The sequence below is a fragment of the Glycine soja genome, chromosome 16, assembly GCF_004193775.1.
Source record: "Glycine soja cultivar W05 chromosome 16, ASM419377v2, whole genome shotgun sequence".
Taxonomy (NCBI): domain Eukaryota; kingdom Viridiplantae; phylum Streptophyta; class Magnoliopsida; order Fabales; family Fabaceae; genus Glycine; species Glycine soja.
In genome coordinates, this window is record NC_041017.1 from 2546077 (window position 1) to 2655515 (window position 109439).

The 109439-nt window shown below is 30.3% G+C and overlaps 8 protein-coding genes and 1 long non-coding RNA gene across 12 annotated transcripts; 4 read left to right on the forward strand and 5 right to left on the reverse strand.

Moving 5' to 3' along the window:
- The first annotated feature begins 2148 nt into the window (after nt 1-2148).
- Nucleotides 2149-5381, forward strand: LOC114390810 (probable WRKY transcription factor 46). The gene is made up of 3 exons (XM_028351698.1): nt 2149-2823; nt 2928-3056; nt 4372-5381. Exons 1-3 carry the CDS (start codon nt 2504-2506, stop codon nt 5042-5044), a joined length of 1122 nt encoding a protein of 373 aa, XP_028207499.1. The 5' UTR covers nt 2149-2503; the 3' UTR covers nt 5045-5381.
- A 5085-nt stretch (nt 5382-10466) lies between these two features.
- Nucleotides 10467-12265, forward strand: LOC114388927. The gene is made up of 2 exons (XR_003661651.1): nt 10467-10880; nt 11917-12265. It is a non-coding gene; the product is annotated as an uncharacterized LOC114388927 (long non-coding RNA).
- An 823-nt stretch (nt 12266-13088) lies between these two features.
- Nucleotides 13089-17019, reverse strand: LOC114389375 (protein trichome birefringence-like 25). The gene is made up of 3 exons (XM_028350033.1): nt 16541-17019; nt 15537-15814; nt 13089-14392 (listed from the first exon to the last, which is right to left on the reverse strand). Exons 1-3 carry the CDS (start codon nt 16812-16814, stop codon nt 13625-13627), a joined length of 1320 nt encoding a protein of 439 aa, XP_028205834.1. The 5' UTR covers nt 16815-17019; the 3' UTR covers nt 13089-13624.
- Nucleotides 17020-22397: 5378 nt separating this feature from the next.
- LOC114391210 (protein ENHANCED DISEASE RESISTANCE 4-like) lies at nt 22398-27533 on the reverse strand. Its single transcript, XM_028352249.1, has 5 exons — nt 26934-27533; nt 24488-26711; nt 23818-23878; nt 23509-23732; nt 22398-22815 (listed from the first exon to the last, which is right to left on the reverse strand). The coding sequence occupies exons 1-5, from the start codon at nt 27046-27048 to the stop codon at nt 22761-22763; spliced, it is 2679 nt and encodes an 892-aa protein (XP_028208050.1). The 5' UTR covers nt 27049-27533; the 3' UTR covers nt 22398-22760.
- A 16367-nt stretch (nt 27534-43900) lies between these two features.
- LOC114390517 (jasmonoyl--L-amino acid synthetase JAR4-like) lies at nt 43901-48577 on the reverse strand. 2 transcript variants are annotated; one of them, XM_028351261.1, is made up of 5 exons: nt 48457-48577; nt 46774-47077; nt 46563-46664; nt 45531-46342; nt 43901-44547 (listed from the first exon to the last, which is right to left on the reverse strand). In XM_028351261.1, exons 2-5 carry the CDS (start codon nt 47064-47066, stop codon nt 44006-44008), a joined length of 1749 nt encoding a protein of 582 aa, XP_028207062.1. In that variant the 5' UTR covers nt 47067-47077; nt 48457-48577; the 3' UTR covers nt 43901-44005. The 2 variants fall into 2 exon arrangements, with proteins under 2 accessions (XP_028207062.1, XP_028207061.1); XM_028351260.1 differs by lacking the exon at nt 48457-48577 and adding an exon at nt 47959-48086.
- A 20700-nt stretch (nt 48578-69277) lies between these two features.
- LOC114390739 (mitochondrial adenine nucleotide transporter ADNT1-like) lies at nt 69278-73647 on the forward strand. Its single transcript, XM_028351609.1, has 8 exons — nt 69278-69660; nt 70279-70327; nt 70445-70608; nt 70893-70930; nt 71194-71306; nt 71517-71630; nt 72187-72531; nt 73148-73647. Exons 1-8 carry the CDS (start codon nt 69500-69502, stop codon nt 73229-73231), a joined length of 1068 nt encoding a protein of 355 aa, XP_028207410.1. The 5' UTR covers nt 69278-69499; the 3' UTR covers nt 73232-73647.
- A 2851-nt stretch (nt 73648-76498) lies between these two features.
- LOC114390231 (protein SUPPRESSOR OF PHYA-105 1-like) lies at nt 76499-83571 on the forward strand. Of its 3 annotated transcripts, none has more exons than XM_028350938.1 (8): nt 76499-76618; nt 77091-78487; nt 78910-79067; nt 79997-80840; nt 81304-81450; nt 81686-82003; nt 82105-82164; nt 82833-83571. In XM_028350938.1, exons 2-8 carry the CDS (start codon nt 77138-77140, stop codon nt 83025-83027), a joined length of 3072 nt encoding a protein of 1023 aa, XP_028206739.1. In that variant the 5' UTR covers nt 76499-76618; nt 77091-77137; the 3' UTR covers nt 83028-83571. The 3 variants fall into 3 exon arrangements, with proteins under 3 accessions (XP_028206739.1, XP_028206740.1, XP_028206741.1); XM_028350939.1 differs by lacking the exon at nt 76499-76618 and adding an exon at nt 76729-76967; XM_028350940.1 differs by lacking the exon at nt 76499-76618 and having other exon boundaries at nt 76998-78487.
- Nucleotides 83572-90804: 7233 nt separating this feature from the next.
- LOC114389427 lies at nt 90805-93994 on the reverse strand. Its single transcript, XM_028350098.1, has 2 exons — nt 92090-93994; nt 90805-90957 (listed from the first exon to the last, which is right to left on the reverse strand). Exons 1-2 carry the CDS (start codon nt 93987-93989, stop codon nt 90809-90811), a joined length of 2049 nt encoding a protein of 682 aa, XP_028205899.1. The 5' UTR covers nt 93990-93994; the 3' UTR covers nt 90805-90808.
- A 6491-nt stretch (nt 93995-100485) lies between these two features.
- LOC114389300 (formin-like protein 1) lies at nt 100486-105410 on the reverse strand. Its single transcript, XM_028349940.1, has 4 exons — nt 103283-105410; nt 102922-103121; nt 101832-102076; nt 100486-101631 (listed from the first exon to the last, which is right to left on the reverse strand). The coding sequence occupies exons 1-4, from the start codon at nt 105268-105270 to the stop codon at nt 100825-100827; spliced, it is 3240 nt and encodes a 1079-aa protein (XP_028205741.1). The 5' UTR covers nt 105271-105410; the 3' UTR covers nt 100486-100824.
- Between the last annotated feature and the right edge of the window lie 4029 nt (nt 105411-109439).

The window sequence follows — 109439 nt, forward strand, 5'->3', positions numbered from 1 at the left end:
CTCTGAGTTTTCAAATTTTTAAAAATATATTAGCATTATCATTTTTTGTCAATTTAGACTAACGTCAATAAAAAAAATATTTCCAACAACATTATCATTTTTAAAAATTTAAGAACTTAATTAAAGTTTTTTTTTTAAATAAAGGATCCGATTCAACACTTTAATAAAATTTGATAATCAAAATATTAAATCCTTAATTTATTGTCAAATGACTTATCGACTATCCATAATGGCAAAAATTTGCACACTATCCATGCAAAAAAAGTGTACACTATTTTTTTATTTATTGAGAATTTGGAACAACCATAAAAATTAGATTATTTCAATATAATCGATTATATTCTAGAATTAATTATAAGCATAATTCATATTTTTTTGGATAAATTTGTTGAAAAATAATTTAAAATAATTAATTTTGGTTGGCAACAAAAAATCAGATTTTACACAGCAAAAGAATATGAAAACAACTTAAACAAATTGTTGAAAAATAATCATAAACTATAAATTTTCAGCTTCGTAAAAAGAATTTAAAAAGTTTTTTTTTCTTTCTAAGTTTAAATTAGGATCCGAAACATCCAGCTTATTTTGAGAATACTTTGTTTTTCTTAAAAAAAAAATGCTGAAATTTGAAATTGTAAGTTATCCCAAACATGTTCTAAACAGTTAAAAAAATTGAATATTCATATTTTAAGTTTATACTAGAGATATGATTAGTATAATACATTAATGATATATACATATATAATCATCTATTAAGAAAAATCAGTCCTTTAATCAAATAAATCTCAATCCTACAAGAAATTAAAGTCTCATTCCTTAACACGGACGGCTATAATGTTACCCATGGCCAATACATAATCAAATAACACCGATTATGAATAACATTATCAAATAACCAAGCACATCAATATGCAAGTGCTTTTTATGCATAAACTAGCACCATTTCTATTTTTCCCCTTTTGCCTTTTCTCCATTATAATAATAAATAAAAAAACATGTTTAAAAAACTATGCCTGTTAGCCTTCAGAAATTGTTATGGCTGCTAGGTAAGACTTTAATTTTACTGGACTAACAAAGTAAAGCAAGGGTTTTCAATGTTCCATGGATAAAATTTGTCAACTAAAAATCACAATTATATGAGTGGTTGTTATTTCATTCTACACTCCCAAGTTAAAAAAAAAAAAAAAATGAGATGAGATTCATGCAAAAAATTTAATAATTAATAAATACTGCCCTTGGGATTAATATCATTAAATTAACTAAAGAATTAATTACTGGGAACTCTGCTTATACCGCGTATAGAACAAGACACCACCAAACCAAGCTTTTTGATTGGTGGCTCACACTGTATAACTATCAACATCAACGTAAGCAAAGTGTTGCACAGTACGCCAACTCTTCACCTCAGTTTCCTTGTTGTTCAGTAATACTATAATGAGTGCAATTTAATATTAACAGTTAATAAACATAAACATAATTAAACAAAGACAAAGAGAGTGCATGGGAGAGTAGCAGAAATATAAAATAATTAACTTCTGACATATTTTCTCTAGCATTCTTTTTATAATTGATTATAATTTATTAAAAATCTCTTATTTTTGATAAATTTTATTTTTCATTTAATAATTTTATCTATTGATTTATATTAAATAAAAAATAAAACTTATTAAAATTAATGTTTTATAATAAATTTTAATCAATCGTATAAATAGAAAGAGTTTTGAGGAATCTCGAGAATGAAAAAAAGTGTGCTTAGCATTCTTTAATAATTAAATGTATTGAAAAATTTTTAAAATATGAGATGCAAGTGCAAGGAAGAATATTCGACCCCTTTTCCGCGTTGTTGCTCTCCCCCACCGTTTGTGTGTGCTTTTCTATACCCATCCAATGGGTCGATGTGGGACATTTCATACTCATTTGAAGTGGTCAATAATTCAACCAGCATATTCATGAATTAGAATTACTCTTCTCTTTTACTTTTTTTCTCTCAGGAGGGATTATTTATTCTAATTGATATGTTAAAGCCATAATCTTAATTCTGAGGGACCCACAAATGTGGAAAACTCGCTTGTTTTTGGGGCAGTCAAATTCACCTCTTTTTCCTTCTCTTTTCTCACCCTTTAAATCCCCCCTTCCTCTCACCTTCTTTGTTAAGAAAAACCATTCTCTTCCCTTCTATTTGATTCACACCTCCACACTGTCTCTATCACCAATCCCTTATATCCCCCCTCCACTTAGCATACCATAATTCACCGTCAATTTCCCCATTGATGATCCATTTGGCATTTCATCATATTTCACCACTTGTCCTACTCCACTTGGATAATTTCCTAACGTATAGTTTTCAAAAATCCTTGTTCTTCATGAGCTTATAGTTTATGAGTCCTACGATTTTTGGCAATTCAGCAACACTATAGATATATCTTAGGCTAAGAGAAGCCTTAGCAGCAACTCAAATCCAAAAGTGTAAGCCTTTCTTCTTGTTATTAGTCCATCTTCACCAATGGAAGAGAATATGAAGTGTGAACTAGTTGGTCTCATTGATGAGTTAATGCAAGGGAAGGAGCTAGCAAAGCAGCTTTGTGACCATCTAGTCTCATTATCATCATCATCTTCTCATGAAACAAATGAAGTCCTAATTGAGAAAATACTTTCCACCTATGAGAAAGCACTTGCCATGCTGAATTGCAAGGCTAATGTAGGAGAAAGTAAGGCCAACATTAATGGCAGCATGATGGATTCCCCTTGTTCTTTCACAAATGGTAGCCCCAAAAGTGAGGTCATGGAGCCTGAGATTAAGAACAAAGATGTCTTTAAGAAAAGGTAACGTCAAAAGTTCTTTTTTCAAAAAAGTATTGTTTCTTTTGAACATGGGGTGAGAAAGTTAATGGTCTGATTTCAATTTGGGGTTCTTTGAATTTGTGCAGAAAGACCATGTCAACGTGCACAGAACAAGTGAAGGTGTGCTTGGGAACGGCGCATGAAGGATCTCTGGATGATGGCTATAGTTGGAGAAAATATGGACAGAAGGATATTCTCGGAGCTAAGTTTCCAAGGTAAAAATTTGGGTTTTTTTGCCTCAAATATGCATAATTGAAGTTTTTTTTACCATAAGGGAAAATTTGCATAATTTGGTATTTGAATATGACTGAAATTAAAGAAAGGTTCATCTATATAGCCTTTTTGATAAACTATTACTGGAGTTACTGCCAAAGGCCATAGGTAGGCACCCCTGAAACAAAAATAACAAAAAATCATTGGCCAATGGAGTCTAAAGAGGGAAATAAATAATAATAACAAATTTTGGCACGCCTAGCTCATGTTCCCTCGTTGTAACTTTTATCACTTTTCAGCCAATGGAGTGAGTGAGGACAAAAGTGCTTTTTATAAAAAGACAAGTAAAACTTATCTAAAGGACAACGTTAGCTAGATTGAATTCACTACAATTGCAGCTTTTTAATAAATGCACAAAGTGTCATTAATTCTGAGGCTCCGGTATGTGTCCTGCAATATAGAAGGGATGCATTAGTACATTAGAAAAATCTGGCAATCTTATCAAGTTGTGGAAATTGTTTGTTTATTTAGCATGATGGTCTTAAAGGGTGTGGCAGGTCAGTTACCCATTTTATTTAGCATTAAAAACAGTTATGTGCAAGCCGAATTCACAATTGTAGTAGAATAGGGGGACAGATTAAAATACGGCTTTAACATATGGATAAATTATTAAGGATGTGTTTGGAAAACCATCCAAACTTCGTTGAACGGGAGTTTTCCACTTTCCAATGTAGAAATGAGAAGCAAGGGGAGTTAAGTTTGGTGTAACTTTTATACAAACACACACTAAATGTGTCTGAGTTCTCTTAAACGCAACCCGAAAGTAATTATTTTTCTGCTTTGTAATTTTTGTATCAGAAAGTGTATTTTTTTTCCATTCAACATGATTCTAATGCATTTCCAAACATGCACTAAATGATCCAAAATTATTATAGTAAACATTAACATTTATACGATATATAATAGAGATTATTAATCATTTTTTATAAATTGAATACCTACTACATAGAGATTGATCAAAATTGTACATATGTAATTATTTCATACTATTTAGTAATTTCTCTTTGATATTTCTTTATTATTTATATTTTTAGCATACAGCCATACACTACAGGTCAATATAATCTTTGAAGCTACTACTAAAAAGAATACAAAAGCTGTTCAATAATATTAGTTTTGATGTTCCCTATATCATCAGCATATAAAAAAGGGCATTGTGCCATTCTCCTTATATATTCTAATTACTGAAGTAGCATTTTATATTGAAGCAATCCGTGGTCATTTTTTTTTCTGACAAACAGTGGTTTTGCATTGCAGAGGATATTACAGATGCACATATAGAAATGTACAAGGATGTCTGGCCACAAAGCAGGTGCAAAAGTCAGATGAAGACCCAATGATATGTGAAATAACCTACAAAGGAAGACACACATGCACCCAAGCAAGTCACTTAAACAAAACAGTGATACCCCCATCAAAGACAAAGGTGAACTTGTTGGGAGAAAATAAGCACCAAACCCATCAAATTAAGAATCAACCACGGCAAGAGAAAATAGAACAACAACCACCAGAGACATTTTTCACATTTGGATCATCATCAGGTCTTGAAGTTAAAATAGAGGACATCGACCACAAGGAGGGCATATTCCCATCATTTTGCTTTTCTTCTCCATCAATAGTAGGGTCAGAAAATGGGGACGACAACAACAGCAGCATATTCTCATACACCATGATTGAGAACAACTTAATGGAAAGCTTCTCTCCTGCCTTCATATCTCCAACAACTTCAGATATAGAATCAAACACTTTCTGCCACTGGGGGAGCACTGGACTAGGCCAAAGTGTGCAAAGCTCAGGGTCTGATATCACTGATATAGTTTCAGCACCAACTTCAGTCACCAATTCACCAATAATGGACCTTGATTTCTTTTTCGATAAGATCGATTTCGACACAGATTTCCCTTTGAGCACCATGGAACTTTGCACTTAATAAATTGTCCCCACTTCTAAGTTTACAGCATATGTGATTTCTATGCGGATTAACTGTGAGTTTTGTAGATCCTGACTAGCACCATAACCGAGGGAAGGAAGTCTATAATAATCACCATAGATCATGTCCATAAATGAAGACAATGAAAAACTTCCCTCTTGTGCTAATTAAGAGAGTTTTCATGTACCTAGGCTGCAATGTGAAAATAATTTGTAGGTTGTAGCTTAATTTGGTGCATGTTTGGTTTGCAATGGAAATTGTTGTAATGCGCGTTCCAATGTAGATCTTATGGATAAAAGTAAAATGAAATCAAAAGAGTTCTAATCTTTTAGCATAATTATTTTTGACTCAAAAGTCATTCCGCACCGGATTTCCAAACATGCTCAGTCTCGTGTGGTTTCTCACTTCAGTTGTAACATAGTCATGTATCTTGGCTCAAACACAGCAACAAATTGTGAAATAAATGAATTTTGTCTAAAATTATGATCAAGATTTTGAAAATTGGTCCATGATCGAAATTTCGGCCAACATGTTAAGGTTTTTAGAATCACTGTAATTGCAACTGCATCGACAGAAGCCGAGAATAATTTCTTGCAACAGTAAAGATCGTGACAAAATCGCAACTGCAACGACAATTTTAAACCTTAATTATAATCAATGCACCATTTATGAATAATGGCCTACTAGTGATTGACAGATAGGGGTGTTGCTAGGTGCACCCAACAGTATTCATGGTGCACCCAACATTTTTATTAATGTCCAAAATGCCCCTGGCTTGTTATTCCTTTTTAAGTTGCTTTTTCTGACTGAGTGGTGATTCGTAAGCAGATTTTCACATACGAATCAACTTGATTTGTATGAATTATACGAATGAAGTTGATCCGTAAGTATGAAATTTATCTGTATAAAACATACGGATCAAGTTGATCCGTATGAACTTCATTCGTATGCTTTATACGGATGAACTTCATCTGTATAAACCATACGGATGAAATTCATTTGTATTGTTTTTTTGTTTTTTTTTTAAATTTCTTAAAGTTTTATTTTTTAAAATTATTAATATGTTAAATTACTCATTTGTGAATTAATTTTTTTTACTATTACAAAATTTAATATATATTAAATTTTGTAATAGTAAATAATTTTTATTTATAAAAAAATATACTGATTAAATAATTCGTATGATTTATATCAAAATTAATTGTCACAATTTATTATTTAAATTTACCTGCGCATTAAATATATATTAGAAATTTTAGTGTTATGTTTAGCAATATTATTTATTTTATAATGTAATTGACTCATTAGTTCAGTTGGTTAGAGCATTGTGCTAATAACCTGAAAGTCACAGATTTAATTCTTGCTTGTATGACTCATACGGATGAAAAGACAAAATTAGAAAAATACAAAATTACTAGGTGTACCAAAAATTTCGCTGGATGTACGAGTGCCCCACCTCAAAACCTACCAGGCCCAAGAGAACACAAGAGGCCCAGTTACCTTGAGGACCAGGTGTAGTGCTGGAACCATTCAGCAATTCCACTCAGAAATCCATTACAACAAACTTAGGATATTTCTACAATTCTGTTATTAGGATAATTATCATTATGTTGCTTTTTGTCTTTTCTTTGGTTGGCCTTTTGAGTGGCAATTCTTATCTTTCTGGAGAAGATGCTATAAATACCATAGAAATGAATAATAGAAGCAAGAAAGAATTATGAAATTACCTGTTTGTGTCGAATAGCATAGAGTAGCTTAGTCTTCTGTTCGTATCAGGCCTACTGCTTACTGACAGATTTCAGATACATACTCAATTATGCATTCTTTGAGTAAAAACAGCTGCATATTGTGTTTTTATTAGAATTGGGACCACAACTATTATTCATCAAGTTACGACAATCGTCTTAACTCTAAAAGGCTAAATGGAATCCTAATTCCTCACAAGGAAACAAATGCATAAAGGATAAATGGAGATTTGTATGAATCTGGCTCTCAAACCTCGTCTATCGTTTAGAATATTTGTGGATTGTCTTAATTCCCAACAAATCAGGCTACTCTGAATCCTATAGTACAATGTTTGTTAACCTTGGTGAATAAGCATTAACCTTATTCTCATTTTACGGGACACAGGGACAAGAGGGGGTTACAGAGGTGATGAAAATAATATGCCACCCCTTATGTCAATGTCTGACCACATAAAAATTAAAAAAAAAAAAATCAATTTGACTCAAGTCATGCCAACTAATGTGGCACGATGATTTTTGTCTCTTTCTGTGGGAACTATGACTCGGAATGAAAGCACTAGTGCAAATCTGTATTATCTTGGTACCGAACACAATTAATCAATTATTTACTATGTGAATTCAGAACTTGACTTATTTTTTGGTTTATTTGTGGAAAGTTGCACAACAGAAGATAACTCTTTATTTTGTCTGAATTGCTTCGTCTTTTTCAAAAGACCACGTTTAATGTTAACATATTTTTAGTCAGCACAAAGAATTGAATAATAACTAAATCGTTTATTTTTCCATTCCTTTACTCATTTTCATAGAAAAAAGGTCTTAATCTCCACAGTTTTTACTCATTTTCAATCTTATCCCGTTATGGTTTTTCAATTTAAATAAGTTCTTACACTTCCAATTTACAGCATGTTTTCGTTATAGCAACTGCAACTATTAATTTAGTCTCCAATGAAAAAATAATAATATTAAAATGAAGAGCAATAAATAAAAGAAACGTATACATAGAAGAAAGGAACACATCCTAGAATAAAAGATCTAGAGCGTCTACTATATGTTCTACTACTATTTAAAAAATGAACTATCTGAAGGAGTGCCTACTAGACAGAGAAGCAAACATTGGGTTAGCTAACGAACAGTAATATGATAAAAAAAAAAAATTGACAGCTGAAAACCAGAGACTATTTCAAAATTACATTTAAGAGAAAGAACTAATTAATAGAAAAACTATTGATCTTCAGTCCAAAAAAAAAAATATTGTACTATGTTTAAAATAAAATAAAAATTATACGTACGAAAATTTTAATTTGTTCTTTAAAAATGTTCTAAATGTATTTTTGTGGGGTGTCAAATTCTGGTTAGTTTAGTCCAAGATATTTTGTCGCCTTGTGCAAATATATGGAGATTTTTTTCGAATTCATGAGAGATTAATTGTCTGTTACAAGAGGAAGTTCCAGCTAATTAAGGTTTGTCTTCATCTGCTACTTTTGGTACGATGTTTACATGACAGAGATAAAGGATGTCTTGTTGATTCATGTGGCACTCTGTGTCAAAATTATCGAAATCGTTGTGGGAAAAATACTAGCTCCAAGTTCGAGAAACAAATGCATACGAGGTTCCAAACATTTGTTTTTGATTTTTTGTTTACTTTCTAAAATTGAGTTTATACAATTTTTATATAAAAAGAATATTTTGCATAATAAAAATATTTGAAAAAAGGGGATAGTAATAATAAGAAAAGGAAACCTCAAAAAAAAAAATAAGGATATAAAAATAAAATAATAATTACCTAAGTGCACACACAATTAACCTATTTTTTCTTCTGGCCAGAGAAAATGAAGATTACAATAAATCAATGGACAAATTAGTTAAAGAATTATTATTAATACAACTTATCTAAAAATAGATGGTCCAGCTTAGTACCACAAAAATGGAGAAATAAAATAACTGAATATCGTATAGCTCAAAATAATGATTTAACCAAATGCAATTCATATGAAAAAAGTTAATTAATTCTTTAAAAAAACAACAAGTAAACACATTAAAAAAAATAGAAAACAATATAAAAAATGAAGATATTAAAATGCAGTGATTTGAATCTTGCATCTGTCAACTTTATCATGCACTTTTCATTTTACGTATGGGAACAAAAATAACTTTTATTCCAGAACGGTGATTTTGGAAAGTAATTTTTATTTTTCAAAATGATCATTTTAAAATAAAAATAAATATTTTAAAATTATTCCAAAAATTAAAAATTATTTTTTGAAATAACTATTTTGAAATAAGGTGATAAAAAATTATTTTAAAATAACTATTCTAGAATAGAATTTCTTCTATTATGAAATAGTTGTTTTGTAAGTGTATTTATATTCTAGAATAGAAAAAAATTTATTCCAAAATAGTCTTTCGGAAATAATTTTTTCTATTTTAGAATGGTTGTTCTCAAATATATATGTATTTTAGAATAATATTTTTTTTTGAAATAGTCAACATGAGAAGCTTTAGATTTGTGATTTTTTTTTATTGGTGTGGCGCAATGGTGATGTCTGAGGTGTTATTAGACGATGTTGGAGGAGAGGATGAAGGGTGGAGGGTGGATGCACGTTACTAAAGGAAGAAGACAAAAGAAAGAAGGGGCATTTAACTTCTTTTGGGAGGTGTGCATTTTGGTCTTTGTAATTGATGGACTGGGCCTTATTGGGCTTCTTATGGGCAGTTATTAAACATACCTCCCTTTAATTATTAATATACCTCCCTTTTCTATTTTTATTTGTTGTAGAAAAAGTTATCTAATAATTTATTTTTGGATTGTGAAAAAAGGAAAAATTATTTTTAATATTTGATTTTCATTTTTTATTTCTGAGCAAGAAGGGCTAAAGCCTAGGGAAGACAGGGAAACTAAAACAAATTTACTAAAGTTGAAGCATCATACTCAATTGATTGAGTAGAATATGTAAGTGTTATAAATCATTTGATATTATGTTTAATTCCTACAAATAAAAAAAATTAAAAAAAAGGAAAAATTGATCATGAATCAATATTTGGTGTTCATTCTCGTGCATGAGTGTCCGAGTGTATGGCATACATGAACTAAATTTATATACACTACAATACTCTATATTGTATTTTTCTCTCTCATATGGTAATTGAAGATGATGAGTAGATTTTGAATAAAGTTAAGAATAATTTTTTAAAAAAATATTACTCATTTATTTTTATTTATAAGACTCAAGTTTAAAATAATATTTTTTTTATAAGTTTCAATCTATAATATTTCTTGTACTGATTATTTTTAAACTAAAAATATTTCTAATTAAGAGAAAAAAGAATATGTATTAACAAACAATTAAAAAAGAAAAGAATATTAATTTTGTTTGAAAGACAAATAGAAGAGTATTAATGACAAAGATAATTATAAAAAAATTATAAATCTATGACAAATTTATTATTATCAACTAAATTAATCACCTTTGTTAATGTTAATGATTTTAGTAATTGAGTCTTATAAATAAAAATATAAAAAATATAAATATAAACAAATTTAATATTAAGAATTAAATTAACTAATTTTGTTAATAAACATAAATTAATCAATTATGCTTTATTTATTTTTGCTTCCATCAATTGTGTTTTAAAATTAGGGATAGAGGGAGTCCTACTTTATCTCACGCAAATTGAGGCATTAAAAAGAAGATATACATTAGTCAATTGTATAAAGTAATTTTATATTGTGAATTTCAATCATATACTATAATTTTGTTGATTTTAATGAAAATTATATTAAAAGTTATGTGAATGGTGGTGAGTAATTTGTGATTAAGTGTAAAAATCTGGCAACTCAGAATTAAAATAAGAGTTTACTCATAAAAATATGGTCTTGTTTGGGGTCACATAAGAGTTTACTCATAATTTGTGATTAAGCTTCCATTGCAGATTTCGTTTCATTTGTGAAAAGACGAACCTGAAAGAGAGAGAATCAGAGCAAGAAGAAGAAGATGATCTATCGGAAGTGGAGTCTCCTTACCGGCCCGGTCACCATCCTCGGCGGCGTAGTCGTCGCCATCGCCGCCGCCAACGTTATCTTCGTCAAGAATGTAAGCTTCTTTCTTCCACTCTCCAAATCCCATCACTCCCTTTCTGCACTTAATCCAACCCCTTCATGGTTTTTTCCAAAGTTGCGATTTTGATTGATTTTTCCGGATTTGGGTGCTGATTTATGATCTGGGTCTTCAGTAATTTATTGAAATTATTGCTACTTTTTTTTTTTAGATTTGCTTCTGTAATCTCGCTAGTCTCTGATGTGTTTATCTCTCATTAGCTAATTGTGTTCATTTGATTCATTTTTATTTTTGAATGAAAATGAAATTTTTGACAAAGTTTAGTTAATTGCCTCCACCGATTGGATTATGGATGTTAATTTGTTTGCTCCTGATCCTGAAGATGTGGGATTCATCCTTATAAAAATGGAATTAAAGGCCTATTATTGAGCTTGATAATTGGGTTTGTGTGGAGTCCCCTCTGTTATTTTGATTGATTAAGAGCTTGTACTGGGCTGAAGTATTAATCAACTTAGCTTTATGGTTTTTGAAATGGATTATTAGATGCCATAACGTAGGAAGACAAGAGAACCGTGTTTGGTTTCATTCTTGAATTTTTGTTGTTCGAACTTCACGGGGTCCTTCCTCTTCCTTAGGTGTAACATGTGTGTTCCCTGGTGAGTGTGTTTTGTTGGTGTATGTAATGTGAGCCAATTGCTGGCTAAATTGTGTAGGGATTTTTTTTATCAATTATATCGAATTAATTAAAGAAGACAAGTTTTCCACTCAAAGATATCATTATTTCACTTTGTGATTGGCCAAACAAGGCACTATCCAATTTATAGTAACAGCCAACTTGTAACCTACTAGGTGAGGTTGCTTAGATGAATCAACCAAGTCCAAAGACTATTGAACTCTATCAAAAACCAAATTCTAAGCAAAAATCATTTGTAAGAATTGCTTTCTCAATGGTTTGTCCTAATATTTAGAGGTTGAGTTATATCACTCAGATCTGTTTTTGTTGCATTTTTCTGGTTGTTGTTTTAAAGAATGAAAATATTATTAAGTGATGTAATTTACTTGTACTTTACAGGATCCATTCCTCCAACCAGAGGAGAGGAACTATGAAAATCAGCCTGCTACCAAGTAGGAGAAAAGAGACAACAGAAGTTTGCGTTTTGATGTCATTTAAACCCTGATTTATGAGCTCTGTATACTGTTTTGCAAGATACGCTCTCGCTAGTTAATAAGATTGAGTTTCTGAATGAAGTCTGGACTCTGGAGCATGGGCCCTCAGTTTAGAACTAACCTTCCAATGTTCTAGAAAACTGGTTCATACTTCAGAGATCCTTACTTGTCTCTTTTGTACAATGTCAACTGCAAATGCTTAATGTGGTTTCTAATCTTCCATTTCTTTCGTTTATCCCTATATATTTACTGTTAACGCTTGCCTTTTTGGATTATTATGGCAAAATTCACACCTAGCTGTGCTTAATGCTTGGATTGATTCATAAAGATGGCTTATAAAATTTAAGTGTAAGACTGATGCTTGTATCTTGCATATGTGATTAACTTGGCTTCAAGCTTAAGATGTCCAAAATGTCTTATAAAACAGAAATCCCACACAATTTTGGATATTGGGCATTTAGGGTGGTTGTCATGAAGCATCGATACAGACATTTGCTTCACAAAATTTGTACCCATTTTCATTACGTATTTGATACTGATCCTCTTCGATACTTTATCAGTGTGTATTTGTAAAGTATCAGTCTTTAAAATAAAAAAGCTATGAAAATCTAATATAATTACATATCAAACATGATCATTATAATGTAGAAATATAGAAGCATTGCTCTTTAATGAATACAAAAATTGAAACTATCCACTCTGAAAGATATTAAGAAAGGAGTGAGATTGATATTTTTCCTAATTGTAGATAGAAAGTCATTTATGATGACAATGATTTATAATTTTTGCATTGTTTGTAGAAATGTCTAAAAAGTATGTTCTTAACTTGGATTTGCAAAATAATAATTATATATTTTATGTTTTTATGAATTTTTATAGACATTTAGATATATAGCTTACATGCATTGTATCATATATATCTTCAGAATAATTGTATTGTTGTATTGAATACGTATCATATCTGATAAACATCTATAGGGACATCATAGGGTGGCAGTAGTGGCAGTAAACTATTACTGTTATTTCAAAATTGGATGGACATCATAGGGTCGCAGTACTACTGATCCTGCTCTAGTCTTTTTTAAAAACTGGATGTCATTCAACAAAGTAGCACAAAATTACAGGATGAAATTTCAGTTTGCTATATGGCAACAAAAATGTCATTTCATACATGTTTTATTTACACATATGAAACGAATCAATGGTTGCAAGAAACTTTGCCGTAATACATGAAAAGAGAAATTTGCATTGGTCTTTGCAGCTTACCAAGCACACCAGCTTCAGCATTATTCAATCCTGTGACTTTATCTCTTCATCTAAGTATAAAAATAAATAGGTATACATGCCTCACAAAAATTATGGTGAAAAGGACATAAGATGAGTTTATACTTGAGTGCTACGTTTACATTTGTGTCTGGCAAGCTTTTATTAAGCTATACAGTTCCATGTACAGATCGGAGCTCAACCTAATGGCTTTGTTGTATAAATCTGTCCTTTGCAAACTAATAAAGGTATTGGAAGAAACTACCATGCATCAAAGAATCCTGAATTTCAAATGATCATATTTGTAAGCATCTTCAAACCCTGATGATCCAGTGACAGATTATTGTTTATTAAGCATTGAGTAGCATTTGCATGATTATGTCATTCCATGAGTCGATTGGTCCTGGCAAACACCAATGTAGACAATCATTCTGAACTTTAGCATTCTTATCTTTTGCAAATGGCTGGAACTTCCTGTAAGGTCCAGGATGTCCATCTGGTCTCAGCAGTGAAAGAAGAGTTGTGTCCAAAAGTTTCAAGTTCACCCTTTTGGATCCTAGAGAAGCAGCCTTCTCAAACTCTTCAAGTTCAATACTTCTCATGATGGAATCTACGTCTATCATATGTATCTGACCCTCTTTGAAGGGCACAGTTCTATTGCAATACCCTCCACTAAACCACTCCCCATTCTCAAAGTGGTCTGGTGTGGTGGTTCTGAAGAGAACAGTGGCTTTGTGGTTAGACTTTGTGAAGAACTTGAAAACTTCTTGTAGTACTTTGCGGTACGCGTAGTCGAATCCCAGCTCTGTTAAGTTCTTTCCAGGGCAGTAGTGGCAGCCTATGACTGTTTTGTTTTCATGGTAGATTGCAGTCTTGAGAAACCATTTTCCACCACCAATGACAACATAATCAAAATTCTTATACTGTTTGGTCCACTCGTCGAGTGTGTCGAGATAAAGCTGTATCTCTGAAGAGGTAACTCCATTGAAGTCCTCAAATATAGCTGCTTTGACAAGGAAAGGGGTCCAGATTACTGAGAGTGTGAAGTTGTGAGAACGAAATTTCCATATCTTTGATCTATATTCCTTGTCATGGTAGATCTCAACAGCTGGTTCCACCTGCAGATAGAATAATTGGAATTTGATCCAATAACCCAGTTTGTAGGACCAAATAGGCAGACACTACTCGATGCCACAAATAGTTATGCCAGGTATGTTTGTAGGGACAAATCTAATGGCACTAAAGAGTACAACACATACCAATTCGTGAAAGAAGCATTTGAACAATAAAATCAGTTAGACCAAGTATTGAGACCAATGAATCCCTTGTTCCTAAACATTTAAAAGAAAAAAAATGTTCTTGGCTCAAAACTAAGAGAATGGTTTATTATGAGTTATGGCAACAACAAATTGAGGAAGATCCAATGGCAATAGGTAATTTAGTGATGGACACAACTTATTTTACACACTAAAGTAAGTGTTATAATCTTGGAAAGTAATATCTCAACATTTTCACACTAGTTATTCAAAGCTAATCTTGAAGGTTTGATCTACGGTGTACGTAGACAAGTCTTTCCATATCCAAGATAGGTAAAGATGCTTGAAAAAGACACTGTAATAGTATATACTGTTTGAGTCTTGAAGGCTATAGACCAATCGTATAATATAAGCAACAGCTGTCATCCACAAATGGAATCAACAGCTTTATTCAATGAAAAATATTATTATGCATAAAATAACATGCAGTGCAAGCTATTGAACCTTAGTGCCTGTAAATCATAAAGTGAAAACAACTAATAGATGATTGATTTTGACCATGACGATTCATGATCGATAGACCAGACACTCTATAAACAATGAAGGTGCAACTACAGAACTACTTAGTAAACATCATGCAATCACATGACTCCATTTTAAATTATTGGAATCTTGGCCTTTACAAAATCTAAACAAACAAAAACTAAGAAAGGTAATGTCACACTTATTTCTTAAAAATAGGCATGCAAAAGAAAGTGGAGGGAAACACATGTACACCTACTGAGGTATCAAATTTACAAACTGATTAACTGAGCTAAAATTTACAATCTTTGCCTTTAATGCCACACTGATTTCTTAAAAGATGGCAAGCCAAAGAAAGTGGAGTGAAACTCAAGTAATGTACATATACTTAGTACTAACGAAGAATAAAATCTTTTTTAGCAAAAAAGGCTAATCATATCAAATTGCAAAACTAGTTAACTGAGCTAAAATTTACAATCAATACCTTTGAGAGAACGCAAAGTAGGGACTGAACTTGGTTGCGGGAGATGGAATCACCAATGAATGACAATGATTTGTTTCTCATGAGTTTGAGAAACTTTCTGGGATTGAATTTGGGCAATTTACAGTCTCGTGGGGTCCACCTCCAGTAGAGGTACTCTGAATCAGGACGTCCATTCTTCATACAATTTTGATGAGGCTCAATCACACGGCAGCTCTCATTGGTGTACACTGGCCCAGATAGGTCTTGCACCCAATCTCCCACAAAAAGATCACATTTTTCTGCAATTAAACATTTATAATAATGCACATTACCACTGACATCAAAGGCTAAGCACCAACATAAGCACTTGACATTACTCAACATTTTTCTAAGATTGTTCCCTTTTTTTGTTAAGAAAAAGAAGAACAAAATGTTTTATATGATTTGGCATAAAAAATGTTCATTTAAATTAAATTCCCACTCTTGTTCTAATTGCAAGCAAGTAGAGCATAAAGCAAGGTTTTAAATTGTAGCCGCAGTTGTAATTTTGTCGCGATCCTCGGTATTGCGAAAAATTGCAGATAAATTGTCACATAAACCCCCCAAAACCTTGATATTACGGACAAAATTGCGGTCGCAGAACCATTTTTTAAAATCTTGTCAAGAAGGAAAGTATCAACAAGTTATATTAGTTGAATTTTTGTTTTAACACTCATTTGAAGACTTGAAGAAGAAGAACAACAATTCCCAAAATGTAGAAACAAGAAAGCCTTGGTGGATAGTTGGTACATTCCATGACACCCCACCAACTGAAACAAAAAACCATGTAAAGCCAGAAAATCTAAATGGTCCCAAGCAACTAAAAATGAGAGGAAAGAAGCAGTTGGTTGGTACATTTTTTATGTTTTTGTCCATAGACAAAAAATTTCATCTTTGAAGCTCATACAAGACTTTTTTTCCACTTCATGCAGGTCTCATTAAAAAAATAAAAAATTAATCACTACAGGAAAGTAAAATTCCCTTACCATTCTTAGAGATTTGTGTCTGAATCTTCTGATCATTTTCTGGAAACTCATCAGAATCCTGAAGAACAGAGGAAGAGAAAACAGGGGACACTGCTTTTGCATCTTCCAGAGGAGGAGGTGTCTCCACCACCACCGATGAGAAACTGAATGAATCCCACAAGAGAAGACGAAAAGCGAGACCCACCAAGAAGATTGAAACTCCTAACTTCACACACCAATGGTTGTGCTTTTGCAGAGACAATGGACCCGAATCAGACCTCACTCTCTTCACCATCTTGTGTCAGAAACAGAGCAAAAAGATGGAAAAGGAACCACAAGAAACTTTGCTGCTACTTTCTCATGAAACGGTGCTGTTGAGTAATTATTATAGGGAAATGGAAGCAACTGATTATATTGAATAAAGGAACCTGTTTTCTGCATACACTCCTTGTTGGGATAATAACGTTTTGCTGATGTAAAAACATATTATGTGACATGTACCATGTGGCAGCCATAAATGGTCAAAATAAAACCAAAATAAATTAATATTATCATTTAAGAAATTGGAAAACTTTTAAAAAGTTTGCACAAAGAGAAACATCTGTGAACTTCCTTTGATAGCGAAGAATGTGTGTCATTTGGTCTAACAGAATGCTCTCTTTTTTAATCCATGTGCACGTGTGATGTTCACAGATTTTTTTACCTTGAAACTATGATTTTGGTGAATTTCACATTGTACTTTGTTGGTAAATTCATTCATATTTTTTTGTAAATATGATTTATTGGACATGTAACTCCTCTCTCTCTCTCTCACACATTCTCATGCATTGCACAATGGAATGAAAAAAGTAGTTTGATGTTGTAGGCTACCAACATTACTTTTTATTTTTTTAGAATGAAACTCGCTGCATGTCAATAGACTATAGTTGAGTAACATCAAAGGGGTTGTGCATATAATTGATGAAACCACCAACTTTATTCAGAGATGGTATAACTGTTTACCTTTTCCAGTTTCACACTTTCTGTGCTATTACCTATTAGCCTAGTACATTATCTGGAAGCTTCTTGTGTAATTTTTCTTTGAGGGGTTAGCATTTAACAAGACACTCTATTTCTTTAACATACTTTTTATTATTACTTAAAATTTATTAAAAATTATAAATAAAATTTATAAAATATAACATGGGACCACAAATTAATGTGTGTTTTTTAATAAATTTTATTCAAAAAAAATATTTAAAAGAATATGTTCAAGAAAAAATTATAAAATAGTAACACGTTACTAAATGTTTATTATCTCAACCAACTGTATAATATATTTTTAATTAAGTTTTTTAATTTATGAAAAAAATAACAGTATACAGTTATACTGGAGATTAGTTGGGATTATAATGATTTTGTATTACTTAAAAATTTCTCGATGTGATTTGAGAGTATCTTTCTTTTGCTTTTATTGTGATTATAAACTATAAAGTCTGGACACAGATTCTTTAATATTTTGGGATTATTTGGATGTCGGTGCTAATGACAGCCACGATTCTTTTTTCCCACATTTAATGATTTGCTTATAAAAAAGAAGTCCATTTAATAGTTTCTTTAACCTGATTAAACCAATATGATAAGAAACGGTCACCTACTTTTAATGAATGTTATAAACAAGGCACAGTTGGAGAGAAGAAGTAGTTTGTAAATTTAATGAAGACCGATATATAAGAGCTAAATAATCAATTAACATAGTAGCTGTTCAGTTTATTGTATTGACTTTTTTAATCTAACAATCAATGTTAATAAATATTTGACCCTTATCAATAAATAAGTTATCAAAATATACTCCTCAACAGCTAGTCCCTATTAATCATGATTCATGACTGTTTATAACATATCTTGGTGTTAAATTTTTGGTTTATGACACAAATTTTGCAACTTCATGAGGTCACGACTACACTTGTGTTCAAACTTCAAAGTTCTTCAAACAACTAACACTAACAAAACCGAAAATTACTATAAAAGGTGGTCAGAAATAATAAAAAAAAATTTGAAGCTACAGAAGGAAGTTTTCGGTGGATTTTAGCATTTTATGAGTTTGGTATGACATGATGAACACATCAATGGCCAGCATTGAGTTGAGTCCTATTGTAGGGACCAAATGTTATTTCTTACCTTATCTTCTTCTAATTGAGAGGAAGATATAGGGCTCTCATGTCCCTTCACAAGGATCCTATCTCAGTCTATATTTATTTTCTCCTCATCTGTCGTGCACTGCATAACCAAAGACAACCCGTATAAAGCTCGAAGCTATGCTAGCTCATACATCCCTTTCGTCTTTATTTCATTATTAAAATAACTAACATAAGGACAAAATTTGGATACAATTTCTTACAATATTCTTTTAATAATTATTCCAATATATTAAAAACAATAAATCGATTAAAAGATAGATATATTTAAGATCAAATATGTTTTTGGTACAGTCCCTTAAAATATTTTAGAATGTTAATTTTAATCCCTATAAAAGTTTAATACGTTCTTAATCTTTACATATACACAAAAATACGTATTTTAATCCCTGCTGAAATACTAAATCCACACCATTTTTTATAAATGTAACAACTAAAGATATATTTAATTTTTATAGGGACTAAAACCAAATATTTTAATATAATTTGAAAGATTAAAAATATACTTTATCTATATATTTAATATATTAAATATGTATAAATATTTAATATTTTATTTATTTAATAAAAAATAGAAAGAAGATTTTACTAAAATTTAAAATTATTCACATAAAATATGAAAAACACTAACAACAAATTTACTCCATACCAAGTAGAACTAATGTGAGTTCTGTTCTTTATTATGTGAGTATCCCATTTCTTCATAACTATTGATGTTATATGAATTTCAAGTTTTATTAATTATTTTAATGTTATTATTTTCACATACTAGTATACCTCTATTTAAAATACTAACTATATTTGATCTTTACGAGAAACACTATATTTACAATGTATTAAAAAAAGAACTTCAACAAACAACAAACTATATTATTAAATACTCTTTAATGGTTACTAACCTCTAGCATCAATAGTTTTGAAACGGAGGGAGTATTCATCAACTCACATCAATTTTACCAAATAAAACTAAATATGCAGAAGAAGTGTCTTATTAGCATTTTCCTAACGATATATATAAAGAGCACAGAGGAAAAAAAGCCTCTTGAAAAAATGGGTGTTTGGCTAGACTATATTCATGGTAGCTTGTAACATAATCCAAAATATTGAATACCAATTATTTTTCGTCTTTCCTAAAGTGCATACTTTTGTGTGTGTGAACATATAGGACTTAATAGTTAATACTGTGATAAGGATGTCTCATCTTGTCATCCATGTGATACATTAGCATACTAATCAACTCTAGAAGGCTCTTAATAAACTCAATTAACGATTTTGGAAAGTTTGAAAACTTGGGGTCTGGCCTTTCTAAAGTGAGACATGTCACACTTTAGAAACTAAAATAAAAATCATGGTGATTGATTAGAATATAAACGGTTAATCTTACATGCATATACAAAATAAATCATGGAGGTACTGAAATATCAAATTTTATTTTTTTAATAATAATTAAAATTACTTATTTTACTCACTAAAGCAAATAGCTAATATTTAGTATATACGTGTAGGAATAAAAATAGGTCTGGTCAAGTCAAATTTTACTTAAGTCGAACCTAACTCACTTTATATTTCAATAACTCAATTTTAGGTATGTTACCTGGTCTATTTTTAGGCCTAAGTCTGACCATTGTATAAGTTTGACATGACCTATTAATAATGTTATTAGAATCGAACTGATTATTGAATTAATAAAGATAATGATTCAAGGTTCAATGGTTTAATCGAAGTTAAATTGAGATCAAACCGGTTTCAATAAAATACATTTTTTTTAAAGTATATAATATATTAAACATAAAAAACATGATATGCATAAAATTATAATGTTTAAAGTTAAATTTCACTTCAAAGTATATCAAGTCATAACATATAACAAAAGTAAGTTATATACAAAAGTAAATTTAATGCATCATAATATTTTAAGTTCAACAATAACAAATAAAATCAATTAAAAAAAATAAAAAAATGAAATATGATTTTTGTTGAAATGTCAAAACCAGTCCAACCACCATTTTTAGTGGTTTTTCTGATTCTTTACTAGTTTCTCTAGTGCATGATTGGTTCAATTGTACACTGATTTTGGGGGTTAAACCAATCAAAAATGCCATTGGTTCAGTTGGTCTAGTCCAGTTCTAACAACCAAGCATGTTAGCCTATTTAAAGGTTTGTTTCAGATGTGAAAAATTATTGTATAATAATAAAATTATTATGCAGTGAAATATTAGAATATAAAGTAATGACTAATATGTTATTTCTTTGTTACCCAAAATTCAATGTGTTGTATTCTTATTTATTTTTTTATTTAACAAAACTAAAGATTTTTATTAAAAATAATGAGACAATTTTAAATAACAAGATGTGGCCAAAACTTGTCGCCTATAAATATTATACCTAATAGGCTACTAAAATCTTTTAAATCTCACTAAAAGAAAATAATTATTATTCTCAATACCTATTTATACTTATAGGAATTAAAATATTTCAAATATTAAAATAATTCAAATTGTCAAATCCTTAAAATAATTTTATAATTTCATTGAAATAATTATAATGTTATATATTCAAATAATAATAATAATAATAATAATAATAATATTTTTATTAAAAATAATTGTTATTAAATAAGTTAGTCCGTGAGACTTAATAGTTTTTTTTTTAAAGTTTATGGTCTAACCTATTTAACTAAAAAGATTAATTTTTTTTTAGTGAAACAGTTTTGCTAAATGAATCGAGCCATTAAAAGGACTGAGGTGCTATTTCCATCCTTATACACTTGCATGTTTGTTTCCAAAAGGGGTAGAATGGCTTATGAGTAAAGCAGAAGCAGGGTGAGGTCGTGAGGAATCCACCTCCAAAGCATTAGAGCTGGCCTAGTCATGAAACACAGCAAGGCATAGCATGGTGTGATTTGTGACAAACTTGTCTTGCTGCTTTTGTAGTCTACCCTCATTCCCCAATCATTTCTTTGCCCAATTACATCTCTTAGAAATTTGCACTCAACTCCTGGCCCTACGGGGAACCACCTACCAACTCAATTTTGTTGGATTTTCACTTTGTTAATCCATGCCAATTTTCAACACTGAGATTTGGTTCTTCTAAGTTGAACAACTCATCTTGGAGGGTAAAGTAAATAATCTCAGTCATTGATTAGAAAATTACTTTACAATGGTTTTATTTATGCATGTGCATATAGTATCAATCATTAATTTTCTCATTAACTGATATTATTATTACTTTACCCTCTAGAATGAGTTGCTTACTTTAAAGTAGTTACATCCATACATAATCCCATAGTCACTCACATCTATACAGGCTGCACTACTCGAATGTTGAACACATGGTCGAACTTGTGATTATTGGCTATGTATAACGAGATTCGTGGGGACTAAATAAATATGAAGTAGTTAAGATATATTTTCAAAGTACAGTGGCTTATGGTGGATAACAATTCATCATTCATAACAGCCCAAAATTAAACTAAAAGAACCAAAATCAAGTAGAACTAAATTTATGTTATGTAACAATTTACTATAAAAAGACAAGCATAAAAAACAATTTAAAAATACAATTTCATATTCCAAATGGTTTTTTTTTATTTAAAGTTGTTTTTAATAGAATCTAGAGGTGTCAATTTGTTACTTGTTATTGCGGCTGATTAAATTACAACTACTATTTTGTCAAAACAAAAATACAAGTGCTATGGTTCATAAAAAAATATTTGACTACATACCGATCGATCAAGAAATACGTTACATTGTTTTCCACATCCGATTCTGGACCACAAGCAAGATTGCGAGCAAAAAATTGTTTATGCTTTTTTTGGTAAACCATTTATGACAAAAAATTTATAGTACAAGAATGACAAATTTACATATCATGTATATAATCTATGCAAGCCACGTGGAAAATGGTTTGGACCTTGGCAGCAGACTGAATAAATTCTAGTAAAAATCATGAAAAGATTTCAAAAATTTCCCGTGATCTGATCCGAAAAAATGTTTCCAAATCTGTGGAAGGGTGAAACAAAGATCTTCTCAAATCTCAGAAGAAATTTTATTTCTACACTTGTATTATGCAGCTGCTCTGGGTACTTTCATGCCAAATCCACGCCTTTCTTTCTCCACTCTGTCAAATTGTAAACACAAGAGGATTAACAACTATCCTAACTGCAGGTTCTTAAAGATTAGTAAATTATGTAATGAGAAGAAAATTATTTAAGAAAACATACGTTGAATCATCAAATTGATAATCCTGAATTGAAATAACAAGTACTGGACAGATTGATCTTTATATGAATAAGCATCATAAATGTAATAAGAAATTACTCCTACAAAACTTGTTCCAAAAATCCAACTGTTGAGAACTCTTTATTTATTTATTTATTCATTTCCACTTAAAATCTTCAACAAATAATGCAGTGGAACCAACAACCTAAGCATATCCTCCTCCTTGCAGCACACCAAAATGATCCAAATAAATAACCCTTGTGACTGCTTGTTACAAAATCATGCACCCCCATACCAGATAAATTCATATTGATTTGCATTGTTTGCTTACTAACCTAGGAATCCTCTACAAGTCAAAATATCTAAAAGAGACAAACAGATATGTGGAAAAAATCCTCCTAATCTATAGGCTCAAGACGACATGCAATAGTCAATACATTGACTGCTAGGTAAAACAAGCATGGGTTGTTAATATAGGGAACCAACATTTTAATATCTTCAAGTAATAAAAAGAAACAGAAGGGCACTAAGACAAAAGAGGTAGTCAATCATTAGATAAATGGAACAAAATCATTAGAAACTCGGCACTTACGTTGGTGCAAGTTTGCCAAGGCTGTCCAGATCTTCTCCTGTGTCTTCGTCCTGGACTCTCCCAGAAATCTCAACAATATAATATCTATTGCTATCACGAGGAAGTCCTCTACGAGAAAGCAAATCTAAATCTTTTTGGTGAAGTTCTCTACCATTTACATAAACACCAGTATTTCCACCAGCACATTTATCTGGCATTGGATGCCGGAACTCTTCTATGAATGGCTGCAAGAGAAACTAACAGATTAATTTATATTGATCAGCATATAAGCATGTGAGAAATGGAGTGTGCCAGACTAGCATAACTTACCAGAATTATTCCAAGACATGGTCCACCCATGACACCCCAAAATCCAGCTCGAGAATCATACCTGAGGAAGCAAAATTATATAGGCAAATCAATTACTAAACTATATAAGCAATCGGTATAAAATTTAAGACTTTTCTTCTAAGCTGTTATAACTCTTCCCAAAATGATATGTAAAAGACATGTAAAAGTGAAACTATCAAATTTAATGTTATTTTGTCAATGAACACACTGCATATGATAAGAACTTGACTGATTCTACTGCATTAAATAATTTGATAAATTTTATCAATGCAATTTTAGAAAGCTTTGGTCCATATATAAATAAGCAAAGCAAAGAACTAAATTTCAAAATCTTTGCTTATTTATATATGGACCAAAGCTTATTTATATATGGACAGCTAGTAGAATCAATGGGAGAATGTCTAATTTCAAAATCCAGCCTGGACAAATCTTTGCCAATTGGCAAATTCTATGGACCAAAGCAAGAGTTATAACAAGTAAGCAAAGATTTGTCCAGCCTGGGTAAATCTTTGCCAATTTAGTAGAACTAAATTTCAAAATCTTTGCCAATTCTATGGGAGAATGTCTAATTTCAAAATCTTTGCTTATTTATATATGGACCAAAGCAAAGAACTAAATAAGCTTTGGGACAGTAAAGCATAATACTTACCAGTAATTCCCAGGCTGGATTGGTCCAGCTAGCTTTTCAGCCTTCTTAATCATGCAATCTGATATGGGCTGTCCGTTTACAGTAACATTATTTTTTTCATTATCTTTCTTGATAATGTTTGCTAAAAATGATTCACCCCTTTTGCTAGATCTAGGATGATCATGTTCTCCGCTTGCATCACCCAAATCCTGGGAGATCCCGTTGTTAGAATAATCAATGACATCCATCTCAGTTGCAAGCACTAGCTCTTTCAAAGAATTCTGCCTTGAGGCATTCTTTTCTATTTTTTCCGTCTCTTGATCTGACCGACTACTTTGGTTTCCTTTCCCTAATCGATTTACAGCATTATTAAATGAACCACCAGGTGAAGACTGAGAGGCTTTAGTCGGTTGATGAATGGACTTAAGAGCTTCACTTGGAGCAGCCATAACCTCAGAACTATTTTCATCATTAGAAGTACTGGGAGATGAAGAATGGAAACTTTGCCTCTCCCGGGACTTGGTAGAGTTCAAGCTTGGGTCTGCAGCCAGCACAGGAGATTCTCTATCAACTGAATGAAAATCATAACCAGAATAATCATCAGACGAGAAGTTTGCAGCACCCGTGTTCACATCACCACGGGCATGGAATACACGACTATTCACAACCTCATTAGTGGCATCATCAACTCTCGTGGATGTGGTAGTTTCCTCTGTTTGTGAATGAGGAGAAAAAACTAGCTTCTTATCGATGACAGCAAATTTTATTTCTGAAGAACAAGCTCCACATCGCATTTTTTGCTGACAATTTTTCACCATGACCAGTGTCTTTTTAGGCAGTTGCAGTAACTCATAGCAAATATGACATGTGATGAAAGGAGAACCACCAGCTATAGGAAGGCAATGACGACCACCACTACCAGGCACTACTTTTCGAGGACGGCTTCCAACAAATCCACCCATCTCAGAATTGTAGTCTCTGGGCCATCTTGTATGCAGTTGTTTTTCATGCAAACTCACAGCAGGAATGGCAGTTCTAGCATTATGAACATGTGGACCAACTGCCCCTGGAATCTCATGACGGTATAGCATAGAATCATTTGGGGTATGAGGGAATCTGCTGTTACCGAATGCAGCAGGTGCCGGCACTGGACCTCTTCTTTTGTTGTCATAGCAACGAAAACATGGGCAAGAAGGTGGGTGAAGCATAGCATTCTGTGCACATGCATCATATGAATCTGGACCAGTATCAGTATAGCGTCCAGGAAAGTAGGGGTGCATTGGTTGTTGCGGGAACTGACGGGGTAAAGGATGTGAACCTCTCATCATCTCAGATACAAAAGGATCCCCATATCCAGGAACATAATTGGGATTATGCATAGAAGGGTAGAAGTTGTGCATAGCCATTTCATGACCACTTCTATAAGCATATGGATCTTGATAATTAAAATAAGGGGAACCTGCCATATGTTTATTACTAGTAGGGCCAAAGAATTGTCTTGAGGACCTGTTCATCGCTGATGATCCATCTGGAAACCGAGTTTCAGGGCCACTAAAAGGATCTGGAGGAACCATCTTTCCCTCAGGAAGAACCTTTTCTTTTGGGTTACTAACCACCTCACAAGACTTGTTCAACTGGTTGGACAACTCATCCAGCTTCCTTAGAATCTCGGCTCGATCTTGCTCAAGGTGCTGAACCCTACTGACACCATCCATGTCCTTGTAATTCCTCCATTGCTCCCCATAATTGTAAGAAAAACTGGAATAGCTATTTGAAGATCCCTCGTCGGGATAATTCAGAGTGGCAAATCTCACATCCTCCATATCTGCTTGTGGCTTTCTCCAAAACCCCTCCATCTCACCTCTTTCCCCAATTGGCAAATTAGACATTCTCCCATAGAATTGGTCCCCTCCCATGTGAGTCTTCTGCTCCTGCTGCTCCCTTCCAATTGACTTACCCCTTTTGTCCTTATTGACATTAAAACCATCCTCCAAAACCCCTTTCTCATCCCCATCTCTAGAATCATCCAAAAACCTCTCATGTCCTTTATTTGATTTCTTCAAATCCCTTCTTTGACCCTCCCTGGAGGAACCACCACTAGACCTAACATCAACATCTGAATTATCACTCAAATCAACTACCCCTTTCCTCAAGAAACTTCCTGATGCGTCTTGATCTCCCCCACCTTGTTCCTCATCTGAGGCTTGCCACAACCTACCACCACCTTCAGAACCTTTAGGCTTTCCTACAAAGGGAATAAAAAAAAAGTGGAAACCATAATAAGAAATCAGAATTTCCAACCCCTTTTCATGCTTTGACCTTTGAACACAAAAGATCCTAACTTCACCAAACCAAAAACACTAAAGTCTCAATACAGTTAACACAAACAAAAAAACTCTAAAGCACATTAAATCAAAACAGACCTTATGCTAAATTGAAGAAGGAGAGGGAGATGAAGAAAGGGTACCTCGAAGAACAGTGTTACAACCACCACATTGATAAACAGTGTAATTGGCAAGCTCTGGAAGAACATTTTGACACTTGGGGCACCGCACCAAACGCAACTTGGTTGAGTCCTCCATTGCTGAAACTGAGAGATAATACACAACACAAACACACAAAGGACCTCTAAGTGTAACCAAGCACCATAACCAAACAAAGAAGAAGAAATATTATTAATGTAGAACTTTCACGTAGAGGTCCAAAAGGAAGTGTTTGGCTTCTTGGAAAAAACAACAACAACGTCAGAAAATGAAGTAACAAGGTTGTGGGGCGAGGAAGGAAGACACACAGAGAAAAAAAAAAAAAAAAAACAGAGAGAGAGAGAGGGTGTTTTGTGCTTTTTCTTTTGGTGCTGATTTCCCTTTTGGGTTTTCTTGGTCTTTTTCTCAGAATCCAAACAGCATGAGACCAAAAACCGAAAAAGGGATGAAGAGAAGCACAGTGGGGACAAAATTTCCTTTGGGAATCTTAGAACTTAGCAAAATTGATCCTTTCATTCCATTTCAGAGTTACTGGAAAAAAAATCACAGCTTTAGAGAGAGAGACTATCATATAATAATAGTAATATAGTAAGATATTGTTCAAGGTTGTAATAAGGGGTGGTGTTAGTTGGGCTTCAAGGAGAAATACAAAACTAAAATAATTGTGTCTAACTGTCTATAATAAGTTAATAACCAAAAGAAGCAAACTTAACAAATTGGTGTAACTCAGCTAACACTTCACAACACAAATTGAGTTTACTAGAGAAATATCTAAATTCAATCTTCCAATATAAATTGGTGTAACTAAGTTTTGATTGAATTAATCCAAAGGATTAAAACTTCTGGGATACATGATGTATAACGGGAAACATAAAGTCCTCATTAGGGTAGTACGAAACCAAAAAGAAGAAGCAAGGGTTTTTTTTTTCTAAAAAAACATTTTTATTCAAAATTAATTTTAAAGTGAAATTATTATTTCTAATATTTTAAAATAAATTCTGCTGTAATTATTGTACAATTGTTAATTTCACACAGATTTATTATTATTATTATTTTTAGTCAAATTGATTTAATAATTACTAAACATTCTTATATTTACTGAATTTACATTTAACATGAGACAAAAATCAATTTAGGGGTGTTGATAACTAAACGTTTTTTTAAGTTAATATATATTTTAAAAATATTTGCTATTATTGGTAGATATTTATTAAAATTATAAGTAAGACTAAATAAATAAAAAAATAAAGCTCTAATAAATTACTGCTAATTATAAAAATAATGTCTTCAGAAGAATATATTAGAAAGAGAAAATAGTTCGTGTATTATATTAACACTATAAAGATAATTTATATTGTTATTTATTAATAAATTATCATATATAATAAGTTTAATAATTTTTATAATAATTACTTAAAAATGATAATTATTATAAATTTTTAATATTTTAATAATATTTATAAAATACAAAGAAATTATATCGACCAATATGTTACTGGTCCAAGTAAAATTAATTAAACTGAAAATTTTTAAGTATAGTCTTAATTAAGTTTGAGCCTTAGAAAAAAATAAAAATAAAATCATCGAAATATTAGAAGTAAGCTGTCAAATTTCTTAATAAAGATTCTCATTGATAAAATAAAAAAGGATAAATATTTGACAATTATAACATGTTAAATAAAACAAACTCTAATAATATATGTTAAACTATCGTTAATTTGTTTCTCAAATGAATACTGATTGGTGACACTTTCCAGCATAATAAACACATTCTGAAACCACATCATGGCTGCACTGCACTGCACTGCATTTCTTAGTAGTTTCTATCCATCCAAAATAAATTTGGAAACGGTCTATTAAACCGCAGCTAGCATTGCTTCACACTCAAGCTTTCTTTTCAATAGCAATCACTTTGTATACGTCTGAGGTCATTATTATGTAAAGCGATATCAATTTCTTTCATGTCTTCTTAGTTGACCTGGTTATAATTAAATTTCAAAATGTCATAAAAAATGCAAAAAATAAATACAAATAGTATATGTAAAAAAAAGAGTAAATTATATTAATCATCTTAAGTTTTCATCAAAATGTCCCTGATATCTCTTTTTTTCTTATTTTTCTACAATAATCCTCTGAGTTATTTGAAAAATATTACAGTAACATTCTTTATATGTTATGCTAATCTTATTGTTTGAAAAATATTGCTGCAAAAGCTAAAATAGTTAGGGATTATATGAAATTTCAAGAAACCTTATATAGAATTAGTGTGATTTACTAAAAAAATTATAATGAGACGCTACTCAATAATTAACCAAATGTATTTTTATCTTTTGTGGTGTTAATGTAAGATGCTTCCTTACTATTGGCGAGTTGACTGTATAAATTTTAGTCTAAAATATCCCATATTCTTACCCCGAAAAAAAAATTGATATGCAAATACTTTTGAACGACCTTTGTTTTTTCTGAGGTTATGAACATTGTTTTTAGTTTTCTTTGACTTTCCTTACACATTTAATATGTTTCTTTAATTTCAATTCTGCAAACATCTCATTTAAAGAGTATTTTTCTAAGTGCGCAAATTTCAGATGCCATTGAATTTAAAGCGCATAAAAAATGCACTAATATCAGCGAATGTTTGAGAAATAATCTTGCAAATGAAACTTTTATTAGGAAAAAAATTACTAAAAGACATGCAAAAACGTACAAGTAAGCATATGTGGGTCCCATGATCATGCAACACCGTTGGTATGGCCCCTTTCTGATTGATCTCTTTGTATCTCTTCTCGAATCCATCGATCGCCATTGCCAAATCCAACCCATTATCACCTTTCCTTTTCTCCATTACCGACATCTTTTGACTTTGGAACCCATTCACACTATTTTATTTCTTAAAGTTACATTGTTAGTTTTTACCGTATTATTTATTTTAATGTAATTGAAATACTTTCATTTATTTTTAAATGTAATTAAAATTCAATATCTCTTCTTTATATCAATTATTATAAGATTGAAAATGACTCGAGCTTGTTTCAATTTGTAGCTCAGTTTGGAGTTAATGTGGGTTTTCTTTTAACAAGTTTATTTTTTAATTTAAGTTTAATTTATTTGATTCATGAATTAAGTTCAATGAGTTAATTGTCAAATCGAGTATTTAAATTTGTTTAGTTCATTGTCAGTCAACATGTGATCTAACTTGCAAGAGATTATTTCAATTTAATTAGTCATTTTGAGTTTAAGTCATGAATTACTATATTAAATATTTAAAAGAATAATTTTATTATCTATAAGGGTCTTATTCGACTTGAAGAGGATTACTTCTAATGAAAGATATTTGTAATCTATACCCTAAAAAATCATATCCATTGTTTTTTAAACCATATGATTATATATGAAATAAAATACAAATTGTTATAGTATTTCTTTTCATCAAAATGAGTTAGCAAAACTAATTATCAAAGTTACAAAAATATTTATTTGTCATAGGTGATTTTTGCCACATAAGATATAAGAGACATCATTCTAAATAATATCTTTATTTTTGTTTGTCCCGGAGATACCATCTTGACACTCCATCTGTCATGTGTGAAGTATTAAGGTGATCCGACAACTAAAAACATAAAGTGTCACTCAAGATGAAGTCTCTTGTATTTTATTGATAAAAATGATCTTTTTACAAAATTCATTGATAATTAATTTTGCAAAATAACTTATTTTGGAAGGAAAAAAAAGTTGGTTGTTACATGTGGTTACCGCTTGCTTTGTCTTCGCAGTTCGCATGCCCAAATATGATTTCCTGCGATATGATATTAGTTGTTTATTTTTTTTTATAAAATTATATTAGTTGTTTATTGTTAAACAATAAGTTCGAACTACCATATTACTTAATTATGAAACTTCACCGGCAATTAAGTGTATGTCTAATTAGTTTTTGGGTTGAGTAAGAGGTTAACGTACGTTTATTAAAAAACAATTAATTAATATTACTTTTTATTTACACCTTTGAAAAATCGTATTAACGAAAAGCCAATACACTTTAAAAAAAATGATGCATGCGTGTTTTGTTCACAAAGTTAAACTAGGAGAAAATTTAACAACATTATATATCTAAGATAATTAATTAATTGGCACTTTAGGGCCATTGCAAATGGCATTGATTCTTATTTTGCTACACTTCTGCTCCCTAAGTGTTTATTGTAATGCAAGTTCTAGACAAAGTCAACTTGAATATTAGCTTCGTTATTCTAATTATAACAAACCACCCGAACTCAAACTCGTTGGTCCTTTTAATCAAAATTGAGAGGTTGGTAGCTATTGTCTTATGATTATTATTAAGTGTATCACATATAAGAATGTTCATCATTTCAGAGGTTACTTCTTCACCAAAAGAACTCAATTGTTATATACTGTATCAAAATTAAAATATTGTTCTGCACAGAAAATTTAAAATGCATGCTTCAATATAAAGCATGTTATAAGTCCTGTCATTATATTATATCAGTATATATTCTAGACAGTTGGCAATCTTTGTCAACCTATTAGTTTGAGTCAACTCTAAAATTAAAATACATCAATTTCAAATTGACCTTTTTCTACCATCCACCCGAGTGTCTTGTTGCTTTCTCTCTGCATTCTTCATCTTCATCTCCTTTTATTTATTGATTTTTGGAACACACTCTCATTTTCCATTATTTAAAGATACTATATCAGCACCATTAGTTTAGCGTGGGAAGAAAACTCTGTAATTATTTCAGTTTCACTATAATTTAAAGTGTTAATATTTTTTTCTTTCTTACCCTCATGTTAGGAACTTGTCAATTAACAAATACATATGCATCAGAAAGAAATGGCATACATAAAAGGTGTTAAATACTAAAAGTAATTTTGTTTATACAAAATTTGTTTAATAGAAATTAAATTAGTAGTATAAATATCATAAATTTACAATTTACAGTATGGCATGTTATATTAAGCGTATAATATGCAAATACTAATAATATATTACTTTTGTATATCAACAGAAATATTGACTTTGAATGTGATGTATCATATTGCTATCATATAAACCTGTAATCTATATAATAATAGTTTACTTTCTGTTAGATACACATATATTAATGAAAATAAATTAAATAATTAACCATTAATATATATGACGATTTTTTTCTTTCTACAATAACCATAAGCTAGCGTCTATTAAATAAGTTTCTAATGGAGAATAATGCTATGCCCAAAATAATAATATTTTCAATTAATAAAAACTAAAGTAATTACAAAACTTTCTTAGGAATCAAAATGATCGATAATACTTAATAATGTTTCCAGTTATTTTCAACAAAACTAGTTGAAGTTTTTTTTTTTTTTTTTGACATAGTTGAAAGTTTGTTTGTTTGTTTTTTAAGAAAAATTAGTTGAAAGTTATTAAGCTAGTCTATTGACTAGGATATGTTCGATAAAATACCAGTTTTAAAGGATAAAATACTAGTAACTGTTAATCTAACTAATAAAGGTAAAATGCTTAAGAACGAAAAATTATGTTACTTCGAAGGTGTTAGGGTGAGGATTAATCTCAACCATCGATAAATTTTCCTAATTAAAATATTTTGATCAATTAAGGTTATTTCAAATCAATTATTATATTTTAGTTAGGAGAATTAATCAAAATATTTTATTTAGGAGACTCAGAAGTCAAAAGCCACGAAAGAAGCTTAAACCAATTCTATAAATTGAAAAACTTTTCAATTTTGGCGGGTCTTCAAGTTTTTTTCCCCATGATATTGAAGGGGGAAAACCGGAAAAGGGTGGATTGTGATAATTCAATAGAGGATAATATAATTTAATTAAGTCAGAATGTGATTGATTTGATTGTCAGTAGATTTATTGCATAAAATGTTAAGATGTTAGACAAAAAGAAAAATCAAAACAACTTAACTTGTCGGCAGGGAAGATTAATGTTGTTTGGTAACAACATTAATAAAAATGAGAAATATAATCATTTTTAATAATTTCGGAAGGAAACCTATAAATGATTTTCAAAAAATTATTTTCAAATTATTTTTAAAAGTTATTTACAGAATTAAATTTTTTCAAAGAATATTTAATGTAAACTTAAAAATATTTTTGATGTATATAAGTTAACGTTTTTTATTTTTTGTCCTTATAAGTTTATTTTTTTAATTTAATTCTTTTTAAAAATTTTATTTTTCTAATTTTAATCTTGTAAGCACAAACTTATAAGGATTATCCATGAAAAATTTATAACATTAAAATGATTAAAATTAAAAAATATAAACTTATAAGGACTAAGATGAATAAAAAAACTTACCGAAATCAAAATGAGAAAAACAAAAAAAAAAGCACTAATTTACAAAAAAACAAATAATTATCACATAGAGCCTATATCTAAGGCCCAATCAAGTCGAGAAACCCGGGCTTTGCTAGATGCACCAGGCATATTGTTTGTGCACCTAGCATTGAAATAAATTTTCAAAAATGCCCTTAAAGGTTTTTTGTTTTTACAAATTACATAATCCGTATACCTCGTACGGATTATATGATCCGTAAGTGTTTTTCTTTTAATTTTTTTTCAAAATATGTTTTTTAATCTATTAATAAATTATTTTTTTTAATAGTAAATATTTTTTATTTACAAAAAATATGTGGATTAAATAATTCGTATGAGTTATATCAAAATTAATTGTCACAAAATTTATTATTTAAATTTAGATGCATATTAAATATACATAAGAAATTTTAGTGTTATATATAGTAACATGATTTATTTTATAATATAATTGACTTATTAGTTCATTTGGTTAGAGTGTCGTGCTAATAACCTAAAAGTCACAGGTTTGACTCTTACTTGGACTATTAATTTTAAATTAATTCATAAAATATATTTTTGAAAAAAAAGATTTAGAAAAAAACATTTATGGATTAGCTAATCCATAAGCTTCATAGGGATCAGCTGATCTATAATCTTTTTATGGAAGGACAAAATGGGAAGATCACGAAATTGCTGGTGTATGTAGCAATGCCCGAGAAACCCACCTCCATAGAGCCCATAAATCTATTAAATATTTTTATGAATAAAAAATGGGCCCACGGCCCAAAAGAAACGAAATTACACAATGAGCATACGAGGGGTAGGGACCCCCGACATGTCAGCTACAAATGAAAGTGGTGCAGTTGTGATGTCTAAAGGATTCAATTTACATAATTAAAATTGGAGAGACCAAAATATCACAATTACTATAACTAAGAGATTAAAAGTATAACTAAACGTTATAAAAATCATGTACGAGAGAATAATTCCCCTTCTCCTCCATTTTAGCTTCTCCACTCCAGAATATTTTCATTGAAGTGCTGGTAAAGAATACTATATTAATTTCATTTACAACAATGTTCTTCGGTAAATGGAGAAAATATTCGTGCAGTGTAAAATGTCCATGTGGCTTGGGTTGGTTTCTGACAACAGAAAATCCATCTACAGTTGCAATGACCAATTTTCACTAAAGCCCAACAAAAGATCCAAGCAATCTCAACAATATTAATTTTAGCCATAATTTATTCGTTAAGAGTTTTTTTTTCTTTTTCTAAAATATATATTTTCCCAATAAATATTAAAAGTTAAGAATTCATTTCTAAAACTTTTAATATATTTTTTTCCTCATAAAATTAAAATGTATTATTTTTTAATTTAAAACTAGACTTAAATGAATATGAACTTAAGTGATATTTTTTATTTTAATTTTAAAATAAAATTTTTAAGGATTAAAAATTATCACAATTTGTGACAGTTAAAAATCCCATAAATTATAGATTTTTTTTATTTACAAATAACCCCTTTCTCCTAAACACCCTAATGCCTCCACCCATAACAACCACCAAACCCTTAAATCCCTAACCCCCAAATCAACTATAGACAAATTCAAAAAACAATTTAGGAATAAAAAATCGCAAATCCACCCTCACAACATATTTTAGTCTTTTTTTTCTGTGGCTTTTAGATAAATGATGATGCTTCTTTTTTTTTAAAATGATAAATGATGATGCTTATCATTTTAATCTTAATAAACTTTTAATAAATTTCATCTGACATTATTTTTTTAAAAGAAAAATCGTGTACTCTTTATACCAAATTAAGTAAAATTCTCATTTTGAGACTTGAAAAACTTCCGGAGTTTTTTTTTCCCCCAAGGATGATCGGTATTCAAATAGTCCATTCTGACTAATCTAACTTAAATTAGATATGATTATTATGTACATCAATTCCTTTTTCCTATTATATTTCTACATTGTTTAAAAATAATTCACCTACTTTGGTAACTTGGTATTTATATATATTTTCTCTTTCTGCTTAACCCCACTCCCAAATACCGATCACAATCAATAGTCAATGTATAATGAACATTTACCCAACTGAAACTTTTGTGCTGAATTTGCTTTTCTTCGTGCTATGAGTAATTTTCCACTTTTACTTTTTTTTAATGTAAATTTTCCACTTTTACTTGATCATTGTAAAAGTGTTACGAAAATACAATATTTAATTTGTTATTCACATCTTCACTTGCATCTTCCTTTTTCGTATGCAGTCCTCTAACTTTTCCTTTTTAAATATTTTTAGGAATAATAGATATTATATGTGTTTGTATGCTATATAGGTGTTTTTTATTTTTAGGAAAATAATATTTATTCTTATTATATTTAGTATATGTCAAATCTAATGCAACTATGAATATTGATAATTATTTGCCACATTTGACTTATATTTTATTTTCAATTTAAGTTCCATTGACTTCTAACATATTACTCAGAAGGCCGCCTTTTATTATCTAACAACTACGAACTTTATGAATTTCATATGCTGTGACAAAGCGACCTCCAAAACATAATATTAGAAAAACATTGGAATTTATTTAAGATATGATTAGGAGTTAGATTTTAAGAAAAGCGAGGGGAGACAAATTTTTCATTATTTTTTTTAAATCAAATAAATTTAATGTGTCAATTTTTTTGTTTCTTTTTTTAAAAAGCATTACATTTTTTAAAGGGTTTTTTTTTAAAAAAATAATGAGAGACTTATAACAACAACAAAAAAATATCTTCTCCTCTCTTTTCGAAACCTAACTATACTGCTATATTAGTTTACTGATAAGAGAAATACTACTATACTAATTTAAAGTTACTCTTCTACATAAAGAAAAGTAAATCTTTGTTAAATTAAAAACAACTGTATTAATTTTTCAATAAAAAAAACGAATTAACATGCACCCATGTGCCAAATCACTGATAGTAAAAATAAAAGATAAAATTATAACAAAAAAAAATACACCATGGTTACAAATTACAAGCAAGAACTATAACAGCAAAATTTAAAGATCAAAAGCACAACAGTTCTTATAGATATAATTATGAAACTCATTGATTGCAATCCAATCCAATCCAATCATCCAACAAAGCTTTATATCCTTAATGTTCCAATTAATTCTCTTAATTTCCTTATTTCCTCCACACGAAAAGCAAATCTACTACAAATTCAGCAAAGCCTCTTCTCATTTCATTGTTCTTCTTTCCTCTCTCTTCATTGTTCTTCCTCTTCTTCCTCATGATCTTCACCTTAAATTTACTCAAGCTTGTGACCACGAAAGACCCTTTGGATTTCTCTGTGGAATCAACTTTGTGTGGTACCATATCATGATGAGTGAATCTTGTGATGATGGACATTGATGATTCATGTGAAGAAGGGAATGCCATTAGATGCCGATCAATGATGTGATCAAGAGAGACTAATTCATATGAATCATATAAAGGACTACCACAATCCCATATTGGCATTGCTTTTTCTTCTTGATCTTCTTCTATCTCATTTGCTTTTCCCTTCGGTGTTGGTGAATTCATGATCATGGCTTGATTTCCCTTCGATGCTAGCTTGTTCTTCTTTTCCACGTGATTTCAAGTTGTAGTCTTGGTTAACCTTAGATTGGTTTCGACGGAGTTTCCTATATATAAACTTCAACATCTCTGAGCATTTTGTTTGCTAAAGTTTTTGCAACCCATCATCACAATTTGGGTATAATTTGGGAGTTACATGTATGTACGATTATAATAATTGAAATGAAAGATTAAATAATGCAAATGGTTGTATTTATTCTCGCAAGTTTGTTGAGGAAAATGACAAAAACTAAGTAGATTGAAATGTGAGTCACAATGATAGGTAACGCGAGTGTCATGTGCACCACTCGATCTATCTATGCATGCCTTTCAAGACTCCCCAACCCAAGTGTAATAAAAGCATCTTTGTACCATCAATCACGTTAATGAATTGAGGTAAAATTGTTACTATTTTATTAAAGGTTTTGGGATTTAAGTTTTGTATATGTAAATGTTTTAAATATTTAGATTTTTTAAAAGTATTTTTTTGTTGCTTATAATAGTTTTAACCGGTTCAAATTTGATTTTTTTTTTCTGAAAGATACATGTGATTAAAAAAACTATTTGGAAGTTTTAGTTTTTTCTTTTCCTTCTTTTATTTGTTGTTTTTTTTTGTGTGGAAATTTCACTGCTTCTTACCATGTTCCTTTGGTTGGTAACTTAAATCCTCAAGAGAAATAAATAGAAAACGCATGGATAATCATCATACATTGCATGCGAGTTTGATCTTCACGTGTCACGAATCTTATCATAAAAAAAATTGAAAACTAAATAATTATCATGTAAGAATTCATTAATATTCAGATATTACATTGAAAGTTTAAGATTCAAGGATTTAGGTACACGCATATTTACTTTTATTTAGAATATAATTTGGAAAGTGAAATTTTCCCTCTTTTCACTTTCATTTTTTTCTATTCTTTCAATGAAATATTCTTAATATTTTTTTTCTTCTCTCTCTTTTAGATTTAGATGTGCATGCATTTACTATTTCAACTAGCCAAAAAAATTGTCTTTCAATCATAGAGCTTTGTCCACCTATAGTAATTTTATATATACCATTCGAGCATTGTTTTTTATGAATGATACTTATTTATATATTTGGTCTTCTTAATAGTCTATATATCCCTTTCGATCTACTCTCTTTCATTTCAATTTCTAAATTTCCAATATTGTTAAAAATTAAAAATAACTTTATATTACAAAATATTGGTTTATTGTGAATTTTAATTATATAAAAATGAATATTTGTAGATCAGGTACTGATACTGATACACAGTGAATGGTATAGTACATAAGCATTTATCATAATCTGTATTGCTTCCAATTCCGTGATCTTAACGTTTCAGGGAAAAAAATATACAAGGTTCTGCACTCCTGCTGTCTTTGAGGGGGGAAAAATCAGATGACTCCTAGAGTCCTAGTAAATCCCTTCGTCCTTTAGGTACAAATGGAAGGAACTGTCACACAAACTAGATAATGTGAAAATTAATAGCATGTTTAGTTTTTACTCCAATTTATTGGGCATGAATTTCAAGATTAAATCTAATGATATGTACTGCAATCTAATTGTAAAAGGATTAGTGAGAATGCTTTTACAAAACTTTATTTTGTCATTAACGTCTATTTACAATGAATATATAAACATGCATTAACTCATGGATCGATAAAATATTGAAAATCACACGCTTTCCACAAAAAAATATATAAACATTATACCAAAAAGCAGATGTAAGTGTGTATGTCCAAATCCATATATATTATTTAAAAAATAATTTGTTTAACTATTTTTACTTAAAATATCTCTAATGAGAATTAGAGATGAGGTTCTTAAATTTAAGAGTTAATTTTTATGCAATATTGGAGCCATTGACGTGATAATTCTTTTATAAACAACCATTGTTTATATAAGTAAACTGTAAGATTCAATTTAAGTTCTTAAAAAATACATCTTTCAAAAAAAACTTGTTAAAAATCTTAAATCTCATGATATTGTAATACCAACTAAAAATGAGGTAAACAACTAACTAGTGTTGCAACAATGGAAATGCTTTTCCTTGTTGTATATAAATATGCTAATTTGTTTAAATATTACTCTAGTTCTTTGAAATTTCTTATTTAACTAAAATTTCGTTAACAAGTGAAATGAAAACATATGATGGGAATAGGACTAGACATAGTTTGAGAAGTGCTTTGGGTTTTCAAGCATCCATAATCCACGTCTATGCCAATGCCAATATGCCATGATGTTTATCTTTTGCCTTTTTAGGTTAATATAGGGTACATTGCCATCCACCATTCAAATAGCGACTTCCACACAATTCAAACAGTGAATTTTCTCATGGGAATTCACTAAAATGGAAACAAACAAGGGCTAATTCCATATTGATATGTACCAGTACCAAAACAAAATCATGCCAACGAAGTTGTCAAATAAAATTAGACTTCTCATATATATCCTACATCATATAGGAAATGATAATAGATAACCAAAGTGAGATATTTATATCACAATTTTATGTGAAAGATACACTGATTTTCTGCTACAAATGTGAAAGAGATATGGACCATATTTGCATAGATGGGATGAATTGAGCTAAATATGGGTAAACTATATATGAGGATGTGTGTTTGATGCAATGAACAGTGGAAGAATCAAATGAAAGATGATAAAAATGACCCATTGCATGAATAAGCATCGATATTTGGTTAATTAAGGACCATAATCTAACCATATACCCGAAGTTAGGAATGAGTTCCCACGCCATTGATTGAATGAGAGACTAAAGTTGTCCTGCCCATAGGACAGAGATCCTTTTATAGTTTTTTTCCCATCCAATAGGGTCAGCCCATAGCTTAGATGACTAGCATAATAAAAATATATATTTCTTTTTAAAAAAGTTATTGTAAGTAGTTATATCATCATTGATTGTTAAGTATATGATCAACTTACGTGGTTATTTTAGCTTAATAGATGATTTTGAGTGTTAGATATATAATTATGTTAAATTCTTGAAGAGAGAGTTTTATCGTTTTAACAAATTCGAGTGCAATTGTTTTTCGTAAAAAGATACTTGTGGTTCGTAAAAAAAATATGCCATCATTTTTTAGAGTTAATTTAAGTTTTTAGTTCCTTAATTTTTTTTATTATAATTTTTAGTCTCTCAAAATATTTTTGGTAACTTCTAGTCTTTCATTAATTTTTCACCATCATTTATAGTCCTTATAAAACTTTTTGTCCATTTTTTCTGTCTCATTTATTTTTATTGCTAAAAAATAATCTCAATTATAAAATAAATAAGAGACTAAAATTTGACAAAATAAAAACTAATTTTGAGCAATAAAAATAAATAATGTACTAAAAATAGGAAAATAAATTTAGAAAGACTAAAATTGCTAACAAAAAATTAACAAAGAATTAAAATTTATATAAAAAAAATTGAGGGACTAAAAATTAAAATTTTAAAAAGTTGAGGAACTAAAAATTAAATTAACTTTTTTTTTACATACCATGTTAATTATTAAGTGGTTGCTTGTAACAATTTTGACTTGCACTCTCACTTATTGTTTTATTATCAGATTTATTAGGCCAAATGATTATTAATTTGAAAATTGCAAGGTTAAAAATTGCAAATGAGAGTAAGTGCACGACAATATATTATGCTTACATCATGACATGTGAAACTAGTAGTTTTTGTTATCATGTTTGAGCATATGCAATGTTTGTTCTTTCCTTTTATTTTTTTGTCCTACTCTTTAACTTGGAATTGGAAATGACACATGATATTATACCAAGAATCTCATCGAAGCGTTGCTTTTCTATTTTGGTCCTCCTTCATTATATTAGTTGAAAATTGAAAAGTGTAAAATAATAGAAAATAATAAAATAATAATTTATTTAAAAAGGTAATTAAGAAATTGGATAAATACATTAAAAATAAAAATAAAAGAAAATATAAAAAGTTAGAAGCTAGCATTTAAAAAAATGCTACTTCATCTATCATTATCTTTTAGCATTTTGTTTAAAACGTTAATTGAAATAGTATTTTTTAAAACATTAGCTTCTAATTTTTTATATTTTCTTTCTTTTTATTTTTAATGTATTTATCAAATTTTTTGTTTACCTTTTTTAAATAAATTAAGATTTAATTTTTTTTACTCATTCATATGTTTGTCATCTTATTTTTTTTCCTCCAACATGCAAACTCCCTTATTTTATTTCACAATGTGCACATTAACATTTTTCTCTCTGAGTAATGGTATTTTTAATTTTTTTTCACTCCCCATATAATATTTTGATAGGTTCTTTATACAATATTTTAATTGTGAAATTCCTCGATATAAATGAATAAAAAAGAAAAAGAAAAACAATAAAAAAGAAACATTGGGGTTGATTATTTTATTTTTTATATTATGTTTTGGATATTTTTATATTACATTCTTAATTTTATGATTATATTATTTATTTTATTAATTTAACATTATAAATCAAGACATTAATAATGATAGATGATGTGTTTATTTCTTTTTGTTATTATATTTTATATTTTTTTTTGTATTACAATATTTATTTTAACCATTGTATCACTTATAATATTTAATTTATTATTTCAACAGTATACTTTTTTTTAATAATTTTATATTAGATGATTTGGTTTAACTATTATATTAATTAACATAATAAAAATATAATGTATACCTATGTATATTTTTTTATATTATTTTAAACTTGATTAATAATATTTTAAGAAATAATATAAAATTAATAATAAAATACTTAACATGAAAAAATATAAATATATTTATTTATGTTATTTTACACTTTTCAATTATTTTAACCATTAGTCTTATGAAATACTTTTAATTTAATAAATTAATTTATTAATTTTTAACTAACCACCTCAGTACTTCTTAGTATCCATTAACTTTTTAACTCATTTTCTCATACATATCCGAACAAACATAGTAACCCAATCCAATCTCCCAAAACAAAGAATATGGAGTTGCTAGAAAGTACATAGAATAATATCTGGAGCACACCATCCAGATTGTTTATAATGTTAATCTGATTAACATAAAGTTAAATAGGGGACCGTAAACTTTTTGCCTTGGCCCCTATACACAGCAACATGGACCACTATCTCATATATATATATTTTTTAAAATAATAATCTTTTGCAGGTAAATTAAAAACTAAAAAAAACTTAAACTTTAAAAAATTGGTGGTATATTAACAAATGACAATTACACCCAAGTGGTGGCAGAAGATCCAAATCCTTTCATTTCATTTTAGAAATTATGAAAACATTTTTTCTTTCCGATCTTCAATACAGAATTTAATTATATTTAAAGTTCATTTCTCTAAAAATATATTATATTGTGATCAAACTTAAATCTTTTCTGTATATTATTAATTTAGCTGCATTTGCTAAATTGAAAACATTTTTTGTTTGTTTGTGAAGGAAAGCTTTACTCAATTGGCGTAATGATTAGAAGTACCTTCGTTCAGTGCCTAGGATTAGGAGGAGGTCACATGTATGAGTGGTGAAATCAATATGTAGAAAAAGTAAAGTTTAATTAATTATTTACTCTTTATTATTGCATCAACTTAATTTTCCGTTTTAATTCCTATACCTAAGATTTTTTTATTTTAATTTTATATGAACAATTTTTTTATGCTTTAGTTCTTGTGTTTTTATTTTATAACGGGTTTTTGCCAGAAAACTAATAACATGAACTAGAAAAAAGTTACTCTTATATATCTAAATATTTTTTTAGATATAGAAACTAAATTAAAAAAGGTGGCACATATACAGGAATCGAATAATTAATTAAATCTATATATATATATATATATATATATATATATATATATATATATATATATATATATATATATATATATATTAGAATGGATCTTGATGAATTCAACTATTCTCTGAACCTTGCCGTGGCAATTTTTTATGTGTTCATATTCATACACTTAGAAAGACAACCACAACTGTACAAAAGGCACCACTATCTTCCTTCCTTCATTGTGAGATCCACCCAACTGCTTTTTGGCACTGGATTCATACACTTTTTTGTCTTCTAATCACATTAAAGAAGTCCTAGTCACGTGAAAGGTACAGTGATGATGATGATGGAGAAAGCTTATTTGTCCTTAGTTTTAATCAATCGCCACGTGTTACTGTGGGGGATCTTGATTGGTGTATTAATAGTCTTATCAGTGTTAAGTGACAATTAAAGTCCACCAATGAGTGAGAAAATATTCTACACTTTGTCTCGGCAAGCACTTTTGACCCTCCACTATTTATCCTCCAATCTTTGGTTAGGATAAAAGAGTTGGAAAGCGCATTTGCACATAAAATAATATTTTCTTTTAATCCCATATTTAAGGGCAATAAGCATATTCTTCAGAGAGGAAATGTATGATACATGAATATACCAAAATTCCAACATAGGTCCTATAGGATAATTTGGAAGATCACCATCAAACATACAAAAGTCGGGGATTGTGATTATAATTATAATGGGAAGTAAAATAAAGTATCCACATCCCATGTCAAGGATTTGGAATTTTGGAGTAGGTGCTATTAAACCATAAACCATTTTAATTTCTAATGTCCAAAATACTTTATGAGAAACTAGAACCATCTAAAAAAACAATTTAATTCCATAACTAATGTCAAATTTGTTCTAATGTGATGAGTTTAACCGGTGTCATATGCAGCTTACTAAACCATTTTTAATTAGAATAATTTCCTACCCTTCTTTTTGTCTATGTTTTGCACATAGGGTACATATTCATATGATCATTCACCTTTATTCCCGACAACAATGGCCTTTAGCTCCAACATTATTAAAACACTCGAGATTTCAGTTCCAACCGAACACGTGGATTTCAATCCATTGCTTATTATATTGTAAAAGGGTGCAAGAGGAGGTGATAATAAAGGTGACAAGGGTGTGCTTGGACTGTATCAGGCAGAGCATAAAGAATTAAGCATGGGAAGAAAAGTAGAAAAACAAGGCAAACTTTTTATTCAACTGAGAAATTAAGGAAAACTATATATATATATATATAGAAAAAGAGAGAGAGATAGCTATTCTTCCTAAACTTTATTCAATTGAAGGCAGTGCTGAGATAGCTCTTGACAACATTTTCATTCAATATTTGCAACACTTTGGTGTTTGTAGGGCCTACACATCTTGGTGTCTTGAACTGGCTCACAGCAGCTCCTAGTGCAAGGGAGTGCTCAAGTATCTTCTGGAATGTTCCTCTACGAACAAGTCGGAGCTCGAGGGCCCCGATGCAGTTGACTTTGCGAGAGCTGGTGTAACCAGCATCAACAAAAGACTTGTCCATTCCGTTGCAGCATCCACCAAGCACTTCTTCACTTGCTTCACCACTTATTTCCCAGAAGATTACATAGTGTCCTGGCTCCTTTGACAAATCTATGTGGCTAGTGTAGTCAACAACTTCCAATTTCTCCTCTGCCAACAATTCTGATGCTGCTTCCACAGCCAACTGCAGATCTTTCTCTGTGTTCTTGTCTATGTTGATGGTTAGAAGAAGGTTGCTACGCCGAACAAACTTTATTTCTGGAGCTGAATTATGGAACCCCATAACCTTGACCACATCACCTAGCCGGTACCTGTACAAGCCTGCAAATTAGGCCAAGTTATAACATTAATGATTAGTATAGACTAGCAAGACTCTTGGAATTTTGTTATGTATCATATAATATTAGTACTGTGCAAAAATATTGTGTGCATTGTACTACCAGTTTCAGCTGTTAAGACTCCGGTAAAGTACTTTCAAAATTTTGCTGTGAAGAAAATTTATAACATGAATATAGAGGAGAAAGTATCACGAGACAAGAAATTGACATGCTTACAAATCATATATGAGAATGTTTCCTCTGAAGATGGATAACAGGTCAAATAGTAGAGGAAGCTAGAAGGAAACTGAGAAAAACTAAAAATGATATTACAATCGAAAATTATAGAGTTCTTTGATTTATGTGTCAATTCTATTTAGTAGGGGGAAAAAACATGGTTTTATTGTGATAACATAAAACTCTTTTAAGTTGAAAAGAAAAAGAAGAGAATGCAGCCAAAGTTTAAAAGAAAGCGATATAAGCATAATCTGTATGACCAATTGCATGTAAAAACAAAAAAAAACGACATGCCGATAAGTCCAGGTACAGTGAGTTGCACGAAACAAGGGCTAGTAAATCCAAAATTTGTTGCCAGCAGCTAAGAATAGACCTGTCTAGGAATGGTACATACATTAATGTGATTAGGTAGGTAGGTACTATGTTCCTTTGGAAATCACTAGGAATTTTTTTTTCCTTAAAGTTGGTCCCATTCAGGTCATGTCACCAAGCATAAAAAGAAAAGTTAACCACTTAACTTAACCCCTCTCCCTCCCAGAAGGAAAATATAAAATAAAAAAATGAAAATTAAAAAAGCATTAATTTGTCAAGTAATAATTAATGAGTTTCTAAAAAAACAATATGCCAATATCAAAGTTTCCAATTGTGACAAAAAGAAAGAAGGGTGGTTTTGATTAATTGATTCTTAGTCCTGATTCATTAATGTTCATAGAAAAAAAAACATCTAGGTAAGACTTAAGAGTTGAATACCTGCTGGATTGGTGACGACAATCTCATATTCTTCACCAATTTTCACCTCAGTGAGCCCCACAGGCTTAGCTTCCATACAAAGGAAACTAGAATCTCCCTTAGCTCCTTCTAGCTCTCTCAGAGGGATGAATTCAAAGTAGCCAATTTGAGGAAGCACAGTGTAGGTGGCCAATTCAGGTGGCACTGTTGGTTTCACATTTGTTCCTATCCACCCTTCAGAAGATCCATAGTCAGAAGTCAACAAAGGCAACTCTCCACCATAATGCCTCAATTTTTTCAAATAAGGTTCCATTGACCCAGTCATGATGCCATGAACATACTTAACATTGGGGAAAAGCTCTGGTATTAGGCCATACCAGTTGCTAAGCCCCATGCACTTGCTGTGGATCAAATTGGCTAGTTCAGGGTCAGGTTTTAGGAGCTTAGACATTGCTGCCCTAACGGAGGGCACTGTAACCTTGCTGTTAAGGACACCTTCCTTGATATCAACACAAAGCTCCTCCCAAACTTGCTCAAAAGTCCTGAAAGCATAGACAATGCTGTGTGCAAATGTGGAAGACACCAACTGAACTTCTTCCCTGAAGATTAGGCCACACAAGAGGTGGCAGTACAAGGATTGGTGAAAATCAGGACCAAATATGACTTCATCAGGGCTGCAAAATGGGGACTGAGTCGTCTTCATCGCATGCCGGAAACCTGGGTTTCGGAACACATTGGTTGTGGCAGTTCCTGCTAGCACACCCCCTTTGGTTTTGAACTGCTTGCTGCTGTAGATAAAGCCCAAGGCCTTGCCGCCGTTTATGGGAAATTCCCTACATAATAATGGAAATTTGTGTCAGTTTGCCAATTCCAACAAGCTTGAAAAATGAAAAAAAATCACTTTGAATTTGAATTAGGAGATATAAAGTCGATTGTATGGTTAATATAGAAGGAAAGAAAGGAAAGGGCACGGGTTCAATCCCTCTCGGTTAGCAAAAACTAACAATTAATAGTTGCCGGAAAAAAAAAACTGTGAATTTGAATTATAAATACCTGTTTCTGAAGGCAAAAGAGGTGTGGTATATCTGCAATGTGGTGTCAAACAGTTTATCATTCCATGGTACATATTTTGGCTTTCCCTGAGTGGTCCCAGAACTGCAAGAATACCATTTTTTTTTACCCTTTTCAGAATCTGAATTGCAAATTCAACAACTTAAATGAAACAAAAAACACGAGTCAAGTAGTCTGAGTGTGTCTGACTGACCTCAAAGACATGGTTGTGATCGGTTTGCCAGTGAGAACAGAAGAAAAATCACCATCAAGTATTCTATTGATATAAGGCTCTAAATCTTTGTGAGTAACAAGTGGAACAAAGGCCTTGAAGCTCTCAGGATCAGTCCTCCCATTCAACCCCAAATTCAGCAAGTACTCAGCAGAAGCATTATCTTCCAAAATCCTCTTCAGGGTTTCCTTTTGAATCCTCTCAGCATCCTTTGTCACCCTCTCAAATTCCTCCATCACCCTCTCTATGTTAAATTCTTCAACTTTCTCCAACATCTTCACAAGTCCTTAAAAAAAGAAGAAGAAGAAGAAAAAGTACTCAGTTATATATAGAGGAGTAATAAGAATTGAGTTATGACTCATTATTATTTCCCTGTAACCTCCATAAATGTTAATCATAAACAACAAAGAAAAAGGGGGGGAATGATTGATTAACATAAAGAAATAATTCTGAAAAAGCCAAATAGCATGAATAAGATTATATTGCATTACAGAAGCAAAATATGGATAAAGCCAAAACTGCACCGTTCAATTAAGGTTTTTTTTATATATTTATTTGACTTAATATCGTAATTAGTATTTTTTTTTCTCTGGTGTTGTGATCTTCCCTCCTTTGTTTTGCTGGCAATAGGACCCAGATGAATAAATACCAAAAATTAAATGTCAGAAACAGGACAAATGCACATTCAAAGGGTGCTCTGAACCATTAGAAAGGCCAAAAACAAAAGGCAAACGTTAAAACCAGTCGAAAACGATGTAGAAAACGAAAGAAAGGAACCAAATTATGAAAGCCAGAAAACAGAAACAACAAAGCCAGGAATAGAAATCAGAGAGAGAGAGAGAGAGAGAGAATTATGAGCTTTGATCTTTGGCTTTTCCTTGGTTTATTCAAGTTAACTAAACTATTCCAAAGAAGATCTGTTCCAAGCACCAATACGAAAATTGAAAAAATTGTGAAGCAGAGAAATAAAGCTGAGAGAAATATCGAGAAGCAAAGACAGAAAATTCAATAAACGGATGTAACTTTAAGTCACCACAAAACTGTAAGAACACAAAAAAGAAAAAGAAAAAAGTAAAATCAAAAAAGTCAAAGGGAACCAAAAAGTAGTAGAAGGGTAAAAGGACATAATAAAAGGTGGGGTGCCGTAAAGATTAGTTTTTGAAATACCCTTTGCAGTGAACGAGAAACTAACTGAATTGGATTAGAGACAGAGAGAGAGAGATCATTGAACCAGAAGACAACTCTGGGAACCAGAACTGAAGCCATATCATAAAGCTCTCACCAATCATAAGTGCAATATTTTAATGGAATATAAAAAAAAGAAAGATGTTAAAAAAAAACAAAAAAAACAAAATATAAAAGTCAACAAAAGCATGTCATGTCTGGTTCCAAATAAATAAATAAAAATATTCAAAACCTCATCTGGTTTTCTGGGACTTCCACAAACATGTCCTGTTAAACACCCCAGAAGCCGGTGGAAGTAACAGAAAAGTAAAAGTGAAAAAAATATATTAAAAAAATATGGATAAATCAACTATAGGGTAGGTCTATTCTCTATTGGTCTAGAATTTGAATAACTTGCATGAAACCATAGGTTGAAAACTTATAGATAAGAATAAGATTGTAGACAAGAAAATACTAGAAAATGAATATGAATATTTCTACCTAGGATGAGAATCTTGGTGTGTGAGAGAACGTAGCAATGTGTGATGTTTATGTTTAGTATGAGAAGAGAGAGAGAGTGAAGAGGTAATGGTTGGGTTCAATTGAGTTGAGTGTGATGAGGTCAGGATTCACCTCGGGGGTTGCAATTTATAGGCAGCATCCATTTCAGTTTGTGTTTGTCACAAAACATTTCTCATCCCACCAATTTGCCCATGGTTTCTGGACGGAATTACAACATAGTACTAGTCGGTTACTGTATTATTCATCATTCATTATTCATTATTCATCACAAACAATTCAAATCTTAATTTAGAAAACCTGCCTACACTTCCTTACCGGTCCTTTTCAAAAAACAAATATTTTTTTTGCCACTTATGGGAGTTTTTTTATAGTTTGAGATAATGTGTTTATTATTTTCAATGAATATATTCTGGTCTTTGCTGAATTTTTAATTTTTTTCCATATTGGTTTATCTGAAAGCAGAGGAAAATAATGAATGACATTAATCTTTTTTTTTTCTTGAAGATCTGAATGACATGAATGTTGGAGGTTAGTTCATGAAAGGGATAGCAAATAAGAAGAAATTAAAAATAGTATTGATAAATGTTTGTTTTAATACATTTCTTAATTTGTGTATTATGATTTTAATTTTTTGGTGAACTTGTATTTTTGGTCCTTTTAGTTGTCTTTAATTTCGATTTTGATCTCCCTTTAAATCTATTGACGTATTTAGTCCTCTAATTATGTTCAATCTCATTAATATAGTTTTCAAGTACAAATTTAGACTTTGACCATTATAAATGAATGTTGACCGTCACGTGTCACATACTGACTTGACAATGACGGTTACGTGTTAAGTTATAATTGAATGTTGACTCTATAAACGATAAAAATGTATTGTTGTTATCAACGTCCAATCAGAACGTGACATGTGACCGTCATCGTCCAATCAAAATGTGACACGTGATAGTCAACATTTCTCAGTAACAGTCAACCTCTAAATTTGAATTTGAGCACCACATTTATGAGATTAAGCATAATTGGAAGACTAAATGTGTCAATAATTTTAAGAGGAACCAAAATTAAAATTGAAGACAATTAAGGGGATCAAAAATACAATTTTGTCTAATTTTTTTATCATATATATTTTAAAAAGGCAAAAAAATATATATGTTTTATAGTATTCAATGAATCCACTTAATAATATGAATTGTTCATTGAATATACAAATAAATAATGTTGAAGTGAATCCAAATGAATAAATGATAATCTAAAAATATTGGCATGAGTGATTTCACACTTGAGTCTCTTAATTAAAATCTAAGTTTTGATTTTTAGCTTGAGTCTCTTAATTAAAATCGTTCATTGTGTTATGTAACTTTATTCTCAAAGTCTGAATTTTCACCCTTTATTCTTTTAAATTCTAACAATGAATAATAACATGCATATATTTTGTGTTATGTAACTTTTCATTCCTTCAAGCATTATTATTATTATTACCAACAATGGTGATGTTGATAAATTGTGGTTATGGTACTGGATGGTAACAAAAACATTAGTAGTTACAGTTATTTTTAATGTTCATTATTCATTCTTTTAAAATCAAATGATATATAATAAGATCTCATTTATTTTAATTTTTTTATCATTATTATCATTATTATTATCAACATGATCGATTATGACATTTTATGAGTCCATGACAAAACAATAGACATGGATCTTTTTGTACAAGTAAGATAAAATATATTTCATAAAAAAATAGGTACAATTTCATTGTGAAATAATTTTACTCTTTCAATTGTAACTCACCATACATAATAAATTTATTAATTTTTATGATAATTATCTTTAAAATCTTTATCAAATAATTTACAATTAAATAACTATATAAAATTATTTTATAATGTATAATATTTTTTTAGTCCCCTTTTAGTCAAGTGTAATGGGCAGTCCTCCTAAGAAACAACCCCAAGATCAATCTTGGTCATTAATACTAACATTGTTGTCCATATTATATTATTGTCATAGTCACAATTACTACTATGATTGGCATTCCTGTTATTACCTTCATCATCCATAACGACACACAAATATAATCATAAAGGTTTAAAATTAAGCCACAAATTTTTTTTAAGGTGTCATGTGATTATTGAACCAATTTAAATTTTGATAGTCTATTATATGATTATTTAATCCATTAAAATTTGCATGAATATAATTAAAGTAGCCCCAAAATTACTACTTTATTGCTTTTAAAGCTCTTATTTAAAAGTTTTAGTTTTAAAATGATTTAAAAAGAATCAAAATAAACTTAAATTATCGATATCGTTCATTCCAAACCAAACCAAGTTTGTTATAATTAAGTCTTCATACATTTAGCATGATAGCTAGCAACTCACTTCATTTATTAGTATCTCCCACGAAATCTATTGTACCACACGTAATAATTCACCTTAAAAAAAAAACTACACGTCATAATAGTAATAATTTAAAGTCGTTGTTTAGTATAATAAGAACACGCAGGTTAAGGGATCTGAATTCAACTAATGAGAATTGGGAAGTGTCAGAATTAATTAACGAATAAACTATAACCATTAAGTATTAACTTGGGACAACGTCTTTAACACTGCAAGTGAGAGTGGGGGGGAGTCTATGTTCCATCAATTACTTTTTGACAGGTTGTTAATTTTATAATAAAGTTTTTTTTATGGAAATATGGTTGCAAAGGAATATTTTGGTCTATCACCGAAAATTTTAAATTTCTTGGGAAAATCTGCTAACACTTATAGATGGATTTGTTCACTCCGAACACAATACTATTTTCATACACACCTATCAAGATTCCAACATGCGTAGTAATAAAGTATTTTTAGTGCTTGGCTTGCATCACCTATATATGGCTTTAATAATAATAGTTATATATGAAGCAATCACAAGTTTTGCACCTTAAAATGATGAATAATTTGCAAACTAGCTAATAAGTGGTTAACGTGTTGCATAGTAATCCCTGAAAAATCGGTTCCTGGTTTTTCCATCATCTGACAATGTGGTCGGAGTTGGAGGACCACCACATGCACACAACGAACTGAAGTACTGGAGTGTTCTTCATGTTGTAGTTGTTTGGGATCCCCCCAGGCCCCTACTAGTGCCTTCTATGTTCTGTCTCTTTAATTATCACACTCTCCCCTATGTTCGATATTTCTTCCCTTTTTTCTATATTTCGATTTTTGTGTTTCAGTTTTCCAAAATTTGTTTTTTTTTTTAATTGTACATATGGGTACCTTGAATTTGATATGCAAATAGATCTGGTTTGTTTTTCTTGGAATGAATTGATCTGATAAAGTATATGATTTGTTCATTAAGCTTATGTTGGAGTTTGATTTGTTTGTCTACTTTTTTTTTAATTCAGAAATATTATTTGTTAATTTTTGTTAACATGAGATCAACTTATCGTTATTTTTTCTTAATCACCTGACTAATCTTAATTTAATACAATGACTTTTTATTTAAGGATGGAATGACAGGGACAGATCTGGAAATATTTTTTTAGTGGAGAAGAAAAAGACAAGTTTATAATATTTTGAAAGAAAAAATATCAATTTTAAGTTTTTATAAAATATATAATCTCATGGTATAAGAGTTTAAATTATTTAAACTTTTAGAAATTATATTGGGTCAGTCTGTGTGTTTAAAAGATAAAGTGATAAAACTAATATAAATTTATTATCTTTTTTTATGTCTTATAATTTTTTATATTTATTTATAAAAACAGTTTCATATCACGCTGGTAACATCTATTTTTTTATGGAAGTAATTTTTTTATCAAAAAAAAAATCTTAATGGAGGTGATTGTCCCTATAATGCTTAAGATGAATCATTAGGTATCTGTTTTATTCAATAATTTATAAAATACAATTTATTATTAAATGGTATAATAACAAAATTAAACAGGTATTCTAGTTAAATTTTATTAATTTTAGCGTGAAACGATCAAACAAAACTTTTAGAAACCACTTTTCTTGTGTGAACCAAACACTCCAATTAATTAATTTGTACTGAAAAGACTTAATAAATTACAAAGATATGTATTATCAAAGCATAGTAGAGAATACAAGAGAGGCTTTAACATACACGCAAAGAATTAATGATTTCAGCGATGAAGGTGTTTCTGTTTCCCTCAATGGAAAGTTCTTGCTTATGAATAAACTCCAACTAAAAAAAACTAGCCTTAATACCAGACCTTAATTGAAAATTAGTATCATATTAAAAAATATAAAATAAAATTTCATAAAACAAAAAATGCCGTCGACAAGGCAAGCGTATATTCTTAGACAATATAAATACATTTAAACAAAGCTGGAAATAATTTATCCCACGAGCATATTGTCTGTTAATTAATAGAGAGATCAAGAGAGCCTGGGAACGGCATTCAAATATGATAATCTGCAAAATGACGATTTTAATAAAGAGAAGGAATTCATGAGTCTTAGGCACTCTCTTTAATTAATAAACTTTGTTAGAATACGAATTTATAAATTTAATAATTAAATCAAGAGATACAATTAATCTTGATGTCCATCTTCTTATATATTACCTTTTTTTTATAATAAATTGAATAATTACAAATATATAATCATATAATTGATATTTACTTATTTTAAAAAATATATATATTATACATTAACAGTAAAGTTTGATGACGTATAAAATAATTTTAAATTATATGAAATTTTGAACATTGAGTTCATTTATTAAAAACTCTCAAACTAATGATTAAATTATTGAAATTTAATGTCTAAAGTAAGGTTGTTAAGTGAGGTGAGATAAAATTTTCTCTTAGAAACAATGCCTTCCCTTTAATAAAATAGCATTTCTCATTCACCTAGGGGGGGGGGGGGGGGGGGGGGGGGGGAACACCACTTCTCATTTCCAGAATATTGGACCACTAGACAAAATTAGTACGATTTCTTGTTCATTTCTACTACATTGTTTTGTTTACAATAGGAAATTGTTCCTTCCATATTATAATTATCCACTTTCATTATCTGATAATAATTTACTTGATATTTAAATGAAAGTTGGATTTCGAATTAGAAGACTAGAAAATGATAAAATCCACCGAACCATGCTGATGACTCTATCAAGACTAAAAGTTAACTTTGTATAAGTTGTCGACAATAATTTTCTCTCTTTTTTTTTTCCTGAACGTTTCACTTTCATGAAAAAAACAATTTATTTCGGTAAAGGAAAAAACCATCGGAATGGGGTCACTGAATAAGCAATCAATAATTAATGCTACTTGCCAAGAGCTTCACAATCCATGATTAAATAAAATCATAGTAATTTGTTAGGTATAGATTTATATAAGAAATTAGACACTAAAGACAAATGGATTGTCAGCAGGTGGCTAAATGGCGACCATTTTTATGCCTTGGCCATGTGATTTTTACATTTCGATACAAAGAAAAGTTGAAGGATAAAACATAATAACTAAGATCTTCAAAGAGATCATCACAAGAATTGAGGTTTTCTTCTATATAAAAATGTAAGTTACAAAAAAATAAATGGTGTACAATAGAGGGAAATATAGCATAGCTAGGGCAGCTACAGTTACAAACATGCCTACGAAACTGTGAGATTGTGGCAGTCTTATCCCTACAATTCTTCATTAGCTAGGTTAAATTCTTAGCCAAAGGTAATAACCTGTTCAAAGCAGTCAAAGGATCATTTGATAGGGCTCCTCGTGGTTCTCACTCATCCCTGAGCAATCTTACCAATCCATAAACAAAATTGTTAATTTTTGTTTATTGTATAGTACTAATTAATATGTTGGCTAATGAAAAAGTGATCAAGCAATCAGCAGGAGTATGAGTTGCTTCAACCTAAAAAGTTCAGAATCCATTCTTATTCTTGATGATTATTAATTTATTGGCACAAGTAAATAATCGATCGAGTTTCACCAATAATTGATTTAGAATTTTATTTTTCTAGGACAGTTAATTATTTAGTCATCAATCTAAAATCCCTACGTTTTTTTTTAACTTTTGAAATTCTTAACAAGTCATATTGTAGATTAGTGGCACTATAATTAATGTAAATAATATTTTATAAATCGATTATTAGTATCATTGATATTGCCCGTAAGGGATGTTATTATTGTTTATTATTATGTAGGAAATTTAATCTTACATTAAGTTTTTATTTCTCTTGAATTTGAGTTTGGTAAAATTGAGCAATCCACAAGTTATATTTATAAACTCTCCTAAATTATAAGATAAATCTGAATAAATTATAAATAATTTCTTTCAAATGCACTCTTGATCTTCTGTGGTTGAATTGAATCAGTTATTCATTTTTTTCAGAGACAACACGTGTTGGATAAAATATCAAACAACTATTTTTTTTAAAAAAAACTCATAAAGTATTAAATATCTCATTATACGTCAACAAATTAAGGAGGTGTAAATTATAAATCAATTTAATTAAGTCTAAATTTTTAAAATTATCTATATTGGATAAATTTAATTTAATTTAATCTATATTAAAAATGTTTAAAAAATCAGGAAAGAAAAGCTCGTAAGGCATTAAACAGGGTAATTTCTAATAAGTGAGACTTAAATATTTTTTTTAAAATTATTCATAAGTTAATCATGTTTCAAAAGTTAGTACACACTTTGCAATATGAAAATAAATTTAAGATTTTAAAATCCGTTTACAATAAATCTTATTCTAAGGAAAGAGAGACTGAAACTCTAAGTCCATACATTAATGTTAATTGGTACTATGATATCTATAGGTGGGCCCAAAGACCAACTTTGATGCAGAAAGTTGAGACCAACGATGCAAAACCGGCGGGGATAAACTTGTATTTTAGTCGATTTAGGTTTTAATAATTTTTTCCTTCAAGTTAAAGAAAGTGTTGATCAATCAACGATCAACATTTTTCATTATTGAAATTAAGATATGATTATTAGAAAGTTGTTCTAATGCAAATTGTCGTTTAATTTATTATGTTCCAAAGGAGTGTCATGTCTTACTTAAAATTTCCATACGAGTGTCTGTTTACTTTCTCGAGCTTTTATTTTTCTTCTTCTTTCTTATATTCACTAAACATCTGGTTTGAATGTTCTTGTTGAAAAATATAATTCCAATTTATAATTTTAAATCTTCAGGATATGATTTAGATTTTAAAAGATATTATTTTATCTTAAGTTTTTTTAGATTTAAAGATATTAATAATAAATTAAAGATTTTTTTTCTTTTAAAATTACTATATTAGGATGTTATATATAAAAATAAAATAAAGATTTATGAGATGAAAAAACTATTCAACCTAGAGATCGGGTATGTGAATGAAGAATATATCAAGTTTGTAAAAAAAAAAAAACTTGTGATAAGATTATGAATGTAACATTAAATAAATTTATAAATATAGACATAAGGAATCGAATCCCATTAACAAAATAAATTAAGTGAATGTTTATGAAATATTCATTTTAGATTTATCTCAAAAATATTGATTTAATCTTAAAAAATTTAAGCTCTTACGTGAATGTTTTTTTTTTAAACAAAAATGTTATTCTCGGGCTACCAAACTCGTGGGACTTTGATTATCAATCTAGGTCAAAGTTTATTTTTAAAAAATTTGAAATAATTAGGTAATCATTTATTAGATGGAATCATATTAAAGACATAAAAAATTTGTTAAAAAATTAAACAAATCATTTAAATTAAGTTATATAATGTATATGCTTATGAATTTGAATTAATATGGTGTGGTAAGATTCAACAATTAAATTTTAATCAAATAACAAGTGATAGTAATTTGTGCCTCTTAATTAAGTGATTAAAGATTCAAATCTTAATTGATCCTTAGGCATGAAATAAAGCATATTGAAAGAAGAATATACATCTTATGTTGCTGCTAATAGTTTCCAACAAAAATGAGTCATTCCTTCTTCTTAAAATTATTATTGTTCAGAAAATTTTTAAATATCTTAGTATTATTAAAATTTATTATAAGTTTATCTTGGTATCATTAATTTGTATCACACCAGTTACAGTATAACAAAATTATTTAAATTGTCAAATAACCACAACTCACATAATAAATAAACTTATATTGAATAACACTAGAATAAAGATCAAGAACACGCACAAATTTCTTCAAAAAGAAAAAAAAAACAAAAAATATATATTCATGCAAGCAGTTTCATGCAAATTTCATTTTTTATTTGCAATTTTAGACAATCTGTGTACAGAAGAAAACCTTTATCTACTGTCATTGAGTCATTGAGTGTTGATTTTTTTTTTTTCTTTTACACTCACTCCACACTTTTTTTTTCTATCTCTCTCTACGGGATATAAATGGAATATGTGAATCCCAACGAGCATGAAACCAACATTATTGATCATTGTCAATCATTTCTACAAAATAGTTGTTTAAAAAAAATCTACAAAATACTCAAAACTTGTCTACAATCTAGTTAATAAGGCGTTGATCGTGCTGTCAAAAATAAAAAGGCGTTGATCGTAGAAGGAGGATAATAGTAAGTTAACTTATCACTTCACCTTTTATATATACCAAAAAAGAGTTATATATTACTGGAGTTAGAATTATATATATCAACGAATTAAGAATTAAATATCCATTAAATAAAAGTAATGACACTTGTATTTTTTTATCACAATAATATTAATATAAAATATTCATTAATTTTATGAATAATTTAATTTTTATCAAAAAATTCAATTACTTATTTTTAGTAGGATCACCTCTCATAATCATACTTTTTCATTCAACTTATTTAAATTTGAGATATTTACTCAATATATTTCTTTAAGATCAAAATTTAATATCACTGAAACTAACAATATAATAATAAATACAGAGTCATAATCGAGATAAATTTAATTTAAAAAAAAAAACATCTACTGGGAAAGAAAAAAAGGAGTGCTGTCATTTAAAATTTATGTTGAATTTTTATAATCCATACGAGTGTTCCGTCCATATATTATATAAGGCATGTGCATAGATGAGGCACAATTGAAGGTGGAAGAAGGAAAAGTTAACCAAATGCCCCCGCCGTCACTTCATCCATACACATGAACATGTGCAGCAATAAAAAAGGTGTACTTAAGGTTTGTGTGCTTCTCTTTGGCATAAGAAAAATGCTACTCCACTATTTAACTTTCTAAAGCCTTAAACCCTTATCCAGATCTCTTTAATAATTTGTCATGTCCATTCAGCCGAAAAATCTAAGAAGCAAAAAGTCTCACTTTGAATTAATGGTCTTCAACCCATCATCACTACTTCTCACCGGCCAAAATGACTGCATATCATGCCCATATTATATATATATATATATATATATATATATATATATATATATATTGATTTTGTCCCAAATATTTAAGCTACATTAAGGAAAACCTTTTTTCAATAATTGAGATATCGAGTGTGGATAAGCTAGTTGTGTTACTTGTGTGTGTGAATGTGTTTGAACCAGCTACTTATATATCTAAAAACTGGCTTTTGTGTATGAAGCATTTTAACACTTTCAAATTAATTGATTTTATAGTAAATTAGTAATTGCTTATCTTTACGTTAATGTCTTTCAAACTTAATTTATCCAGTAAAAAGAATAATCTTTCAAACTTTATTTTTATTGCAAGAATGAATGCACTCCTAAATATTAGATTTGGGTACAGAGTAGTTGACTGTTTTATTTGGCTGTTCTTTTGTATCAGGTCTAGTACTCCTTGTGCCTACTGCTTGATTTTATTAATAAAATGTGAATTTGCTTCTTAAAAAAAATACAATTCATGGAGGGTGTTCATGGTTGGACTGGTTTAAATTTTGGATTAAAATATTTATAATAATTAATTAAATTAATCATTCTGAACCAATTTAATTGATTTGATTTCGAGTGTAACATTTATAGGAATAAAAAATTGTCATTATTATAAAAATTAATTGTAATATGAGTAAGATCATAACATACTGCCATAGTCACCTAGTTGCAGATCGGGATTCCTTTTTCCACTCGCAATCACAAAATGTTCTGGTTTGAGGAAGTTCCTCCCAAGTACACCTGATATGTTGTTGGCTTTGTTTAGCACTCTTTCTTCTATTCAATAAAGTTACGATATTTTTTCTTTAAAAAATCACAACATAATTTCAATAAACGAGGTTCTAAAATCTTTATATATGACTCAGAACAATAATTTTAAAACTAATATGACTATTAGTATTTAAATACATGATATGTTGGCTTGTTTAGCCACTCTTTCTATTCAATTAAGTTATACTATTTTTTCTTTTTAAAAAATGGCGACACAATTTCAATTAATAAACTGGTTCTGAAATGTTTATAATATCCTTATAGTTTTAAAATTATTGTTCTATTAATATTTAAATACAACTTTCAAAAATATTTTATAAAACTAATACTCGATCAAAAGCCACATCATATCCGAAAGAAAATAATGAAACAAAAAGCAACCAGTAGATGTTGAATGTACAGTGATTAAGTCAGTAGAAACATAATAAGAAGATAGGTTCTTTGAATTGATAATTAAAGATTCCTGAAAGAGATGAATATTATGAATGAAATGCAACCGTATAATGATTAATTGAAATAGTGACAAACATCTAAATTCAAAAAGCTAGAAGCTGAGTTTAGCATATTAAAAATACATTAATTGTGTTATCCACTTCTAGCTGTATGTATTCAGAATATACCTCGCTATTATTATTATTATTCTTATAAGTTGAATTGAATTTGAATAAATGTCCACAGGAAAGTTCACTGCACATAATCTCGTACGTCATCATATAAATATTTCTATTTATTGTGAATAGTCACTGGTAATCCTAACTAGCCTCTTGAAGAAAGTGTTTGATAAATTGTGAATAGTCGATAATCACTAATTACAAAATGGAATGATGTCTTACAAATTGTGCCTGTGTGATTGAATATTTAGTTTTATTTAAATAATCAAGATTTATTTGACTTAAATTTATTTTTATACATATTAATATCATGAAATTAAATAATTAACATTATTTTGCTCCAAATTTAAATATCCAATATTATAAAATACAACAAAAGAACGTAACAGAGGTATTTCGTGGGAGAACTTGCAATTTTGAATCTTTAATTTGATAAGATTATGAAAGTAACAACTCTATGTTGTCCTACTAATACTAGTTATTAGGCCTTTGGCATGTGTATTATCAGTGCCAAAATTGCAAACATTCGTTGCATGCATCGCTTTCTGGGAATATGGTAAAGTATCACTTTCAATACTATTAACTACAAGACTTTGTAAGTTTACCGGTCCTCTTCCTAAACCTTCTTTAATTAAATCTATTAGAAACTTTATGATAGTTCAATCATTTAGCATTAATAACTCGTTAACTCGCCCATACATGGGCCCTTAATTAAAGTAAGAATTTGATTGATAAATGATAAGTAATCTATTTATAATCACTATTTTCTTATGAATAATTCTTTTTATAATTTATATAAACCAATAGTAAAATAAAGTTCTTATACTTGATAATAAAATAATTAATTTTTATATTATTTTTTCAAAATATGTGACTTTATTATTGTATAATTCTTTATTTATGTTTTTTTAAAAACTTTTCAAGTCTAACTATTTTTAAATTTTTATATACTTTTCCTAAACTTTTATTATTTATATTATCAAAGATAATTATTTTCATTTATTAAATTATTTTATTCTCCTTAAAAAATATTGGTTTGCCTGCATACATTATCAACTTGCTTTTTTTAAAATAATTTTACATTGAAATGTATCCATTTTGTCCTATATCTAATATTTTCCATTTCTTCGTATTAAGTTAGCTAGAGGACATTGTCTTGAAAATAACTTTATATAATAATTTAATTTGATATCTTTTAAGAAGTGATAAATTAATATTCTTCTTTTTAATTTTAAATTTAATGTTATTTATAAATTAATAATGTATGTATTTTTATAATTTAAGTTCACATTATTAAAAAATACATACTATATTAATATATATATATATATATATATATATATATATATATATATATATATATATATATATAACATTTCAAATTAATTTGAACCAAAAACCTGGAACAGTACCATAATTTAATATTTATATCTTTAAAGCTTATTTATTTCTCTCTTATTCATTCTTTCCTCTCCCTAAATATTTTTTATTTTTAATTTAAACAAATATATAAACATTAAATTAGGCGAAACAAGGAAGATGAAAGAGAAAGAGTGGGGGAGAAAAATAAAATAAGTTTTTAAAATATAAACATTAAATTATCATATTATTCTTAAATAAATTTATTATTAGAAAAGAAGTAATTTGATTACTTTTGGGTTTTTTTCCCATAATTACACCTATTTAATGTAGAATATTCACAAAATACACTAGTTTATTAAAAAAATTCCTAAACTACACTAGTTTCATGGAACAGTAAGAAAGTTGGATTTGATCACCTTGACTTCCGTGCATTGATATTTTTTTAAAAAAATTTAAATTATTTAAATAATATAAATATTATATTATATAAATATATTTTTAATTGGTTTTAAAAAAAATTTCTATTAAATTAAATTTTTAAAATTTTTTTGTAAATTTTTTAAAGATATATACAGATAAAGAAAAATAAAAAAATTGGAGAAAATTATAGTATAATTGTTTAGTTATGATGTATGCATTTTTTTAGTTAAATTTATGTGTCTTTGATGTTTTTGTTTTGTTATGTTCGTTAATTAAAAAATAATAAAATTAGTTAGTAGCATTAAAATAAATTAAAAAACACAATGAAAAATAATTGATATATCTATCTTATACAATAAACATAAAATAAAAGTATGATAACTGAGATGGTATCTGAGAATAATAAAACATATTAAAAAATACAATTACAATGAATAGCGGTCAACAAGAAATCAAATATACACATTATAAACGAATTCGACAAACACACCCGCACATTTTTTATTGTAACAAAGACCAAATTCCCACTTCAAACACCCAGACCACCACCTGGAAGGAAGGTTTAGAGTAATGTTACAGTTCCAAAAGTATGATTGTGGTGAATGTCAGGCTATTAAATCTGTTAACGTTGATTCTATGAACTATGTGTTACCGCTATTCAATTTACAACACATCTTGCACGTCTAGTACAACTTCTTTGATTTATTGCTACACGGATCAATGTGAAGAATATGAAGGAGATTAATGGGGTCATGATCCAAGGAGAAAGAGGACTACAAAGGATCGTCCCATTTCAACTCGAATTGCCACTGGGATGGACCTGTCTCAACTCACATTCTTATTGATATGAACGAAGATTAAAATGAATGGGAAAATTGAAAAAAATGTGAAATTTACTGGCAACATAACCATAGAAAAATAATTATCCCAACATGTCTTCATCTTAAGTTTTTTTCTTAGTCAAATGTGATTGTTTATGTATTTGATTGATAATATAGTATAATGTTCTTCTATAAATAAATTGTTAAACAAAAAGTATTATCATTTTTTGAATAAATCTAATGACATAAACAAATAAATTATATTTAGTAAAATAATAATACTAAAATTTTTAATTTTTTACTAAAATAAATATATTATTAGACAAAATTCAAATTTAAAAAAAAAACATTTGCCTAAAAAATGTCTTATGTAAATTAAATAATATTAAAAAAATAATTAAATTTAATAATATCATTTTTTTATTGAAAAATTAATTTAATAAACTCTTAAAAAAATTTCAAAAAAATTTCAAAAAATTAATTTAATAAAAATATATTTTTAAAACCAATTAAAAATATATTTATATAATATAATATTTATATTATTTTAATAATTTAATGTTTTGTAAATTAATTTAGTAAACTAGTGTATTTTAGGAATATTCTAGATTAAATAGGTATAATTATGGAAAAAAACCTAGTTTTTGGTTCAAATAATTAAGTATATATTATTAAAATACTCTATGAGATTAAGTTAACAAAGCCCTGTACATATAACATTTCAAATTAATTTAATGTTTTGTAAATATACCTTATATGATACAAACTTTGAATCCAATTTTAAGTTTTAGAATAAATTTATTCAATACAAAATTACTGAATTAGGATAAAAAGTGGAAAACTGGAAGATTTTTATAATGAGCCAGTTAGCTTATACTTCAGTGGCATGGGCAGCAATCGTGCTTGATGTAACTATCGTACTATCATATATATATATATATATATATATATATATATATATATATAATTGTAATTAAATTTACGTTGAAAACTTGAAATTTTAGCTAGAACCCTGGTAAAAGGCCTTAAGCAACACAACAGTTTGTCATAGTAAAACCTACTAATTTATAATTGGTTCTAAGAATATAAGGGATTTATCATCATTTCAAACATTTTTTAACAGTGAAATTATATATATTGTCTGCCAATAAAAAAAATCTGTAACCCAAGTCATTGCCAGTTCTGATATTGAAAGATTCGATGAAATCTATGAACTCTTAATAACATAAAACACACGCACCTTAATTGCCTGCATTTTCTGTATTACGAATTAAAATAAGAGTTTATTTATTGTATATTGTTCAGGTAAAGCTTTCTACATTATCAACTAATCATAATATGTGATATTTTAAGATAAAATTAAAACTTTTCAAAATGTCACATTTGTTATTGATTAATGATGTAAATAATCTTTTCACATCCTTAAAATAAAAGTGTTTTTTTAAAAGGAGCATTAAAATAAAAGGTATTATTCCAATGTTCGTGATAAACGAGTCAACTTTAAATTTCAAATGCCAATAATTAATTAATTTGATTAATACTACTACTGTCTTTGCTTGAATTGTTTGATCATTAAAATCCATCAAGGAATAATTACACAATGAATCAATACATATATCTATCACCCACAGTGAGTAACGATTTTCTTTGAAGTCGTAATCTGTGACAAGTTTTCTACTGAATATGCAGCTCAAATAGTTATTACGTGGGGACAGTTAGGTAAGCTGCAATGCTTGGTCTTTTTCTTCATTCTTCACTTTGTTATTAGAAAACGGAATATTCAATTCGTAAAAAGGCAAATGATGAGGCTAACATTTTTTTCTTTTCTTTTTAATCTAAGTTGGTTTCAATTTTATTGAATAGTAAGTCAGAATATCCTGTTAAGTAGTAATGTCAACACCGTACGGGAAATTCCTGCAGCCATCTCTATTCTTTCTTTCCTAAGTTATCTCAACCTGCCATACAATGATTTCACTGGACAAATCCCATTAGGGACTCAGCTTCAGAGTTTTTGATGCATGGAGCTATGCTGGGAATCCCAAACATTGTGGACTACCCTTAACAAATAATTGCTCTAAGGAAGAAAATTATGACAAGGCAAAGCAAGGAGGAGCAAACCAGTCTCAAAATAAGTCACACTCTATCTTGGAATGAGAGTTGGATTTGTTGTTGGCTTATGGGAACTTTGGGGTTCTTTGTTCCTCAATAGAGCATGGAGACACGGTAAGAAATTACTCTGAAATTAAAGTTGGTCTACATTTAAGTAAATATATAAATTTAAATACATGAGAAATTGAATATCATATTTCAAGAAGACATGCATAAGAAATTGTGAAATACTTTTCAAGGGATTGAAATTGTTTTTTTTTTTTATCTTGAGACTTATATACTCCACCTCGAAAATTGAAAATTAGAATTATAAGGAGTTGTGTGAATGTAACTCATTTATTGATATTTATCACTCATTCTTGGAGAAAGTCACACTCCTCTTCTACAAATAGGGAGACTTGTAAAGAGTTGAAGTATCTCATCTTATCCTATCTAAAGAGAAATAAAACAAGAATGACAGTAAGAAAAATGATTATAATTTCCACTATACTTCATAACTCTTGAGATAAATTATAAGTCATTCTTGTTGTGTGAGGTTAAAAGATATTCTCTTTTATTGAAAAAGTCATTGTAACTTTATAGTGAAGATATTTAATGTCTTGATTTCTTGATTTTTATCTTTACACATTGAAAGGAATTTTACGTTAAAATTTTTTAATGTCATTCTTCTACTTCTACTTGCTATTCTTGTTTTTCTATTTCAACTAAGCACGTAGTTTGAATCTACAAAGAGATAAATAGTGCTGATGTTTCCCAATAGACACAAATATTTTGGGTTGCTGGATCGTATTCTAGACTGGATTTATGTGTTTGTAGTGCTCCAGATAAATAAGTTTGATGAATTAAGGGCAAGTTCTAGATGAAGTAAAAGACTTTATGGATGAGTATTTTAGAAAGTACTAATTAAAATAAGATAAGAGCTTCATGAAAATGGGGTAATGTGAGAAGCAACTTTTGAATAACTCATTTTGTGTTTTCGATGTTGATCTAGTCATCTACTTAGGTGCTTATTTAAATGATAAGTGATTTTGTGTCATGCTTGATGTTTTTCTCTCTCCTAGGTGGTATTTCCTGTGGTTTCCACATCAACCGGAATTAAATTAGAAAAAAATTTAAAAATATAGTTTTTTTAACGCATCAAATTTAGCTAGGACTAGAATGATATTTTTTTTTTTAAATTTCTTCAGGTTTTGTAAAATCTCAATTTTTACCAATTTTCATTTTTTAATTATTCATAAATTTATATTTAAAAATATAAATACAATTCTCAATTTTTTTCTTTAAATTATAAAGTACTATCCAAATATGATTTTTAAATAATTTGTGGATCAAAGCCCAACAACAGACTAGTTAAATATTCCTGATATAAAAAACTAACTAGAATATATTTTTTAGCCAAAATTAATTGCAAAATTTGTAAAAGCTTTATTTTCACTTAGAATATTAAATATAAAATTAAAATTAATTATTGAGAATTTTTCTGCACCTATCTAGAATTTGTAAATTACCAACATACCCTGACTATTTTGATAAGCTTGAGTTTAGTTTTTCAGTATTAGAAAATACTGACTGGACTTATACTGTCGGTCTATGTTATATTTGACTTTAGTATTAGAAAATAATATTCATAATAATTAAAAGCAATTCCATAAGGGGTATTTTGGTACAAAAAATCATAAAAAACTTGGGGGCGTACTTAGCAAAACAAGTGTGGGAATGTCAATGAATTAGTTTCTTGTCCCTAGTTAGCATAAAGTATTTCACCAAAAAGGCTGTAAAGTATAGCCCGATTTGTTTTTGACTAAAACTATAGCCCGATTTTAATACCACGATTTTGAAAAAAAAAAAAAAACAGTAGTTGCGAGTGGGACCTGTGCCAATTTTCTCCAGTAGATAACTATTCTAGATGTATATTTTTAAAATAATTATATAAAGGTCAATAATTTTTAATTATATAATGATTTATTATTGAATGAATTTTTTATTTATACTGTAAGTATATTTAAATTAAATTATTGCACAAATTGTAAATGTGGCTTCCTTCCAAGTTGATAAAAGAATAATTTGACATAAAATTCCATCTTAATAAATTCAGAAATCTTTATCGGTCAATCTTAATCTTAAACCATATATAACTAACCACATCAAATTTATTCTCTATAATATCTATAAATATTATATTTCGTTTAAATATTGAACCTATACACGTATTTTTATTTGTTATAATGTTATTAGAATATTGTTATTATATATTTACACACTTTTGTTCTTCTATGTCGTTTAAATATTGTATTATTCTATGCTTAGTGTATTTTTTAACGTTTATTATAATGTTATTAGAATATGTATCTTTGAAACTAAATTATAAGGCAAAAAAAAAAACTTCATTTTAAGTGTGGTAAATTATGGGGTGACCCTTTTTTTAATTCTTTAGAATGTTGCCTAATAAAATATACAAATTATCTCTGTAACAAAATAAAAGAAAGTATGGCGCGACATCGAATACTGAAAGAACAAAAAGCAGAAAAAACAACTATAAAACTCAATGCAAATCAGTTCTATAACAAACTCATTTTTTAATGTATATTTCTTGCTCTGAAGAATTAAAAGCAAAGCAGTTGCATAACATATTTAATGTAAAATCATACAGCACAGCATAGGTATAGACTGTCTTTAAAAGTTTAGGAATATGGAGTTTGATTCAGGTTTTAAGAACATAAAATAATTGAAAACAATAAGTTTATGGATATTATTAAAAATGGACCTGGTATGGTTAGATGTATGAATTAAAATTGATTAATTAATAAAAGTTTTATTACTCTAAATAATGCTCTAATCTACTGGAGGATCTACACTCTACTACATAATACTCCAAGATATTATTATTCTAGAATATTTCTTAGATTAACAAAGATTGAATGAGCTAAATCTCTTTATTCTGTCTTCAATTCCAATGTATAAAAAATAAAAGTGATGCATTCTATTATATTTATATACCCTCAACTTGTTAACTCTAACTCATACTAACTAGAGTATATTTGTTTAAATTTATTATGTTTATACTAATTTGCAGAGAAATAAAAGTAAATAGGTTTAGAAAAACATGGGTGGGACACGTGCATAGCCAGGATCCACAAAAGGTAACGTAACGGCGTGAAATCTTTCTAGGTTTCCATCATGAGTAACATGGGAGGCACAGAAGAGTTTGCAAAAGAATAACAGTACCAACCAACCATCCCTCCCAAAATAATAAAAATAGAAAGAAAAAAAAGCACCAAACCAAACCATCTTTTTCAGTTTCTCAATTTGTTCTTCCAAGTTAGACATTGGGCGATGCTAGCGGCACCAATTCATTCATTTCATGATCCACTGACACTTTTTTCCATTCTTAAATGTTTTCTTATTTTTGTAGGCATTCAATGTGATGTTTCACTAGTCAGAGTACGCAAAACTGAATCTTCTTAAATCTTAGGATAAAATATGTTTTTGTTCATATAATTTCCCTCCAACTTAATTTTAATTGATTAGTTTGATTCTTATATTTTAAAAATAGATGAATTTAATCCTTATTTGATCTTTGGTCATCATTCTGCAAAGATTAAATTTACTTATATTTTTAAATGTAAAAACTAAATTAATCAACTTTTTTTTTAAAAAATAACTACAGAAATTAAAATCAAATTTGATTCAAAATATAGAGATAAAAAACATATTTTCTCTTAAATTTTAAAATAAGTTAAAAATAATATATATCTATTATTTGATGATGTATTCCAATTTTAAAGTAAAATGACTTTTTGTACTTCCTTTTCATGCAATTTTTATTTTGTAAAATATATTTTTTATATATTTTTTTTCATTTTGTTGATTAAGTGGTTGTTTAGGAAATTATAGGAATCGACTTTTCTTATTATGACACATGTTTTAATGTAAAATCTAGGGTTAATATTCATTTGGGAATATATTATATTCGCGTTCAATAGTTGAAAATCAACATTACCCGATTCTATAACAAATAACCCTATATGGCTATATGTATTATAGGCGTACTTAAATACATCGAAATATTTGTAAGTTGTGTCAGACATATAATAGAATTAAGTAAATTTTAAATGATTGCTAAACAAGAATTTAATTTAAGGAAAAAAAAAGACTTGTAAAGTTTTTTTCTTTAAGTGTTTGTGAAGTTATCCTTTTTTCAACACGATGTATCATATTTATAATTTTTTTCAGCAAAAAACAAATTTATAATTTTTTAATCACAGAAACTTTCTTTCACAAGTTTTGGTAAATAAGATGGTAAATGTTACAATTATCAGAATTATTTTTGAAAAAATAATAACTACAAGAAACACTGATGATATTTAGTTTCTTTTGTTTCTAATAATATGTTTTCATAAATAATCATAAAATATTTTTTTTTAAAAAAACAAGAACAATATTTTTTTACTATAAAAATGTAAAATATTGAATACTTTTTTTAAGTAATAACTAACACTTATTAAACTTCTTTTAACAAAACATTTATTAAACTGTATTAATTAAATGTCTGTACTAAAACAAACTGTGTTAAATGTAGGGATGAACATGATCCTATGGATGCATTTGTGAACCTGAGTAACCGGTACATCAAAATCATATTAGATTTCGTGGAAATTAATCTATCTCGATTGGCTTAGATTGTCTCAAATTTAATGAATTTCAAACCTGTCTAATCAGGCTCAAACCTTTTTCTTATTTCCCCCTTTTATTTTATTTGTCTTTGAATGTCTTTTCAAAATGATATTGTAAGACTTTTTAAAATATTATAAGACTTTTTTAATTATTCTTGAACCCAAATTTGATTCGATTGGTTCTTTGAGCTAACAAAACCATCAAAATTGATAAGACTTTTTTAATTATTCTTGAAACCATACAACCCCTTAAAATCATTGTAAATTTTATTCTCAGTTTAAATATTATAAGATTAAAAAATACACTGTACCAATTAGATCAAGATTTAATGTTTAAGCGACACAGACACAACCATCTAATTTTACAATTTTAAAAAGTTTTTTTTTTTCTCAGGCAGTACAACAGTACATTAATCTCTCCGAATTTCTCTTTTTCTGTGCAAAAAATACACTATATTTTTTAACATATTTTTTTGTTAAAAAAGTTATGTATATCTCATTTATTTTTAATAAACTTCACACATATTTTTTCATAAAGATTTTTCAACAAGAAAAATGTTAACAATAAAACTTATTGGGAGCTAAAATTTATTAAAAATCACATAATTTTATAAGTTTCATTCAATATTAATGAACTTTTCCAATAATATAAATGGAGGAATAAAAAAAGAAAATATAAATAGTAGTATAAGGGTGTCTTAACGGCGTGAGTCTGCAGTGGGTGTAGTGTAGTAGTTGGCATTACTGTGAGCTCCCGCAGGCAGCAGCAGCACTCATAGAGCTTGCGAGCGAGTGGTCACTTGGCCACAGTTATCGCCGTTTCCCCGCCGAGATCTCTCAATCTCCGACGACTCAGATACCTCTATTAATTTTTGTTCCTCCGGTTAGGTTAGGCTATAATACGTAGTTTTTCCTTATTTATGGCTTCGGAGAATGTGAAGACCGGGGATTCGGCCGTGACGACGATCGTCAATCTCGCCGAGGAGGCCAAGCTCGCCAGGGAAGGCGTCGTCAAGGCTCCCAGCTACGCCCTCGCCAGCATCTGCAAGTCGCTCGTCGCCGGTGGCGTCGCCGGAGGAGTGTCAGTTCCGTTTCTCATTTCCTATTTTTGTTTTTTATTATAAATTTTATTCATATGAATATTTCCTGAGAAAAAAAAAATTATGTAATTGGTTGATTGGAAGTGTTTGTGGTTAATTTCATAGACTGAAGTTTTTGGCTTTTTAATTTCATAGACTGGTTAATGAATTTAATCAATTTATTAATCTGGATTTTTATGTTTTGTCAAATGGATTGAGTATACAATCTGTTGAATATAAACGGTGCTGTTGATTTTGGAAGTCAATGGGTGTGGTTTTATTTTACTTGGATTGGATCACTTGTGATCTGTGAGGAACCACTCACACTCAGTGTTGGGGTTTTGGAATAAGGTTCAGTTTGTTGTGCTTGTATATGCGGTTTATAATGAAATTCACTGGAAAATCTTAATTTTGATGGTAAATTGCCTTGCTAATGTTGTGTTAATATGTGCTAACTTTGAATTTCATTTTCATTTCGGTGAGTGAGATTTAGTTACAATTACAACGACCCATAATCCAATTTTCTTGGAAACTATTTCTTTAACAATAATTCCGGGATCTGTTTTGGTGTTATGTTACGTTAAGTTTTAACCACACCAAACTTTTTTGTGTCTATGCAGGTCACGTACTGCAGTTGCTCCTCTGGAACGATTGAAAATTTTGCTGCAGGTTATTTTATTTAGTGATTTAGATCTACATGGATCAAAGTATACTGTATCCAAGCTTGCTTATTTGGATATATCCTAATTCCTACATATGACATGTCTCTGGTCTCACCATATGCAGGTCCAGAATCCTCATAACATTAAATACAACGGAACAGTACAAGGCCTAAAATATATATGGAGAACTGAAGGATTCCGTGGACTTTTCAAAGGGAATGGTACTAATTGTGCTAGAATTGTCCCTAATTCTGCTGTGAAGTTCTTCAGTTATGAGCAAGCTTCTAAGTAAGTTTTTCTTTAGATACAAAACAATGTGCGGACTGTATTATTGTTTAGTATCTTTTTATTGGTTTTCATTCAGGGGGACTATTATACCAAATACCAATCATCTTCTGCAATCCTCTCTTAATATTTTCCTTTTCCTACATGGTTTTATTTAAATGGGGTTACTCCAGTGGCTAACATTTTTTTAATATTTCAGTGTATCCCAATTCTTATCTCTTAAACTCTGCCTCCTGCTTCTTTATTTTTCTCTTTCTTTTTCTGACCATTCCTTCCTATTATGACAGAGGTATACTGCATCTGTATAAGCAGCAAACTGGAAATGGTATGTTCATGTTTTCTATTTTTTCTTCAAATAATTTGCATTTAGTTAAGATAATTTTTTTAAGTAGAGCAAGGGCATTGATGAATTGGACTGGGAAGCTCTGCTTTCTGGAAAATTCTGCATTTGGTTATTGTTCCTGTACTTATATCCACTATGGAGACACTGGCTGAAACAAACTTCATTTTCTCTTTGAATTGACAAAAACTTTGTTAGTATTAAAACCCTTCTGGTTGTATAATTATATTCTCTTGTGCTTTCTGCAGAGGATGCTCAGCTGACTCCTCTTTTACGCCTTGGAGCTGGAGCTTGTGCTGGAATAATTGCTATGTCTGCAACTTATCCAATGGATATGGTTCGAGGCAGGATTACTGTGCAGGTACTTTTTTTTTTTCCTTTCATTTTTATTTTTACCAAATGCTTGCTTTTCTTGTTGTGAGCTAGAATGGTAGCTGAAAATGCATAAAGAAAATAAATCTTATAATAATCGTAAAATTAAATGGAGAAAAAATTATGTTCAGTGTATCCATGTTTTTGTGGTTTTCATTGTTTATAGAAACTCTGAAAGTTCATTGCCTTTTATTTGCAGACTGAGGCATCCCCATATCAGTACAGAGGAATGTTTCATGCTTTGTCTACTGTGCTCAGGGAAGAAGGTGCTCGTGCTTTATATAAGGGTTGGCTTCCTTCAGTTATTGGAGTTGTGAGTAATATTCTCATAATATATTTTCTCTTTATAAAGATGATGATTATGCTTATGATCCTGAAGATGGATTATAACAAATGCAAACATGCTTTAATTACAATCTTCATGGGAATTGGGAACTGAACTTCTGCTTAGACTGCTTGGTATAGTTATATGCATCTTATATTTCCTCCTTTATCTTTTTATTGTGAACAATCAGTTAACACATGCTTGAACCTGTTTACTTTTTTAAAAAGTGATTTTTAACTGTTAAACACTTAATCAATGGCTTAAGTGGGTTGATCTTTTTTTACAATTTACTTAGATTTTTAAAATAGTTTCAAACAAAATTTAAGTCAAACTATATCAGTCAGGTTACACCTAATATTCATGCAATTAAATTTATAGGGATCTAAAAGTTTACTGTTCTGCAATGTTCTCTGCATTCTTTATGCTTCAGAAATCAGAACTATAATGGATTATTGGACTGAGTCATATTATAATTTTGCATAGAATCAAACCCTCTTCTTGGGTGCTTCAGTCAGAATTAATACTCTCGTTCTCTTTTCCGCAGATTCCTTATGTAGGTCTCAACTTTGCTGTCTATGAGTCTCTGAAAGATTATTTAATTAAATCCAACCCATTTGATCTAGTTGAAAATTCTGAGTTGAGTGTGACAACACGCCTGGCTTGTGGTGCTGCTGCTGGAACTGTTGGACAAACTGTTGCTTACCCTCTTGATGTTATTCGTCGAAGAATGCAGATGGTTGGTTGGAACCACGCTGCTTCTGTTCTAACTGGTGATGGAAGAGGCAAAGTCCCACTTGAATACACTGGAATGATTGATGCATTCAGAAAAACTGTTCAGCACGAGGGATTTGGTGCATTATACAAGGGTCTGGTGCCCAACTCTGTAAAGGTTATTCTTCATCTTATGCTCATGATCTGTTCTATCAAAATTGTATTGACTTTTTCTTGTCTGAAAAAGAAGGCTTGCATTTCCTACCATCACTTTAGAATCTAGATTCTAGAGTGATATATTACTGTTATAATGTCACTAGAAAGGCTGAAAAACCTCTGTTATAATAAGCTTGCTTGATTAGCCAAAAGCCAAGATTGCAACACTCATTGCTTTGGTTGAGCCACATATTGAATTATTGATACTATATACTAGTTGATGGTTGGTTCCAGATTAAGATAACTGAAGACATGCACACTAGCTAAACTCATAGGATTGTTTACAAATTTTTTTACTGTATGCATGATCTCAAAATTTTGGGTTGCTGTTGAATTTCTTTACTAGTGTTCAAGCACCATGCACAGAGATCGTTGAGTAGATAGTTCCATTTGTTTAATGAAACTACCTAATGGTCCTTTCAAGCTTGGTGTTTAAATTTTTTATCATTTCCCTTGCACTTTAGTCTTTGCAGTGTTAAAAGAACTTGTATATTTTGTTAAATAAATTTACCTGAAATTATTGTTTAATGGCCTTGTTTTTGTTTATAGCATTCTTTAACTCATTTGATGTTTTGCAGGTGGTCCCATCGATAGCAATTGCATTCGTAACATATGAGGTTGTGAAAGACGTTTTAGGAGTTGAGATCAGAATATCCGACTAAAGTTTGATAACCACACATCTGTTCACCTGGTGTGGTTTTTCATTTTTTTTCTTTTTTGTAGGCAAGGGGATGCAGAGATGGTTACTTACAGTTATTTTCTTGTTTTTCATCTCTCCAAGGATGAGTTTAGAAACTCTTAGAGATAGTGTCCATAAATTTATTCCCTTGTTCTATTCGTTTTCCTTGTTCTATTTGTCCATAATAAGTGTTGTGGAAAAACAATGCAAGGACATATCTTCCTAGCTTTCTGCACTAGTTGAGAAAGCATTTTTCTTAGTGGATTTTGCATCAACTTAAATTTTTTAGTGGAATTATTAGTTTTGAATGATTTCATTACAGCGTATGCTGCTGTGACAATGTTTATTACTCTTCTTTTGGGAGTCAATTAGAAATAGCAGGGTTGGACGAACACTTTATTTCTGTTTTGTGTTAGCCTTTGAAGTGTAGCGAACACCTTATCTGTCCATTCATGTTCAAACTGAATTTTGTTTCCCAAACTATTCAGCATTCTAAGTCAAAGCTAGAATATCAAGTTGAAACTATTTAGCCATATATTCTAATACTTTTTTTAGGGTTACAAACACTATAATTACTTAATTAGTAACTAGGTAATAGGGACAAGTAGTCAATTCCTCTCTTTCATTTCTAGTCTAATACGTGTACATTGTTTGGTTACTTTGGTATTACGATTGCATGATGAATAACAACTGAAATGCACGATGTCAGATGACATCGTGGGCACAGGAGTTAACTTTTTGGTGCCGGCGTGTCCTCATCCTCTTCCCTCTGATGAACCACAGCTTCTGATGCTATTGGTATAACTTGATGTAGGCCAACATTTGAAAACAAATTTTGTAGAAACATCCATTTTTCTCTGTTGATTTATAATCCTCCGCAGTAAAAGTTTATTGTGGTTGAAACTTGACTTGAATTTTATATGAACTTTTTTTTAGTTCAAACTCAACTTGCTTGATTCAAGTGTGTAATCAACTCGATTCAATTTCTTAACTCGATTAAATTTAAATTATACTCTATATTTATTCTGCAAATGACGCGGCCTTAATTAGATACCATGTTTTCTTTACTCATGCATTCTTGAAACTTATTTGTTAAAAAACATTTTTTTAATAAAATTAGTAAATTTTCACTTTTTTTTAGTGTGTTTGTTTAAATAGTTTTTGCATAAATAATGTGTGTAAGCACGCACACTTAAATAATATATTTTGTATTATAAATTCATACTGTCGACTTTTTAATTATTTCCAAATTATTATTTTTGTATGAAATAAATAAATATAAAGTAATTTATATTTAAGAGTTAAAAGAATTGAATCGAGTGGACTGCACGCTTGAATTAAGTTGAGTTTAAACTATAAAAAAAGTTCATATCAAATTTAAGTTAAGTTTCAAACACAATAAATTTTTATTGAGTTTAGTTTCATTTGACTTTGCTCATTTTCAGCCTTACATAAAGCATATACTTTACATAAAGCATATATCTTTTTCTTTCTAAAAGTATTTGTGCAATTACCATCTAAAAGACAACTATTTATTTCTTGTATTGGTGGTAGTTTAGTATCATGAATATTTATTATGATTTTATTTCTACTTTCTTTACTTCTTTATGCTTTTGTTACATACAAGATAATTAAGATTAAAAATGAATCAAGTCGAATCAGGTTAGATCTTGTTCAACTAATTTAATAAGAGTTGATTTGAATAAAAACTTAACTCAAGTTCCATGATTTTTTTGTTAGTTTTAAATTAACACAATTAAAACTTACATTCAACTCAGTTTAACTCGTTTATGGATTCAATTTTAATTTTTTTTTTATATTTTTATTTATTTCATACAAAATAAAAACCAATATAGTATAATAAAATATATTATTATATATACATCATATAAAATTCAAATTGATTCATGAATCATCGATGGAGCTAAACTATACACAGTTTAAATTCAACTTATTTATTAACAAGCTATGTTTTTAATTCAATTTCAGCTCACCCAATTTCAAACCAAATTAAACGAATCAATCATTAAATAGAATATCTAACTATGTCCATTCGTTCATTGTCAATTTTAAGTATAATTATGAACTACAAATGAAAAGAGAATTATTTTACTATAAATCATTATTTAAATAATTTTTTCTTTTACACCGCGCGACACGATTTAGAGGTTGCTCTGGACTCTGGTGGTGGATGTGGCGACAAGAGGAGCCACGACACACAACTCCAGAAATATTCACGGCACGTGCAAAGTAGGACCCACCAAACTGTTGTAAACCTCTTCTTTGCTTTGACGCTAATGTTGACATTAATTACAATCAGACCAGTGCCGCCACAGGCACATGCAACCACAACAGCATTAATCTTAATACTCTCAAACTAAACACTCTTAAGTTTATTTTCCCCCTAATTCTATTATCCTATTTTTCTCTCTTGTACCAAAACAAAGCATTAATCTTAACACTTTTTTGTTGTTGTGCTATATAACTATGATATTTAATTATTTATATTGGATAGAGTAAGTAAATGTTTTTTTTCTTACTTATAAGACATGTTTTAGAAACAACCAAAAATTTCTATAAACATTTAACACCGACACCAAGCCAAATAAAACTATATATGTGGACCAGTTATTGAAGTTCAAACCTAAACTCCCACAATATTTACAACTGCTATAAAGAAATATATGTTAACTTTAAATGATGGCATTAAACCTTCTTGTCTTGAGTAATCTGTTGCCTATCTTCCGCGTAATTAACGTTCCAAATAGGATGAGATTCTAAGCAACTAGGCTAATGAAAAAGACTATACCAACCTCTAATTACATCCATAAAAAAACTTCAACAAATTATTTTTTTAAAGAAAGGTTAAATCAATGACGTAGTCATATAAAAAATAAAATAATTTAGGAGAATTAACCTTAACAAAACATTAAAAAATTGATTCATAAGATTTTTTTTTTGATCCCATAAAAAATAATAACATAAATTAAATATTTCTTTTCTAACACAATTTATGTCATGCTAAAAAATCAATAATTTAAACTCAATTACTTAAATAAGATATACAAATAAAAAAAAATATTAATTCATACTATATTTAAATTCGTGTAGTTGGCGGCGGCAGAAGCAAAATAAATATCGTGGAAGTACTTTTCACCTCAGACGTGGACAGTCCTATATGCTCCGAAGCTAATTAGTGAAAAAAGAAAAATTATTAAATTGTGTCCATAATAATTATGATAAATATCTGACAAACAACCCAAGCTTTGTTCTGAATTGAAGCATTTATTGGTTTTCGTTATGTATCACTTGTCAGTGTTGTGGACATTGGACAAGATATTTTTCCCTGCAAGCAAAGAACTCTTTTGAGGTAACCAACCAAACAAAACCATGCTCTTTATCTGTTCCATTTTATCCATTGCTCTCTGATCTCTCCATTTCTCATACTACTTATTGTACTTTCTGTGTTCATTGGTACTATATGTTTTGTTGCTTCACACACTCTATAGTTCCATGTTAGCAAAATGGTTCACTTCATATTTTGTTATCCAACATGCCAATTGTGTTTCTTGTTATAAAAAAATTGAATAGCTTCAATAAATCTATGTATGATTATGCCACCCTTTTGGAAATTTTAGAGAAAAAAGGGAAATTTGGCACCCCATTTGTGTTGTCTGACAATAATGGAGCCCAGGATTAAGTATTTTCTTCTTCTAAGAGTATGTTCTAGGTTTTCACTTTTCAATCATATTCATAATTTGTCACTTTATGCTGAGGTTTTTTCTATGATTGTATCTAACTATTTATTGTAATCTCATTGAATCTAAATTTTCTTGTTGCAGGTCTTTCAAATTGATTGAAGGGACTTTTGTGAATTTTGCCAGAAGACATGGCTACTGCAAATGGTGGAACTGGAGCTGAGAAGCACAAGAGGAAAACTAATGATCCTTTTCTTAAGCAAGGGGGACACCAACTCATGCCAAGATCACCTAGATTGTGCACACCTATTCGGAAGGAATGGCCGGAGAGTTTTCCGAATGACAATGTGATTGGTAATGAGGATAATGGTTTGAATAGATATATTACTTCCTTAGCTGGATCTGGACCTCCTGGTACTAGTTTTTGCTCCTCAATAGATTCTGAACACATTGTTGAAGAGTTGCCTGTTAGGAATTATAAGAACCCGAATTATTTGACTATTGAGTCTAAGTATAATAGATTGAGTAGAGAAATTGTCCCCAAGGTTGAGGAACAGATACCACTCAGATTAAGCAAAGGACTCAAGGGAATTGATTCTGAATTTTGGGGCCTGAAGTCTCTTCCTGGCAAGAGTGTAAATCATGACTCACTGAATGTCTCAGAAGGTAGAAGCAATATGGGCAAGGCTATCATCTCAAACAATGCACATCTAATTAGCAGTATAACTCAGAGTACTTCATCTGCATATAATTATCCTCAATTGATTGTAAAGCAAACAAAGAAGGGAAAGGGGATTATTTGTGAAGATTTAAACCAAAGCTTCAGTACTGGAGGAGCACTTAACAGCCAAGAGGATGAGAAACCTGCTTTTGCAGCTAAGTTTCAATCCGAGACACTGGTGAGATCAAATGTTGATGAGAATAAGCCTTTATTGGAAGGAACTTTCTTGTCTGGTAGCAAAGGACTCAACTTAAGAGAGTGGCTGAAGTCTGAAGGACATAAAGTAAATAAATCAGGAAGGATTCGTATATTTAAGCAGGTATTGGAATTGGTTGATTTTGAACACTCTCAAGGACTCGTCTTGCTAGACTTTCGACCATCTTGTTTCACTTTATTGCCTTCAAGTAAAATTAAGTATATTGGTTCATATGGCCAACAAGAGTTAGATGATGAAGTCATGACATGTAATGTGACTAGGAAAAGGCCTTTGGAACAGAACACCTGTGCTTGCCAGAGTTTGAGTACAAAGCAACAAAAGCTCTGTGAGGAGACAGGATCTTCGAGGCAGCAGCATCACGGTACCAGTATTCATGGCTGCCGGATGACAGTAAATCAAACTGACTCAGACACAAACAGACCTGTGGAATCAAAGAGTAAAGAAAGTCTATGCCAAAATAATTCTATTTGTACTGAAGAAAAGCAGTTTATGTCTGCATTTATTAAGTTAGAAGAGAAGTGGTATTGTAGTCCAGAAGTGCTCAACGATGGAGTATGCATGTTGTCATCAAATATTTATAGTCTTGGAGTTCTCCTTTTTGAGGTAAGCAAACAATTTGTTTCACACATTGTTACTTTTCATAAAGCTTTATCCTGTATTCGTATTATTTTTTCTTGATAGCCAGCCAAATTATTTTGTTGGACTACATTAACAAAACTAACCATAGAGCTTTAATATACATCATTGTTCATTTTTTTTCCAATATGTTAATGAAATGATATGAGATTTTGGTTGCTGCAACCTAGCAAGAAATTACTTTCAAGTAAGACATATCTGTTTGACATATCATGCCAAACCTTAGGAAATGATATTGAAACATGAGTTATGGAGTTTTAAATTTTCTGGACTAGAGTTGTTAAGTATGTTGATTTTTTAAAACTATTTCAGTTGCTTTTAATCATACTCAAAGATTAACTATTTAAATATGTTAATCTTTTTAACATTTAAGTGGATGATTCTCTCAGTTGCTGTGCAATATTGAGCCATGGGAGGCGCATTCAACTGCGATGTTGGATTTGTGTCAGAGAATCTTACCACCTAAATTTCTAGCAGAAAATCCGAAGGAAGCTGGCTTTTGTCTTTGGCTTTTGCATCCTGAACCTTCTTCTCGCCCCAATGCCAGGTGATGTAATATGCTGCTTTTCTTATGTTTGCTGATATCTTTCTGTCTCATTCGAATCTGTAAGGTTTCTTACTCAAGTGCATTCTCAGTGTCATCTTCAATGGCTTCATGATGGATGATGATAGTCGTGATATAATGATATTGAGGGGAATTTAGGGTACCATGTGAATAAATTAAAGTTTTTACCATGCTTTTGTCTGGCCATGCATATGATTGAGTAGTGCTAACTGCACAAGCCTGTCGCTATATTAGTCTAAGGAGCAATGTATGTAGTACTGCAAAGTTTTGATTGCTATAGTTGTGTAACTAGCATTATTCCATTTGGTTACATCAATTACGTACAGCTCTAGTTATTAACTTTTATCAGTAGTCACAAGTACTTTCTAAATTCTGTGTGAAACTCGTTAATACAATAATGTTGCTTGCTTGATGCTCTTACTGTACAACACAGCTCATAGACAATAAATAGAAGCTCATTATTGACTTGATTTGATAGCGAGAATGCTATTAGTCTTATTACTCATAATGTTTGACAAAACAGAGAAAAGTTCTAAAATGGCTTTAAGCTCCAAAAAACTGGATCAAGTATCCATTTGTGTAAATGTGACTAGGAAACAGTTGCTGATTACTGCATTTTGTTTAGTTTCCTTTGTTAAGAGCATGCTATGCAGGTGCTAATCACTTTTTAGTTTTGACATTTCTTTATTTTTCAGATTACATTCTAGATCCTTATGCTAATTAATTTTGGCCATTTGCACCTACGACTTCTTGGCTCTTTGTAAATGAAAATACCTGTCAGAAAAACAACTTCATTTCTTCTATTTCCTTAATATGTTTAAATAATCATTGGCTAAAAGAATATTCATATAGATCTTGAAGGGCATCTCGTTTTTTTTATAGTCTTGTAATTCTCTTTTTATGTATAACAGAATGATTTTAGAGTCAGAAGTTATGCGTGAATCAGAGGAATCAAATTCTGTAGATGATGTTGGAATATCTGATGACGAGGCTGAAACAGAGCAATTACTAGATTTTCTAATTTTAATCAAAGAAGCAAAGAAAAAACGGGAAGCGAAGCTGGAAGAAGAGCTAAATTTATTGAATGAAGATATTAAGGAGGTAGAAAAAAGTTATTCATTTGTGACAGATTCAGTATTTCCTTTGGTGCAAATGAACAATCCTGAAGTGAGAGGAGACAATTTATATTTTCAAGATCCTTCCGGTTCAGACATTAGTAGATCCATTCGAAGGTCATTTGGTGATGAAGAAAGATTTATGAGTAATCTAAATCAGCTAGAGAATTCTTACTTTTCCATGAGATTCCGAGTGCTGCCAAAAGAGGCTTCATCTGTTTCAAGCAATGAAAAAAATGTGATGGAAAGTAGATGGAGGTTGCCTCAAGTAGAGAATGTTAATAAGGAGTCTAGAAGAATTCAGAGTTCTGTTGGTTGTGTAGGATCCTTCTTTGAAGGTTTATGCAAGTTTGCTCGTTACAGCAAGTTTGAAGAGTGTGGCAGATTAAGAAATAGAGATCTGCTTAGTTCTGCCAATGTAATGTGTGCTCTAAGTTTTGACCGTGATGAGGATCACATTGCAGCAGGAGGAGTTTCAAAGAAAATCAAGATTTTCGACCTTAATGCTATTGCAAGCGATTCTGTTGACATCCAGTACCCAGTAATTGAGATGTCAAATAAATCAAAGCTTAGTTGTGTGTGCTGGAACACTTACATTAAAAATCATCTGGCATCTACTGACTATGATGGTGCAGTTCAGGTGTGTAATCCTTTGCAACATTAGAACTATAATTCACGAAAGTTTAAATATGTTTTTAGTTCAAGCAAATATAGCAAATATTTGTTTGTCCTTACAAAGTTTTGTTGGTTTTAGACCTCATAATTTTCTTTTAAAATAGTCCTTCTCATCATTTAATGATGATATGATATACATCTAGACATGCCACGTCAGCGAAATGGTGTATGACGTGACATGTTTAGATGCATAACACGTCGATTAAAGGGACTACTTTAAAAACTTTTATAGTTTATTAAGACTAAAACTAACAATTTTTTTACAGGTATACATACATACACATATATATATATATATAAAACCTTGATGAAAACTAATTTTAGTCTTGTCCTTTCATTCACACCAACCAAGCTTTCATTGCTTTTGCTATTGACTATTTCTTAGGTTTCATTGACATTAATAACATAACTTGTATGGATGAATTCAGATGTGGGATGCAGACACGGGTCAGCCATTGTCTCAATACATGGAGCACCAAAAGAGAGCTTGGTCTGTTCACTTTTCTCTGTCAGACCCAAAAATGTTTGCTAGTGGAAGTGATGACTGCTCTGTCAAACTGTGGAGTATCAGCGAGGCATGCTTTTTTTTTTATGCATTTTAATAGCAAATTATTACTAACACATAACATATTGGTATTTATACTATTTGAAGTTATACAGTAGAATTTTCTTCATGTTCTTTTGCCCCTTCCCTGGAAAATAATAAAGAATAATATGAAAAGAAACATAACTATGTGATAGAGAAGGAACAGTTGAATGCCTTTGCTTCAGAGCAAGTAACAATTGTCTCAAATGCTATTGTTTTTGCAGAGAAATTCTCTGGGAACCATATGGAAACCTGCCAATATATGCTGTGTTCAGTTCTCTGCTTACTCAACAAATCTTCTATTTTTTGGATCAGCTGATTACAAGGTTTATGGTTATGATCTTCGTCACACTAGAATTCCTTGGTGCACATTAGCTGGTCATGGCAAAGCTGTTAGCTATGTAAAATTTATAGATTCTGAAGCAGTTGTCTCTGCTTCCACTGACAACTCTTTAAAGCTTTGGGACCTGAACAAAACCAGCTCTTCTGGTTTGTCATCTGATGCTTGTGCCATGACCTTTAAAGGTCATAGTAATGAAAAGGTTGGTTTCTCTACACATTTAACCTCACTTTTTTGTCTTTTGCTTGTTCTGATTTGTTTATAGTTCATGATTCTCATCATCTTCTTTTTCTTGTTCTCCAGAATTTCGTGGGATTATCTGTTTTGGATGGATACATTGCATGTGGTTCAGAATCTAATGAGGTATAGCTTTTATTTTATCATAACATTGACTTTGAAATATTAGTCTGATTTCTGCCTCCCTTGAATGCTGGTTGTCATGAGACCGGCAAAATATTTCACATCCTGCACTACATGTGGGCAAGGAAACTAGTCCTTTAATTTGTTGGGTTATTCTCTTTTGGGTTACTTGATGATTATTTAGTAGCCTGATCATAAATGGAGTTACATATAGACTAATCTCACTTAGCATTGTTATTGCTTTCATCATTCACATGATTAGATGCTTTTGTTCATCAATAAATGATCTTGCTAATCTCACAAAACATCAAGCTTTGTTATTGCAATCGTGATGGATTGTTTTTTGTGGATACAGCCAATTTTTTTGACTGGTGATTAGTTCATAGGTTTAACTTCAAGCCAAGGTTGAGCACATTGAATGTAGTAGCTACCATTTTATCTGTTTTGGAACACCAAGTTTATCATTTATACAAATTGAAGATGCTTGGAGTTCATATATAGGTCCTGTACCTAATTTAATGTGTACAATTAGAGAATATTAGTATCATCCGTTCTAAAAACATCATGCTAATGTTATTTATGGGAGCTTCCTACTCTTAATTGAATTTTCCAGCAAATGAGGGATACCAAGATACAAATTCTAATTCATTTTAAACATTTCTCCCTTTCAGGTGTACTGTTATCACAAATCACTGCCTGTGCCAATTGCTACTCATAAATTTGAGTCAATTGATCACATTTCTGGTCATCTAAATAGTGGTGATAATAATGGACAGTTTGTTTCTAGTGTTTGCTGGAGAAAGAAATCTAACATGCTTGTTGCTGCCAACTCAGTTGGAATTGTGAAACTATTGCAGATGGTCTGACAGAAAAGAGAAAATATTTGGTTAACATTTAAGCCTGAAAAGCTATTCATTTCCTGACTCGATAATATTTTGATTTAGTATACCTGTCAGAAGACTAGTTCTTTATTCAGGCTTCAATGATTAATAGGGTATAAAGCTTAAATGGGTTCACCATTTGGCATTGCTTCTGAGGCAAGCATCAATGTACAATTGTGAACCAAAGTAAGCTGAACAAGAAATGTACATAGCATGTACAAATGTAGGCTTTTGAACTGAAGCACTGATGAAGCTGGAGCATGCAAGTCTCTCTCAAATGCGGTATTGCACGTTACTAGTGGTTTTCTCTAATGTCTGATCCATTACTTCTGTATATAGCACGCCCTCCTAAGCAGAGATACATACTAATTACCTTTACTTTCAGATCACTTTTAGTTTCTCGGAAAAGTACAGGAGATGATCTATGCTTTGCATTTACTTTGACATATATTAACTGTTGTAGTTAATATGATGGTTCAAATATTAATTTTACGCTTTCATTTAAAATTGTGGACAAGTTGCATCTGCATGTTTATTCTTATTGGCTGCCAACTATGTCACAGAACTTCATTATCAATTACCTGAAAAAGAATATCTCGTTGAAGATTGGTTAAGAATGGGATCTTAGGTAGAACCAAGACTATCAAACTCAGGAATCTACATAGACTCGTGGGAGTTTCATAGACTCAACTCATAAGAATGTACTTCATATAAGAATAATAACAAAATACCTATAGATAACATATCAATTAAACATTTCAACCAAAATACCTATAGATAATATAAATATTAAACATTTCAATGACATCATAAAATAAATTAGTAAATCATAAATTTCACAATACTTAAATAATCAAGTCTATTAATGTATTGCTACTAGATAATAATTTGTGGATGTGATAGTAGCAGTAGAATATTTTCATCAAGGGTTTAATGTTGGAGAACAAGGGTTTAATGTTGCTAGATGTGATGGTTCTTCGATTCAGGAATAATACATCAAATGGAGGTATGTTGAATCCTAAACGTACAGAAAATAATTTAAAATGATCTGCATCTTGATCTAATTTTTTTAACTTGCTAACTTGCTAATTTTATGGTAAACTCGAGAGTCTACCTAGAGTCTATTAGAAAGAGACCTTACATACTAATCAATTCACAAATGGTAAGTTTAGAGAGTTAAACTTAAGAATTTGATAACTATGAGTACAACTGCTGAAACCTTTTCTATTCTTCGTTTTAGTTTTTCCAGTGCCATAGTGTTGAATTTGATTCTCCAACCAAGTTACTAAGGTTAAGGAAACGGTGTGAAATAAAATTTAGAAATAGCCAACAAACCATGATAGATCTTCCTGTTTGGAAATCAGAGTTACAAGAGGAAACGTACACAAAATAATGTGAATTAAGAATAATAAAAAAAAACTAGAGCATGCAAATAGTACTTGTACAACAGGACAATCTTCTACTGTACTTGCGGTATTACGAAGCCTAGAGAGTGTACCTATTACCTAAACCAAAAACCAATGTATGCACACACTTCACTCATAAAATGTTCTCAGAAACTTTCTAATATTTTTATCACTTTGAAGCACTTGACTTTGATTCTGCTTGCATTTAACGGTAAATGAATTTGGCCTTATTCATTTCCAGCTCACAAACCACCCACCAAAGTAGCTTTCTGTTATTGTTTAGGGTAACTTCGACCAAATACAAGACACACGTACAGAGAGATCAGCCATTCATCCACCGTGTTTACCTCATACAACCTCATCTTCAATTTCTACCCATTCTAAAGCTGATTAAATATTGGTATTAGAGTGATAGGCATGTAATATTATCTTCCTTTCTCTTTCTTTATTAAAAAAAAAGTAATAGGTGTGAAGTATGATCAATGATTAATCTATGTCAAAAAAAAATTGTTGATCATCTTTAGTAGAGTTTTCTCTCTTAATTACATTTTTTTTATTTACAAACTCAAAATCGAGACCGCTTGAACGCTTCCACTATCTGTGGCAAACCGGAACCTGGCTAATTCCGCTATTACTGGTTATCTAACTATATGTAAGTAGGTCCAGCTTCCAGGTATGCGTCTTGAGAGACACACAACCTTATGGAGAAATTATAACCTCTTGGATAAGTTAGAGTATTTTATTTGTGACCCTTATTCACCAAACTAAACAGTAACTGTTTGAGGCATACATGTATGGTAGAATATGACCCTAATGGTGCAACTTTAGCTAGGACTTTAGCAACTGTCTGATTCATACATATTCCTACCATGTATGAGTAATATGACCCTCATGTTGTGGGGAAAGTCTGTTTTATAAATAGATTAATTTGAGTTTAACATGGTCCTCGGTGAACTTCACTATTTGTTTTGTTAATAGATTAATTTTGAGGAATATGACTCAGACAGCTGTTAAAGTTTGCTAAATAATTTGCGATTTGAGAATGACTCTTATCGAAAAATTTAACATTAATAGCTATTGGACTCAGCAGCTATGCTACTGGGGCCTTTATTTTTCGCTCACCCTATTTTGTTATTGGCATGATAAATTGGTGATCATAAACAATAGTTCCAGTACATAAACAATAGTTCCGGTAGATTTGATATTTTATTACTTGACGAGAGACGATCGTATATTTATAGTATCTTTCATATCAACTAGCTTCTAAAAAGGGATAGGATCATAAGAAAAAAAATCAAAAGCAATAACTTAGGCCCACCTTTTAAGATTTGGATTTGCAAAGGATTTCAGTAATTATGATCAATCACCAGATTGATCAGATTGGTATGCATTTCGTGGAATTATCTGTTAAGGATGGATACATTGCATCTGGTTCGGAATCTAATGAGTTACTGAAGCGAAAACATTTTTTTCTCCCTTAAATATAAGAAAATTTCAAATAATTTTATTATTTTTAAAATACCTATCATTTAATTGAGGTGTTGATTTCAATGATTCTTTCTTATTTTTTATATCAAGTTCCAATGAAGGATAAGTTAAAAAATATATATTTTTTAATTAAAATTGATGCAATTAAATGTAATTTATTTTTTATATCAAGTTCCAATGAAGGATAAGTTAAAAAATATATATTTTTTAATTGAAATTGATGCAATTAAATGTAATTAAGTGTATCATTTTTTTCTTCTTATTTTTGAGATTAGAGACAGTGTAGATTTTTATTTTTATCATAACCTTGACTTTGTAATATTGAACAGTAGTCTTGAGGCTCTAAGCTCAGTTCTGCCTCCCTTGAGTGCTAACTATCATGAAGCCCGCAAAATATTTCATTTTGCACTAAATGTGTCCAAAGAAATTAGTTGTTTAATTTGTTGAGTTTTTCTCTTTTGGGGTACTCTAAAGATTATTCTGGAGCCTGATCATAGAATGGAGTTACCTCAAGATTAATCTCACTTGATATTTGTTAGCTTTTTGGCAAGTATATCAAATTGCTCGTAATAACAAGTTGAGTGTCGTATCACAGGAATTTTGTTGCACTTATGTGACGTACTTTTCAGTTTATAAATTGTAAATTTAGTAAATATAATTTAAATCTAGCAAGGATAAGAAATTTAAAATTTAAAATAAAAGATAAAGATAATAGATAAGATAAGATAAAAGAAATTTAAAATAAAAGATAAAGATAATATATAAGATAAGATAAAAGATTTAAAGATAAGATTAAAAGATAAAATATTTAAATTGCGATAAAGATAACTGCTTCTACAAAATTCAAATAAATAAAATCTAAATCTACTAAATCTAAATACTTATTCTTACAACCCAACAGTAAAATAAGAAGGAATAACAACTTGAAAAACCAACAATAAAAATAGGGACTAACAACTTATAAGAAAAACCAACAATAAAAATAGGGACTAAAATCTATATCTTAAAATCGCTAAAACCTGATAAGTCTAAATTCTGAATTTGTGTGTTATCAATACCAGTGAACTAATTCTGCCCACATCTATCCATCTATAGGCCTACCTTAGTTACCTATCTTCTTCCAAATGCCCCCATTTGCGAAGACTCAATAACTGCTTTAAAATTACATTCTAGATGTTTGCTAAAGCATGGACATTGAGGCATTAAGTCATACTAACCCAGTGATTTATTTCTTTTATTGTTCTATTAAGTGTTACCCTCTCCCGAGTTGCCTAACCCTTAAAACCGATTCACGCATTCATTCCTTATCCCTAATTAGGCTTTACCCTCTCCCGAAAGACTAACAGAAAACAAAGTTCGAGATGCAGAATAAGCAAGAAAGAAAAACAGATAAAAGATAGATGTTCTCTTAATTGCCTCCTTTTAATGTTCTCTGGAAGGAAAAATCCTCTAAAAGATAACCCGATAATTTCTTCCTTTTAATGTTCTCTTAGGCGTTATCCTCTTCCGAGTGGCCTAACCCTTAAAACAGATTCAAGTATTGATTCTTTATCCCTAATTAGGCTTTACCCTCTCGAGTGGACTAAACCCTAACAGAAAGCAAGTTCAGAGATGTAAAGAGAAAGAACGATAAATAATAAGAACCTGGAGGGAATTCCTTTCTTTATTGATAACTCTTAAGAACCTGGAAGGAATTCCTTTTTTTATTTATAACTCTTGAAATGCTTCATAATCATTTGAAAGAAAGATAATAAGAATATAAGAAGAGGGAAGGAGAAGGAGAGAACTGAGAGCGAGAGGTCTAAAAATTGAGCTCTTAGGAAGTTTTCCTAGGCTGACCCTTTTATTTATAGGTGCAAACTTGGGCTTGGACTTTTTCTGATTTTCTTCTTTTTTTCCTTTATTTCTACTCCTTTTTGCTTGTTGTACCTCCCTTTTTCACATCTACAATCAAAATTCGAAATTAATTAAATCTTTCCAAATTAAAGCATAAATAACTACTAAATAATTAATTCTAAGTTAATTTTAGACCAATTTTCCATTATTAATTCACTATTATTTAGCAGTTATCAACATTGTTATTGTTTTTGTCATTCACATGATTAGATGTGCTTTTGTTCATCAATAATTACTAATCTCATGCAACATCTAGCTTTGTTATCACAATCTTAATGTTTTTTTTAAGAAAGCTTAAAATTTTATATCTAATAAGTAGTTCATAGGTTTAATTCAAGCCAAGGTTATGCATATTTGAATGTAGTAGATTTTTGCTGTTATGTAACATCAAGTTTATACTTTATATGACATGTAAGATGCTTGGAGTTCATGTATAGGTTCTATACCTAATTTAATGTGTACAATGAGTATCATCCATTCTTACAATTAAGAAAGATAAAAAAGGTGATGTGATTCATATTATATCATGCTAATGATATTTATGGGAGTTTACTTCTCTTAGTTGAAAATGTTAACAAGATACAAATCTATTTATATATATAAAAGTTGAGTTTCTCAATATCACGTTGTTACATTAAGAAAATTAGTGATTTGGAGAAAGGAAGAATTTCTCAATATCAAGCGGTCACATTAGAAAAATTAGTGATTTGGAAGGAGAGACTTCTCAACATCTGTCACATCAACAAAATTATAATTTGGAGGAAGAAGAACATTTTAGATTGTGTCACTCTATTAGTAGCATTAATCAATAGAAGTTGATATATTTTAATAAAATCAATAACTTTTCACATTAATAATAATTTAAATTATTTGTAATATTTAATTTTACATATTGAATTAATATGAAGGAAAACTTATTAAATAAAATAAATGTAAAATTTTATGCTAATTTAATATTACTATCTATCCAAAAATTTATTTATTTTTATAATTAGTTGCTTTAAAATATATTTCTGGAAAAATAATAAATTAAACTCATGACTTTAAAGTTATAATATAATATAAAAATTAAAAAAATATAAAAATTAGATATATATATATATATATATTAAATTATTAATAGTTATATTCAATGTTAATTATTTAAATTATGAATAATTAGATAAATGTAAATTAATGATAGAAGAATAATAGTTAATATAAATATAAGAATTTTTACATTATTTGTATTGTAAATTTTATTATTACAAAAAGAAACAATAGAAATGTATAGTTAATAACATATTAAAGATTAATAATAAATAAAAATAATTGGTGACATCTTTAATAAGTTAATAAATATGTAAATAATAATATTTAAAGTTTGAAATATATAATTATTTTTATAAATAATTTTTGAAAATTAGTAAGCAATGAAAATAAAACTAAAACTAAGAAAAAATAAATAATTATAATAATAATAATAATTATTAAATAGAGATTATTCAATTTATATTGCGTCATAGTAAGGTTAATTAATTCAAACTTCAAAACTTTAAAAATATTACACAAAATTAATATATTCAAAATAAGTAAAATTATAATTTTAAAAAATAATTAATACTATTTCAACAAATTTAAAAAATATTTAATTTTTTATCATAAATACACACTCAAATTTAAATAAATATTATACATTATAAATATATATATATATATATATATATATATATATATATAATTCTTTAACTTCTATGTTTCATATGATATTGCATTAATATTATTGCTTGGAGAAAAAATAAATTATTGTAAAATTCAACATACTTAATAAGTTTAAAGAGAACATGTGTTCATTAAAAATGTAATATTTAATATTATTTTTTAATTTTAATATTTATATATTTATTTCAGTACTAAAAATATTTAAAATGAATAATTTAATTTATGTACATTTATTTTTCAAAAGATATTGTATCACCATTATTATTACTTGAATGAAAAAAAATTACAATAAATTTTAATATACTTAATTTTTAAGTTAAAATTAACTCAATTAAAAATATATTTGATCAACTTTCTTATTAATAATATAATTATGTTTAACATAATACTAAATATTTAAAAATTATTATTTTTATTTATATAAATAAATAAATATAAACTGATATATATATATATATATATAATATTTAAAAACAAAAAATCTGTGCAACACATCATCCATAAGACTAACACAAGTTTGATTGAAACTAAGACAAGTTTGTTGTTTTACAGCATGACTTCTTGCTCCTACACATCATCCATGATCCTGAGACTGCAGTCTGTTAAGCAAGTGAGGGACATATTACTAAAGCAGATCTAGATGCTTCGCAGAGATACATACTAATTATCTTCCAAATCACTTTAGTTTATATGAAAAAGTACAGGATATGATCTATGTGTTGCATTTACTTGCAAATATTAACTGTAGTTGATATAATGGTTCAAATATTAATTTTTGACCTTCATTTAAAATTGCGTAGAAGTTGCATGTTTATTCTTATTAGCTGCCAAGTGCCAACACTATCTCTATGTCACAGAACTTTGTTATGCGATCATAGGTAGAAAAACTGAAACCTTTTCAGTTTGTTTTTATTGTTTTCTCTTATGTTTGAAGTTTTTTCCAGTACCATAGTGCTGGATGATACTCCAGGTTCTATTTCATCCCAGTTACTAAGGATAAGGAAATGTTTGAATAAAAGTTTTCATGCATTAATGAGACTTTTCGCTGTGGCATGAATACGAGGAGTCTGTCACAGAACATTTTGCTGTTCCTATCCTTTTTCACAAACTACTCATGTCAAGAATACCTTAATTTAAACTAATTAAAGTTAGTTATGTGAATCCATCCTTGCAAAAGGAGAAGAGTCCTGAGTTTATAAGCTATCTGCTTGGTGTCTGAAGTCAGACTAAAAAGCCAGGATTTATCTTGAAAATCTGGTGAGGATGTTCTGTGATCTAAGAAAGCTCAGAGTCTGAGACATGACCAGGAGATACTCTTCTTATTGCTCTTGGACTTGATATCATGTGGTTATCTGAAGTAATTCTCAAAGTTCTTGTACGAGGGGACATTTGTGGAGGTCTGGCCAATCTCCCTTTTGGTGTACCTGCATTGAAAAACACATGCAATGTCAAGAAACAATTAGCAATTTATAAAAGAGTCCTACTATTCAGTGAGTTGATTTCACTAAACAGGAAGTAGGATTGATGTCATTTAGGGTCTGTTTGATTCTCTTCTCACTTTTTTGTTTTAAAAATGGTTATCTAAAACAATTTCACACCACTTAACAATCAATTTCTCATTCATAATCTATTAAGTTTTGAAAATTGTTTTCAAAATAAGTGTTCTAAAAACCAAAAAAGCAGAATTAGGTGGAGGGTGTTTTCACTTTTTTTTTTCTGTTTTATTTTGTTCAACCTCTCTCAATTTCACACATGGTTCCTTTTCTTGCACCACCCTTTACCAGTTGTGTCAGCAGCCTTTTTTAGTTCTTTTTTAAAAACTAAACAATTTCTTAAAATAGAAATCAAACTCGCCCTTATTATAATCCGCTTGTATTTCAGCCTATTAGTAAATTTTATCGAAAAGTGTGCATTGGTAGTATTTCTCTTTCACAAATTTCACTTGTGTATGTAATGTATTACCTTGTTCGATTGAGTTGATATCTAAAGAATTGGTAAAGTGAGGACATAGTGTATAGTCAAGTAACGGCAGTTCGTGAAAATTGATTTTTTGGGCTTGCTAAGTTCCTTGTACTTGTTCTAACTTGAAAATTGCTATATGCCATTTCTGATACCAATATCGTACTTGTTTTGACTTGAAAATCCTCTCAAACAATATCCGCATGCTGTTAGAAACAATAGTCTATCATGAATCATGATACATTTTCAGTTAATGAGACATAATGGTTGTTTGCTTTTTTCATTAACCAAGGATCTCAGCAAGGAATGAAAAAAAAAACAAATGATGGCTAAAATACTTCTGTAATTTCATTAGTTTCTTCCTGCCAGACACTTTTTTATCCTTAGCGTGCGAGAATTTGCAACTAGAGATTTTTAGTAGTGAAAAAGAAACTCAAACTTGCCATATTAGCATAAATCATTTTGATAGAGAGAAAGGAACTCACAAACTTTCCATAACATTTATAATTCAAGCATTAGCTTCTTAAGAATCATTAATTGATGTACTTTAGAATTGCATGGATACTAATAGCAAGACCAAAAAATTCAGAAAGTAACCTGGTTGTTTGGTGAGCTTCAAATCAAGAGATTTCCTGGTCAATTGAATCCTTCTGTTCAAAATATCATGTCCAAGCAAAGACTTCCTTTCAACTGTGGATGGAAAAGGTTCATCCCCAGAAGTAACAAGTTCATCACCACAAGCTGAAGCATCACTTCCAGACTCAGAGTTATCCTTACATCCTGTGCTTACTTTTTCTCGCTCTATAGCTTGATATGCAAACATTTGAAATGGAGTGATTGGTACTGATGGTGATTCAGAACCTCCCCAAGAAGGAAACTTCCTCAGAAGCACAGACTCTATATCACAGTAATCTACTGGTGGCACTGGTGGTTCTGGCTGATTGCTGTAACCAGGATTCAATGCAAGAAACCTTTTTATATAACGAAGAACTCTACATATGGTAGCGAAGCTCGGACGTTGATGCGGATCAATATGCCAACATCTCTTTGTCAAGTTAATGACATATTTGGGTGAATTGGGTGGGAAAAGTGGCCTCTCTCCTGCCCTTATGTTTCTGCTCATTTTCTCCCCTTGGAGATGGCTATCTTCAAAAGGGACTTTTCCAGTTAGAAGCTCAAAGCAAACCATTCCAAAACTGTACACATCAGATTTCTCTGTGTATTTGGAGTTTGCTTCACCCCCTGAATGATCTTGCTCTTCAAGTACTTCCGGAGAGTACCAGATGAATGGGGGAGTTCCATTCTGATTTGTGTTCCCTTTCTGGGTCAAGTCCTTAACAGAAGTTAGTCCAAACCCCATTACCTTGGCATGCAAGTAACCTTCTTGGGATGTACCTCTAGGCCTAACAAGAATGCTTGAAGGGTTTAGTTCTCCATGATATACTTTCTTTGAATGCAAATACTCCATTCCCCTGGCAATCTGAAGCATGAGATCAATTGCCACATGAAGCAAGAACGGTATTCGCTTCCGCGGACCGTGAATCTCTTTGATGTGGGTGGAAAGGGTTTTGCTCATTAGTTCCATTACCAAAAAGCATTCCTTCTTCTCCTCATCAGTAAAACCACAAAGGCTGTCCATTATATTAGGATGGGAAAGAGATAAAAGTTCTATGATCTCAGGTTCCAAAGCCTCAATGTCCCCAGAAAAATGTCTTATGACAAAGCTTTCACCTAACCATGAAATCTCCTTGTACTGACTTGCATTCCCCATTCTTCTCCTCACCTGATAGTCCTTAGATCCAACCAATATTGAACTTGGCAAGAGCTTCCCTACAAGTGATTCTGATCTCTCCAAATTCCTCAAAAGTAAATCTATCAATTTCTTCTCATACTTTGATATACCTTCCACTTTCTTTTCATGGATTTTGTTGTAAAGGAACCATCTATCTTCCTTCCAAACCGTATCATATCGGCGGCAGAAGTCCTGAGTGATGAGGTACTGTTTCCCAAATTTCCACTGGAAAAGCCTCATGTCTCTATATTCTTTCCTATACTTATCGGAATTGATAAGCCTCTTCCTTTGCATCTCCTCTTGATCCCACCCTGATGTTTCCCCTGCAGACTCAATGGCTTCAATCACAACAGGCATGCAACAAAGCAAGTTGTGTATATGAAACTCAACACAATCATTGTTGTGGCTCATGACAATGGATTTAGCCCACCAGTCCTTTGTTTCCATGCAATGCCTAATGTAAGCTTCTCCTTCTCTGAAAATCTTATGGATCTCTCTCAAGGGCTGTTCTAGAATCTTCCACTTCCCATTCTTCTCTTCAAATTTCAAGTTCTGTATGATCTCATCTGCAATACATTCATATGCAAAGGTGAACACATCAAGCAGCAGACAACATTGCCTATGATTGATTTGTATGCTCTCCCGGAATACCATCACAGATTTCAAACCCCCTAGTGCCTCCCCAAGTTGTCTAAATTGTTCCATAACTGTTGTTTTGATCTAAAGTAAACCCTGTAAAAAAAGAGAAGAGATGAATAAGTATGAATAGTATTCATTCACAATGAAAACCATCAAATCAATGTAATTCATCAATTAGTTTAGATGCTAACCAGATAGGAATGGTGGTGAGGAATCAAAGAATGAAAGCAAATGAAGGAGATTGAGATCAAGCTCCTTCTTGCGTAAAGCTGATGCAGATTAAAGCACTTTCAATATGGTACAAAACTAACTCGGGATTTCTTCTTTCCAAGATGTGATAAAATAAAAAAATAAAAAAACAGGGACAAAAATGAGTTCTGTGTTTCCTATACAAGATGTGATGCCAACAACTTTCTAAGAGAATAAAACAATCTTGGAATAGGAATGAAAAACGTAGCAAACTAAAAAATGAAAAATGAAGAATAATAAAAATTTGGTAAAATGTTTTACTTTGTAATATTAACAAAGACCAATAACAATTTTTCTGGGAAGTTGTGTGTGAGTTTTGTTACAAGATTAGAATGTTGGTGAGCTTGAGCTTGACCACCCTAACATTCATTGTGAACGGTTCTGTGGGGAGGACAGTATTCAAGCGAGTTTTAAGGGTCTGTCTGGTTTGTTAGAAATGACCAATTCTATCTACCTACTCCTCAGTTAATACATGTCCCTTAATAATTAATCCTTTAATTCCCCAACTAGTGCTTCTTGCCATGCCAACTTTCAAATGACATTGATCTAAAGGCCACAGGTTTGGGCCGATTTGAGAATTTTGTTGGAGGGTGATTTGTAAATATTTTGTAAGTATTTAGTGAGTTTTGAAGTATGTTGTGATGCTAATAAATTTCTGGGATCCGATTTACCAAAACTTTATCATATAAAAAAATCTAAAACTTGGATCTTAACCATGACCTAAAATTAAAAATGTAAGATCATTATGTTACATTTTGATTTTTACAATCAAACTAGAATAAGAATCGTTCTTATGGAATGGTATCATGCCTAAAAATTAGATATGTGAATAATTTAGATAAGTGATTGTTAATAAGAAGAAGGAAAGAACAATTTAACTATTTGGAAGTTATTGTAAATTGAAAGTAAATTTATAGAAAAGAATAATTGTTCGCGATGGTTATGAATAATATTTAAATAATGAAAGAGAGAGAGAGAGAAATAATAAAAGAACTTAAGCAGATTTTCTTTTGGTCAAGACTTGATTAAATATTAAGTTAAGAAAAAAAGAGGAAGTATAGAAAATATTTTTCAATTATATTGTCCACTATTATATGTAAGTTTATATATAAGTTACACGTTTACAGTTTAAAATATTTTAAAATAATATCTATAACATTTAATTAGTATAATAGTATGAGGCCTAAATTAGCTCGTGCTTATTGGTCAAGACCTCGTATAAAAAAATATTAGGTGATTGTTACGTTAGTTGAAGTGATAGAGATGATGTTGTAATTTAAACACAGATTTTGAATTTGAATCTTGGATATATAATTATATGAAAAATTTTATTATTTAAATTATATAATAATTTGATCCGATTCCAACATGATTATCATTTTCCCTAAAAGTGGTTTAAACCAGAAAATAAAAGAGAGAGATGATTTGTCCAATTTTATTTTTTTTGTTACAAGATGATTTGTCCATTTAAGAATGAATAGCAATTCATGCTATTGTAACAAACATTCTTCCTGATAATGTAGTATATTGCGATTTACTTGACCAGAATTAGGCAGAGTCAGAGGCCACAATTCCATTTCAATCTTGCATTGCATGCATGCATGGCTTACTGCAAATTAAGATTCCCTAGCGAGGCCGCAAGACAAAGCAACATGACCAAAATTTGAAAAGATGGTGTAATCAATGAGAATCCGTACTAAGTGATATAGTATATCCTTGCAAAATTCAAAGGAATAGCCCGCAGTTTAAGATGTCTTTTCTCTAAAGGCCTGCATGCATGCATCACAGAGGGTGGAATAACATATAGTACTATGACAGCAATCTTTTATATGTTTTTAATAAATGATATTCATATACACAGACAAAAAAGAAAAGATAGAGAAATAAAAGACGTGATAAATGATACTATACTGTGATAGGTAAAGAGATAGAAAGAAAATAAAGACACTGTGCAAGTATATGAATATTGTTGTTGATTTTTTTTTCCTTTTCTCTTTTATCTCTTCGTCTTGGTACTCTCCCCCTTTTCTGACGAATATTGAAGGTGTCACTCCCTGCAAGCTATGAATTTTACACCTGCCTCATTGCGCATAATATTGAGTTTTGTGGTTTGGTCCACACTGTCACTTTTGATATAGAGTAGAGATTTATGCACTTGTTTTGATTGTATTTATTTATTGTTTATAGAGCATATACTAACAAATAATGAAATCAAATACTTGTCTTTTTTTGTGTCTGTGTGAAACTATGGAAAGTTGTATATTATGAACAAGTGATGATTGGTTCGAATAGTGATGAATCCGGGTTTATTGAACAATTGGTTGGTTAGGCATTCGAATTCTAAGTCTTTTGGTTAAGAGGAGTAATCCATCTTTAAGTGCTTTCATATCTCTTTAGTACTCTCAATAAACAACTGGGAATACTCCTTACAAGTATAATATAATAACAAAAAAAAAACTTAACTAATTGGAATTAAGTTTGGTGGACTCACTTAAGGAAAGAAAGTCCTACTATTCAGAAGAGACAAAGATAATATTTATTCAAAGAAAACCAAATTCCATACCATTTACGCCAATTAGATGTAGCATGTCTTAAAGAACAGGAATCATGTATCTGACTGACGTGGGGAATGGATTTTAAGCCCTGTGGTGATCAATCAACTTCACAATCCACATGATACAATAATCAATTAAAGCAGTTGGTGTTACTAATTAAGATGTCATCTAGTCCATTGCTTTTTCACATTAACAACTTCCAAGTGATCAAGAATTAATAAGCTTTGTTTGTGCTGTTGTATTATAAGATATAGGCATCAAATACTTAAATTCATTTTCACAATAAGCTGTGAAGCACTAGTCAATCTTTGAAACTTAGGGAAGTTGTCCCACTAACAAAGGAATTAGCTTGTTGCAAGTGTATTAGAGAGCTTAGATGTTGACAACATATATGCTGCGATTCAGGTATAGTAACATGTGTCTGCCACAAATTATGTAAGCCGAAGTTCAATGGTAAGGGATGTAAAATAATAATAATAATTTTACCATCCATATATGTCTTTTGGGACGTATTATTATTGCCACACTCTTTGGCTATTATCTTTTTTCTTTTTCATATAGTATTTGCATGGTGATAGAGAGAGATGCAAAAAACTCCTGCACAAAATATTTTAAAAAAACAAGAGGAAGGTTATTTTCATCTTTGGTTAATTTAAAGCACACACGAAAAAAAAAATATCAAGTTAAACTCTGATATATCAAGAGAGTTTATAACAATATATATTTATTGTTAAACCAACTAAATTAGATTTGTTGATACACGATAATCTTTAATTTCAGTGACACTTTTACTTAATTTAAAAACAAAGTACATAATTCTTTTAGAAAAAAAATAAACAAATCAATTCATAAGAAGAGAATATTTTAATTATGAAACAGAATTTTAGTATTAAATGAGACTACAAATGACAATTTTTCTCATCGTTCGAGGATCATTCGTGAGGTAAACTTTGTTTGGATTGTTGAAAGTATAACCCCCACCCAGGCACGGAACTATGTGTTGGTCAAGGGGCCATAACCCCCTCATATTTTTTTTTAAAGTTTCACAACTAATATCAATATTTTAATCATAAAATTTTTTATTTTGTTAATTCTTAAGTATTAGATAAAATTTTACTTTACTTTAAAGGTTTTTTTAAATATTATACATGTCCTGTGGACTTTTTCTCTGTGGCTCGAGTCCATGATTTTTAAATTAGTATCCCTAAAAAATATAAGATAAATTTAAAAAATTCATTCAATTATAATTTTTTTAAACATTTTAAATTCTTTTATCAGTAGAAATGTAGAAGATATCTTAATACATTCTTTTCTTAATAAAACATATCATATTCAATTACTTAACTAATATAGACTCACACAAATATATTATAAAAATTTAATGGTTATGCATTAAAATTATAAAATAATTTTATAATGTAATCAAGTAACAAATTATTATTTATATAATTTTTAACTTAATTATTATAAAATTCAATAAATTTAATATAAACAGTGTATTATAGTTAGATGATTATGTAAAATTATTTTACATTATTAAAGTATATTACTTTTTTTTATATTGTAGTATTAGCAAGCATATTTTGATAGTTTTATCTGTTTCTTATCTCATAAAATAAATTATTTATTTATTTATTTTCATGTATTAATTTATATTGTATGGGTAAAAAATATAATTAATTTAAATATTTGTATCCATTATTTAATTATTTTAATTTCTTTTTTATTGAAAATTATTTTAATTTAATTTCTGTTATGAACAATTGTTGATGATAAATAAAAATAATTTTTAAAAAGATTGTTATTATTAGCCCTATTTTTCTATCTGGCCCCTGTCCCACCCAAACAAAGATAGGGATGAAATCCGAAATAATTTAGAACAGAGATTATATATACTTATCTCCCACCAACACTTCCGATAAAAATTACAAAATTATCCTCAATAAATAACTTATTAATGCACGATACATTTTTTTATCTACGTTTATGCAACTAGTCAGAAGCTATGATCCCAATAGCTTCTACGGCTTCTTCTTTTTTGGATTTGATGTAAGTATAACAAAGGACGTGAGCATGTGTCCAAACAAGCTATTGGTAATTTTTAGTAAGTTAATTATGTTTTTAAATCTTGTAAGAACAATAAATTTTAGTTTCAGCTTTTGTTAAGTTTTTCTTAATTTTAATATCTCAAAAATCTAAAATATGTGTTTATATGACATCAGTTAATTAAGTGTTTATATGTCAACAGAAAGTCACATGTTATTATATCTAATTAATTAAGTTTAGTTGGTCCATTAATTCTTAAACCTACTTATGATTTTTCAATAACTAAATTTCCATTTTCTACTTGATTGACTGAACACTTACATATTTTTGGTAGAACATTTATATTTTTATGATCGACTTGTTTGACTTGAATGCTTCTTTGTCAATATTTCCAACTGATAGCAGGCACAAGTGGCGCTTTTGTTTTCAATTGGAACCAGCTCAGGTGATAGACAACGGATTAAGACCAATGTCTGGCTTCAATTTTATCTACTTCCTTGCTTTGGTGTTATTCACATGTTTTCTGTAGACACATATGATCATGTCATATAGAGAGAGAGAATAAGATATGTATTGTTCTATTTTGCCGTTTACTTCCCTAATCTTTCAACTAAAATACACTTTTTTTTCTCAGGCTAGGGCATCACGTGCTGGCAATTCTACATGGAACATGCCTTCAATTGCATAAGTGACAAAACTGGCGGAAAAATACAAATCCTTTCCCCCTTTGATAACGTGCTTGATTGGTCTCACAATTTTTGTAAACTTGGCTTCCCTTGTTTAAAATAAAAGACACCTGCAAGTTAAATTAAAAACCATCTCATATACTCCCAGTGTATGAAATTATTTATATGATCATTTTTATACAATGATTGCATAAAACAATACAATTTGGACGGTACATATGCTTTTATGCCCCCTAGCTAGTTATATGGAGGGAAAATAAAACATACCTTCAATTTATAAGTTTTCATTAATATCACTATATACATCATAATTGTATATTGTCTCATACTTCCAGGTAACTGAAAATTAGATGTTAATCTCTTCTTTTCTTTTTTTTCTGAATAGTTAGACACTAATCTCAAACACTCCAAATATTTATTAAAGAGATTGATATCTCTTTACATATATTCTTTTATACACATATAAATCTTATAATCAAACTCATAATTACATGTTTAAATATAGTTATCTTTCAATCATATTATTACATGCTAGGTATCGTATCACGTAAAAAAAGATTGATATTCTGTACTTATTTGTCTTAACTATAATAATTCTTATGCAATAAACATCTGTTATTGTGACATTGTCCTCTGCTAATGTGACAAGTTACAATGCAGCTCAGGTGACGTAATCCTATATTAATTGTGCTCCGAAATTAGTCTTGGATACCATGTCTCACATCAATGAATTACAGTAAAAAAAAAACTTGTTATAGAGAATATAAAAAATACTTACACAACACATTTTAATTAATTCTTTTATTATTAATTAAAATTTATTAAAAAATATAAAATTATATAAACCTCACTCTTTATTTAATCAACGTTCACTCTAATAATTCTACCCAATAATAATAATAAAAAAGTATGATACTAACACTGCTCAAGAATATATGATTTAGTAAGAGGACTATGGGTCTAAAATACTATAGAAAAAGAAGTCCCTCAAGCTAAAATCCTACCCCGCACATAAACTCTAGTATCTTAATTGGTTCCCCAAATTATAGTCTATAGAGCATCTGCAACTAGGTGTCATCTACAATTGAATAGCTTTGTACACAACAACCTTAAAATACACATTCTATTCCATACAAGGCAAAGCTTATTTTCCCCCAAAGAAAATCTTCTACTCTATATATAATCTATAATATGCTTATAACTCAAATCTTTTACAAGGATTTTTACAATTTAACAAGAGAAAGAAAAAAAAAATGGGCCAGACAATACATGCACCCCCAGACCCTTCAAAATCGCCTGGTTCCAGGTTGTTTCCTAACAGAAGATACAGCCAAAACATGTCAGACTGACATGAGTGATACACAGCTAAGGAGATGAACTATCATCATCATCTGAGGAATTGTATTGTCTCTTTCCAACAAGTCCTGGAAGGGGTTGTGGAAGCATAGGGTTCACTGGGACAGGGAATCTATGTGCTGAACTAACCATGGTTCTCTCATTTATCATACCAACTTCTTTGCACACCCTATCAAGAACTGTTAAGAAGTCTCTTACTACCATGAAGATTCTAAATGGATGAGCTTCTTCCTTTGACAAGTTTCCATGGAAATACTCTGTGATCTCCTTCACAAGGGATAGTGCAACACTTTCTTGTGCTTGGACTTTTAGAATCTCCTCCTCGGCCATTCTCATGAACTTGTTCATTGACTCTCTGAACTTCTGGCTGCTTTCATCGGACCCTCCTGCTTCATCCAGCTGCACAACCTCTGCAATGTGTGCAATCCCTTTCGAGAGCTTGGAGACCTCACTGCTGAGGACTTCAGAGTCCATCGCGGCAGCCTTCTTCACATTTGCTAGGTCGGAACTCAGACTAGACACGACTTGCAGGCCGAGCCTTCTACACTTGGCATCATCGTTCGAGTTCGCACTCGGTGTTGGATTGGTACTCGAGGGACGTGCGCCTTCAGTTCTGATGATTTCTTGTACGACGAAGTGCAGTAGAGTGGTTTTGCCGTCTGCGCCTTTGACGTCAACCAGCTTCAGAAGCGTATCAAGCTTGAATGCATGAGCATCACCACGGTTCGTCCCAACGTTCATGCGGTTCCCGGTTTTGAGAACGGCCTCTAGAAGCTTCAAGAACATTCTACTGTTTCGCAGCTCTTCACAGGCAGTCTGCAAATGCAAAGACAATAGAACTCATGACATGTACAAAGAGAAACCTCTTGAGAACCATGTATGGACATTGTTACCGGATTCTGCTTAGCCTCCATCATAAGAGAATATATATGGGAAAAGGGGCAGAGAGAGATGGAGAGAAATAATGGGACTGGAAATAAATAAATCAATGGAAAAGAATGATGATTGATTACTACCTCCAAAGTTTGAAAGGATTTCCTAAGATACTCCACTTCTGACTCAAAATTGGCTATGTAAAGCATTGCTTCCACCCTTTTAAATGCGAAAGGTACATCAAGCACTGCCTTCAAAAATTTCTCAGCAGGACCAAGCTTGGTTGGAGAATCATCTTTATGTTCCTTCAATTTGCGTTCTTCCTCCTTGCTTGGTGCCATTTTTAACAAGCTTTCAAGTAGTTCGGTTCCGAGAGTATCAGTAACACCTGTCAAAAAGATAAATTGACTTGGTTACATAATTGGAACGTAAATAAGTAGTAAAAATTGGAAAGTGGTGGCCAGATTTAGTAATTGAAAGCACATTCTAATGAACAAGGGCTACAAGCAAAATTTTACAAAATAAGTTAATTTGTTCCAACAAAGAAAGAATATAGAGAGAGAACACCACAAACACGTGGCAAGATGAAGACTCTTTCATTTAGTACATTATGAACCTTGTGAATCACATATCGGACAGATCAATAGACTTACCAAACATAGATTTATAATGCAGAAATATATTGTTTCAGTAACCAGACTACTGGAGTCTGGATGACAGAAATAACTTTGCTAAAAGAAATTATCCAGATATAAACCATTCTGGTAGCGAACAAAACAGACCACTAGCTTTATTCAAGTGACACGTATTATTTACAACTATATGTAGGCAATAAACACATCTTCCTCTCAATGAAGAGTTGAAGACCTACACCTATTCACCTAACTTCTACTATACCAAAGCAAAAGTTGTTGCCAAATTAGTGTCGACATATCTCTGTTCTTTTTCCTTTGAAAACTTCCCACTTTATCCAGCAACTGTATAAAATACCCAAGCATCAACTGCACATGCAACTAAAATTGATGTGTCGGGAGTGGGTAAAGAATTTACTCCAAATGATTATTATCAAGAGGCCAAGATCAGCAAGAATTTAAACCGGTGCCAATATTACCACAACTGCCAACACTTCAAATAGAAGTTTTTCTATGCAAGGAACAAATCAATAATTACAACAAAACTAGAGAAGTTTGAAGTTATGACCTCAACAAGCCTATATAACCAAGGGAAAAATACCTTCTAAGAGTGCTTCACACACTTCTTCTATAGTCACATTAAGTGCTCTTAACAAGATAGCAATGTTTTGGGACTTTTTAGGATCCAATACCCTATCCTCCTGGTTTTGTGGCGCAAGAACAGAGCGTGGAGTAGTATCCTTAGGTTTCGGATTTGGCGTGTTCACTACAAACAAAGTTTCAATCATCTCCTCATTCAACCTGCATCAAACCCAATTCAAAGCAGTTAAATTCAAGAACAACAAGCACACGTGAATCATCAACAACTGAAAATGCAATTCCCTAAGCATAACAAATTAAAAAGGCAAAAAGCAACAACATAACAAGATAGTAACATAGTGAGTGACAGTTGAAGATCTTACTTGAAAGAACTGGACCTCAACTGATCCCACACCATCTCACGATCAGAGCTGGCCCTCACTTTGTCCCAATGCAAAGGCTTCAACTTAGGCTTAGATGTCTCTTCAGAACCCTCCTCAAAATTCTGAGAACTAGCAGGTGGCAACTCAACTGGTGAAACCTTTGTGTTTGGGGTTTGCAACACAAAAGGCCTAGAAGGTGGCGTCAGCGGCGGCGGCCTCGACACCGGTTGATCCACCGGCGTCAAGGGAGACGGCATCTCCCACTGCTTACGCTGCCGTGGAACCGCCAGTGGTGGCGGTGGCGGCGGTGGAGGCGGAGGAGGAGGAGGGGCTAAAACACTACTAGATGGAGCAATTGGTACTGAAAGAACCGGAATTTCCCATTGTTTCCTCTGTGGAGCTGAAAAATTCGGTGCTTCACCAATTGGTGTCAACAAATCAGGAATCTCCCAGTTTTTCCGAGAAGGTGGTGGCTGAGGCTGAGGCTGAGAGTTCAACTCTCTCTCCGGCGAAGAAAGCAGCGTCGGCGACAAATGCAACGATGAGAGAGGAGAATGTCGGTACCGATCTGAAACATCGGATATTGTCGGAGACTGATCCAACCCATGATGCAAGGTCATCCCTTTATCCGGCGACGGCAGAGAAAACGCCGAGGACTTCCCAATGGAAGAGGCGTTGGACAATCTCGGTGACCCACTTTCGTTTTTCGACTTAGACGAACCAAAAGATTGCGTCTTTTCAAGCACAACAAGTCCTGGAACTGATTCTCCATCTGGGGTTTGGCTTTTCTTAGGCGACAGAGAGAGCGGCGACAGCGACGGAGACTGACACTCCCTCCGCTCCGGCGTCGACGACATTGACGGCGACGACGGCACGTGCTGCCCGAAAACCGGGGACGGCGACGACAGTGTGGACGAGGACGCGGAGCTTCTAATCGCCGCCTCCTCCGGCGGCGACGAATGATGAGTTATGGTATTTTCCGGCGACTTGGGTAGTGATCTTCTAGGGCTTATACTCACCGGGGGAGAAAGACTAATGGAATGAGAGCGATCCGGGGAAGCAGAAGAGGAAGAAGAGAAAGAAGAAGTGGATGACTCACTTCTGCTGCTACGACCAACTAAGTTTTCTCCGGCAATGGCGTTGAAAACTCGCCGGGAACCCGATCCGGTTCCGGCGGAGCCTTCTCTTCCGTTATTCAGCGATCCCCTCGGCGAGTAGAACTCTTCTTCGTCGTCCTCCAACGTCGGCGTCGATTCCTCCCGAAGCCTCGAAGCTTGCCTCGCCAGAGGCGGCAGCGGCTGAAGCTCCGGCGAGTCCATTTTCCGTGGGTTCAACGCGGAGGCACGTGGGTCAGAGAGCTCGTCGACGCCGCCGCCGCGGGAGTTCACAATGGTGCCAAGGTAGAGAAACTCAGAGCTGGTAGAAGACGTGTTTCTCACTTTCCGGGCGGGGGCGGAGCCTCCGCCGGTGGTGGCTTCGCGGGGGAAGAGACGGATGCTGCTGTCGGATCTGAGGGTTTTTTCGTCGGCGGAGTAGTTTTTGCGGCGGCGGCGGCAGTAGATGAAAGCGGAGAGAGCGACGACAGCGGCGGCGCAAGCGACGGCGGCGATGGCGACGGCGAGGAGTTTTTTGGAGGAAGATTTGGACTTTTGGGTCTGGGGGAGGATGAGGGAGGAGATGTTAGCAGGGAAAGAAGCAAAAGCTGAAGGAGAAGGAGGTGGTGGAGGAGAAGGGTATGTTGGGAAAAAGGGTGCGGAAGAAGAAGCATTGGTGTTGGGTGTGGTGGAAAAAGGGTACTTAGGGTTTGGGGGTGATGGTGAAGTAGATTGTTGAGGAGGAGGAGGTTTTGGGGGTTGTGAGGGAGGAGGGGAACCATCTTGAGGGAGAAAGGGTTGGTGGAGGATTCTTCTGTTGGTGGTGGGTGTGGAAGTGGAAAGGAGTGGTGCAATGAGGAGGAAGAGTGTGAGGGTGAGGGCGGTGCTGCACATTGTGCTGTGCTGTGTCTGTGTTGGGTGTTGTTTTCTCTCTTATGCTAAATGTGGGAGAGAGAGTGTGTGTGTGTGTGGAAGGGAGAGAGGGAGAAGAGGATTTGTTAGAGTGAGAGTGGGAAAAAGGTTTAATTAGATGGACAAAAGGGAAGAAAGTAGAAGGTAAAATTTAGGTGGTGGTTGATCCAGCTAAGATTCTGCTTTTGCCATGTGTTTTGCTATTTCCACTCTCCCTACTTCTGACCTTCTGTGCTCTGTTCTACTACTGTACTGTTTTTCCTCCACTTTTTAACTTTTTTTATTAATTGTTATGGTAAATTCTCGAGCAAATTACATTAACACATTGAGATCTTTTAATTATGCATAATATTCCATTTTTATGTTCTATTTCACTTCAACTAAAGAATTTTTATCTTATTTCTCTTCCTTTTTCACTTGTTTATTTTCATTCTCTCTTTTTCCTTTATCACAACCAAGCAAATCATTATATAATAAGCCAACAATTTTCTTTATAGGTGTCACTAAACTACTATGTGTAATTAAAAAAAAAAAAGCTCAAGAGAAATAAGTGTAAATTGTTTGAAATTCTACGCTTCAATGTAGGATGAAATAAAATTGATGTATAGTAAAAAAATGACAATGGTGATAATAAACTTTGAAGTTAACACTTTTCCAAATTAATTAAAGTGGGTTAGTAAAGTCTATTTAAGTTTATCATAATTTTTTAGTTTTTCAAATAACAACAAAACTCAATTTAAGAATTGGATTCTTTCCACTCACACAAGATTTATACCAATAGGTTATAAATAATCATATAAATAAATTTAACACTTAATTCAAAATCTTAAAACTTAAATTTATAGATTTTATATTTACTTATATGGTGTTAACATTTTTGTTCATATATGATATATGATTTCACCTCACATTTATATTATAACTATTATGGTGAGATTTGAGAATATACCACTTCATCCATACTTCATCCCGGATCATATAAATACACTTTATTTGTTAAACCATGTTTTTCTTATCTTAGAATAATAAAATTATTGTCAAATTATTATTATTATTATTATAGCATGTCATTTAATTTGAATTTTTTTATTTAATTATAAAAAGTTGTGTTATTTTTTATGTTTTATGTACAAGGATTTTAAATAAAATAAAAATGCGGTATTTCTATAATTATCATTAAAAAATTAAAATTAAATGTCCTAAATGTTGAAGTCCCACGGAGTAACTTGTGATAGACATTTACTTTTCTGAAAGAAAAAAAAAACACCGTCGGTTGTAAAACCAAATATCCACTACAGTTATGTAGCACTTTAGTTGGACAATTGACAATAAAATGAAAAACATTTTAATGTCTTAAAGTTTGGCGGAAAAGATTCAACAAAGGAAATTACTCATAAAGAATGAAGAAAAGATGGAGAAAGAAGACAAACAACTTGTCTTTTAAGACGCATTTCCCATTATTCATTGGTAGTATTTGTATTTCATCATTCAAACTTTTTGACCAAGTGATGGAAAACCTGAAATATGGTAATTTTTGGTTAATACATCACGTATATATATTATTTATGAGAGGTAATTTTATTTTTTTCATAAAAATTAAAAATATATATAAAAAAAATTATGATAACTTATATTTTATTAATTAATTAACTGAATTGGGTCCTCTTAATTCTGATAAATAATTTTATTTGAATTAGATAATTAAAAAAAATCTTTTTTTTAACAGTCCAAAACTTAGGCAGCTTCATTCATAATAGAGTTATGAACACAACTAGAGACAGTAAAATAAAAACATGAAGAAGCATTGGTTGTGGCTGTCTTAGCTAAAATATGAGCAATCGCATTAGTCGATCTCCTAATGAACGGTAAAATTTGGATTAAGAGATAATATCCTTTTATACTCTTGAAGGATCAAATCATACTCAAATACACTAAAAACTCTTCTTCTTCTAAGTATTTATTATAATTACATATCCAACATTTAGAAATTAAAAGCTTAAATAATTTTAAATCGATTAATTCATAGCTCAATGATAAAATAATTATTGGTACAGGAAAAATAAAAGAAAAAATTGTGTGAAAAAATTAAAAAAATTGATGTGAACCTCACATATCTTTATACACTAGTTTATTTAAAATATTTATTGATACTTTTATTTATTTTTTCTTTTTCATTCTCCTCTAGCAAGAGTGGAAGTAGCAAAAAAGGGGAAGGTGGACAAATTGGTAGAGTATCTACGAACCCTTATATGCGGATGTCGGTCACCGAAAACGGTGCGTTCCAATGTTCACTGCACGCGCCCCAATGCACCGTCTTCAAAGGTTTTACCTGCAGTGCAGCATCCTAGATCCTGGTCAGACTAGTCTTACGATAATAGTTTGCACATGTTGCAAAGCACTTGCGTTCATGTCCACGTCTTTATATTATATATTAGTATTAGTATTATACTATTGTTGCCATTTAGTATTATACAATGTTTTAAAATCAGATTAATAATTAAGCAACTCAAGATTTAATAATTCAACTCTTGTGGAATCATGATTAAACTGGTATTATTAAAATAGGAGTAATAATTAAATAATATAAAATAATATTATAAAACATAATACTGTACCATAATTTTATAAAACTAAAAAGTAAAAATTAAATTTAATTAACCTCAGTTCAAAGAAAATACTATAGTGTGTGTTTTGGAAGTAGTTAAATCCAACGCCAACAAATTTTCATACCAGAGATACAATTTAGTTGCTTTAAAATTTTTGCAATAGAATGTACAATTTTTTCCTTCAAATAGTTTTAATGTTAATTCAAACACACTCTAAGTTTTAATCTTTTATTAATAAATATTTATTTTAAAAAGATAACCATTTAAAAATAATTATAAAATTAGAAATATACTTTATCCAAAAAACAAAAAAATTATTTTATTTTTTATTTTTATTTTATATGTTTTATTAAATAGTTTAGCAAAAAAATATTAAATAATTTTACTCTAATAAAATAGTTTAATAGTTTTATTTAATATTTTGATAGTTAAAAATTACTTTTTGAACTCTTTATATTAATTAATATTTATCATGGTAGCATTTAGTTTGAAAAAATTTATAAGTTGTATGAAGGGAAAATATAATTTAAAATTTTAACTAATCATCACATAAATATAAAAGAGTTTTGTTAACGTTTATTTTAATTACTGGTGTTAAAAAAGATAAATATAAAAATGTTTTAAAAATATTTATTACATTGTAAATATAAGATATATTATTCCACTTTTCTTAATAAAAAAAAACCATTTTTAATCGCTTTAACATGAGAGGTTAATGTTAATAAAGCCTAATTTTAATTAAAAGTATTTGAAAAAAACATTTTATATGTAAATTTAGAAGACAAGTAGAGCTTACTTTATAAATTTGCCATATATACATATTATACTTGATAGGAAATAATAATTTCATGGAATAATACCTATTCTCATATAGCTTAGATGATAGATAATCATCACTCCTTACTTTGATTCTCATCAAAGATAGTAAATAAGATCGAATTACAACTACTCTGTTGCAGTATATATGTTGTAAAATACAATCAACTTCTTATTGTTGAATTTTTACATGATATCATAGATTTTTTGGAAATTTGTTGTGCCATTCTGATGAGTACTTTTTTTTCTTACAAGTCTCTATTAAAATTGGAAATTAATCAAATAAGTATAAAGAAATAATCAAATATTTATAATGTCAATATATACTATTCTTGCATATACCGTGATGACAATGGTAATTTTTAGAAGATATAATATAGATTTGTTGGTTAAGGGAGAAAGTAAGGGAGAAAAAAATCATGGATTTACTAATAAAAATAATAATAATAATAAATAATTAATATTTACCGATAAAATTTAAAAAATGGAAATTATGATTAATTTCTCTATTAGGCATACAGCTTTAGTTTTAATTTTTTGTAATCATCGTGATTTTTTTCCTAGACTTAGAGAAATATGGAATCCAATTAAAAATAATAATACCACAATTAGGACTTGAATTTTATATTTAAAATCAATTATTGGAATTGTTAATTAAAATTTAATATATGTAAGTGTCATCGAAGGGTATTTTTGAAAAATAAAAAAGTTTAGCATAAAACAAATTAG

Bases quoted from the DNA above. Each gene is read 5' to 3' on its own strand.
- LOC114390517 (XM_028351261.1), bottom strand. From the start codon at position 47,066: ATGTTGGAGAAAGTTGAAGAATTTAACATAGAGAGGGTGATGGAGGAA. The intron at 46,665-46,773 runs GTCAGTCAGACA...GTATTCTTGCAG, and splicing joins ATCACAACCATGTCTTTGAG to TTCTGGGACCACTCAGGGAA. The intron at 44,548-45,530 runs GTATTCAACTCT...CCTAATTTGCAG, and splicing joins TGTCGTCACCAATCCAGCAG to GCTTGTACAGGTACCGGCTA.
- LOC114389427 (XM_028350098.1), bottom strand. From the start codon at position 93,989: ATGGAACAATTTAGACAACTTGGGGAGGCACTAGGGGGTTTGAAATCT. The intron at 90,958-92,089 runs GTTACTTTCTGA...TTTTCAATGCAG, and splicing joins GAAGCTCACCAAACAACCAG to GTACACCAAAAGGGAGATTG.
- LOC114390739 (XM_028351609.1), top strand. From the start codon at position 69,500: ATGGCTTCGGAGAATGTGAAGACCGGGGATTCGGCCGTGACGACGATC. The intron at 70,609-70,892 runs GTAAGTTTTTCT...CTATTATGACAG, and splicing joins AGTTATGAGCAAGCTTCTAA to AGGTATACTGCATCTGTATA. The intron at 71,631-72,186 runs GTGAGTAATATT...TCTTTTCCGCAG, and splicing joins TTCCTTCAGTTATTGGAGTT to ATTCCTTATGTAGGTCTCAA.
- LOC114390231 (XM_028350938.1), top strand. From the start codon at position 77,138: ATGGCTACTGCAAATGGTGGAACTGGAGCTGAGAAGCACAAGAGGAAA. The intron at 80,841-81,303 runs GTGTGTAATCCT...GGATGAATTCAG, and splicing joins ACTATGATGGTGCAGTTCAG to ATGTGGGATGCAGACACGGG. The intron at 82,165-82,832 runs GTATAGCTTTTA...TCTCCCTTTCAG, and splicing joins GTGGTTCAGAATCTAATGAG to GTGTACTGTTATCACAAATC.
- LOC114389375 (XM_028350033.1), bottom strand. From the start codon at position 16,814: ATGGTGAAGAGAGTGAGGTCTGATTCGGGTCCATTGTCTCTGCAAAAG. The intron at 15,815-16,540 runs GTAAGGGAATTT...GTTTAATTGCAG, and splicing joins GACACAAATCTCTAAGAATG to AAAAATGTGATCTTTTTGTG. The intron at 14,393-15,536 runs GTATTGATTGTA...TTCTATCTGCAG, and splicing joins TACTTTGCGTTCTCTCAAAG to GTGGAACCAGCTGTTGAGAT.
- LOC114390810 (XM_028351698.1), top strand. From the start codon at position 2,504: ATGGAAGAGAATATGAAGTGTGAACTAGTTGGTCTCATTGATGAGTTA. The intron at 2,824-2,927 runs GTAACGTCAAAA...GAATTTGTGCAG, and splicing joins AAAGATGTCTTTAAGAAAAG to AAAGACCATGTCAACGTGCA. The intron at 3,057-4,371 runs GTAAAAATTTGG...TTTGCATTGCAG, and splicing joins CTCGGAGCTAAGTTTCCAAG to AGGATATTACAGATGCACAT.
- LOC114391210 (XM_028352249.1), bottom strand. From the start codon at position 27,048: ATGGAGGACTCAACCAAGTTGCGTTTGGTGCGGTGCCCCAAGTGTCAA. The intron at 23,879-24,487 runs GTAAGTATTATG...TTGCTTCCTCAG, and splicing joins ATCCAGCCTGGGAATTACTG to GTATGATTCTCGAGCTGGAT. The intron at 22,816-23,508 runs GTAAGTGCCGAG...ACAATTTGACAG, and splicing joins CTTGGCAAACTTGCACCAAC to AGTGGAGAAAGAAAGGCGTG.
- LOC114389300 (XM_028349940.1), bottom strand. From the start codon at position 105,270: ATGTGCAGCACCGCCCTCACCCTCACACTCTTCCTCCTCATTGCACCA. The intron at 103,122-103,282 runs GTAAGATCTTCA...GGTTTGATGCAG, and splicing joins TTGAGGTCCAGTTCTTTCAA to GTTGAATGAGGAGATGATTG. The intron at 101,632-101,831 runs GTAGTAATCAAT...TTGCATTTGCAG, and splicing joins AATCCTTTCAAACTTTGGAG to ACTGCCTGTGAAGAGCTGCG.